This window comes from Triturus cristatus, chromosome 2_2 (genome assembly GCF_964204655.1).
Source record: "Triturus cristatus chromosome 2_2, aTriCri1.1, whole genome shotgun sequence".
NCBI lineage: Eukaryota > Metazoa > Chordata > Amphibia > Caudata > Salamandridae > Triturus > Triturus cristatus.
Window position 1 is genome coordinate 719,064,139 of NC_140582.1, and position 138,639 is coordinate 719,202,777.

Consider the following 138,639-nt stretch of genomic DNA (forward strand, 5'->3'; position numbering starts at 1 on the left):
TGCAAATCAGTCTTGACCCTGTGCCTCATGGAAACAGTCCAGCCGGAACTGCCAAGTCAGGTCCTCCCTGGACCAGAAACAAGCATCCTAGGACTGGTTTCCGGGTTTCGCCCCTCATCAGCCAGGTACGCTTGAAACCAGTGGCACAGTGAGCCCAGGACCCACGTCTGGGCATACCCGGTGCACTTAGGGCCAGAAAGCAAAAGACACACAATTGATGGACGGAATGCAGAACAAATCAAAAAATGTACCCCCAGTCAAGAGATCTGGGTTACATCCATCATTCTTTTGCTCACCATGCAACCCCAGTTCAGACCTGGCCATATGCAAATCAGTCTTGAGACTTTGCCTCATGGGAACAGTCAGCCCGAACTGTCAAACCAGGTCCTTTCTGGACCGGAAACAAGTATCCTAGGACCGGTTTCGGAGTTTCACCCCTCATCAGCCAGGAGAGCTTGAATCCAGTGGCACAGTGACCCGGGACCCACGTCTGGGCATACCCGGTGCACTTAGGGCAAGAAAGCAAAAGACACACAATTGATGGACGGAATGCAGAACAAATCAAAAATTCACCTCCAGTCAAGAGATCTGGGTTTAATCCATCATTCTTTTGCTCACCATGCCACCCCAGTTCAGCCATGGCCATATGCAAATCAGTCTTGACCCTGTGCCTCATGGGAACAGTCCAGCCCGAACTGCCAAGCCAGGCCCTCCCTGGACCGGAAACAAGCATCCTAGGACCGGTTTTGGGGTTTCACCCCTCATGCCAGGATCCAAGCAAGAGTATTGAAAAACATTTTTGTGATACACTGCATGCCATTTGGCCACAGAGAAGTCACATCTTATCAAAACTTTAACATTTCTATAATTCACTCAAAGCGACAGCCAATAAAGGTTTGGGATGCACGTTTGCGCCATTGGGCTACAGTGCCGTGTTTAGCCGTAGATGGATGGAACAACTACCATGACAATGTAATTACTAAATACCCTCTCTATATATGCATTGCCTCATGCAGCACGTGTGCAAAGTATTCATTTAACATACACCAATTCTGTAGAATCCACTTTCCCCATAATTTGCGTAAATATAGCATTCGCCACATACCCACAGATGAACATTAATTGTAGAGGCTGCTGTATATCTACACAGTGGCGGCCGGCATTATTCGCGGGTGGCGAGAGGGGGTGGGGGAACGGTAAACACAAATGATATTAAAAGCAACACTCACCCTGCCTCGCCGGGCGTGGGTCTCTGCGCCTGCTCTCCTCATCAGACCGAGGCGCAGGAAGCACAGAAAAGTCTGATGTTGCTGCCAGGGAGGCAGACCCTTTGGCCCTCCTTGGACTTGAAATTGCTGGACCTATAGGTATGTATGAGCTAATCATGAAATAACATGATTATGTAAGTTATAAATATTTGTTTGCTATGCTCATACATGAAACCTTACAAGTAAGTGAAGGTACTACAGTGAGATAGTGATTGACTCCAGGGGACGTTCACTACATTATGCCATGGGGTACAAAGAATGTGTGTGGCATCTTTTCAAAGCCCTTGCGACAAAAGATGGTGCAAACGCTTGTGCAACCTCTTAGTTAATCATTATCTTTATGTTCATATTTGTGCACCATCCCTATGAGAGGGTCTTTCCTCGCCGTTATGCAATGTCACCCCTACCTCATGTTTACTGTTCTAAGAGGTACCCATACTCGAAGGAGACACATTGGAGCAGCATTCTCCTCAAAACGCTTTGCAAGGACCGCTCGCTTAGCATACATCCCTCCCTTCCTTGCGGTGGTCGGTGGTCCGCCTGTGATTCTGACCCTGGTCCGATTCTACCATGCACTCTGCAGCCAGCATCTCCTAAGACTGGCACGTCTTAGGAGAGTTTGAAAACAAAATGAGAGGGTCTTTCCTCAAATCCATGCGTGCCAGGCCCTAGCAGAATGAGGGAATTACATTGGCTCTGCGCCTGAGATGTTGTATAGAATTGTGCGCACAGTCAAACACGGCTCTAGGATGTACAAATACTAACATCTTGTGCACTTTGTGTGTGCATTCCACAGGCAGACCTCTGGAGTGCAGAAAGGGGTCCCGTGAACCCAACAAACATCACCCTCCTGACAGGAGCAGTCACTCACTTCACCTGGCTGCAAGGGGCTCTCTGTCTCCCGCTTAAAGTACAAGCATCTTGCCGGCTGCAGTGTAAAACGTGGTCTGGCATTCAAGCAGCCACTCCCTATTTCAATGTGATTTGCCTTTCAAAATGCTATGTGAGTTAGTTTTTGCCTGGGGGAATAATATTTTTTTAATAGGGCACACTGGCCCTGTTAGCACAAGACACACCTATTAAAAGGTGTTCCGTCATACACCTAGCCAAACTGAGAAATATGAGTATTACTTACCAATTATGGAACAAATAGGTAATTTTAAAATGAGAACTCCACCAGGCACCTAGTCATTATTAGCATTCATAAATATGAAATTTGCTTCTAATCATAGACAGAACAGGTATAGGTCATATATACATGTGAATGTGTTGGAGACATTCCCTCAACCTACATTCAACCATCAAATCCTGTGGTGTAGTGTTGCATGCATAGTTGCAAATGCTCATCTATTCATGTAAATGAAATAAGTGAAATAATTAACGAAAATGTAGACCTATTGACATGTAACCAGTGTCACAAGTTGTTGGAAATGAATATAGCTACTGTGCCGATTGCATATTCAGACAATATTTGACATTATACACAGTTCATATATTTCTGGTGGGCATGGGCACCTCCATCTGAAGATGCCGAAGTAGGAAGTTTCTCTGACCTTAATGCTGAAGGCATGTGCCATGAAGTCAGGAATAGGTGAGTATTCAAAATAGTTATGTGCTGCCTGCGTGGAACTATCTATGGACTATAAACTCCAGATGTAGTACACAGTGACTGAATGGTCTGCATCAAGAGAAATATATGGGTGATGTTCTGTCGCAGAGCAAGTGCAGGACTATCAGAGTGCATATGTTGCATTTATGTCTACAAACTGCACTGCTGAAATGGGTTGATGCATAGGTCGAGCCTGGCCTCTCATCACCATGATGCTACTGTGGCTGCCTTAAACATGAGACATATGAGTTGGAATGGACACCTAAGTGATCAACACATATTATTCAAGGCATGTTCCTCTTGCTACAAGTGTTGGTAATTTTTAAATACATATATACATTATCTTGATAGATGTGTACATTTTTAAAATGCAATGTTGTATTGCCGTGACATAACTGACAAAAGCAATTTTAAAATATCAGCTACAAACCTATCACCATTTATACCAATGTCCCAGGATGGGGCTATTATGCAGGGTTTGCTTTAGCCTTGTGCCATGCAAAGTGGCACAAGGGCAAGGCAAGGCGCATGTCTGATGTACCAAACCACTCCAGCCCACCTGCAATGGTCCTGCCTAGGTTTCAAAATGTAGAGTAACATAATGCAGGACTATGTGATGGCTTGCTTTAGTCAGCACAAGGAAGGGATCACATGGGTGCTGCATGGGTGTTATAATGCATCCACATCTTTTAATTTTTACCATGCCCATATGTCAGTTGAGTGTTACACGTTGAAATTGGTCAACATGTTACAACTTACCCTGAGAAGCATGTGTCCCATTCAAATAAATGAACAGGGCTGCCGGTAAAGCACCCACACTTGCACCATGCCGCAGTGTGTATATGTTATCACTAGGCACCAGATTGTGCACCAGCACAGGCAGAACATGATGCGCCATCAAATTCACATATGGGGCATTCTACCACTCTCCCTTTCACACAGCACATTGCAACCATGTTTCTTGCTGTATAGCATTGCATAGACTAATATTACACCTGACCCTTCATGTGAGTCTGTAACACAGACAAGACCACATAATGCTGTAGTAAAAAAGCTCAGTTCCTGTGGTGTATGTATGTGTGGTCAACTCATTTCTAGATGTTCGCAGTGGATGCAGCAACAGTTGATGCACCACAGAAAATTTTAATCTGGTTTGGATGGCTATAGAGTATACACATGTTAGTGCATGTCAGTTGTAATGTTTTTTTAATTAAATGTGTGTTGAGGTTAGAAAAAAGTGGGACAGCCATGTTGGTTTCCTCAAGAAAGTCAACATTTATTTGAGATAACCTCTCCCTTGTACATAGATAAGGCCTGCCAATAGCAAATTATGACACTGAAGTACTTATTGCATGCTATGGCAGAAATGCATACACACTCATACCAGGAAGGACAGTTTTTCACAGAACAAACTTTGCTTTCATTATTCATGAGATGAAAATGTTCCTTTTCTCATGTCTTGCCAATATGAATGCTGATGAAAAGAAGAAATATACTGCATGTAATGACCAATCATAAAAGATCTGCAAGGTGGCTGAAGGCTTTTGGAAGATGGTTCATTTTAATGAAGCAAAAAATGCTAAAGAGACGTGGGTCCAACCACCACCACCTGCAATGCCTTTAACATCCGCCATCATCATCACACCATAGCACATTCAATAATGAAAAGTTGGCTGTACAGGAGGAAAATCAAACATCAAAAATGAAAATAAATGATGGTAAACATATCACACAAATCAAACATTAGGTACTCTATATTGTGCCTCCTCTCCCTCACATTTCCATTTGCTAAGAAGGATGCTGAATGACAAGAACATATGAGCAAAAACAATGGCATGTCACCAATTGAAGACTGCAGTGTTTTTATAATAGGAAGTCATGATGATGAACACATACCAATAAAATGATCTGGCCACAACACACTCACCAATGTTCACAGGGAAGAACATTTTCATACTATAGGGAAGTGCAGCTTTTCATTCTCTGATGAGTGGTCACCCGCCATTGGTGTTGTTGTGGTGCTGTGGGAGGATGAGGAGTAAAGGTAGATGTTTCCACACCACAGACATCAGATGATAAAGACATGCAGCCTATTTTCCCTATAAAATCAGTGAATGCCAGTAAGACTGTATGGTAATCCCTGGCAATGGCTTCCTGGTTTTGCAACACAGCAAGGGCGTTGCTGTTGTAGGCACTAGTTACTGATGTGTACGAATCCAACTTTGCTTCCAGTTGTTTCCCCAAGGTCTCCAGTGCTTGTTACAGGGATTGTATTGAGGAATTGATGGCTCCTAGCTACTATTGTACATCACTGGTGTGAGATGTATACATATTTTGTTCTTTATCCCCCATCATCACACCAGAAATATCTGATAAGGAGACATCTATTCCATGGAGCCAGGAATGAGTGTCTCTTACAGCTCCTTCCAACCTCTTAATGGGTCTGAGACACCTCTGGACTTCTTCAAGTGTGCCCACTAATTTCTCCAGCCCCAACTTGACGGTTTCCACCATATAGTGCTGGACCCCTACTACTCTACTTTGAAACATGACTTGGGGGTCACCAGAGTCCATGCTACCAGTATGGTGAACAGGTGGAAAATATATAGTCTGGGCTGGTTCATTTGGAGACCCAACATCTTCTCCCCTTGCCAAGAGGAGTGTGTATAATGTCCAGGACTTGATTGAAGTGGTCTTTATCCATGAGGGGCAGGGTGGAGTCGAGGTCAGGTTGATCATCATCAACAGGCTCTTGTACAATAAATGATGTCATTTCCTCTGTAAGATGATGAGATAAATGTTACTATTCTTTATTTACTAATTGACATTTAAAAAAAAGGCCTTTATATATGACAAACTAACATAACTGTGTTAAAGCATATCATTCATTCATTCTTGATCTTTATTTCGGTCACCTGGACCATAAAAGAATACATTATAAAACATTTTAAAAGAACGAAGGATACAGTAATAGTTTCCAGGTGGTTGACCAGAGTATAAAACAATCATTTAGTTAATAAAAGCTTAATACATTTAGTACGACTGTTCCACTTTGCCGTTAAAAAGTTTGAAACTGCAAACACAGTTGGGGCCGAGAGATCTCTTTTTAAAATCCTGTATGCCGGAAGGTAGGTCCTGAAGCCCAGGTTTTTGAGGAGTGGGACCAGCCAGTACTGTCTTGCTCTTCTATATGCCGGGCAAAAAAATATTATGTGCAGGTCACACTCCCTCGGATGCGCACAAGCTGGGCATTGTGATGAAGTCTCAGAGTTTGTCCAGCAAGCAGTGTGCGCTTTGAGAGGAAGGGTGCTGTACCTCCATTGCATGAAGAGCTTCCTGGTAAGCGGAGGGCCTATATTATCATACACTAGCTCTTGGCAGTATAGGTCTTTGGACTCCAAGAATTTGCCCGTAAGGGACCTCTCCTGTGTGTTTTTAATTTGGAGACATAAATGGTGTTCATAATAGTCTTTGGCTAGAGATTTCCTTGAGATTCTGGGGCATGTGATTTCCGGGTGAGACCATAAGTTCTGTCTTCCTAGTGCCTCGCATGTTTGTTTAATATGCCTGAGCCAAGGAAGTCGTGCAGGATTACAAAGTGTCAGGATTTCCTGAAGCTCAGATCTATAGTCAGATAATTCCGGTGTAGACCATAGCCTTCGCCAATACAGTAAGGGTTTGAGGCACAGTTCTTCCGAAATTGGTCTGAGGCCTAGGTCAAGTCTCAAAGGTAGGAGGGGGGTGCTGGGGGGAAGAGCTGTTAATTGTCTGAGGAAGTTATTCTCAGTCACCTGGATGGTCTGAGTGACAGTGTGTCCCCATATTTCAGCACCGTAGGTCACTGCCCCTTTTGCCTGTGATTTGTATATTTGTAGGCGAGGAGAAAATGGTTGGTAAGTCAAACCTCGGGACATCCTTGCCAGTCCTCCTGTCATTTGAGATAATTTCAGGTTCGCCCTAGTGCGGTGCGTGTCCCAGGACAGAGATTGATTTAATGTTATCCCCAGGTACTCAAATGTGAAGACCCTCTCTAGCCTAGAGGGCCCGAGAGTGGGATTGGGGCGAGTGTTTGATGGGGGGTTGAAGATCATGTACTTAGTTTTTGACGCATTGATCTCCAACCCCCGAGATGCACAGAAGAGTGCGAACCCATCAAGAATCCGCTGGATGCCCATGGGAGACTTGGAGAGCAATAGGGTATCATCCGCGAAGAGAATAGCGGGTACCCTCGTGCCTCCAAGCCTCGGAGCGTCAGTGTCTTTCAACGCATTCAAGTGGCTAATCACCCCGTTGACAAAGAGGCAGAAAAGAGTCGGTGCAAGCACACAACCCTGTCTGACCCCCCTGTCAACGGGGAAGCGGTCCGTTAGGGCGCCCCCTCTCCCACACCTCACCCTTGCATAGTTCCCCAAGTGTAGTCTTCTCAAAATGGCTAGGATGTCAGTTGGAATGCCCAGATCGTCAAGAACAATCCACAGTTTTTACCTAGGCACTAAGTCGAATGCGGCGCGTAAATCGACAAAGACCGTGTATAGAGTGCCGCCCTCTAATAATACGGTCTTCCAGTGAATAAGATTTAAACGAAAAATCTGGTCGATGGTCGAAACTTTCTTTCTAAAACCAGCCTGGTATGTGCTCATGATGTTAAAGTCCTCAATCCAGTCCTGCAGGTGGTTAAGAAGGAGTCTGCCAAAGAGTTTCTGGGAAACATCAATGAGACTAATCGGTCTATAGTTGGCTGGGAGCAGAGGAGAGCCCTTTTTGAAAATTGGGACAATCTCTGCGCCCAGCCAAGTATCTGGTAGTTCCATACCCTTCAGGATGGAATTAAATAAAAACGTGAGGTAAGGTGCCCAGACTTCAGGTTCTTGCTTGAAAAGGTCACCGGGCAATCCATCCAAACCTAGCGCCTTTCCTGTAGCAAGGGCCATGATAGCTACTCTAACTTCTTTTAAGGAAAAGAAAAAGCCCGACGTAGTAGTGACTTCCGTCGGGACGGTATCGACCCCTGTCCCCGCGGGGGACGTGTATAAAGACTGGAAGTGGTCTCGCCAGGACTCAGCTGAAATGTTGGGTTCAATCGCAGAGACCAATTCTTCTGAGCCAGTATTTACACATCGCCAAAAATTCCTGGAGTCTCCTTCTGCCAAAAATTTCGATAATTTCTCCCATTTATCTTGTTCCCATTCCAGTTTTGTATTCTTAGTTAATGATTTGTAGGCTGTTCTTCTCTCCCTGATTTCTGTCCGATCCTGACCTGACTTAATTATGGACAAAAGGTCACTCTTAGCCTTCCTGCAGGCTGAGTTATACCAGGAAGGGACTGAAGTAGGAAGGGCCCTTTTGGGTTTGCCAGTAAGAATTTCTGATGTAGAAGTGATAAGATCTACATGTAACTGCCAGAACTTGTTGAATGATCCCGGAGTGCTAGGATGCAGATTGAGAGTTTGAACCTTCTCCAGGATCGGAACGAGTAGGGCATATAAATTTGGTAACATCCCTTCTTTGGCTACTAGATTCTCCCATTTTATTCTGCGTCTGTTAGTAGAAAGGAGTAATCCCGGGTCAGGTGAATCCCAGTTATTCTCCCTTGGTTCTAGGCCAGAATAATGTAACTCAAGCTGCAAAGCATTATGATCACTATCAGCTCTTTGGAGTACCCGGAAGTCACTTATTTGCGACCAAAGGGCTAATGGGACCAGAATGTAATCAAGTCTCGATGTTTTACCCTCTCTATGATATGTACAGTTTGAGGGAATGTCTGATGGTAGCCTTCCATTGCAGGCCCTCAGCCCATGCTTAAGAGTGAGAGATGTGATTTGTACCGCCAGGGGGGACCACGCTTTTGGTGTTGGAAGGTGGGACGGTGGTATGGACCAGATGTGGTCTTCCTCCTGGGACAGGCCATCCGTTAGGCCCAAAAGAGGTTCAAAGTGACAATTCAGATCTCCTCCTACTATATAGGGGGTGCCCACAGGAATTGTGGTTAGGGCAGAATCGAGCTCAGCAATAGTAGTAGATTCTTGCGAATTACTAACTGGCCTTGAGTAAACATTGATTACCAGGAGACTGGACAGACCTGGCCACTCCAATAGAACTGCCAAAATGTCCTCTGAGTTTACTTTCACAGGGGATGCCCTGCAGCCTAGATGAGAGGCTATCCAGGTTGTGAGCCCACCAGAAGGGCGACCTTTGCCACTCCATTTGGCGTTTTTGGAGAAGGCAGCAAAGCCAATGCGGACGCTATCCTCCCTCATCCACGTTTCTTGGAATAGACATATATCCCTGTTTACTATAAAGCTATTCCAAGCCTGACAGTTTAGTTTGTTGGACAAGCCCGCAATATTCCAGGAAAGAATGTTTAAGAGAGAAGTTTGGTGTTTAGAAGACTTAGGGGATGAGGGGAGGATGTCCATAAAAAAGGCCTTTGGGTCAGTTGACACTACCTCTTGTACTGGAAGTTCAATTGTGGGTGTGATAGTAACCAACATGCTAGATTTCTCGTCGGTTTGTATCTGCTTTAGTCTATCGCTCTGTGTGAGAGTATCTGAGTGTGGGTCATTTAATAGAGACCTTTTCAATCCCGGCACAACACCCGTCCCTTTCTCACTCAGTCAGTCCAGCATGTCCAAACAACTATAGCTATTTTGTAGGGGAAAATAATTATCAGCAGTGATTCTAGTGGTAAGGTGTTCTAAATTTACATTAGGTCTCCGCCTATAATCCCTTCTAGGTACCAGTTTCCATCCCTCTCCATCCAAATCATGTCCTGGAAGAGGATAGAAAAAGGACAGGGGCAGTGTGTGGATGGATGACCCATGCGTATTTCTAGGCCAACTGCAGATGTACTTCACAGTGGCGGGGTCCCTAAAATTAATCACGGCGCAGTCACCCTGGATGCTCTTATTGGTGGTGCCCACCCATGGGACTCTTCTCACCATGAGAACCTCACTGTGTGTTCCCTCTGGAAGGGGTCTATTTTGGACAGCCAATGAATAATTTTGTTTTTTAATGCACCTACTGGCTCTCTATCAGCGGGGTTCAGTGGAGGAATGCCAGCTAGGATCACTACGTATGGATTAGCTTGTGGTGGAAGATTATACGTTGTGTCCTGTGAGGCCTTCAGATGTGTCTCAACATGAGGCACAGTGAAAGCGTCTTGGGCATTCACGCTTGCATGTATTGGCTTGCAAGGTAAAGGATACTCTGTTGGTAATGCAGGGGGATCACGAGTTAAAGTGGACTGAGGTGGTGTTGGAATTTTCCTGAGTGGGAGCAGAGATTTATTAGTGCTTTGCTCGCTAGTCTTGATGGTTGATGACTGTTTCCCCTCTGCCCTATGAGAGAACCCCTTTCTAATTTCCAATAGTAGTGTTTCTATCTTGGAGATACGGTCCTCCAGGGGGCTTAGAATTTCCTTTAGGAGAATTCGGATATCCAAGAGAGTAAAGGGCTCAATTGTGGATGAAGAATTTTGGTTGGAAGGTTGCTCGGGCGTGTTGGAGGGAGGTGGTGGCCTGTTTTTTCCAGAATGATTCAGTGACTTAATTTTGGAAGTGTGAAGGTTGGGGTCACTTTTTAAGTTCCGGTTTGGGGCGGTCACCTTGGGCCTCGGATGGGGCCAGCCTTCGTCTTTCTTTTGGGGAACGCTCCTTCCCTCAGCCTCCGTGCAGGCTCAGAGTTGGGAGTAAGTTTCTCGCCGGTTGCGTCATCGGTAGGCAAGATGGAAGTCAACGGTAAAGAAGGAGGCCTAGCAAAAGGGAGAGGCAATATGCTTAAGTCCGTAATGGCAGTCATATCGCTATCGGTGTTAGTTAAGATAGGGCTAGGTGAATCAGCCAGGTCGGAAGTGCCAGTTAGCCCCCCAGAGTTAGGTGCATCAGTGTGTTTAGGGGAGGTGGCAAGTGCGAGTGGACCTAGCGAAGATCGTCTGACCCAGTCAATCTCTTGAGATATTCGCCGTTCGAGGATAGATATTTCATCAATTATCAATGAACCGGCTTTGGCAAAGTAAGTGTCTAAGGTACCTTTGGCCGGTCCTGCAGCACGCGTAGATCTGCTTCTTGTTTCTATGGCCGACATCCTCGAGTGCTTCTTGAGCAGCTGTGCAATGTGAATGGCGTAAGTGCAAGGGCCTGGCTCTGGCTCGCCTGTCCTCGAACGGCCTCAAACGGCCCGCTCTTTGCCCGGTCTTTGCTCCGCCCTTCGTTCCGCGCGCGTTCCGCTGGCGCGATTACAGTGGCCAGTTGATATGTTTGCGGAGAGCGCGGGGGGAGTGGCTGGGAAGAGGACCCAGCTGCGCCGATGGTGCTGCGGGCGCTTGGCAGGCTGGTCCTCGCAGTCCCGCCCTCCTCCGTGGACAGTGGCTGAGTAGGCGTAGAGGCAGCGTAGAGGCAGCAAGCAGGCGTTCAGGGCACACAGAGTTCTTGTGAAAACTGGAGCTTTTATCCCCGAGCGGCTCCCGCGAAGCGGGGGCCGCGAGTCGCTGAGATAACCAGGGGGAGTGGCTGGGAAGAGGACCCAGCTGCGCCGATGGTGCTGCGGGCGCTTGGCAGGCTGGTCCTCGCAGTCCCGCCCTCCTCCGTGGACAGTGGCTGAGTAGGCGTAGAGGCAGCGTAGAGGCAGCAAGCAGGCGTTCAGGGCACACAGAGTTCTCGTGAAAACTGGAGCTTTTATCCCCGAGCGGCTCCCGCGAAGCGGGGGCCGCGAGTCGCTGAGATAACCAGGGGGAGTGGCTGGGAAGAGGACCCAGCTGCGCCGATGGTGCTGCGGGCGCTTGGCAGGCTGGTCCTCGCAGTCCCGCCCTCCTCCGTGGACAGTGGCTGAGTAGGCGTAGAGGCAGCGTAGAGGCAGCAAGCAGGCGTTCAGGGCACATCACAATGTCCAAATGGTAGGGTTAGCAATTTATTTTCCAAATGAGCTGTTGGCACACCATCAATGTCAGTGTTTACGTTGTAGATTATAGGGCCTGACATCATTGGTGTGTTTTCATAAAACAAATTCACTTACAGCCTCCTGTTTTGGCAGACTTATTTATTTATGCCCTTAGGACTCAGCAAACTTTTCCAATGCTAAGCAATGCTAATGTGCTTGTGCTCTTTCCTTTTGACATGGTTGTGTAGGCTTACACCCAAAACTTTATTTTTTATAACAGGTAACATGCTACTAGTGTCCATGCAACACTCATTGTGGCACACACTTATGTAGGCCTTTACAAATGACTGTGGAATGCCAGTGCACACAGTGTGTGCATATTTACACAGCCATATGGACCTGGCAAGATAAGCCTCTTGGCAGGCCCAAACCTCACATTGTACTACATATAAGTCACCCCTGTGGTATGCCCAAAACAGTCCAGTAGGCAGGGTGCAATGTATTTAAAAAATATATTATGTGCTTTGAAATTTGATATGTCCTGGTAATGATACAATGATGAATGCAGTTTGTCAACACTGTAAGGTCTACATCTCCCAAAGGCTGACATTGGCTTACCTTTTGACATATCATAAGTAGTAACAATCAATTGGAATCAAGTAGGAAAATAAATGTTGGTGTTTGAGGAATTGCATGATAGAACACAATGCAATGGAAAAGTTGGATTTGGAGTGAGAAATCAGTAAAAACCATGTTTCTTAATGGAATATTATGTTGTCCTGACCATTTGGTGACTGTAGCATGTATATTGGGTCACATGACCAGGTGTAGCTTCCAGTTTGTGTTTGTGTATTGATCTCAGACAGTGAGAGAAAGGGCCATAGATGTTGGCAAGATGGACCATCTCAAACTTGATAAGGAGGAGGTGGTGTCACGTGACACTTGCAGATCACAAAAGCTCTGCCTGAGCGACCAGCAGGCGATCCTTGGGAGGGGGAGAACATAGCAGCCGCTAGCTAAGCTGCCGCTTGCCGCCAGAGGCACCTCCGTCCCACTCTTGATGTATTAGCGAGGCTGAGACCCGTGAATTATTTTTCCCGCGTCCCTTGATAGCGGATTTTAGTAGTTTTTACTTGCCTCTCCCTTTTTCTTGTGCGGGGGGCCGAGGACTGCTTCTTTTGTCAGGGGTATGTGCGTTGGCACGTGTGCCGACTTGCCGCGTTGGTCTGCTGCCGCCCTGGAGCTGAGGAGGGGTCGCAGAGCAGCGGCTCGCGGGCTCCTCAATGCCGATACTGGCAGATGCAGCAGAGGACGACTTTCTTCCACACTGGAGAGGGCTGCTCTTCCGAAGCAGTCGGGCGTGCTTTTGCCTCCCGAGGACAGAGGACTCTTGCCATTCCTCCAACAGCCGTGATGACAACAACTGGAACAAGAACAGGTGTAGGGGGTAGGAAGGGGGAGGCCATCCCACTGCAGCCTCTGTTAGTGCAACGTTGATCACTGAGGGCAGTAAGCTAGTGCTGCTCTCCACACAGCCACAGTCACAGCAAAAATCCTTGAAGCAGGTACTGGAGGTTCAGGAGGGGGGAGACAATAAAATTATTACCCCTGCTAACAATACAGTGCCAACAACAAAAAGTATTAGGAGAGGCAAGAAATGTGGCGGAGGAGCGCAGAGTTCGGTAAAAGTGAATTCTGAAGGGAAAATCATTAAACAGCCCCGGAATAGAAAAACTGATATAAGTGACAGTGTAATTCAGGGAAAGGGGAGTGCCACCCCTGGTACATTTGTTAATAGTACCTGTTCTACTTTTCAGCATTGCAAGGTCAAGGGCAGGAGCATTAAAGCAGGCAGAGTTAAAAGTAACCCTCTGGATTCGAGAGTCAAGATGACGCCTTCTCTACGGTCATACTTTAAAGTGCAACCATGAGTGTTGGACGTGGTCAAACAAGGGGAGGCCCTAAGGTAGCGCTTGAAAGGGGAGTTGGAATTAAGGCCCTTTTTTTGGAGAGGATGGAGGCGGCAGGTAGCCCCCTCCCACCCACACAAACTTCACCTGAAACCGTATCTGAAACTTCTGGAGAGGCCCAAATTAAGGCTTCGGATATAAACAGTGTCTCTCTGGGAGAGAAATCTCCAGCTTGTCAAAGCATGGCGGATATTGACAGCACAGAGCTGGGCAGAGTCTCCGAGGAACATGGAATTGTGGGGTCCTCAGCAGCCTCTCTTGAGGCCCTATTTTCTTCCCTTTCCGTAGATATTAGGAAGGGTTTTTCTGTCTCTGACGGAAACCAAGGGGAGATCTGGCTTTTCTGCGAGTCGTTAGAGAAGAAAATCGATCGCCTAAATTCCAGGACAGTGGTTTTGGAAAATTCAGTGGGAGAACTCAGGGATGAATTGGGAGCCACCAGAACAGATATTGCACTGCTCAAGAGAGAAGAGGTGGTGCTCCAGGACAGGCTCGAGATGTCAGAAAACAACTCGGAAAAATAATCTGCGTCTTTTGAATGTTCTGGAAGGGAGGGAGGGGGAAGATCTTAAGTCCTTCATTGTAACCCTCATAAAGGAATCAATTCAGATTGAAGAATCTGAGGAGGCTCTGAAGAAGGACATACAGAGGGTCCATAGGAACCCCTTCAGGAAACACCCTAATCGGACAAAGCTTAGGAAGATTCTCATAAATTTCCTCACTTGCTCCTTGAAGGAAAAGATCCTTAATGGTGCTTTAAAGCAAAAGTCTCTGAAACCCCGAGACTTTCCCTAAGAAATCTGCTCTGACTTAGCCCGAGTCACTCTGCCCAGGCAATGGGAGCTGGCCAGGAAGCGGTACCATTTTAAGAAACTTGGGGCGGTTGCCCAGCTAAAATTTCCTGCATTCTTGAAAGTCATGCATAACAATAAGATGTATAACATAAAATCAGTGCAAGAGGCAGATGAGCTTTTTGACTGCCTCGGCAAAGTTACAAAATAGATTTGTTACTGAGTATCCTACATATCACTCCCAGTAGGTTCCCCGGGGTCTTTGAGGGTGGATCTAAACCTACCTGAGGTCTTGAGTTCCTTGTGATATTGGATACCAGAGAGATAAGCAAGAAACACTGGTTTATTAATTAACACAAGTTTATGAGGTTACATTTAGAGAAGTATAGTTGAGGGAAATTCGGGGTCGGGTCTTAGGGTCCGAGCCTCTCACTTTGTTTTAGCATTTGCGTATAGAAGGACAAGGCAGGTTGCCCCGGTGGGCAGAATCTGGACTATAAGTCCAGGTAAATGGGGGGAAGGGTTCTTCGGGTGGGGCTGGAGGGAGGTGGGCTAGAGGGAAGTGGGGGGAGCATGGGGTGGAGAGCATTGGGTTAAAAAACAAAAATAATTCTCATTCGCCTTTTAGCTTGATTTTGTCACGTTTGATCTGGGATCGGTTCTTTGGGAGACGTAGTACACCCAGGGTTCTGATGTTTAAACCTCCATGAGTGACATCCAGTTTCTATCCTGGAACGTTAATGGCCTGCAAGTGAAAACCAGGAGGGCTAAAATTTTGCAGTATTTAAAAGACTCTCCTGTGTAGATCATTATTCTTCAGGAAACCCATCTCTTAAAAGAAGAAAGGTATGGAATTTTCAAAATTTGAAAGTGGGTGGAACACCTGATTAGCTCCAATCAGAGTGCTACTATCAGGGGTGTAGCTATTTTGATCAAACGGCAAACGAACGTCCGTATTCTCGATGCAACGATAGACCCATGTGGCAGGTGGGTCATCGTGAAATTGTCCATTCAAGGTTTCTTGCTGACGGTGGTAGGCTATTATGGCCTCAACCAAGATGACCCCTCCTCTCTGAAAACTATTTTTCAAATCTTTTGGAATTTACAGACCCAGTCATTATGGCTGGAGACTTCAACATAGTTTTTAACCCCAAGCTGGACAAGTCTCCTAGCAGTAGAGCTAATGTGTTGCCCAAGTCTTGGACGTATCTCCAAATGATGATGATACAGACTGGACTTTGTGATATCAGGAGAAACAGGTCGGGTTCCCAGCCAGGAGTCTGTTTTTATAACAGCAAGTATGGCCATAAGTCAAGGATCGACTATATTTTAGTCAGCCGAGACCTCAGGGGCAAGGTTAAGAACATCGACTATTTGACTCCCCACTTATCAGATCACGCAGCTGTGTGGATGGACTTACTTTTGGTAGGAAAAGTACAATCGATGTTGTGGACGTTTGATCGCTTGTTACTCCTCTATGATTCTGAAACCAAACATTTATTTCATGAAACAGAGTGTTTTCTGAACACGAATATTGGTTCAGCTGAGATTTCGGTGGTGTGGGATGAATGGAAGGCTTTCTTAAGAGGCATGGTCACAAGCAGGGTGTGCTATAAAAAGACAGTACAGGGAGGTGGAGATCGAGATGAAGGGAGTTGAGCTGAGTTGGAATAGTGAGACTGTCCATGCAAAGCGCCAAGAACAACTGGTTAAATTAGGTAGTCTAAAGGATCAGTTAGATACTATTATCCAGACGAGGATCACAAAAAGATGGGAGGCCTGTAAGCTTGCCCATTTTGAGTATGGAGAGGGGGCTGGCAAGCTTCTAGCGTGGAAAGTCAAGTCTGATAAGACACGAAATTTGATAAAACAAATTGACAGCGAGGATAAGACTACTGTGTTATCCACAGACGAAGAGATTGGGGATGCTTTTTAGGTCTCGCTGAGACAGCGAAAGCTGTCTCTTTGAGACATTTTGTAAGTGGGCTTTCAAAAGTGCTACCCACATGGTTTTGCTGGCCTAGGGCTTGAGTGCACGATGGCGTGTACGTGCACAGCTGCTCCTCTGCTCCTTGCATTCCCCCCTCCCTTCTCACCCAGCCCTTTGATGCTCTGCTCGATTACTTTCACTTTCGCCGCTTTGATGTTTGATCGCAAACGCGATCACTTCCGCTTGTTTCTCTTCGCCGCCCGTAATGCATTTTTTTTCTCTTTAAGTTATCTTTTGATCAGTCACGGGGTCTAAGTGCACCGTGACATGCTAACCCACTTTACTGACTGCAACACAGTTGTTGCAGGCACAAAAGCTACACATTTCTCCGGCACTTCCCCAAACATAAAACATTTGTTAGAAGATCTTCACTTCAAACGTTCCTCAACCGTAATGCATTTTTTGGGCTTGCGTTAACTTTTAATCACGAACATGGTCTAAGTGCACGTGACACGTTCTCCAGCTTTTTCCACTGTGACCGTGCTTCCACTTTTACAAAGCTGTTCTTGGAGGCACAACAGCTATGCATTTTTCCAACCACACTTCGACCAGCTGCTACAGGAGGCACGCGGCATGTTTCCTTTCATGAACGGGGCGCCTGCTGTGTTTTATCTTTTAAAATGGCAGCCGCGCATTTTCTATCACCACAGCTCTCGCCAGTGCAGGAGTGGGTTTGTGCCCCTCACCCTCCTAGCTGCGTCTCTCCCCAGGACCCAGCTGCCTTGCGGCGCACCGTAGCTCCCTTGCCCACTTGCTTTTTAGGTCTCACCTGAGCCAGCGCTTTAGCGCTGCTCTCGCGAGAGCTTTTGTATAAGGGGGATCTGGAAGTGCAAACTAGTGCTTTTCAGGCCTCCAAATACAGTGCATGTGCGCCGGGCGCGCGCACCATTTGGCAGCCTGCCTGATCACTTTTGCGCCCGCTTTGATGTCCTCAGTGAGCCGCGCGGCCACTGAGGACATCAAAGCGGCCACGAAAGTGCACACCATTTGCCACTCCCCCCCTTATCCCACTTCCTGCTTGTTTTAAATGTTGTGTTCACCCTATAGTGTTTGTTTACTGCTGCTAATTAGCCAACTTCTATCAGCACATCCACCCCGTCTGCCCTTCAGTGTGTCTGGCAAAGCTGCTAATTAGTGAAACTAGAAAGGAGCCTCTTCAAATGTGCTCGACATTGTTGTCAACATTTTATTAAATAAAAAATTAATGCTGCATTGAACTTTTCAGTAAGAAACTCATTTAGGGGTGCCCTAAGTCAGTTTCCTACTGAAAAGTAAACGTGCAAAGCAGGCGTTTATTTACAGATATGGCAGGGATGCTACAAGCCAACCATCTAGAATCGGGTGGGCGGTTTAAGCGCTTGCCTTTATTTCTTACAACTTCTTCGTTGTACCCCTGCTGCACCGGAAGAGGCAACACTGCTCGGGATCAGGTTACCCAGCTCCATATAAGCCACACATGAGACGGTCCCCCGCACAAAAGAAGCAAAAGCATCTCCCTTGCTGCACCACAAGAGACAACCCTGCCGCGTATGCCATTACCCAGCCGCATGTGAGCCACAAACAGGACTGTCCCACGCATTACAAGAAAATAAAAGCGTCTCCCCTATTGCCTCGGAAGACGCAACACTGCTCCAGATCATGTTTCACAGCCGCCTTGAAGATAGGGCAAAAGAACAAGTAGGTGCCTTTCCATTAAAAAACATCATAGCAGATGCCAAATAGGTTCCTCCGGGCCTCGTTATACCAACCGTTTGTCACAGCGCATTGAATTCATTGAATGCATTTGCGGGGGCTTGCTATCTAAATACAGCACCTTCACCCGGCTGGGGTATTTAAAAAAAAAAATAACAGTAATGATTGCTGCTTCGCTTTTTTATCAACATAGAATGCATTTTTAGGAAGCATTTTCAATTCTGCTTAAAAAGCGAAACAGAAATCCCTCCTGTCAAGTGAACGAGTTGTGTTCAAATTCCGCTTTAACAACATTACCAAGTGCTTTTTTTTCTAGAACATCCCATTGTCACACTTTTTGATCAAATAAATACACGACCCAGTTTCCGAGACAGTGGGCGAGTGCTTACATGACAATGTATTACATGCTCAAATTCCGCTAGAGACACGTTGTGTTCTCTGCAGATGCAAAATAAAAGCAGGGAGTGTACTCAACTCCGGAGTGGCCCGCACCTTTTTTACCCGTCATGCATCATCCAATTAGGGAAATTCTTCAGAAAAAATGTAAGCCTATCCGGAAGCTCACCTTTTCACCAGCCCTTTCCTCACACCAAAGATAGAATTTCTGTTGAAAGAGGCACCATCTTGATGTAGCGCTTAGAAGGTTGAAAATCGTAGGGGTGCGTTATATTCACGGTTAGTCGGCACCCGCATATAATCAAATGTGTACTCAGGTATTTTTGTGTGCAGTGTATTAAGAATTGTATAACCTATGTCGATTTCAATAGAAGTGTTAGCTATGTACAAGCATCTTATGTATATATTGAAGCAATGCATAGAGCTTAGTCCTTTGAACAATGTGATGTTAAAACGTGTAGATTAGAATTCGTGTCTGTAGACTGTTTAGTTTGACCACACATGAAAGAAAGACGTAAATGTCAATACTGTGATTTAAACCTGCTTGTGTAACCGAAGTAGTGGCCAGAATTCGCATATATCGTTGAGGCGAAAGGCCTGGTATTTTCTTATGTTAGCCAAGGGCAATAGGCCAAAAAGGATTTATTCCAGTAGAGGTTTTAGGCTGTAGTAAATTGCAAGTTAAAAGATGTGAAGTATGTCTGCCTTGCATGATCTCACCCCAGGTGCAAGGACAGTTGCTCGTTAGTAGAGAAGCTCTTTGTTCACAAATTGACTTATGTAGAAAAAGCCAGACATGGGAGTGCATTGGAATGTGCCAATCGTAACTCCTAGTGCGGATGGCGTCTGGGACTCAAGGCCAAGCGATGGACGATGGAACTGGACAGCGCTCTGTGGAAAATTACTGAAAGTCGACCCCGCAGAAGAGGAGGCGCAAAGGGCGTGTTCTGAGATTTGGGGTTCTGTATTAGGGACAGCGCCCCGAGGGTGGAGGCAGATCAGAGCAGCCCTGAGCAGAGGAAGGCTAGGCGAAGAGATAGAGGGGGCAACTTAGACCAAGCTCTCTAAGTGAAGACTTCTTAGGAAGTTCACTCTGACACCTTTTACTCGATTGAGGGTCTTGGGGATTGCTAAGTAGGGATGTCATCTAGTACAGAGTAGGGACAGAGATGGTATGGTCCAGTGTCCCTAATATCGACATTGGCTTGGTAGTTTTCTACCTCATGCTTTTAGAAATTGTGCTTTTAGTTATTTTTAGCCGTATGCGGATTCTTCGTAGAGTAGCATTTGTGTTAGTGCCTATGTACTTGTTGTGCCTCGTATTGAGGACTCTGTATCTTCAAATCTTTATGCTGATAATAAAAGCCAGAGAGCCAAGAGATTAAGTTTCGCGTCCTTGATTATGGCAATTTGTGGACAGTAATTTTGATAATTGTGTTTATTCCCTCTACGCTATTGGGCAAGTAAAAAGTTCCATCCGACCAGAGTGGGTTCTAGTAGATAATTGCCAGATACTAAAATGGGCCGGAGCAGTTGGTAGCAGAAACGGATGGTTACTTCCGATAGCGAGGGACGATTAGATTAGATAAGGATAAGTGATCCTCGAGGCCCAAAAGACGATAAGTGATGCTGAATCATCAGATGGCGAGCAGCAGACGGCAGCGGATGAGCATCGACGGCGAGTAGCAGCGCGGCCGAAAGCAGCAGTTCCAGGAGTGAGTATGAAAAGGAGATGTTGTAGGTTGCGGTGTTGATTTGTTGTGTGATGTCTTGCGGAGTTGATGTGTATGTCGTGTGATTGTGAGATCAGGCTGTGAGCGCGCGCAGCCCGGGAATTGTGGTGTAGAAGACACCTGAGATAGATTTTGTTGACCACTCAAAGGAGATCGTGAGGTACCATCGATCACCTGGACCGAGATAGGGGGAGCGAACGTGTGTGTGTATGGCAACTTAACGCTGGTCGTGGGCTGCTGTGTGCGGATCGGAGTGTTAGTAACCTATCAGTGGCGATCTGTCTGGTCGGACGGGGGCAGACGGGCGCCAAACGAGGTCAACAAGGTCGAGAGACTGTGGACGAACAGTCAGAGGCTGTGGACGGACAGCCAGAGAAGTAACTTAATTGGTTATTTCAGTGTATGAATGGGACGAGAGCAAGCGTGAAACGTGTTTGGGGAAGGGAACTGCTGCGAACGGAGGAAGGTGACGTCAGAGGGTGTCGCGCTGTGATAGGCCGGTTGGTGTGAGTCGCGCTGTTATTGGAGGATTTAAGAACAAGAAGTAAACAGAGCGTGAGATCGAATTCGCGCATCATGAAGTGTCTCAGGGTTTTGCGAGAATTGTGTAGAGGCGATAAACATGTGGTCGTGCGAGAGGGAGAAGAAGCCCCTCCCGAGGACACCCCAGCACATTACATGGCGAAGAATGTGGGGTTACATACTATAGTTTGGATTGAGAATTGGCACAAGATTACACAAGGTGAAGGGGAATTAGCTTTCCCGAGGTATGGCTCATTTAGACTAGCAGTGCTGTACCAACTGAAGACGGTGATGGGGTCCTTAAGACCCTTGCCAAGACCGGCGCAGTTCGAAGCATTATATGCGTGGATTAGAGCAGCGCATGATAAGGAAAAGGGAAGAAGTCAGGAGAGGATGAGGAAGTCGATTAGAGCATTTCAGGATGCCAAGTGGGACGCAGCGGAGAAAAGATGGAGAGTGCAGACAATTGAGGAAGAGAAATTGTATCCCTTGCTGATAGACTCGACGGGGATAAGGCATGTGAAAGCACAGGAAGAGGAGAGTGACTCCGATGATGGGGTATTGCAAAGACTGTTAGACGAGAGACCACCTCCTTATAATCCAGATGAAGTGGATGATAGGTGGGGGGGAGAGGGGAGAAACTAGAAGGGTAACAATCCAACCCGAGACCCGAGTAGAAGGGTTGGTTTCGTTTGAAACAGCGAGTTCACAGGGTCAGTCTGAGGCTAGTGGGAGGATTGAAAGAGAGATGAGGTTACCGGATGCATTGAGGGTACCGGTCACCATTGGACCGATTGTGTCGATATACAGTCCGGAATCAGAGGAAAGAGAGAGGGCTGAACGAGTGGCAGAAAGAACGAGGAGAGAAAGCGGGGAAAGTGGGTTGGAAGGGGCAACGGCCCGACCTCCAAGCCCTGTCCAATGGAGTACACCATTAGCAGCGGTGTCAGATACATCTAGGGGCGAAGAGGACCAGAGATCGGTGAGGCCGAGGACTCTGATGGAGTCGAGATCAGATTTAAGGTCATGGGTACCGTCGGAGAGGCACCTGAACCGGAATGTGGGCCAAGCAGAGAAACCTCAAGATGACTTTAAGAGTTATTCTGCTCCCATAGAAACACCAGAAGAGAGGAGAGGGAAGGAACCAGAATGTGAATATGATGAGGGACGTGGAGCAAGTTGTCAGGTGTTGAAAGGAGCCTTGAAGGCAGGGATGATAGACATAGTAAGGCTCAAGGCAGAGGTGGATGAAATTATATATGGAAGTCTACCTCTTGAGAGGATAGTATCTTACAATCCGGATGAGCTGTTTTTCGTGGCGAAAGATGTGACGCGGAAAGCACGAATGGCACACGAGAAATTGAGGGGATTGGCGAAGGAATATGATGTGGATCTATCCAAGACTAGGGTGTTGCAAGGAAGCCATAGGATGCATTATACTGAGCGAGAGTTGGAGGAGAAGAGGGTTGTTGGATTGAGGTCACATGCCAGAGAACTGGTCCTAGCCATGCGGCCATGGCTGACGCTGGATAAATGGGAAGAGAAATGGTCAAAGAAAAAGACCTCTAGGGGAGCGGAAGGAGGGACCCCGGGTGAAGGGTTGTTACTAGCAAAGACCTTTCCCCTGCGGGAAGTGGCGAATGGAGGGTATGTGCATGTACCATGGAGCAGGGGGGATTTGGCATCATTTACGAATGATTTTCCCAGACTCAGGGAGAAGCCTGCAGAGTGGTACAAGCAAGTTGAGCGTTTTGTCAAGATTTCAAAGGTATTGTGGATAGACCTGAATACCTTGTTCGATATTGTGGTTCCGGGAGATCTGTGGAACGCATGTAAAATTGCTGTTGATTGGCCGGACTATGAGCCTGAGAGGAATATGATTACAAATGGTCCGTCGCCTGCGGTGATGAGGCTGTATGAGAAAGTAATTACCTGGTTGAAATCGAAGGTTTCACCCCAAGACATTGATTGGGTGAAAATAGACAGGACGGTGCAGGAGCCTAAGGAGAGAGTACATGAGTTTTATGAGAGGCTTTTGAAGGCTTTTTGAGGCTTTTGAAGGCTTTTAAGCAATACAGTGGCCTAGATGAGCTGGAAACGAAGGATATGGGACAGTTTGTGTCTAAGTTCGTGCTGGGTTTGAAGCCCGAGGTTAGTCTCATGATACAGCAGCACTTAATTTGTTGGCAGAATAAGCCCGTAGATGAAATCTTGCGGTACGCCAGGTACTGCACGGATGAGATTGAGTCGAAACACAAGAAGATGAAGGATAACCTATTGCTCATTCAGATGCAAGCTGCTCAGGGACCGCCGAATGGGGGTCCAGTGGTGAGGAGACAGGGAAACTATCAGACAGGGAATCAGAACGTGCAGGGTCAGGGAAGGCCGAGGCCCGTAGACCCTAGGACAGGCATAGATGTAGCAATACTGAAAAAGACGACAGCTTGTCACCAGTGTCACCAGGTGGGACACTGGAGGCGCGAGTGTCCCTTGAACCCCTATAATCAGCCACAGATGGAGGGAGGAATGGGTCAGGTCCCTGGGGCGGAACAGGTACAGACGGTGACTGTTCCGAGAATGATGCAAGGGGGGACCGGCATCTCGCAAGTGCAGGGTCCCCAGCCACCCAGAATACAGAACATACAGCAGGGAGCTCGAACTTATTTACAGATGCCCATGTTTGAAGTAAGCGAGGAGAAAGATGTGGATTTGCTGGCCCAGTTAAGTTTAGGCCAGGATGATGATTGCATACTTAGGGCCATTCTAGAGGTGGATCAGAGAGGACCCTTTGTGGAAGCAGAACTTGATGGACACCCTACTACCTTTTTGGTAGATACAGGGGCTACCAGGTCAACTATAAGATCAGCAGTAGTTCCGGGGGTAGCCCTTTCTGGAGAAAGCATACAAGTGGTTGGAGTAGCGAACAAAAGGCTAGTTAGCCCTTTGACAGAACCGATTCCAGTCAGGATAGGAAACTTTAGGGATCGACATCAGTTCGTGGTGTGCGATTCTAGTCCTGTTTGTTTGTTGGGGAGAGACTTATTGTGCAAGCTCAATTGCACAATTTACTGTACCCCGAAAGGAGTAGAAGTACAGACAAGAGATGAGGATGCGACCTTTAAGGTTGCAAATCAGCGGGTGTGTGTGGAAGTGTACCCAGCTTTGACGGTGGAGGAGCTTCCACAGGATTTGAGGGAATCAGTATCGGCTGACGTGTGGGACCTAAGTGGAGAGGAGATAGGCTTAGTCAGGGGAGTGGAACCAGTGAAGATACAAGTTAAGCCAAACGTGGAATTCCCGAGAACACCTCAGTATAAATTATCCCCTGAAACGATTGCAGGGATTAAACCTGTGATCGAGTCCATGATTAGGCAGGGAATACTGGTGGAGATTATGGGTAGTCCATGTAATTCGCCCATTATGGGATTGCAGAAACCAAGTGGAAAGTTCAGAATAGTACAAGACCTGCGAAAAATAAACGACATAGTTGTTCCATGTTGTCCAGTGGTACCGAATCCATCTGTGATACTGTTTCAGATCCCATGTGAAGCTGGATGGTTCACGGTGATTGACTTGTGTCAAGCATTTTTTTCGATTCCCCTACACGAAGAGAGCAGATTTCTTTTTACATTTAGGCTAGAGAATCGTATATTAACGTGGTGTCGTATCCCACAGGGGTATACGGAGAGCCCATCGATTTTTAATCAGCTTCTAAAGAAGAATCTCGAAAGTCTTGTGTTGCCGCGAAATTCTGTTTTGGTGCAATACATTGACGACCTGCTTGTTGCGTCAGAGACAGAAGACGCTTGCAGGACTGATACCATTGCGTTGCTGAACTTCTTGGGAGAAAAAGGTCACAAGGTGTCTCCAAGCAAGTTGCAATACTGTTTACCTGAGGTACAGTATTTGGGGCACAGAATCGAAAAGGGTAAAAGGAAGGTGTCTCCAGATCGCATTGATGCGATCCTAAGAATGCCAGTTCCCTCGACCCAGAGGGAAGTCAGAATGTTTTTGGGAATGGTGGGCTATTGCCGCCAGTGGATCCCAAACTTTTCCTTTGAAGCGAAGCCTTTACAGCGGCTGACGCGAAAGGATGTAAGTGATCCGGTACCATGGGACGACGACTGTTTGAAATCATTTCTGAGGCTGAGAGAAGCCTTATGTAGCGCTCCTGCGTTGGGAATGCCGGATTACAACAAGGCATTTGCATTGTTCTGCTGCGAAAGAGAAGGTTGCGCATTAGCAGTGTTAACTCAGAATCATGGAGGTGTCCGTAGACCAGTTGCCTATTTCTCAGCTACTTTAGATCCAGTAGCTTCTGCGTTGCCCGGATGTCTCAGATCCGTTGCGGCAACAGGTGTCAGCATCGAGAGATGTGAGAGCATTGTGATGGGTCATCCTCTTACTGTACATGTGCCACATTCTGTTGAATTGTTGATGACTAGGACTAAAACACAGCACCTCACGAATAATAGGCTGACTCGGTATGAGCAAGTTATCCTTGCAGCTGATAATGTGACATTGAAGAGGTGTGCTGTTTTAAATCCTGCTACACTGTTACCTGTTCCCAAAGTAGATGATAATGAAGATTGTGAGGACCATGATTGTCTCGACGTTACGGAACTATGCACCAAACCGAGACCTGACATTGTCGATGAACCACTCCCAGTTTCAGATGAGATTTTCTTTGTGGACGGTTCATGTTTAAGAGACAGTGTCGGTCGACTGAGAGCAGCGTTTGCTGTATGCACCATCACGGGTGTGGTTGAAGCCGCTTGTCTAGAAGGAGTACACTCCGCGCAGGTGGCCGAGCTCATTGCTTTGACTCGTGCCTGTTTGGCAGCTGAGAAGATCCGTGTAACGATTTACACGGACAGCCAGTATGGGTTTGGTGTGGTTCATGACTTCGGACAGCTATGGTCCCAGAGAGGGTTTATGACGTCGTCAGGTTCACCCATAAGAAATGGTGACCACGTACGAAAATTGCTTGAGGCATTGCAAGGCCCTGATGAAATTGCCGTTGTTAAATGTGCTGCACATACGAAGGGGAATGATTTTGTTTCATTGGGTAAAAACTATGCTGATGAAGTAGCTCGGTTTTGTGCAGAGCAGGGATGCAATTTTACGGGGACTCACATTGAAGAAACTGAGAAGGAATTGGTGTATGATCAAATGTTAGCAATGGCAGACTCTTGGGAGGAACTGAAACAGCTTCAGGAAGGGGTTTCTGATCAGGAGCGAGACAGTTGGATACGAGCTGGATGTGAGAAAGGAGATGTGGATATATGGGTTTCGAATGATGGACGAGCAGTGTTGCCGGAAAGTTTGTTGAACCCCATGGCGAGGCTAATACATGGTGCTGTGCACCTTGGGAGAGACGCAATGATGAGAGTGTTTCGTCAGACTTGGTATAACCCGAAGTTTCGGTCAGTGGCTGAAACCGTGTGCCAGAGGAGTGTCACTTGCCAACAGATGAATGTAGGGAAGAGGACAGCTGTGACATTGAGTCACATAGGGAGGTCAGGGGGACCTTTTAATAGGATGCAGCTGGATTTTGTCGAAATGCCGAAGTGTAATGGGTTGAGGTACATATTAGTGATAGTATGTGTCTTTTCCCGGTGGGTGGAGGCATACCCTACACGCAGATGTGACACACTCACGGTAGCAAAACTACTCTTGAGAGAACTCATTCCAAGGTACGGGTTCCCGACGTCCTTTGAATCGGACAGAGGAACTCACTTCCACAGCGAAGTTATGAAGTTGCTTTGTGCTGCCTTAAATATAGATCAGAGGTTACATTGTAGCTATAGGCCCGAAGCTTCAGGGATAGTGGAGCAGGTGAATGGAACTCTGAAGGCTCGAATGGCGAAAGTGTGTTCGTCTACGTCTTTGAAATGGCCTGATGCCTTACCCTTGGTCCTCATGAGCCTTCGAAGTGTGCCTGATAGAAGGACTGGGTTGTCACCCCATGAAATCCTCATGGGAAGAGCGATGCGTTTGCCTGCAATACCTGCTACTGCTCTGATAAATATCACTGATGATATGATCCTGGACTATTGTAAAGGCCTTGCTGACGTGGTCCGTTCTGTGTCTCAGCAGGTGCAGACAGCAACGGTTCCAGCTGCGAGTGACCTGTGCCACGACCTGTGTCCAGGCGACTGGGTCCTAGTTCGCAAGCACGTGAGGAAGAGTTGCTTGGATGCAAGGTGGCGCGGCCCGTTTCAAGTGATCCTCATCACGAACACAGCAGTTAAGTGTGGAGGTTTACCGAACTGGGTGCATGCTTCCCATACCCGTAGAGTTCCAGCACCCTTAGAAGATACAGCCCCTCTCGAGAACGAAAGTCCAGCTGAGCCGATAGAATCACCTGAGAGGGCCAGTCAAGCTGTAAGGGTTGCGGAAGCGGCTGATGGTGCACTGAATCGAGTTGGGGGAGGACGTGAAAGAAGTACTGACCCAGAAACAGGCGAAGGAGCAGGAGGTGCAGTGGGTAGTACAGAATCGAGTTCTGCCGAAGAGGAGGAGATCAGTGCACAGGGTATCGAGGGGAAGACCGGAGGTGCCACCGAAGCAGAAAGGGTTTGGCCCGCAAGACAGAACCGGGTAAACCTGAGGTCGGTACCGGATACAGATCTTGCACCAGTTTCGGAGGAGCCAGAAGAAGAATCAGGCGACGAGGAGAATCCTAAAGGTGTGAGAAGATCAAGGAGAACAAGAGTGCCAAGTCGGAAGTACGCTTCACCAGAGTGGGCATATCAAGTGACTGATGCCAGGGTTACCGAGCACGGGAAGATTGAGGTCGATGACATTGGTCAACAGTGTCCCGCTCCAGAGAGTGGAAGTGTTGTTGAAAGTTCCGGGATTGGAGATCGAAGGAATTCTGACAATTCATATTCCGAGTCCGCCCTTCCTGAGTGTCATTCGAGGTATGATCTTGGACAATTTGGAGTTCCCGACGTTCACGACTGTGCCAGACCCACAAGAACTGATCATTCTTAAGCTCGAAATATTGCAGGGAGTCCTGGAGCTGTTGGGACCAGCGGTTATGTTGGATTGATTTGAGAGGGTTGCAAGCAGAGAAGAAGATAACCTAGACCCGAGCGGAAGAAGAACAAATTTAGGGATTTTTCCGTTATAGAACGAAGAAGAAGTTAGGGAGGTTTGCCTAAGTTCACGAAAGAGACATTAATGAGAAAGAGACTTACCTTTCCAGAGACTGTATTGGACACTGAGTATATTCCGAAGATGGCAGATCCTGCAAACCCACATCGTAGGGCTAAATTGATAATAGGCACATTGATAGGAGTTGTGATAGTCACCATATTTGCAGTAGTGATAAGTTCGTACATGGTGGCTCACAGGCAAGAGGGAAAGGTTCAGGGAGCACCTACACCTATTACCCCAGGGCAGAGAGGTGTCAGTATCAGAGAGCAGGGAATATCGAAGCTGAGGGATGATCGCAGACTCCACATGGATTTGTCGAGGGGTGATTTTAAGCTTAACGCGTATGCAAAACTGCTGTATGAGTATGTTGATGCTATGGATGTGAAGGATTGCTATGTGTGTATGCAGTTGCCTGCTTCAGTGGATGAAGGTATCAAATATCATCATCTCCCGTTGACATATGGGATTTCTTGTAGTTTATTGCTCAGTCTATTTTATGACAGGAGGCAGTTCGAGTATTTCTTTTCAAATTTTGACACAGTACTTCCTGAAGTTCCAGCAATAAAGCATTTGAACAAATACGATTATTATAAGAAAGAGGACAGACTCCTGAAGTATTTTAGACCGACTGTGAAGTTGGATACGGCGCATGCTCACAGGAATAACCTGACATGTGCGTTATCTGAGACGGAGAAGAAATTCATTGATCAAGTAGAGGACAGGTATAGAAAGTTGACCCAGACACGACACACCGGAGATAGTCCAGTAGATTGGACAGCAGAGGAGAAGGCTCACAAGTCTAAGGGAAGTTATGGACCAATAGCGTTAGATGAAGTGCAGAGAGGGAATTTGTGTATTGGACAGCCTCAATCGGCCACAGAGAAGGTTGCGATAGGACATAGCACCTGTTCACAGACTTTCACTCTGGACGCTTCTGTTAAGGGCTTTATGCAAGGTCCAGTAGAAGTGATTCCGACAGTGTATTATGTCTGTGGGAAGAATGCTTATGTCAGGCTACCCGCGAATTGGTATGGCATATGCTATTTGGCTATCATATTCCCGAAGATTTATCACACAGAGGACTTGGAGTTGTTAGAGACGAAGCGACATTCTAGAAGACGGAGGGCTGCAAACGCAGGTGCAGTGATTGGGGACATATACGGAGCAATGATACCTAGTATGGGTGTGGTGTTGAATGACGTGAAGATCAGGAGGTTGGCGACTGTAGTTGATGAGTTGTCTATGAACACGGCAAGGTCGCTGTTGTTGGTGGCTGGAGAGATGTTGTCGATACGAAATATGGTTATGCAGAATCGCCTTGCATTAGACGTGTTATTAGCCAAGGAAGGCGGAGTCTGCAAATTATTGAAGGTTCAGGAATGCTGCACATATATTCCAGACAACACGAAGGAGATAGGGAAGTACATAGATAACATCACAACTATTCACAAGGAGATTATGGACTTGACGGAGGAGAATGTATGGGAGAAGATTGGACAAGGATTTGGAAGAGTGGGAACGTGGTTTGCGAATTTGGGAAGAGGATTTCTTGGATCAGTGCTGAAGCCAATTATCATTGCTGTGGTTTGCGTGATTTGTTTGTGGGGATGCGTGAAAGCATGGAAGTGGTATCAAGGAGGCAAGGTTGAGAGAGCTCTTAGGGCAAACGAGAAGAGGGTGGCGAAGCTCCAGGAGCAGCAATATGAGAGTCTTAAAAGAATGGAGGGAATTCGACATGGCGGAGCCATGACTAGTACGGTTTAAATCAGTTCTGAAAAAGGGGATTGTAATGGTGTGATGACAGATGTCATCAAAGGGGGGAACTGATGTAGCGCTTAGAAGGTTGAAAATCGTAGGGGTGCGTTATATTCACGGTTAGTCGGCACCCGCATATAATCAAATGTGTACTCAGGTATTTTTGTGTGCAGTGTATTAAGAATTGTATAACCTATGTCGATTTCAATAGAAGTGTTAGCTATGTACAAGCATCTTATGTATATATTGAAGCAATGCATAGAGCTTAGTCCTTTGAACAATGTGATGTTAAAACGTGTAGATTAGAATTCGTGTCTGTAGACTGTTTAGTTTGACCACACATGAAAGAAAGACGTAAATGTCAATACTGTGATTTAAACCTGCTTGTGTAACCGAAGTAGTGGCCAGAATTCGCATATATCGTTGAGGCGAAAGGCCTGGTATTTTCTTATGTTAGCCAAGGGCAATAGGCCAAAAAGGATTTATTCCAGTAGAGGTTTTAGGCTGTAGTAAATTGCAAGTTAAAAGATGTGAAGTATGTCTGCCTTGCATGATCTCACCCCAGGTGCAAGGACAGTTGCTCGTTAGTAGAGAAGCTCTTTGTTCACAAATTGACTTATGTAGAAAAAGCCAGACATGGGAGTGCATTGGAATGTGCCAATCGTAACTCCTAGTGCGGATGGCGTCTGGGACTCAAGGCCAAGCGATGGACGATGGAACTGGACAGCGCTCTGTGGAAAATTACTGAAAGTCGACCCCGCAGAAGAGGAGGCGCAAAGGGCGTGTTCTGAGATTTGGGGTTCTGTATTAGGGACAGCGCCCCGAGGGTGGAGGCAGATCAGAGCAGCCCTGAGCAGAGGAAGGCTAGGCGAAGAGATAGAGGGGGCAACTTAGACCAAGCTCTCTAAGTGAAGACTTCTTAGGAAGTTCACTCTGACACCTTTTACTCGATTGAGGGTCTTGGGGATTGCTAAGTAGGGATGTCATCTAGTACAGAGTAGGGACAGAGATGGTATGGTCCAGTGTCCCTAATATCGACATTGGCTTGGTAGTTTTCTACCTCATGCTTTTAGAAATTGTGCTTTTAGTTATTTTTAGCCGTATGCGGATTCTTCGTAGAGTAGCATTTGTGTTAGTGCCTATGTACTTGTTGTGCCTCGTATTGAGGACTCTGTATCTTCAAATCTTTATGCTGATAATAAAAGCCAGCGAGCCAAGAGATTAAGTTTCGCGTCCTTGATTATGGCAATTTGTGGACAGTAATTTTGATAATTGTGTTTATTCCCTCTACGCTATTGGGCAAGTAAAAAGTTCCATCCGACCAGAGTGGGTTCTAGTAGATAATTGCCAGATACTAAAATGGGCCGGAGCATCTCTACTGCCTCGAGATATGCATCACAGCAAGTTTGAATGAGCGGTGAATTAACATTCGCTGGATAACCAGCCTGCTCGTGGGACTCCTCATTACCATGTGCATCTCTCTGCCACCTGAAGCTTATCAAGTCTGGTATTTTTTTCATTTGCTATCTGGTACTTTTACTCGTTTTTAGCATTTAGAATACTGGACTGCGGCTTCCAAAATGCAAACAAAACCATTCTGAATGTTGGCTAGTCTTAACATTTTGTAAAAGAACGACACACCTAGTAAACGTGTTTTTCTGTTTTATTATATTTGTCTTTTTTTAATAAATGTGTAGGTCAGGCTACCTCTGGGTGGTACTTTGTTCTACTTCAAACTTCCAAGGTAGGTGCCAATATTTTGTCCTGTTTCTAAATCCATACAGAACACTAGAAATTGGATTTACAAAGCACATCACATAATCTAAAAGTTCATCTCCAGTAATTTATGTACCACCCAGATTCTACAGGCGGCCCCCCCTCCAGCAGTATGCATTTTTTATCATTGCTGTCAAGTTATCTAATTTATTTCTTAGCTTGCATTGCAGTTAGCATTCGTTTCCTATGAGAAATGGTATGTACTTCTGCATATCGCAAATTCTTCTATAACTGTTACTAGGAATACCCTGTATACAATGTATTATACAGCCCTTTAACCACTTACCCCTCCCCAGTGTAAAATTGTTTTAACTACGTATACTGTTTTAGTTTCTAATAAATACCTGAAAAGTGTATATTAAATATTCCACATAGGCATGTATATACATTTTTTTTACATTTGCTTAAAACTTCTGAACCTAAAAAAGTCAGTAATTGCTAATAAAAAATGTGGACTGCCACACTGCTTACCCTCATGTCATCATTCTGTAGTGAAATCATGTAAACGGCAGCAAGGTGAGCTGGTGTACTAGTCTGGACCTGCCATCCGAGGCACTGGGAAAGCCAGTCAAAGGGAGCAGGAGAAAGAGATTCTTTCAGGGCGGGAGAAACTGTGAGCTCAGTGCTTAATTTGAGTAAAACAAAAATAAAATAAAAGTTCTAGGAATCTCGTCAAGAGGCCAGCGCAGCTTGCATGAACCTCCCCCATTGTCAGCAACACCTCGGCACCAGTGCAGCACCACCTTAATACCAGTGCAGCACCACTGAGGCACAGACTCAGCATCAGCACAGCCTCACCACCTCATCAGTACAGCACCTCTGCATCAGTGCAGCACAATCCCAGCACCAGGTCTGCATCACTCAGCACCCCTACTGCATCACTCAGCACCCTCAGCACCAGTGTAGCACCGCCTAAGCATCAGCACAGCACCATGTCCGCATCAGTGCACCACCAGCGCAGTACCAACTCAGCACCAGCGCATCAGTGCAGCACCAGCTGAACAACCCCTCAACACCAGCTGAGCAACCCCTCAGCACCAGTGTAGCAAAAACCTCTGCCATAGCCAGCACCACCTCAGCATTAGCACACCACCACCTCACTACCAGGGCAGCACAACCTCAGCACCAGTGCAGCACTACCTCAGCACCAATGCAGCACCACATATGCATCAGTGCAGCACCAACTCAGCACCATGGAAGCACCACCTGACCATCACCACAGCACCACCTGAGCATCACCACAACATCCTTAGCATCAGCACAGCATCACCTCTGCATCCATGCACTACCAACAGTGCACCGTCAAATCAGCAGCAACTCAACACCAGAACAGCACCACTTCAGTACCAGCAAAGAATCACGTCAGAAACAGTCAGCACCCCTTTAGTGTCACTCATCACCTGTGTAGCACCACATAAGCATTAGCAAAGCAACATATCCACATCAGTGCACCACAGCGCAGTACCACCTCAGCATCAGTGCACATACACACACTCCACACCATGCCACATAAATACAGTCAGCATAATTTCACCCAGGGCCACACAGTTTCATGCCACAAAAATCAACTCAACACGTTTCTATTCCACACAACATAATTCAACAAGAAACCACATAATACAAAACGACAACACAATTACATAACACACTACATACATACAATTCACACAACATAATTCCACATCACACCACAAACTTCAACAGCACACAACATTATTAAACTCCACTATGTAGCACTCCACATCACAAAATACCATACCACATAATTACTCGCCATAACACACAATGGCACTCCACATAATTACAATACGCTACATACCACATAATTACTATCCACATAATTCCACTCCATATCACATAATTCCACAACAAACCACATACACCCGTTCCACTCCAAAACACAGAAGTAAAAAACAATTGCAACGTAAATAGCTCTAACTCTCGCAAATGCGAGACCTATTGCATTTCCAATGCTTTTTTTTTTTTTTGCAGATTTATATACCGCAAACTGGACCCAAAGGTATTGGAGCGCTGTACATGAGCACCAGTTACGTTACACTAGGATACATTCATTTTTAGGTCTCGCTTGGCTATCGCGTAAGCGATCGCACAGCGAGACTTATGTAGGGGCTTCAGAAAATGCTCCCAAAGGCTTCCCAGGCGGATTGGGTGGCAGTTACGTGCACAACCACGCGCATTCCATTTGCCACTAGCTACTTCCTGCGTGTGCGCTGCCTCACGCATTCAGAGAGATTTAGTAAGGGGCACAAGACCTTAGGAATGTGGTTTATGGCCAGTGCATGTGAGGCATTCAAGCGCGAAGCTGGCATCTGGCATCGGACTTGAAAGCAGCAGACTGCTTTCGCCAGCGCACGCTCGGCCTCACTTCCTGCATCCCCTCTTACAACAATTAACTTTCGTTATAACTCCCACCCCATATGCTCGTTCTCTCCCACCCTTCCTTTGATGTCCGCTTATCTTGTTGTTTACACACTGCTGCACGCCGCACACTGCTGCACGCCGCACACTGCTGCACGCCGCACACTACCGCACGCCACACACTGCTGCGCACACTGCTGCATTACACACTGCTGCATTACACACTGCTGCACGCCTCACACTGCTGCACGCCGCACACTGCTGCACGCCGCACACTGCTGCACGCCACACACTGCTGCATGCCGCACACTGCTGCACGCCTCACACTGCTGCACACCGCACACTGCTGCACACCGCACACTGCTGCACGCCGCACACTGCTGCACGCCGCACACTGCTGCACTCCACACACTGCTTTTATGCAAGTTTATGCTACTGACATTGTAAATGACAATGCCTTTTATTTGTTTTAAAACCAAAACATAAATAAAAGGCATTGTAATTTTACAATGCCAATAGCTCAAACTCTTATAAATGCGAGACCTATTGCATTGCAAATGCTTGTTAAAGTTTCTCTTGTATTCTTCTCTACAGCCTGTCAGGCGCACACAGCCAGAACAAGCTTCATGCCCCAGGCGATTTAAAACATCAGCCGCACAACAATACGGAAACATTGTGGGCCATATGTGTAGCCAGAAGCATACTGCATAGCCTCCTTAATGTGTGCTTTTCTGTGTTGCCAGCTCGTGAGATTTATCCAATGTTTATTTAATTTACAAGTGTGTGGCACGCATACATACATTATCAGCATTGGCACCCTTTCACAAGCGCTACGCTGTTAATAGTTTCATTGTTGTCTCTTTCCATGCTCCTCCACCCCCCGCTCTCCACTCTCACTCCCCCCTCCCTACTTCTTCCCTTCCCTCCTTGTTTAAAGAGCTTGCTGGAGCTCCGTTGTCATCAAACCTATCACTGAGGAGGGGCGCTTTACACTCATCATTGCAGTCAGTCTGGTAAACAAAGACGCCCTGCACAGAATCCACTTCATCGATCTAGCTGCCTCCTTCCTCTGCATTTCATAAAACAAACATAATCCACATCCATAAAACCACTGAGAAACTAACGCTTGTCTACCTGGCACATGCAATGTGGAAATACTGACAGAAATATTCATTAAATATCAGAACCAGCAGAAAACGGTACCTGAGCATGATATTTACTTGTCAATTAGGTGTGAGCAGAGTCTATGTCAATTACGCATGAGCAGAATATATGTATTTTTTCCGTTTTTCTCTTGGTATGCCATATATTGGCAAACTATATTTGCCCACTTTACGATGGTGCGTGTTCAACATAATTTGTGGCAAGAAATGTCCATCATAGTAATATTGTGGTCTTGGTTTCTGTTCCCCACAACCTGCATTTTGTATTCCTGTACACTCGCACTCTCTATCCGAGTTGCGCTGTATCCTCACCTCGTGACATTATGCTGCCAAACATAGGTACCCCACAGTTTGTTTGCCCGTATCACATCTCATTCGCCCATACGTCCATGTCTGACCCGTGCAGCACCTCGAGCATTATTACAATTATTTGCAATGGTGATTTCTTTTTATTGTAATTAAACATTTTTACTGGAAGTATATAGCTACCATTTTTAGGTCTCAGAATGACATCTGTTCTTTTTTTTTCCCACCATGTGACATGTGTATGCAAAATAAAACCAGCATTTGCAATGCAATAAGTCTCGCATTTATGAGACTTTGAGCTATTTGCATTGTAAATGACAATGCTTTTTTATTTATGTGTTGGTTTTTAAAATATAAATGAAATGCATTGCTATTTACCATGCCAGTAGCTTAAACTCACGCAAATGCGAGACCTATTGCATTGCAAATGCTTGTTTTGCTTTCTTTCTGGAGTTATACAAAGAAGATAGTGTAGTGGATAGAACCACTGCCATGGAGTGGTTGAGTGGAAGTAAGCTTATCCCCCTAAATTCCTCTCAGCCAAAAGATCTGGAGCTAGATATATCCCAGCAAGAGGTCAGGAAGGCTATATCTGCCTGCAAGGGAGGAAAGGCTGCAGGACCCAATGGGTTCCCAGCTGAATTGTATAGATCTTTGGGGGAGGAAATAATCCCGACTTTGACAGCACTCTTTAATAGGATACTATCTGAGGGTGCAAGGCTCCCGGATTCATGGGGAGAAGCCACTATTTAATTGATCTTGAAAGCAGGAAAAAATCCGGCGAACTATGGGTCTTATAGACTCATCTCGCTGCTGAATACAGATTACAAAATCTTTACAAGGATCCTGGCAGATAGGCTGGGAGCAGTGGTGGGCGATCTCCTTCACCCCGATCAGAAGGGTTTTGAGAGTGGCAGGAACCTAGCTGATCTTACTTATGATTTCGTCGGTGCAATAGACTTGGCTTCCACCTTTTCACTTCCTCTTGCAGCAATGACGTTAGGCACCACCAAGGCCTTTGACAGGGTTAGTTGGGTATATCTCTCGGCAGTAATGGAAACATTTAACTTTGGTGGAAAATTCTGTCGAGTTATTTAGCTCATATATCGAGATCCCTCAGCGAGACTCCTGGTAAATGGCCAACTGACCAACCCCTTTTAAGATCACCAGGGGTACCAAGCAGGGCTGCCCCCTCTCCCCGCTCCTCTTTGACCTATACGTTGAGCCTTTTGCTCAGCGTTTAAGAGAATAGCCTGGTATTTTACCATTTAAGTTTGGGGCATGGGAGAGGAAGGTAGCTCTGTATGCCGATGACGTTCTGATCCTCTCTTCTGATTTGGAGAAGTCTTTTCCTCAGGACATTAGGTTGGCACAGGATTTTGGGCAGGGTTCCGGTTACGAGGTTAAGGCCAAAAAAACGGAAATCATGTTGTGGAACTTGCCGGAGTGCCGGTACCAGACCAAGAGTGACATAAGGTACTTGGGGGTCAGGATTGTTCAGGACATAGATAAGATCTCAGGGACTAACCTGGCAAATGTTTCTAGGGAATGCCAGAAATTAATGAAATCTTGGGCCCATCTCCCATTGACCATTCTAGGGAGGATCAATCTGATCAAAATGGTCATACTACCAAAAATCACTTTTCTTTTTAACACTATTCCTTTACATTTTGAAAAATTGGCTATGGATAAGCTTCAACAAGCAATCAACTCTTTTGTTTGGGCTTATAGGGCCACGAGGATAGCCTGTAAGAAGCTAAGGCGTAGGAGGGGGAAAGGGGGTCTTGCATTCCAGACTTGCAGTACTATGCCTGGGCTTTCCAGTTGTCGCACTCAAGAATGCTGTTGAAAACCCCGGATCATTCAGGGGTGGGGATCATGTTCTCCACTATGCTGAAGGGTGCCGGTCTGTCGCAGGTGGGATTCCTCTTTAAATACGGAGATCAGAGGTTCTTTAAAAAGATCAGCTTGAAAGTTCTGTTGGGGATGGCTCGAGCATGGGCGAGAATTCAATTTTTGAGAGATGGGTAGAAGTTGCACCCCCACACACTCGGAGTGGCTTTCCTCTTTAATTAAAACATCTAAGATCGATTTGGATAGATTGCAGAATAGCAAGAAGAAAGCACTATGGCATTGTTTATTAAGCTGGTCTCAGCACTAGTTTTATGGGGGATTGTAATTTAGGGGTTTGAGTTGTTATGCTGTCACGTTCAAAATAATTTTGGATCCTATGATTAGGCCTCTTTGAAAACTCTCTGGCTGTGTTGGGCCCCTTCCTCAGTATCCACTTCTAATAGGCCAACATAAACAGTCCTTGGCTACACCTAAATCGGGAGAGAGAGAGACCACCCCCTTCTAAAAAAGGGGATCAGTGACACTCTTTGGGACTGTTGTTTTACCAGTAGGACCCTATTTTTTGTCAACTGAGGTGAATGAGGATTAAAAAATAAAAATGAAAAAAGCTCTGCCTGAGCTGATCCAGTTTCAGTTTTTTTTAAATTCTTTTTATTTAACAGACAAACATGTAAACATCCCATTGTTGCACACAATAATCACGTTTTACATCATCTGCAGCTCAGGTCAGGGATACAGTATAACACATCATAGACGGGGGGGAGTGGAATTCACCACTCCCTCAGTTATTTGCACTGTTTTACTATCACACCCCCTCGGCTGTTCCTAATTGTGTCAGGGATCTATACTTGTCCCAAGGATTTCATATCTTCTCCCACTTTTTAGGGCATCCCCTGCTCTGGTAGACAGCTTTTTCAGCCATGCAACAGCAATCTAGGTCTTGTTTCCAGGCAGTGAGCGTTCCTGTTTTCTGCACTCCCCAAAGTCCGGCTATGTTACGCTTTACCACCCCGGAGGCCAATTCTACCCATGTTTTCACATGAGATGGCCAGCTGATTTTGCCTGTAATGCCCAATAAGCGCCAGCGAGCGTCGTGGAGTATTTGTGTGCCTAGGACTTCAGACATTACCTTGGTGATTCGAGTCCAATATCGCTGCATTGGGGGACATTCCCAGATCATGTGGAAGAAAGTGCATACCTCGCCACATCCCCTGATGCAGTGATCGGAGTCTACCCAGCCCAATTTATGATGCAGCATCCAGGCAGTGTAGGATCTGTGCAGGGTTCTCAGCTGAACCAGCCCGAATCTTGCCCGTAGTGCAATTTCTCTGGGACTATGAAATGCTTCCTGCCAGTCATCATCCTCTATCAATACCAGGTCAGTCTCCCAGTCAGCCCTCAGGGAGACGAGAGGGTCTGGAAGGTCGTTTATGATTTTTCAATAGGTTAGAGACATTGCCTTGTCTAACATAGGATCGAGTAGGAGCCGGTCCTCTAGGGGAGAGTACTCCTGGAAGGAGTCTCCTTCTGCTATATAGTGGTGTAAGGTGTGTCGTAATTGTATGTAGCGAAATTGTTCTGTATCGGGCAATTGGTATTCATTCTTGAACTCTTCAAAGGTTAGCATTTTCCCGCCCCGCCATATAGCTTCAATAGTGTCTAGGCCTATCAGGCTCCATTTACAGAATCCCTGCAAGCACCCTACGCCACTCAGCCTGTCGCTCTCTCAGTGTGGTGTCTGCTGGGTTAACCTCTACTCCCACCCCAGTTGCCTGTTCATGGTTCGCCACACTCTTATGACCTCATGTGTGGTGACAGCGAATTTCCAAGTTGTTTCCAGTAGAGAGCCGCTAAGTGTCCGCCGCATCCCATCGTGTATCTATTGATCCTGTATGCTGGTTCCATCTGTGGCTCAAAGATCCATGCATTAATATTAATCAGTTGGGGAGCTAGGTAGTAGCTCCGGATGTCCGGGACCGCTAGACCACCGTCGTACACTCCGAGCTGTAGTTTGCGCAGTGCTATTCAGGGTCTGCCTCCTTCCCATAAGAGATTGAGTTGTTCCCCCTCTATAGCTCTAAAAAAGGAATCCTGGATTCTGTACCGGGTATTTTGTAGAACAGAGCAATCGCAGCAGGGCATCATCTTTAAATAGTGTCACTCTTCCCAATAGGAAGATCGGTAGGTTCTGCCAGTGCCTTATATCTCCACGCAGCCTCGCCAGTTGTGGATATATGTTAATTCTTAGGAATTCCTCAGCTGTTTTCGTGATCCACATGCCCAGGTATTTGAATTTGTCTTGCTGCGCTAAAGCTGCACAGTCCATCGTGAGAGGTGGGAGTGTGTCCACCAGCTTAAAAGGGAGAGCCTTATCCCAATTTACCTGATATCCAGAGTAGGTGCCAAAGGTACGAGTGTATTTATTATTCTGTGTAAAGTTTGCCTGGGTTTGTGCGCGTAAAGCAGCATGTCCTCTGCATACAACGATATGCGCACTTCCCACCCCCCTCCGATGTCTATGTCCCAAATCGAGGGGTCCCAACGGATCCATGCTGCCAGTGGCTCCAATGTCAGGGCAAAAAGTATTGGGGATAACGGGTTTCCCTGGCGCGTGCCCCGGTGGACTGCGAATGTTCGATACCGAAACATTGACGCGCACCTGGGCCTTTGGATCCTGGTACAGCAGTCAAACCCAGGTGCAAAAGCGCGGTCCGAGGCCCAGTTTGAGGAGCACAGCATTCAGATAGGGCCATTCAATACTGTTGAACGCCATGCAGGCGTCTAGTGACAAGAGGGCAGCTGGTATGTGCGGACGTGTTGCTGTGGCGTGGATAACCCCATACATTCGTCTAAGATTAAGTCAAGTACTTCGGTGGGGCACAAACCCAGACTGGTCAGGGTGTATTAGAGTTGATATTATGGGTATAAGTCGGGTGGCCAGTACTTTTGCTAGTTCCTTGATTTCATAATTGAGAATAGCTAAACTTTATTTGGCCTGCGCACAACCATTTGTAAATATAGATATTTGTAAGTTTTTTCAGGTTTTTTAACCGTTTTTTGGGTGCTCCCGGGGTGGCGTCTTCCGTCCTGAAGAACATCACTGTCATAAATAATTTTTGGTGCTTCCAAACACCATTGGTTGCATCCCCCTAGGCACTCCTGAGATCCTGTGACATGGATTGATCAAATCATGTCGATTTGTAGTTTATGTTGCAATAAACATTGACTCTTGTGTCGTTTTTTCAATTGAATTGTTTTAATTTTCACGTCAAAATTAATTTCATTTCAACTTGTTTTTACGGCATCTTAATTACAACATACTTTCTTTGGGCTACAATGCATTTCGGGCTACCCGCCCTTCTTCAGGGAGCATTACTGTAACAAAATCATAGCACACATACAGTTCAGAGAATTTTTACAGTTAAATTGGTTACCCTATCCCCCCGTGTTTTCATGTCATAATGATTAGATGAGCGTAAAATACTGACTTCCATGCTCGTGATATTTATCATGCAGTTTTAAATATTAGTCTTCACTTATATTTCTTTATATATAGTGCAGTGTGACTGTTTCGTGTGAACGTTAAGTGTCTCTTGTGTCGTTTTTTCAATTGAATTGTTTTAATTTTCATGTCGAAATTAATTTCATTTCAACTTGTTTTTACGGCATCTTAATTACAACATACTTTCTTTGGGCTCCAATGTCTACCTTGGTACCATAGTCCTATATCAATATCATCCACCTGATCTGTGCATTCTGAAAGCACAGAAACGTCGACTGTGCCGAAAACGAGACGCCGACACTGCTGAAAATACCGCACGGAACTTTTACAAGTAAGCTGTAATCAGCGATACAACGTATTGTGCCTGAACAAGTCGCGCTGTGATTAAAATTTGAACGCAGGTTTAATTAACCCTCCTCTTTCATTTTAGCATAAGGGGAAAAGCCAAAAACAAGACGCCGTCATTACTGAAAACACTGCACAGAACTTTTACAAGTAAGCTGAAAGCAACAACACAATGTATTGCGCCCGAACGAGTAGCGCCATGACTAATATCTGAACGTTTGTTTAATCGAACCGTCCTCTTTCATTCTAGCATAAGGGGAGAAGCCGGAAGTGAAGCACGGTGAGTAAACTGCATGTTTATCCACGAGTGTTTTTCACTTTTCAATCACAAAATGTCATAACAACGATGATTGTGCACACACACTTCGAGTTCACTTAACGTTCACACGAAACTGTCACACTGCACTGATTTATATATAAAGAAATATAGGTGAAGACTAATATTTAAAACTGCATGATAAATATCACAAGCATTGAAGTCAGCATGTTACGCACATCTAATCATTATGACATGAAAACACGGGGGATAGGGTAACCAATTTAACTGTAAAAATTCTCTGAACTGTATGTGTGCTATGCTTTTGTTACAGTAATACTCCCTGAAGAACGGTGGGTGGCCCAAAATGCATTGGAGCCCAAAGAAAGTATGTTGTAATTAAGATGCCGTAAAAACAAGTTGAAATGAAATTAATTTTGACGTGAAAATTAAAACAATTCAATTAAAAAAACGACACAAGAGTCTATGTTTATTGCAACATAAACTACAAATCGACATGATTTGATCAATCCTTGTCACAGGATCTCAGGAGTGCCTAGGGGAGCAACCAATGGTGTTTGGAAGCACCAAAAATTATAATTGAGAATAGGACATGGGCTGGTATTAGCCACATACATCCGCAGGTTTGCCTTTTTTGGGGATGACCACTATTGTAGCCAGCCTCAAGTTCTCAGACAGGCACCCTTCTTCCAGTGCCACCCACAACATGTCAAGCATCGGCTGTGACACCTTTGTGGCTGCACATTTAAAGAGTTCCACCTGCAGACCGCTTGGCCCGGCTGCCTTGCAGCTTGTAGATCTTTTATTGCCCCTTCCACCTCTTCCTTTGTTAAGTCGCCGTCGATCTCCTTCATGTCCTCCGCAGCAAGTGTTGGGAGAGAAATATCTTTGAGAAACTCTCTGCCATCATCTTCGGATTGGACTGTCCTTGATTGATAAAGCGACTTGTAGTAGGTTGCAAATGCCTCTGCTATGTCCGCTCCTGATCCCCCGTTTACACTGTCAGCTGTATGAATTTCAGCAACCCACTTCCCCTCTTTGTCTCTTCACTCAAGCCAGGTAATACGTTTATTGGCCTTGTCCCCCAGGTTGTACAGACGCCTCTGCGTTGCCACTGCGTGATGTCGGGCTGCTTCCTCCTCCAAATCACGGAGTTAATTTTGCTTGAGGCGTATTAAGTGGTGCAGATCATGGGTGTTTGCTACACTACCTTTGGTGCCCAGTTCTAGCTGCACTATCTCCTGTTCTAGTGTGTTGCATTTAGAGCGCCTCTCCTTCTTTATACCCCCTATTGTGGCTTGCATGTAGCCCCTCGCCACTACTTTGTATGCTTCCCATAAGGTGGAGTGCGAGTCCACCGACCCAGAGTTTTTGTCAAAATATTGTTGCGGTCGCCCTCTAAATTTGTCTTGGAATTCTCTATTCCGGAAGTGCCAGGGTGCTATATGCCGGGGTGTAGTGTAGTTTCCAACCAGGCCCTGGATCTGGACCTCTACTGGTAAGTGATCTGAAATGCCCCTGGCTTTATGTTGTGCTCATCTGAAGTGACCCACGTGCATGCACTGCATGAAGAGGTAGTCAATGCGTGAGCCAGAACCATATGCAGCGGAGATGTGTGTACTGTCTACTGGTTAGATTATGTCTCCACAGATCTGTTAGGTCCATTGCCTTAGCAAATGTACATAGCAGTTCTGTCCCACCCCTGTGGGCCTGCGTTGAGGTTTTGTCCAGCTCATACGACATCACCGCGTTCATATCTCCACCCAAAATGTGTGTCCCTGGCGGCATGTCCAGTAGCGTTTTGCTTGGTTCAGGGAGGGTGTCAGCCTGAAGTTTTGGCGCGATGTATGCAGAGCATATGTTATTGAGATTTCACCCCTACCATGTTCCAACTAAGGACACATACCTGTCCATTGGGTCCTGCCAGATGCTGCCTCTTATCAGTGCAACTGAGGTCTTGACCACTATTGCTACTCCCCGGGATCCTGTTGTGAAGCCCTCGTGGGCTGCTAACGTATACCCGTATCTATTAAGTGCAAGACACTGGTTGCCTTTCAAGTGCGTCTCCTGAAGGTCAGGAGAGTATTGACGCAGGTACTGCATGACCATGGTCCTTTTGATGTTATCCCTTAAGCCATTCGCATTCCAAGTCAAAAGTTTTAGTGTTGTTGTGGGCCGAGGCACTGTAACCATGTCTATGTGACGTACGTGTAAGGACCCCTTCCCATCCCCCTTTCCACCCCTCCTGATTCCTGCCAGATGCGTTGTGTCTGAGATGATGGGTTAGTGCATAAGCGACCATAACTTGTAACAAATATAATCTTGTACATAAAAAATAAGTCTCCTTTAAAATAGTCCCCCTCCCTGCTCCCCTGCAGGTTTAAAACTACCCACCTCCCCAATTTGCAGAGTGCCTGTCGCCCTAGAAAAACCATTAAACTACAACTTGGGGTTGACTGGCTCCGCCATGTGTGTTTGCCCAGCAGCACACCCGCCCTCTTGTTTCAAAGGATTATCCATACAAACAGTATATTGTCTCTAACAATATCAATAGTCTCTAACCATATCAAATAGGCCCCTGTTACCTTACAGAGTCTTCAGTTTCAATTCTTACTCATCCGCCGGGCCGGGCACAGTCGTTACTTTTACGATTGTGATGATCAAATAGTCAAATGAATCCTCAAACCCCCCCCACCCGCCGGCTGGCACCCAGGGCCGGATCCAGAGTGCCTATGTATCTCAGCTTCCTCTGGGTTTTGCCAGGAGGAGAGTGTCCTCGATCTCCTCGTTTCAGACTTGAGTCTCGCAGCCGCTGTCAATTCGATTTTCTGCCTCCCTCAAGCCATTCCCAAACTTCATTGGGTGTTGTGAAATACCAGGATTTGCCGTGGTCCAGGATCCGCAGATTGGCGGGGAAGAGCATCATGTATTTGAGGTTTTTTTACCTCAGGGTTCGCTTTACTTCATCGAAGGTGTGCCTCTGTTGCTGTACCGCAAGGGTAAAGTCCGGGAAAACCGGACCACTGAGTTTTCAAAAGATAGATCGCCCCTTGTGCGTGCCGTCTGTAGTACAATATCGCGATCTTGGAAATTGAGGATGCACACGATTATTGTCCGTGGTGGAGCTCTCAGTTTCAGTTTTTATTTCATTATGATACGGAACTCCTATGGAGGTCCACATGAGAACAAGGACTTGTGGGATCTGGGCGTGGTTCAGTCCATGTCCGGACATGGAAGTGACTGATGTGTGTGTCCCTGTTGTAGTATTCACGGGACCCGGTACACAATATGCAATGTAGCACCCTCCGACTGGCATCCCACAGGATAAGCATCATTGACGCAAGGGACATCACTGTCCCTACATTCACCCACACATTCATACTTGGATGATGAACGACATAACACAGCAGTGCGCCATTGGATGTTTATTGCACATCCAGTGCAGTCCATCCAGGGATAACAAGTAACTGGGGAAGAGGTAGTGTACAGTCCGCAGTCCGGTAGCCGTGTCATTGGTCATCAAACAGGATATGGCAGTCCATGTCGCTGTTCAAGGTGAGTGCATCGGAGTGCATCGGGGGTCAGTGGTAGGTCATGGGGTCATGTGCGGCACCAAGCAGGAACAGGCCAGGTGGCGGAAATGAATGCTAGTGCCTTCTGATCATAAACGCATCCACGTCCTCGTCCCCGGATGTGTGCTCTGCCCCACCTGTGGGTGCTGCAGTACCGGCTGGGGCAGTGTGTGCCACTGACACATCAGGGGCCGGAGGAGGGTTGTCGGCCGCACTGTGTGGCAGTGACACATCAGGTGCCTGCCGCACTGTGGGGCACTGACACCAGGGGGCGGAGATGTGGATGGTGTGGGATCAGCAGCATTCATCAGCGCCACGCCTTGTGGCAGCAATGCTATGATGATGGTCTGCAGGGCATGGTAGATCCCAGCTACATTTCGCTGATGTACAGCGGTGGCTACCATCCTTTCCGCCTCCATCTGCACCATGTCCTCCATGAGCCACTGCATGTGTGCCAGCTCATGGCTGCTATTGCTGGAGACCCTCTGAGAGGACAGGTGTTCTTCTCTCCCTTTCAGGACTCCAGCGATGTCAGTCAGGGCTCCTTGGAGGCCATGGAGCGGGTCTAGACACCCATGGATGGCATACAGTTTGGCAGCCATGAGGTCGAACCCCACCCACACCTGCTCAGCCGTCTCCCTCTGGGTCTCCAGCACACAGCGTTGGAAGGCCATGTGTTGTTCCTGGGGGTCTTGGGAGACTGGCGGGCCGTGGGTGCCTCCTGCTGGGTGGTTTGGGTGGTGGGTGGGGTCTCCTTGAAGCAGCTGGTCAGCCCTGATGCTGGTGGTGAGTCGTGGATGAGGTCAATGATGTCTAGGAGGGCTTGGGTGTCGAAGCTGGGGTTGTCCTCCTCGTCATCAATGAGGAGTGGCTGGGACTGCTCTGCAGGGGGTGTTGACGGTGGTCCGACAATGTGAAGGGGAGATGGGGTATTGCAATGTGTCCACATGTATGTAGCCGCATGGTACATGTTGACATTCAGACAGCATGGCATTGTATATTGTGACAGTCTGTGGATCTGGGCAATGACCCAGAGTCATTGAGGGTGTGCACTGTGCTCTGCTTGATTGTGTATGTGTGCCATTGTGGCCATCTCCACCCATCCCCCAGGTACCTGGTGGTCACTCACCCTGTTGCGGTTGTGTTGTGTCCTGTCGAGCAGTGTCCGGTCCCCCGACTCCGGCCACACTGATGACTGTCGACACCAGCTCCTCCATGTCATCCAGCGCGAGCTGTGGCACTGGGCCCCCACCTCCAGTCTGCATTGCTGCCTTCTGATTGGCTGCGAGTTTCTCCTTGGTCTTCCGCTTGATGTCATTCCATCACCTCTTGACCTCGTCCATTGTCCTCTTGTTCTCGTCCATTGTCCTCTTGTGCTCTCCGATGGCATTCACCTTGTCCCACCATATTCCAGTTTTGGTGCCCAATGATACAGAGGTAACGAACAGTTGTTGATGGTGTTCCATCACCTCCGTGACTATGATCCTGTTCGCCTGCGGACTGAACTTCGTCTTCCTCTTCTTCTTGTCCTTGCCCTTCCCTGTCCCCGATGTCCCAGGCTGGTTGTCCGGGGTGCTTGTGGGGTTGCACTCGTCCTCTGTGCCTGCTCCGGCTGCCTCCATGGTGCTTGGGTGTTGGTCAGTTTGTGTTTGGGTGTTTTTTTTCTACTTTTATGGTGATTTTTCCCGCTGCTTATCGCTGATTTCCTCATCACGCTTTGGCCAATCGCAGGTTTTTTGGTGTTGTGGTTTGTGTTTTTATCTCCATCGAGGTGGTTGTATCGCGGACATTGTCCGCGGTTTCGGCAGACTATCGCATGGTACCGCCTTGTTGTGAATTCCACGTTGACACGGGGTTATTTTCCCACGATGGGCTGCAATGTTGAGTTGCGTTAAGCTACTCTTGCAGTAGTTATCACACGCTCTTATGAATATGCCCCTGAGCCCTTTATTAGACTCTTCAATACAGACTTCGACAAAAAAGAGTCTAAATTCAGATTGAGCCCCTGGTCAAAGTCCCTGAAAAATGAGCTTGGTTCTTTCTGAAGAGAAGAAATCTCACATTTTAAGGCTGCCCTCACTACCTAGGAGTGCATTTCCCAACCTCAGCACTGCTGCCAGGGAAAAGAATAGGAAGATAACAGGACAAACTCCAGGCACAGAACATGGGGGGCTGCAAGTGTATTCAAGTTATATAACTAATGAAAGATTCGACCTTCAATCTCCTCAAAAAAGTGCCAGTAGCTCCTATTTAACACTTTGCAGGCATAACACAAGGGGGGCATTTTGGCCCTATGGACTGATAGAACATGCTCGATATTACGTCTCCCACAAGTTAAAAAAAATATGAGCAAGGCATTAGCCTGAGAGAGGGCCCTGCTTGAATGCAGCTTCATGTGGCCAGTATCCCATCCAGTTTTGGAAAAAACCTTACCAAGATAAAGAAAAAAAGTCCACTATTTCCAATATGTCAATACCCAAATAGCAATTCAAATTTCTCTTTAATCTTGTTCTATTCCTACGAAAGATCAAGACTTTGCTTTTGGAGAGCTTCAGAAAATGGGCTTCTGCATACTTAGATAGTACTTCATGACGACATTGCAGGTAAACAGGGGTAAGATCCATAATAGCTACGTCATCTGCATACAGTAAGAACCCAATAGACAATGCCCCAATTCTGGGTGGATCACCTCTCACTTGATTAAAGGTGCTTGGGGCCAGGGGAGCCAGGCTCAATAATCACGACACCACTGGGGATGCCAAACTCAAGTACCTCATACTATTTTAAAGTGGACACCAGGTACCCAACTGTCCTCATTGTAGCCTTAAGGTTACTGGCCAGTTTTTCTTTGGTCCTACATTTGTGGTTGTGTCAATGCGTTTTACATTCCACAGCAGCCCTTCTTGTTGGTGCCACACAGTTGATCTCGTCAACTATTGTTTGACATAGAGCATACTTTTTTGCAAATGATAAATTTGAGGTGACAAAAAATAAATGCTAATTTGTGGTAACATCACTTGTGAATATTTCACTTTCTTCCTTGTGAAGTTAGACTTTTTCTTTTGCCAATTACTTCTGGTATATCTTGTGGATTGGTGATCTCCTGGCCTCCTATTGCTCCTTCCATGGTGAAAAGTTCTACAGAGATATGAGTCACGCACTGTACATTTTTCTACCTTTCTGCGATGCTTTGCACTCCTCATTGACGCAATGCTGACTTAAAGGTGTTTTACGGCATGCAATTCAACTTTGCGTCACGTGGGGTGAAGTTGAATTATGTCACATTGCGCCAAAATAACAACTTTGCATCACACTGCATGATGCATCTCTGGGCCCTGAGCCATGGTGTGCCGTATTGTAAATTTATTGCATTCATGATGCAGGATTCTTCCGCAACACAGTGCAACACATTCTCACGCAACGCAGCATTGTGTGATGAATGATAAACCTGGGCCCAGGAGACTTGCAGTCTCAACAAGAGCATTTGCTTCTTGTACCCAGATTTAATACAATTGAGATAAATCCGAGTTTTCTCAGCCCAGGATACTGAAGCATGGTATACTCTTGCAGTGAAGTTGCACCCTATGGGCAAACTCATGGTATTTCGGAAACTGTTGAAGGCTTTTCTATTAAGAGGCTAATGGCTGGTGTAATAGGGTGCTGTCAGTTCAGTTCCTGTACGGTACTAAGAAACTCCCAAAAGGCAGGCCATGCACTGTAGGAGACAGTACAGGTACAATCGCAAATATTTTTTCTCGCACTGTGCACCTGTGTTTTGAACTTTGTACTGAAGCCAGCTAAACTGTTCCCAGACACTGGATTGACTATGTAAATGGTGGTTCCCTTTACTTCCAGTGCAGCCTCTACCAGTCTATTCTGATAAGGAATCTGGACACTAAGTAGAGGCAGCCGAATATATTTAGATATATGGCTGGTTAGTGGTTGATAAAACAAATTTTTAAATGTATGCACCATAAATAAATTTCTCCTATTGTAATTGTAAATTGTATTTATGTAGTGTCTACTACCCATGATGATGCATTGAAGCACTTTTCAGCAAGTAGCAGGCTACTCTGGAACCCAATGTAGATTTGTGGAGTATCCAGAGGAAAGTAGAGGGAGTATATAAATTGTTATTGGGAGTGGTGGACATGTGCGCCTGTTAGTTGGATGAATAGGATAAAGAAGGGAAGAGTTTGGAAAGGGTTATTTGAGATTGATTGTTATTGGCAATATTGGACATGTGGGTCTGTAAATTATTAGGCTAAAGGAGGGGAGAGTTTGGAAAGGGTTATATGCAAGTCCATAGTAGAGGTTTGGGATGCGTCAGAGAGTGGAGGTAAGTGGACAGTTTGAAAGAAGTTTAGGATGAGTCATACAGTAGTATTTTGGAAGAGATGCAAAGGTTTTTTTTTCCCTCTGCCGTAGGTGAAAAATATGTAAATATATAGATGCATATCTACTCACAACAGGTATACATACTTAAAGATGTTAACATCGAGGGGGCGTGGCCTAGCTTCGGAGGAGGATGGCCGAGTAAGTCTTCGGATCCGCCGTTTCCCCTTCCCCCGGCATAGAACCGGCCAAAGATCCTGACCTCTGATGAGAGATCCCATGAACGGAGGTCGAGTGGGGATCGTCTGTGCTTTCCCGGACTTTGATGCTGCTTGTGGCCCCGAGATCCGGGTCCCGATCGTCTGGGCCTGCACGCGCCCTGTCAGCCGGGAGCCGGAGTGAGCCGCGGTGCCGGCGTTGTGCAACTGCGAGGCGGTCGTCACGGACCGGAAGTCGCCGGTCGGCGGTCCACCTGAGCGGGTGAGGGCGTTTGTGCTGACCCGCGGCGGCAATGGGCGGTGAGTGAAGGCCGGAGTGCGACTTGAGGCGGCCTCCCCGGGGGCATTTGGCACCGGCAGTGGAGCGCGGACCTCGCGAGGTCGCGCTTTGGCAGTGTGGACATTTTTGGTCCCTCTGTGGACGCGCGCTACATCCAGCGGCTGAGCACAATACTGGCGAGACTGGGATCTAACGCACGCAACACCACAGGTGCGCGCAATGGTCATAGCGATGGGCTGTGACATTTATTGGTGACCTGGCAGGCTCTTGTGGACGCCAGCAACACCGAGCTGAGAGGGGGCAGTGGCTGATGCTGCAATAGGGAAAGTGCTGGCAAACAGAGCACGAAGAGCAAGTGCTGCTACCCTGCTGGTGCTTGATCGGCTGCCCCAATAGCTGTGGGAGTATCGCTGGGTGCGAAGTACAGGGGGCTGCCTGCGGGTGGTGGAGGGGTGCTCTCAGCAAAGTCTTGGCCTCCCACCTGACAATCGTGTCTCCCCTCGAGCTGTGGCTTGACTCCCCTGGCGGTGCCCAGAGTGCTTCCCAGCGCGTGGAGACTTCCGGGGGTGAGGACGCACACCGCCATTGGCAAAGTGATCCGGCGACCCTGTGGAAAGAGTATAGACAACTGAATCAGTGCCTGCGCTGCCCTGCTGTGTGCACTGGCGGTGGCTGGCGTACCAGCTGCGGTCTGTGAGCCGAGTTTGATGGCGGGGAGGAATGAAGCGGACAGGGCATCGGCCAGAGGTCCCAGATCATCTAAACTGACCCAGTCCAACAAGCTTGATAGATACACACTACCTAAAGGCTCACCTTCCGACACCAGCGGCGCACCTAAGCCCGCGGAGGACCTCGAGGGAGCAACCCCGGAACTGACTGTGCAAGATGTCATGGCCGGCATTACTGGAGTCAAAGAGTCCTTGGAGCGCAAAATGGACACCATTTCAATAGACGTTAACCTAATCTGAGCTGATCTCATGAAAATGAGCGAAAAAGTCAAGAGTCTCGACGTTAAGACTGCCAGCTTAACAGATGTCACACAACTTCAGATCGACATGCAGGAGCTCAAATCTTTCCGGGAAATGGCCGAGCGCAAGCTGGATGATTACGAAGGCCGCACAAGACGGAACAATATTCGCATTCTTGGGGTACCCAAAAAATCGGAGGGGCCGGCCCGACCTATTTGTGCGAGAGCTCATACTTAATCACCTCCGACCCAAGGGCCTAGGGAAGTTTTTCACTATCGAAAAGGCCCACAGGGTCCCGGGGGGGGCGGCCCTGGCCCAGAGCGCCCCTGCGACCCCTGATAGCATGGGTCCTTCCTTTCGGAGACAGATATGCGATCCTCCAGCATGCTCGTTCTGCGACCCCCATCCAGTATGAAAACGCTGACCTCACGTTCTTTCCTGACTTTACTCAATTGGTTCAGAGACAACGTCAAACTTTCTTGAATGTTAAAAAGAAACTCAGGGAGAGAGGACTCAGGTATGCAATGTTGTTCCCGGCCCGGCTCCGAGTGGAAGCAGAGGGTCGCGCTTGGTTCTTCGAAAACCCTGAGATGGCCTCCGACTGGCTAGATAGCCGAGTCGACAATAGAACCAGAGACAGAGAAGGTGAAAGGGGTTCGGACATGCAGGACCGGGGATAATATTGGGAGGATTCGTCCGATCCTAATAGCAGTTCGCCTGTGCGTTGGGGGGTGGGGGCCCTGAGCGTTAGAGTCAAAGCACAATGTTAACCTAATGCTTGGGATGACACCATGTCAGAGTTGCTTGATCTGCAAGATTGGCCAGGGATGGGGGGGATGGAGAGTTGATTTTTTGTTCCCCTTCTTTTTTCTACATTTAGTTAACTCTTTTGGGGCGACAGGCACTCTGCATGTTCAGACTGGGCAGTTTTAAGCCTAGGGGGCAGGGTAGCAGGGTGGGAGGAGTTGGGAGTTGGGGGAGGTGGGAGAAGAGGGGTGAGAGATGTTGGTTTATTATATTGTTTGCGGAATTGAATTTTTCAACACCATCTGAGAAACAGGTAAAGCCCAAGCGACACCACGGGAGAAACAGTGATGAGCTCTAGACAGGAGATAGGGGTCAGAGTTCTAAGTTGGAATGTGAATGGTTTGGTGGATAAGATCAAGCGGGCATGGTCAGTCAGTTTCTCAGGAGACACACCCCAGATGTCATTCTTCTACAGGAGATGCACCTGGTCGGTAATAAGTGCATGGCCCTGCATAGGGGAGGCTACAATCTAGTCACAAACGCGGGATTCACATCAGGGTATCAGGGTCAAGAGGAATGGGCATATTATTCGGTAATGTCGGGGGAATTAGACAGATATCCGCCGCGAGACATTAGGCCAGCGCAGAGATGGCTGCAAAACTTCACAGAATCAATGGGATTGGTAGACGGGTGACGGGCACTCAATACACCCACGTTTCGAGCTCCCACGGTAGTCTCTCGCATTGATTATGTCCTCATCCCAGTAGTGCAGGCACACACACTCCGGGAGGTACGTCATCTGGGACGAGGTATATCAGATCACTCCCCAGTATGGCTTAGAGTAGTGCTTGATAGCACGTGTGTGGGACGCGTGCCCCCGATTAAGTCATGGTACCTGAAAGACCCTACAATTAAGAAGAGCATCGGGCAAGCCACAGATAATTATTTTTTAGATAACGAGGGCACGGTCGACTCCGCCCAGTCCCTGTGAGAGGCCTATAAAACAGTCATCCGCGGAGAAGTGCTATCACTAGTAGCAAGAAAAAAGAAGGAAAGGCAGGCGGATTTAGTAAAGGCGGAAGAGGAGGTAACAAAGGCAGAAGCAATAACCCAGGATAAACTGCACCTCCTAAAACTGAGGCAAGACGAGTTCAATAGCGTTGCTGGAGACCGCGCCAGGGTGCAAAGTAAAGTGATCCAGAGCAGGGTATACGAACACGGTGACAAGGCTGGGACGCTCATTGCTTGGCTGGACCGGAGGGACTGGGTATCACGATTAGTGCATGAATTGCAGGGGGGGAGACTCCAGTCTGATAACAGACCCACAGGGAGTAGCGGATAAGTTTGCAGAGCATTACAGCGCGGTATACAGCAGAACTGGTAGCTTCTCTGAAGAAGAGAACAGCGAGCTGCTCAGAGATATTGTACTGCCCGTACTCTGACGATAACAGGAAGTACTTAAGAGTCCCCAGTAACGAACGAGGAGGTGGCACAGGCAATCAGGGAGTTAGCTCAGGGAATGCAACCTGACCCAACGGCATCCCTATTGAGTTGTATAAGCTTAGGTCAAACAAACTCGCTCCGTATTTCCGCCCTATGTTTCTGGAAAGTAGAGGTAAGGGTATGCTCCCTTATGATCAACGAGTGGCAAATATAGTGGTTATATATAAGGACGGCAAGCCCAGGACCAGCTGTGCCTCTTATAGGTCAATATCATTGCTTAACGTGGAACCGAAGTCCTGGCGAAATTGTTGGCAACGCGTCTAATCGAAGTAATCAACACCTTGGTTCACCCTGATCAATCAGGCTTTATGCCTTGGCGGAATACTGCCCTTAATCTGCGCCGTCTGCATGGAGTGCTCAGCAGAGCCCATACAATACTGGAGCCGGCAGTGGTGGTGTCATTGGACGCGACTATAGCGTTCGGCATGGTCGACTGGCCCTATTTATTCGCGGTCCTCAACAAGCTGGGGTTCGGCCCAGAGTTCGTGGGCTGGATTCACCTCCTTTACTCTGCCCCGATGGCCCGAGTAGTGGTCAACAATCGTAAATCCTCAGATTTCCAATTGAGCAGGGGCACTCGCCAGGGATGCCCTCTGTCACCGCTTCGCTTTGCTTTAGCGGTGGAACCGTTAGCGGCCTGGATTAGGCAGGACAAAGTCATCCGGGGAATGAGGTGGTCCTTCGACTGGGAGGATAAGGTATCCCTATACACAGATGATATCCTTCTCTATATGACCTCCCCAAGGGAATCATTGATATGTCTCCTCGATATACTGGCGATATTCGGGAGATACTCCGGATTCTCCGTTAATTGGTCCAAATCCGTATTATATGTTCTCCAAGGCGACACGCCTAGGATTCCCCTGGCTTGCCCGATCCAGATAGCGCCAGAGGGCTTTCGATACCTCGGTATTTATGAGACGCTAGATCCCAAAATATGATTTGCCCGTAATTTAGATCCCCCTCTACAAAGGCTTAAGAGGGATGTCGCGCATTGGAGATCCCTTCCCCTGTCCATGCTGGGGAGAGCAGTACTTTTTAAAATGATGGCCCTTCCTCGTTTCCTGTATGTGCTTCAAAACACAATGGACCCGTCCCAGCATCCTATTTCAGGGAGGTGGAGAGTCTCCAAAGGGAGCTTCTCTGGGACGGCAGACCCTGCATAGCATTCTCTAAACTAACTCTCAACTGGTATGACGGGGGGGATCAGCCTTCCCGATCTAAAGAAATATTACTGGGCTGCCCAACTAGCAGCCATTAATCATGGAATCTATGGCCGCCCGGATGATCCCGGATATACTATGGACAGGTGGTTACTCCCGGGTGGAGACTATAACAGAGCCTTATATGCTAAGCCCCGCAGACTCCCGCTGACCGGACCTACAGCGCATGCCGTCCATACTTGGCATGTAGTCAACAAATATCTACAATGGGACAACAAGCTCACTCTAGCCACTCCATTGTGGAGCTCCGAGAGACTAGGGAGCTTCTGGAAATGTAAAGGGTTAGACAAGTGGGACCTTATTGGTATTTTGCGTATCAGAGACATCTGGGGAGAGGGGACAGTCCTTCCATTCACTTCACTCCAAACTCAATACAGCTTGGCAGACTCTGAGCACTATAGATATCTCCAAATCCGGCATGCTCTGCGTACTCAGATTCCAGGTGACACGAGGCCCCTGATGCCTCCCCCCTGGAGGACAGATTATTGGATGGTCATCTGCTGGTAAAAACCATCTCTTATATACAAGAAACTAATCAATCACACGGCGGATCCATTACAGGCCCTTAAGGGGAAATGGTGCAGTGATGGGCTGGAACTAGACGAAGAGGACTGGAAAGCGGCGGTTACATCCCTTCGAGAGGTCGCAATTCAGGCTAGGCTGCGTTTAGTGCAACTCAAAATACTCCACAGGACATATATAACGGGGCCCTGCCTGGTCCGGATGGGAAAGGCTGAGAGCCGCGAGTGTAGACGAGGGTGTGGGGAGGTAGGATCCTTTTTCCATATCCTGTGGGAATGTCACCATGTGCAATCATACTGGAGGGATATACATCGTACATTGCGGGAGGTATTATGGGTCAACATCCAGCCGGAGACCCGTCGATGTCTCCTGAATGTCTGGGAGCCCACAGACCTTAACTCATGTACAACACAGTGGGCATCTCTGGCTTACATGATTGCTAAGCGGAACATAGCGCAGCAGTGGGGTGCAGTCCAACCGCCCCAACTGAGGAGATGGGAAGAGGACCTAGACTGGTGCATGCTCAGAGAAAAATCAGTTTATGTGGCCAGAGGGTGTCCTGGGAAATGGGGGAGGGTATTGGGAGCCTGGAATCACTATAGAGGAGACATCTGTACCCCGCCTGGTCGCCCAAGCGAAACTGGAACTCTTGGCACCCCTTAACCTAATCTGTTTAATAATCATGCTGTCTATCGGAAGTCACTGCTGATAATGTGTAATAATGCGGTTGCTCGCCTGTATTGGATGGATGTGTTGTCGTTGAAATGTTCAATAAAAAGAAATATAAAAAAAAAAGATGTTAACATTTTACACATATGCAAAATAGTTCAAGGATGGTTTTGGGAACTGTTGGGATGGCTCATCCAAAATCAGCACTAGCATCGGAACATTAAAAGGCGTACAAACAACATAGCAAGGACATGCAATTTCATTTAAAGGATAGAGATTGGGTACAATAAAAATATATTACATTTAAAATAGTATACATATATATATATATAATACAAATGTATTAATAATTAAATACATTTATTATATTACTGTATTAATTAAATGTGTTCATATATTATTGATAATAAGGACAAATAAAAGTAAAATATGGTTAAAGCTAAAAATAAATAAAAATATATATTAAATATAATTTGGGAATGGATATATGTGTGTGTGTGTAAATATAGGGATATATATTACCCACCGTTTAACGAATCTTCACAAAACTTTCCAAAAACGTGCTCTTTTTTGCTTAGTTTGTGTATGGAAGGATTCAGGGTGATCTGTCAAGAGGGGGAGGAGGGGCAAGAAAAACAGGGCTCAAAATTCAAAACCGCTTTGCATTATCCATAGACTTCAAGAAGCACTACAGCAGAAACTGCTGATCACAATTACATCAAATTTGGCCTGAAGATAGATCGTGGACCTCATATCGTGCTTCTTGTGATTTGGTGTAGATCCATCAGTAGTTTTTAAGACATTAAGGTTTAAAAATATCTGTATATCTCTGATAGTTGGGTCTGAATGACTCTTGCGAGAGTCTCACGGGAGTACCAATTCAAAAATAGTGTTCTGATTGCCTCAAGAAGCTTTTTTTCATTTGGGTCATCCTGTTCCCGCAGGAGTCAGACTCCCGCTGGAGTGAGCGCTCTGTTTGGCTGCCAGCAACATGAGAAAATGTTGCTGCCAGTCATTACAGGACTCTAGTGCTTAGCCCCCTGTCCTGAAGCTAAAAAATATATATTACCTAATTGCAGTCCCCAGTAGGTAGTTATAGTTAGGACCATGTTTCCATAGAAATAGCATTTTTTGACTTGCCTATATCTTTGGCGCCGTTTGACGAATCTTCACAAAATATTCCCCCAAAAAGTGTGCCGGTTGAACAGAGTCACAAGAAAAAAAGTGAAAAAGTAAGAAAAGGGGGCAGGGTAGAAACACCCTGATCTCCTAGGCCTGTTCAGGGAATCCCACAGGGACGCTGTGATGGACCCTTTTCCCCGGTCCCCAAACCCTCACGCACACCGCCCGGATTATCGCCTCTACGGCGTTCTCCCTTCCAGGACACCCAAAACAGAACGATCACCAAAGCGTAGACCCCGCCCTTCTCTCTCTTACAGGGTCCAATCAGGAGTGACGACGGACCGGAAGGACTCGACCGGTGCCCCGGAAGTCCCTCCCCCCTGCGGACGGACGACAACAGAAAAGGCGGAACTGAAGGGACCGAGAGTGTCGGAAGATCGTGGCAGGAACTCTCGACTGGCGATACGGAGGAAAGAGAAGACGGAAGCGGAGAACTCGAGGAGTGGTCCATATCCTAAACACGTTAGGTGCTCTGTATAAAGAAGTAACCTCCCCCTCCTGTATATAGATTCCCTCTCTTTTGAAGTCACGTCCAGCCACCCTGTAAAAATATACAGCACCTTGCACTGTGTGAGTTCCGTTTCTCTCACGATCCTTTCCGAGCACCCTTTCCTTTACCAAGCCTCGCCCTTCCCCTTCTTTCCCCTTTTTCCGCATGGTCTACTTCCACTTTCACAACCTTTTGGTCTCGGGTACGGCACCTGCCTCGGAGTCCCAGCAGGACTAACGGCTCCTCTTTCTTTCTCTTCCGGTCCTCCGAGGAGCACCCGCCCGGTCTACTATCCCCGGCTACAACCCAGAGTGGAGACGCCCGAGAAGCACCGACCCAGACGACCTCGGCTGGAGACCATTCCCCAGTTACCCTTACCCCTCTATCCAGTTTAAACGGAACTTGTGTTCATTAAAGACAATCACTATTGCCCACTACATCTGGCCTCCTCGTCTGTCATTCCAGCCCGCCACCCACCCACGACCACAGACGCCCAGGGTCCCAAAAAAGCAGCTTTTTAAAAATAACATCCTCAGGATTTGCGGTGGATCCACGAATCTGGGTGAAAAAAAAAGAAAGAAAATGAAGCGCCAGGTCCCCAGGGGTATTAAAAATAGTGATGCATGTGCTCATGAGGGCCCGCGTGGAACCGGGTAGTGCCTCCTCCTTGAGGCAAATTTGTGGAAATGCGGGAGCCAAGCAGCCCCCCCATAGCCCCAGGTACTGCTACCTCTCCGAGGCTATATTTAGAGTGTGTGGGGGGCTCAGGACCCCCGATGCAGCCACAGGTTTGTCACCTCCCCAGGGCTAGTTTATAGAAATGCGGGGGGCCACATGGCCCCCCACAGCCCCGGGAACCGCCACCTCCCCAGGGTTATATTTAATTGAAGTACGTGGGCGGGCTTCAGCCCCAGGGAGCGGCACATTCCTGTGGCTAGTTTTACAATAAGGTGTGGGGGGCGCCAGCCCCCCCCACGCAGCCCCAGGGACCACCATCTCCCGGGGCTATTTTAAAGATGGGAGGGGGCTGTGCAGCACCCCTCATGAAGTCGTAAATAGCTCTGGGGACCGTCAACCCCAGGGTCGGCTCCAGTAATGTCCTGCGGTGCCTACCCAAGGACATTGCAGTTTGCTGTGGGATGGCAGAAGCACTGCTCTCGCCATCCCATAGTAAACAAGTGTACTCGCTTTGACCAAGTGAGAGCATTTTGCTCACACTTGTTCAAAGCGAGAATACTTTAGCTTTTTACCCCCAGGGAGCTGCATCTTAGCAGCTCCCTGGGGGTAAAAAGCAATGCCGGCTCCCACAGGAGGCAGGAGCCGTCTGGGACCACAGAGGGTCTTCAGGCAGCCCCACGGTCCCGAAGGAGACGGGCATGCCTCTGGGATGGGGTCCTGGGGCCGAAAATGGCCCATGAGGCATGGCCCCCTTCCCTTTAAAAAAAAAAAAAAAGAATGAGTTGGCCCCGGGGAATGATGTGGGTGATGTCATCACTGATGTTATGATGTCATCACTGATGTCTTCAGTGACGTCACTGACCATATCATGAGTGATGTAATATGTAAGATCATAAGCAGTGCATTGCGAGGTGCAAGTTATAGTTAACTTAGGAAACTGTAACGGCTGAATTTCTCTGGTTTTGTATGAGTAAAATCTGACTCTAACTATAACGTTCCTGTAACCTTTGGTTTTTATCGTGAATATATATATATATGTGAGGAAGATATGAATACCCTGCCCCCCCATAGTCCCAAAGACCGGGTTTTTGCTGCAATTCGGTGTGCCTCTCGCAGGACAGCAGCAAATACAAAACAAAACGGTGGCTGCCCTTTTTTAATACATGCATACCTAAATATATATTTTTTGTTGAATTTAGCCCTGGAGATGGGATCCCTACAGCCCAAGAAGATTTGATAGAGGGGTTGTGCAGCCCCTGGCTTTTTTTTTTTTTAACAGTTTGGCCCTGGTGATGGGGTCTCCATGGCTAAATCATGTGAGTAGAGGGGACCGCTCGGCCCCCACCCCTTTTAAAAAAATAAACGGCACTAGAGGTCCGGTCCTCAGGGCCTAATAAGGCTCGGGGGTTTGTGGTCCTCCCTTCCATTTTTTTTATATATTTGGCTCCGGAGGATTTGGACCCCAAAGTAGAGAAGGATCGGAAAGTGGGGCCGCGCAGCCCTCTTCTTCTAAACAAAAAATAACCTGAATGAGGCAAAATACAATAAAAAAAGGAAGGGGCTGCATGCCTCCTGCACCTTCTTGGGTTTCGGGGATGGCTGCCGGCAGGGGAGTTGGATGCCAGGGCTTGCCTTTTTACAACAGCCAGACCCTGTGGCCAATCCCATGTCACACACGTCAAAAAGACGTGCAGGGAGATGTGGCCAAGTAAGATGGCTGAGCAGACGAAACCGTTTCAGCTCCGGACCCCCACGGCTGCCTCGGGTCGTTACCGCCATGGAGAGAGGGCAGAACACACAGGAGGGATAAGCAGAGAAGCCCCTAATTAACCTCTTCAATGCCCGTGACGAGCTGGTCTCGTCATGGGCCGCGGTTGCGCTGTGCCCATGACGAGACCAGCTTGTCATAAACCCCGCCCGCTAATGAAACGGCCGGCACAGGGCGGGGAAAGGGGCGGGCACTGAAGGGGTTAACAGAGATGTCAAGTTTGACCTCGAAATTCGAGCGTCAGGCCAGACTCTAGCTCCACAGCGAGGGACCACGAAGTGAGGCTGCGTGAGGTATGGAGTAGCGGCTCTCGCGGTATCTGGAACGGCGCCGCAATTGTGCAGTTTCGGCTGCAACGAGGACCTTACCGGGACTGAGACGACCCAGTGACGAGGGGGGCCGGGCGCTGATGCCTCTTGGCACCCGCTCCTAAGTGGATCCCGCATGGTGTGGTTTTGCGGCGGCCCGTGGGCGAGGAGGTGAGGCCTTAGGTTCCGGTGGGCGTTCGATGCAAGTGCAGACGGTGCCTGCACCCAGTAGCACAGAGGGATAGCGGGGATCTCACTGCAAGTGGACGCCTCCCCTCGTAAGCCCAGAAATCCGGTGCCGAGGCCTGAGGAAGGGGTCAGGATTCGGTTCGGAGGCCTCGCCTGACTCCAAGATGGCGGCGTGCTGGCGATCCCTGATCCGGTATCCTAGTGGACATTGCAGGATGGTGGCGAACAGCAAACGGCAGTAAGATCGAGCCTGGGGGCCACCATTAGCTAGACGGATGTCGCCTGACCCTAACATGGCCGACTCTTAACTGCCTCAGTCCAGTCTGCCTGCCTACTGATGGTGCCTGCCGACAGGGGAGGGCGTGGGCACTTAGCTTGCCATTTCCCGCCCGGACTCCTACCTCCCATGCATTGAAGGTTGCTGCTCCTATGCCGCCTAAGAAAACCACAAACAAGGTTTCCCGCTACTTCTCGGCCTCTGATAAAGACTCTCCTCTTCTGGGCTCCCCTCCAAAGCAGAACATGGCACTCGCTCTGGAAGAATTAGTGGTGACTTTGAGAGGCTTTAAAGCGGACCCCTGCACTGAGATCAAACAGGACCTGCGGGCCTCCATGGACCAGCTTAAGGCGGACCTCACCGAGAAGATGGTGTCTCTCTGCCAAGATGTGGACGCGGTGGGCACCAGGGTTTTAGAGGTGGAGGAGCGGACGCAGGACCTTGAGACCAGAACCTCCACTTTACAGGATGCCCAACGGGAATTGAAGGCCCAACTCCAGCATGCGCTGCCTAAGGCGGAAGACCTGGAGAAAAGATCCCGGCGGGAGAACGTCCGCATTCGCGACCTGGAGGAGGGCGCGGATGGGCCGGGTCTGGAGGCTTTCATCACAGGCCTCTTCGGAGAGATACTGGCACCCCACCAACTGAAGATTAAAATTTCTTGGCACACGGTTCCAAAATCTAAATGAATCTCCAGAGACTGATCTCATAGGCCTGCCTGCCAGCCGCAGCCTTGTGCCCTGACAGTCTTCGATCAGAGACGCTATTGCAGGCATATACTACGTTGAGAGCGGAAACCCGATGATCGACTGGGTTAATCGAGGAGGCGTGTGGAGTGGATCCTCCCACTTCTAAAGACAGGGTTGTTATTTTTCCTCTCTCTCCTGGCTCCTGGCTATGTTTTTACTATGCCTTCTAGATGCATGGCAGCCGGGGGTGCGGGCCTTGTCCGTACCACCCAGAAACAATCGGAGGGTACAAAAGTGTTACTACCCAGATTATGGGCAATTTTAAACCGCTAAAGCTCACTCCGCGATGTGCCAGAAAAACGGCTAAACCCACAGTACCCTCTGATTGTTTTACAGAGCGGGGCCTCCCCAAACCTGAGCAGTGGCCAGGTGAGGTGAGGTGCACACCCATCACAAATTGGGTAAGTGCTATGAACTCTATTTACCTTACCTAATTACATAGACTTATCACAGTCTTGATACACATTTGAGTATTTGCATACTGTATAAATTTTCTGGATGCTAAATGTTGACCTTGAAAATACCACTCTCTTAAGGGTTTTTGCTATGTTGTGTTTTCTTTTTCTTTCTCTCACCTGTGCAGGTCAGTGAAGTAAAATTACTTCCCACAGAGCTTCTTGGCCCTTCGAATGGGTCCAGGTTGTATTCATCACTTCACTGCTCACTTGAGCATCAATTCATTTTTGCAGTAGCTAAATTGGTCCTGACGAAAGCTTGGGTGAATCTCATCCGATAGCAGAAACATGTAGACCTCTTTTTCCATCACAGTTATTATATCGTTGAAACTGTTATAGCACTGTTTTTAGATTTTGTCAACAAGGTAGCGATCTAATAAAATGTGTTTAGTGCCTTGTTAGACAATTTTTAAATAGCACCTATACACTACCACTTTTCACGAGCACTGCAACCATCACACCTTTTTCATCATCCAACAACAACAATATACCAACCACTGGTTTGGGACACATAAGAGACCAAGATCTACAAATTGCCAAGTAGAAGATGGTTCTCTATTAAGTCCTTCATTCCCAGATGATGAAGCTAACCATTTTAGGTTGATGATGGGAATTTTACACCTATGCATACACACATATATGCATACTTGAATTCGCAGCTTCACTACTTTTAGCATCACCTTTACTCTTGTGTCAAGGTCTTCAATTGTATGAGACTCATAGTTGTTTAAGTATATTATAATGTTGATTTGGGGATTTCACAACTATTAGAGTCTGTAAACTTTATCCCTTGGACCCCCACTCGTTCTCGAGATATCATAAGACAGTATCGTACTGGAGTGCCAGGTATAATTTCTAACCTTGCGGCGATACCCTATTAGTCGGCTATTGTGCCGGCGACGTGGCGTTTCAAGTCGTAGGTGATGTATCAAATCAGGCGCTCAAGATGTGAGTTTGGACCTTCAGGTGGCGGCGAAGGGAGAGCTCTAAGCTGAACTATCCTGAGGATTGTGTCTCCAGACTAAAAACAACTAGTAGCAGTATAATTGCCCTGACGAAATTCTTGTCTAAAAAGAACGAAACACGTTGGCTGCCCGGTGCTTTGTTTGAAATTTAAAAGAAGAATAAAGAAGCTTGAACAATGTTAATACTGGATGGACATTCATAAATTACTTCTTTCTGGATATTTGTATTAGTTGGTGCAACCTACAGTTGGAAAATCTGTAATACTGTGCCTGAAGTGGTAAAAGGCTTTTGTCATTTTACAACTCCTCATGGATGGCACTAGCTAATCCTATGTTTAAAGACTTTGCTGTAGAAATGGTGAAAGACTTTGGTCATTTCTAGCTTGGCGTGTATGGCACTGTGCTAATCCTATGCTTAAACACTTTGGTAGAAAAAACAACATTTGAGATACGCTGATTGAGTGTCACTGGTGCTGTGGGGTGATCTATATGGGAGGTGCTCTCCACCTAAACTTGGGAACTATACAGAGTCCTCTGCTTCCTTTACAAACTCAACGTTTGCTGTAACTTAGTATATATGTGTCATCAGTGATGGCGCAGACCATGTCAAGAGTGATGTAATATGTGAGGTGATAAGCAGTGCATTTCTGGGGCGTAACTTATAGTTCGCTCCGGTAACTATAAATGATGAATTGCTATGGTTTTGTGAGTGTATAGTCTGAGGCTAACTATAACGTCCCTGTAACCATTGCTTTTTTTGTGAATTTCTAAGGTCTTTTTTTTATTATTTTTCCTAACTATAATGTCCCTGTAACCTTTGGTTTTTCCAGTGAATTGTTTTTTCTGTTATTTCCTAGCTATCAAGTCACTGTAAAGGTTTTTTAATTGTATTTCTTAACTGTAACCTGCAACCTGTGAGAGTGGGTGTATAAGTGGCTGCATAGCTCAGTGAATGGGTGTTTGAGTGTCTGCATGGGTCTGTGAGTGGGTCTGAGTACCTGCATGGTTCTGTGAATGGGTCTGTGAGTGCCTGTGTGGGTCTGTGAGTGGGTCAGTGACTGCTTATGTTATTCTATGAGTGGGTGTGAGAGTGCTAGTGTGAATCTATGAGTGGGTGTGTGAGTGAGTCTCTGAGTGGATGTGTGTGTCTGAGTGGATCTGTGAGTGGGTGTGTGTGTGTCCGAGTTTGTCTGTGAATAGGTGCATAAGTGTTTGTCTGGGTCTGTGAATGGGAGTGTGAGTGGTTTTGTGGGTGTGTGAGCTTCTGTATGGCTCTGTGAATGAGTCTGTTAGTGCCTGGGTGGGCCTGTAAGTTGGTGTGTAGGTAGATGCATGGGTCTGTGAGTAGGTGTATGAGTACCTACATCGGTATATGAGTGCCTGCATAGGTCTGGGAGTGTGTGAGTGGATGAGTTAGTCTGTGAGTGTCAGTGTGAGCTTAAGAGTGAGTGTGTGACTGTCTGTGTGGGACTCTGAATGGGTGTGAATGTGCCAGCATGTTATGTTATTAAGATTTATACAGCGCACGAGTACCAAACGGTGTCTTGGCGCTAACAGTTAAGAAAGCAGGCAGGTGAACTATTCATTAAATAGCCAAGTCTTCAGGGCCTTAAGGAAGGATGTATAAGATGGAAGATTTCTGATGGAAAACGGGCGGGCGTTCCAAAGTTTCGTAGCTCCCACAGTAAAGCTTCTACCACCCCAGTTAGCCTTACAGAATCTTTGAGAGAGCATCAATTTTGCCCCTTCAGACCTAAGTTTAGTACCAGTTTAATGACCGCCTCAAAAAACTGAGGGCTGACGCCGTGGAGTGCCTTATATGTAACACTTAAGGCCTTAAACTTGATGCGACCCTTGACTGGAAGCCAATGCAGTCTCCTAAGGTGGTTACCCATTGATTGGAACTTAGGGATCCCCAGCAGAAGCCTAACCGCTGCATTCTGGATCAGCTGCAACCTATGAGTCTGTTTCATGGGCAATCCGAGATAGAGCCCATTTCAGTAGTCCAATTTAGCCATGACTAGAGTGGTAATCACTGCTTTTCTGCTGTCTATTGAGATTAGAGGTAAAATGTTCTTGATCCTCTTGAGTAAAAAGAAACAAGCTGATGATATTGCCTTGACTTGTGCTTCAAAATGTATACTCTGGTCTATAAGCACTCCTAAAGTTTTTGCTTTGGTGACCAGGGTGGGTGCTGCTCCCAATTCATCCTGCCACCAGATCTGTGACTAGTTAGGGGACAAATTCCCAAACAGAGGCACCTCTGTCTTTCCTGAATTAAGCTTCGGGGAGTGCAAACTCATCCATGCATTGACTGCCAACATACAATCTCTAAATATATTTACTGTTGAGATAAAGCCTCTGCAGATAGACAAGATTATTTGTGTGTCATCCACGAAGGATGTTAGCGCCATCCCAAAGGATCTGATTAATGCAGCCAGTTCAGATACATGTACATTGAAAAGTGTAGGACTCATTGAGGCGCCCTGAGGGACCCCACATTGGAGAATAAAAGACGGGAAACATAATTACCCAGTGCCACTGATTGCATCCTATCGGTTAAGAAAGAAGAGATCAAAGCTAAAGCGTTATCCGTAATGCCCAGCACATTTAGGTGAGTAAGTAATAGTTTATGGTCCACCATTTCGAAGGCTGCTGACAGGTCGAGCAGGATCAGAGCCGCAGCACCACCTGCATCCAAGACCGCTCTGATTTCATCAGTGGCATTTATCAAAGCGGTCTCTGTGCTATGCTCTCCCCTGAAACCAAACTGGGATTCATCCAGGAAGTTATCTTCCTGTAGATATTGTGTAAGTTGATTATTCATAACTTTCTCCACCAATTTGGCAGGAAGTCGAAGACGTGAGATGAGCCTGTAATTATTAGTGTCAGTTTCATCAAGATTAGATTTTTTTAAAAGAGGCAGAATCGAAGCCCTTTTCCATAGAGAGGGAAAGGCACCCTGTTCAAACAGAGTTAAAGATTGAAGTTAGGCTAGGGCCGAGAATCTCAGGAAATTGTTTAAAAATCATCGGGGGAGAGGATCATAGGGAGAGCCAGATTTAGCCTGAATAATATGGGTGGTGACCTCATCCACCGTTACAGCTCTAAATTCTTTGAAGATTGGAGCATTAGGAGATGGCGTGATCGCTAAGTCACTAGTCTCAGACCTTGCCCCATTGTCAAAGGAGGTATATATTTGTTCCACTTTGATTAGAAAGTGGCGGGCTAGTGAATTACAAAAGTCCTGATAGTGATTATTCGCTGATTTACCTGGTAAGGTAGCTAGACTAGTTACCACTCTGAACAGCTGGTTGGTAGAATTTTCCACGTCCTTGATTAGTTTGGAAAAGTAGGACAGTTTTTCTGACAGAATTAGATTTTTGTAATCCGCTAATACTGTCTTGTACTTGGCGAGATCATGATCAACATAATGTAGTCTCCAACATCTCTCTAGTCTTCTGCACTCTTGCTTTTTTAATCTTAAAGTTTCTGAGTCTTCATATTACTTGAACATATTTGAAAGGGAGCAATATTATCAGCTGTTTGCGTAAGCCATTGAATAAAAAGTAGTGAAGCCTGTTCTGCCTTTTCCATCATTTTTGTTTGCGAGCGCAGAAGCTGAAGCCTAAGCGATGTGTTATCAACCCGTTTCCAGTTGCGGTGGGATCTGACCGGCCTATTAGTTATATTGGGTTGGTCCTTAAAAGAACTGGTGAGCTCATAAATAACCACAAAATGGTAAGTCCAGGTCTGAGGTAAAATCTCCTTGATTTTGAGTTAGTCATTATTAGTAAAAATGCCATCTAGGGTATGGCCTGCCCGATGTGTAGGGCCAATGACCATTTGATCTAAGCCTGCCATCTTCAAGGTGTCAAGTAGTGAGATCGTGTTTATGTCAGTAGCAGCCTCTAAGTGAAAATTAGAATCGCCTATAATATAAAAGCTATTTTCAAGAGCTAAGGTTTCAAGGAGTCTGTTGAGAAATGTGAGGAAACCGTTTTTTGCCCCAGGGGGCGGTAAAGCAGCAACCCCTTAAATATGGGAAGATTATTTATCTTTAAAAAAGAATGCTTCACAACCTAGGGAGAGTAGTGGATCGAAGGAGGCTGTGTAAGCATCCCGGTAGATCAGGGCTACCTCACCACCTTTTTTGTGGGTTCTGTCATGCCTGAAAACTGTAAAGCCCAGAGGAACCGCACAGCAGAAATCAGGGTCTGATGCCTGATCGGCCCATGTTTCTGTAATAAAGAGCATGTCAAGATCCTGAGCATTTATCAACTCAGCAATATCCAATGTGTGTTTAGGCAGGGACCTTGCATTAATAAGGGCTCCCCGGGGGATTAGCGGGGGATTGCTGATGCCTTTTGGTGAGGGAGTAATGTTAATGGGGAGAGTGCGAGATTGTGTGAGAGAAACCACAGCTGGAACAGGTGGTGAATTTCTTAAAAAACTATTTGTTGGGGTCGAAGCATGCACATTTATCAGAGAAAATAGTGAATGATTGATTTAGTGCCCATAGTTCCTTGCCTGTATAAGTCGTGCGGCAAGTGGTGGAGCACATCTGACAGGCAGCATCTCTTATGCTGGGTGCGGTCCAGGCTCGGACGGACGCAGACGGGCTTGCCTTTCGCGCGCCTTCGGTGCTCCAGCGGCGCGCCCGCGGAGCGTCCAGCAACACATGCGGCCTAAGTATTCCCTAAGCCTAACAACTGCTGGAAGTTGGTGCCGCTTAGGAGAGGAGCTCCTTCCCTCCGCACAATCGGCAAGAACTGCCGTGGCGGACCAGGGACTAAAAGCGACCAGGAAAGGGTAAAGTGCAATGTGCGATGTGCTGCGAAGCTTAAAAGTCAGTTAGCATGCCATTAGAGCGTAAAACAAACAGGTTAATTTTAAGAGGAAAAAGCACTCCGTCTAAGATAACCTGCCAATAAAAAAAATCAAGGCGAGCTGCTTACTTTATAGAACTGTCAGTGGGTATGTGAGTAGGATTGAGAGTGGCCCTGGGGGTCCATAAGCAGATTGTCCCTGCATAGGTCTGTAAGTTCCTGTGTGGGTGTGTGAGTAGGACTGTCAGGGCCTGCATGGATTTCTGAGTGAGTGTGTGAGTGCCTACGTGGCTCTGACAGTGGGTCTGTGAGTGCCTATGTCGTTCTGTCAGTGGGTATGTGAGTGCATGTGTGGGTCTATGAGTGAGTGTGTGAGTAGTTCTGTGGGTCTGTAAGTGGGTGTTTGAGTGTCTATGGGTGTCCGAGTGGGTCTCTAAGTGACTGTATAGGTGTGTGAATGGGTGTGTGAGAACATGCATAGGTCTGTGATTGGGTCTGTCAGTTCCTGTGTTGATTTGTATATGGGTCTGTCAGTGCCTGCATGGCACTTCTAAAGGACCCAGGGGCTTGACGGTCGTGCTGGTGTGTGCTGCTCTTTAAAAACTTCTTCCAGCAGCTATCGTCCTATGCTAAAATGGGTTAGCTAAAGTATATCATGCCTTCTTAAAGGAGGTGTAAATTAAAGTGATTTATTGCATTCTAAATCTGAAGATGGTTTTGGAATGCTGTTTTACTTTTTGAAGTATGGGTGTTTGATAGTCTAATATTTTTTCACCCACAGCAGAATTGCAGGGATAATTGCATCTGGCTTCAATTTGGAAAACATCTTTAGCCGACAAGATTACATCAACTAACTGGCGAAAGGGGCACAGTTTCAACTGAGAAGTGTATGGACTTTTTAAGTTGTCACCCCTGCTATTCCCATAACCCGTATATGATTTCAAGATTTCACACCCCTAATATCCCCATCACCCAGCAGCACAGGAATCAACATCACCGTATTTCCCATCATCCATCTGCATAGGAAGTACATCTTTGGCTTTCCGCAAAAACGATCTTTAAACGAAGAAGCCAGGCAAGAGTACTTCATTTCCCATCACCGATCTGTACAGGAACTGACTTAACTGTATTTCCCATCATCAATCTACTCCATCCATTCCTGCATACGCTTTCCTCCAGTCAACTCCTCAGGGTCTCCAACTGCCCAGGTGTCCCCAGCAAAGAACAGATACAGACAAGGGCATTGCCTGTTGGGCTTACCAGTCACGAAGGGCCTTGGGCCAGAATGCCTTTTACACTGAAAACTACAAAATAATATCATCATGTGCCACACCCAGCACCCCTATTATTACACCCAGACCAAGACAACATAAACACTCACATCACATAAGATTCTTATAACACATAAGCAAATCTCAAACAAATGTTACTGAGTACCACACAAAACTTAAAACTATAGCACACACATTCTAACTCATGCTCATTAACATTCACTCTGCAGTACTCCTTGCACCAGATGTACCTGATCTCATCACTTACTAGCAGCTTCACACACTCTTCTTCACAGAAACATGATTCACCCCCACATCATCACACGGCTTAAATATCCTTATTTCTACAGCCGTTTGGATCCAAGTAGCCTACACATAAGAAGGGAAGAGGCATTTCTGTCATCCATACGTCTTCCTGGTCTTGTATCCTAGGTAAGAAAGGGACACTCAACACCATGGAACCATTCACATGCCCCTTCCCACCCTCTGCAACCCTGACCACCATCTTTCATATCATCTACAGGCCTCCCAGGAAGAACAAGGACTTCATGGATGAATATTTTAATTTTCCCACCACGTGATTCATTTAAGACAACCACACCGCCCTCTTTAGTGACTTCAACCTCAAAGATAACACAAGCAATCAAAAGAAACAAGAGACACCCACTTTGTCAGGTCTCACGGGAGGTTTCCTCCTCAAAGCCCTGTTGTTGCGCTTGGTATTCCCTCTACCTGCTATCCCACATTGAAAACTCACCATGCTTTTAGTTGGCGAGAATGCTGGCAGCTCTGGACATCTAAGATGTCTGCCAACATGCCCACTAGGTCAGCAGTCTAGTTTCTTTCACAATTAGAACTCAGGTGAAGCACGCACCAACGTTCCACTGCGCACTTCACCAAGAGTTTTCCCCTGAATGGATGTTCTCTTCAAGTCGTCGTGTTCCAGTTAGTCAGGGGCCGTTACGAAGGTGTCGGGTTCAACGGCGTCGGGTCCTTTAGAAGTTTAGAGATTCAGGTTAGTGGCTCAGAGAGGCGCATGCTCAACTGTCACCATTACAATACCGCGCATGTGTCTAGAGTAGCGTTTTCCCTCAGACACTTTCCCTTGAAAGTGTCTTCGAGTTTAGTTCTATTCTGGGAACGGAGTAGTGTCTCAGTCTCCGCTATAACAAGACTGTAGCACGAATATAGAAGTGCTGTTGGCACTATTCAAGAGATTTGTGAATACTAATTAATTACGTATGTAGAACATTTTCCTTATTGAGCATAGGAAAGTTAATTAGTATATCTTGATAACCTTCTAGCTGTGGAGGTGGTATTGATAGAAGGAAGAGTCCAGGTTATGCGCGTGTGAACTACCAGATACCTCAGATTCGAGAATATTAATTATTGAACTTCAGAACATAAATAAAAAGACATTCAATCCACTGATAAGAACCAGCGTATAGTTGCTGAAGAGATAGAGGATATTTACAGAACCTCTAAGAAGTTGTACATAGAGACAGGTCACCACAGTAAGTAATTATCCTTTAGCGGTCACTGCTTTAAATGTATATTAAATAAGATAAGACTCACCTGTTTTTTCCTTGTCTTAAGAATCCACGAAGGTGACACTCTGGTTAAACCTGTAAGGGAAAAGAAAACACCAATTAAACTTCTCACTACACACAAGCAAATAGTAATATAGAGAAGTCAGAAGAGAAGCAAGCCCCAAGCATTTCCTGGTAAGAAAAAGGTTGACTAGTTAATGCATATGTATTACATGTACAGTAAATACAAGTAGAAGTGTAATCTGGTTATGTACTATTTAACAGCCTAATAATAAGAATAAGAAGACGTTGCAGAATTGCAGAAGAAACCACCGGGCTGTCTTCTCTGTCCAATTCCCCTTTCCCCCCTTGGTACTTACCTGCGAAGGAATACACAACCTAGCAGGGGAATACGGAGGAAGGGAGTTGGGAAAAAAGCTTTGTTCTGCTCCTGTGCTGATTAAAACATTATACAAGTCTTGACAGACTTCAGCCTCTTTGACACATTCAACATGATACAGTAGATCACCCAGCCAACACACTCCAAACGCCCCACCCTCAACCTCATCTTTTAAACATCACCAACAATGCAGTGTGAACAAACCAATAATCCTGGACTGGATTGAATTCCTTGCCAGATCTAACTCCCTGCTCATCATCCTACCAACAATTTGCAGTCAACCCAAAAAAGAAGACCAAACCTTCAGATCCATAAAGGACTTTTGCATTGACAACCTAATGCATAAACAAATCTCTCCAAGTCCGGCAACCACACCCTTCTAGTGACATCAGTCCTTTTTGTGGAAATTCTGAGACCATCCACACTCCAATGAAGACTCAAGTCCAAGCCAAAATTTAAGCACCCTGATACTCTAAATACATCACTGGCTGCAAACACACAGACAGCTCATCACATCGGCAATGCAAAGTACTATACCAACACCATCAACGAAGCCATCAACAGAAACAGAACACATCAAGACAATTAAACACTGCATTGACCCCTTGCCTGACTGACCTATCCCACACTCCACAGATAAATTAAATGGCATCAACCTCTTTTTCAGTGAACACATAAGATCCAACAGCACATTAAGTATACCAATTCTGCTTTTCCTCTTCTGCCCACTCCTTCGTAGAATCTTACAATGATCATCATTCAAAGTCTTGTCTATCACACATCTGGCTGATGTACTCCAGTCCCTCAAAGCTGCCTCCTATGAAAATGATATCTTATCCTCTTCCTTCATCAAAGCTCTCTCCAGGGAAGATCTCTCACCCCTATTTACCACTGGAAATCGTTCCCTCACTCAAGACATCTTCCCAGAAGCCCTTACCCAGGTCAAATCCTCCCACTTCGGAAGAAACCTACATTAGACCTTAATGACCTCGCCAACTACTGGCCTTTCACTTAACTACTCTCCATCAGCAAGATTAAAAAAAAAAACAGTCTATGTTCAACTCCAAGATCACATCAATGATAACCATCATCTGTATCTGTTTTCAGATCATGCTACAGCACAGATACGACTATCTTAACCACTGTTGACTAGGCCCTCCTGACCACAAATTAAGATGATCTTGTATCTCACTATGTTGTGTACCGCTGAGCTGCCTTTGACACAGTCGACCATCCAAACTTCATCCACTTCATGGAGTTTCAAATGGGATTTACGGGCAATGTCCTTAACAGATTCTTCTCCTACCTTTCCAATCAACACCAGTTGGTTCCCATGAGCACTGCCAGGTCCCAAAAGATGCCTATCACCTACAAAGCCCCTAGGGTTCCTTACTGCTTCCTTTCATCTTCAAGCTCTACATGGAGACCCTTCAGGCTCCACTCACGGATAACAGCATCACGATTCACCCATATGCCTATGATATGCAACTCCGGCAGAAAGTGTGCCTACTCCAGGGATTACACACAACTGCCTGCAACTAGATCAGACTTGGATGTCCAGTGCCTATCTGAAGTTCAATCCACCCATGACAGATATCTGGTTTTTGCCAAGAACAACAACCAACAAGTAGTTCAATCCGGGCAGAATGACATAAAATTTGATAGCTTTGAAACCTTGACTTTAATCAAATGCCACATGACTTGGACACCAACTTCAAACTCAAGGAACACATTGCCAAAATAAAACAAAGACTGCCTGCTACCAGATCTCTCTTCTATTCAACCAAAAGCTGGTTCTCCCAGAAAGTGACTTCAGAACTGCTATACAAGTCCTCATACTACTGCATCTGGATAGTAGTAATACTCTGCTACATGGCGTCTCCACACTGGAACCCTTTATGGGCATACTACTTGGTGCAGTACGTATCACTGACAGAATATCAACAGTCAGAATATCGAGATACAAAAATAGCGACACAAAAATATCGATGTCCAGAATATCGAAGTCCTATCTACATAATGGTAAGTACAAAAATATCGAAAAAAAATATCGTTGGCAAAAAAGATCGATGTTTAAAATATCATTTTTTTAAATGTTTAAAAAATAATGTAAAATAAAGTAAATAATACATATAATTAAAGAAACATAGTTAAATTTAAAAATGTTTAAAATTATAACTAATACATATAATGTAAGAATAAATTAAACATATATGTATAAAATATAATATATATACTTAATATTTATAAATAGTTTAATATCTTATACATTGTTAAAAAAACATAATACAAATTATAAATACATATATATACACATACACCATTATTATAAATAAAAATATATATAACAAATTAAAAAATTTGAATGTTTTTAATCTTTTTAAAATACATTATACACTACATTTATTAAAACAGTAGAGAAAATATTGGATAGCGGAGGGGATAAAACTACTATTCCTACTCCAGAGAGTGCAACAGTAGGGAAAGTGTTGGATAGCTAAGGGTAAAAATTACTATACCCACTCCAGAGAGTGCAACAATAGGGAAAGTGTTGGATAGCATAGGGGTAAAAATTACTATTCCCACTCCAGTGAGTGCAACAGAAGGGAAAGTGTTGGATAGCGTAATGGTAAAAATTAGTATTCCCAGTCCAGAGAGTGCAACAGTAGGGAAAGTGTTGGATAGCGAAGGGGTTAAAATTACTATTCCCACTCCAGTGAGTACAACAGTAGGGAAAGTGTTCGATAGCGTTGGGGTAAAATTTACTATTCCCACAGCAGTGAGAGCAACAGTAGTGAAAGTGTTGGATAGCGTAGGGATAAAAATTACTATTCCCACTCCAGAGAGTGCAACAGTAGGGAAAGTGTTGGATAGCGTAAGGGTAAAAATGACTATTCCCACTCCAGGGGGTGTAACTGTAGGGAAAGTGTTGGATAGCAGAGGGTTAAAATTAACATACTTATCAGTTAAATTATGTTTTAAATTAAATAATCAATTAATAATTAATAATAAATTATTTATAAAAACAAATAAAAATTAATTGCTTCAATATAATTAAATTACTTCCCACTCTATTCCCCTAGAAACCCACAACCCGCTCCTAAAAGAAAATAACACAATTGATATAATTATCAATTATAACAATTAATTACCAATTAATAATTAATAAATTAATCTATAAATACATATTAATAATTACTTTATTAAAATTATATTACTTCCCACCCTATTCCCCTATAAACCCACAACCCACTCCTAAAACAATTAACACAAATATTATAATTATCAATCAATCAATTAATTAAAATATATTACCAATTAATTAACAATAAATTCATTATCAATACCAATAAATAAAAATGAATAATGACTTTTTTATAATTAAATTACTCCCCACCCTATTCCCCTATAACCCCACAAACCGCTCCGGAATTAAAACACAAAGGTGCCGATTCCGATCCGGTAAAACCCGGGTACGAATGGTCGTACGGAGCGTATTCTCCGTCCGACTCGTACCCGGGTAAAACACCTTACAAACCCGCAAGTACGATTCGTACAGAAACACCATTTCCGTACGAGTCATACAAAACACCGACCGGCAAAAAAATACCCACAATTCCGATCCGGGACATCGCGTACGTGACGTCCGGACGGAGTCAGGCAGCGTTTTACGGACCAGCAAGTACGATCCGTGCCTACGTCAGTTCGCACGGCTCATATTTCACGGCAGCCAAAAACTCCCGGAAAATTGAGGACGATGCGAACATGGAGCACCGGTACGCGAGGGACAGCCATGGACCCTATCCTACGTGTCATCCCGGCCCTCATAGCCTACGACCTTGTGTACAGAAACGGACGCAGATGCCGCAGAAGGTCAGAATAACCCCCAGGGGCACAGGGGGGGGCGCGAGGGGCAGGAAACATACCCTCCACCCAACAAAAAAAATATATATCCTGCACATAAATTACCTCCATGGTCTGGTCACTTCGGGGGGCGTGTCCACCAATCCCACGTACCGCCACAACGGAAGAGGACGTGGACGCGTACCCATCACCACTACAATGGTGGGACGGCCCGTACCCACGCCCTCAGAGCGTGGGTACGGTCCGTCCCACCATTGTAGTGGTGATGTAGTGGTACGCGTGGTACGGACCGTACCCACGCCCCCAGAGCGTGGGTACGGTCCGTACCACCATTGTAGTGGTGATGTAGGGGTACGCGTGTACGGACCATACCCACGCCCCCCAGAGCGTGGGTACGGTCCGTACACGCGTACCCCTACATCACCACTACAATGGTGGTAAGGACCGTACCCACGCCCCCCAGAGCGCGGGTACAGTCCGTCCCACCATTGTAGTGGTGATGTAGGGGTACGCGTCGGACGGACTGTACCCAAGCCCCCCAGAGCGTGGGTACGGTCCGTACCACCATTGTAGTGGTGATGTAGGGGTATGCGTGTACGGACCGTACCCACGCCCCCCAGAGCGTGGGTACGGTCCGTACTACCATTGTAGTGGTGATGTAGAGGTACGTGTGGTACGGCTCGTACACACCCTATGAATGCAGGGGTACGGGCCGTACCACCCGTACCCCTACGGCCCCATTACATGATGGATACAAGGCGTACACACGCCACGAATGTTGGTTTACGGCTTGGTGCAGCACATCAGCTGTAAATTGGGGGTGGTGTATGCCCAGGACAGCAGTGTACCACAGCAAGGGGGCAAGTGGGTGGCTGGGTGGGTGCAGAGGAATACCAGCAGTGGACACAGACATGTGAGGGGTGGGTGCAGAAGAATACCAGCAGTGGACACAGACATGGGGTTGGGTGCAGAGGAATACCAGCAGTGGACACAGACATGTGAGGGGTGGGTGCAGAGGAATACCAGCAGTGGACAGGGACATGGGGGTGGGTGCAGAGGAATACCAGCAGTGGACACAGACATGTGAGGGGTGGTACAGAGGAATACCAGCAGTGGACACAGACATGGGGGTGGGTGCAGAGGAATACCAGCAGTGGACACAGACATGTGAGGGGTGGGTGCAGAGGAATACCAGCAGTGGACACAGACATGGGGGTGGGTGCAGAGGAATACCAGCAGTGGACACAGACATATGAGGGGTGGGTGCAGAGGAATACCAGCAGTGGACACAGACATGGGTGTGGGTGCAGAGGAATACCAGCAGTGGACACAGACATGTGAGGGGTGGGTGCAGAGGAATACCAGCAGTGGACACAGACATGGGGGTGGGTGCAGAGGAATACCAGCAGTGGACACAGACATGTGAGGGGTGGGTGCAGAGGAATACCAGCAGTGGACAGGGACATGGGGGTGGGTGCAGAGGAATACCAGCAGTGGACACAGACATGTGAGAGGTGGGTGCAGAGGAATACCAGCAGTGGACACAGACATGGGGTGGGTGCAGAGGAATACCAGCAGTGGACACAGACATGTGAGGGGTGGGTGCAGATAAATACCAGCAGTGGACAGGGACATGGGGGTGGGTGCAGAGGAATACCAGCAGTGGACACAGACATGTGAGGGGTGGTGCAGAGGAATACCAGCAGTGGACACAGACATGGGGGGTAGGTGCAGAGGAATACCAGCAGTGGACACAGACATGTGAGGGGTGGGTGCAGAGGAATACCAGCAGTGGACACAGACATGGGGGTGTGTACATCATTATCAGATGATCCCAAATCCATGGGTGTATGTACGCATCCCGAAATTTGGACTATGTTGATAGTGTCATAACAACACATCACTGACAGCGGTGTCCCACTCCCATGAGGATGGATGTCTTTCCCCCACTGCATGACACACCACATGTGGGTGTGAGGACAAATCACACATGCATACCCACCCCTGGCGGATGCAGCACAATACAAACACAGAGATCATGCCACAAGACTGTATGGTCATGTCAATACCTACTAAACTAAGAGAGCCAAAGGGAACACACACTGTCACGCACATCCCAGGACTGATAGGAATGCACAGGTGCTGGGACAGCCACCAAGATGTTGTCTCTCATGGAAGGAAAAGGGTGGAGTTCCCACAGTTACAATGCCCACAATTGTGAGTCTGGTGCCCAAATACCCTGCAGAACAAGTACCATATGTGTGCTAGGCTGGGATTACACACATGCATTGTGCCGAAAAGGGACAATTTCTCCATGAAGGCATGGCAACATACTCTATACACAAGTACAGTGAGTACCAAGGATGGCACAGACGATGCAGCCGGAGACATTGCAGAGCAGGCATGGCCAGAGTTGAAGGGATCCATCACCAACAAAGGAAATGTAGACACAGGTCAACACAACAATTGTGCAACCCTCTGCAGGGGAGATGTCAGGTGCCACAGAGGAAGGAACACTCCTAGGGACAATGTCTCCAAACACAAAGAGCAGACACGACCAAAGATTCTTTGCAGAGACCTTGTGAGGGCACGCAGATACCAGGTTCCACCCCATGAGATACAGACTACAACATGTCCATGAAACATAACACGTTCCCACAACCCCAACTCCTGGGGCCTCAGCATCAACATCAGTACATGAAATGCCAGACTTTTCTAAACAGAAAAGAAAATGCTTTATTCAGCATGAAAAAATAAGATGTAGTAAAGAACACTATGTATAAAGGCCAATGGCCAGTCCAAATATGAAGTTCTTGGGGGGGGGGACACATGGCCACGCGTCCCCCCTAGCTTGCCTGCACATCAGAACCCTTTGGTTCGTCGACTGGGGGGGGGGCATCATGTGGGGAAGGACCAGGCACCGCAGGGACAGGAGGGGGAAGGGTAGGTGTGGTGGGTGCAGGGACGGACGACTCCACCACAGGGGGTGGGGCAGCGCCAAAGGTGGAGGTGAGCTCGGCGCTGCACACTTCTGCCAGATCTTCAAGCGTCTCCCCTGCACCCGGAGAAACAACAGGCCCCAAGGAGGGGGGGGGGTCCGAGGGATGGGTTGCAGCGCTACTGGGGGAGGTGGTGGACAGGCTGGGGGACTTAACTCCCCTACCCGTGGAGTGCTTTGACCGTTTGCGGCCAGGTGAACTAGTGGAGCTGAGACCCAGCCCAGCCAAGTAGGCCTCCTTCTCCAATTCTGGGGCAGGGGAGCCAAGGGGAGCGACATCGGAGGGACTGGGGAGTGAGTCATGTGGACGAGGAATGTGGCTGCGTGCCTGCCTGTGTGCCCCAGACCCAGTGGATGTGCCTGCTTCCCCCTGAGTGTGCGTGTCAGGAGGTGTGCGCTTGCCCTTACGTGGTGGTGTGCTGCTTGTGTCTGGTGGGGTGCGTGTGTGTGGATGGCTTGGTGTGCTTGGGACAGGCATGGGTGTGGAACTTGTGGATGGTGCAGGGATAGGGGGGGACGCAGCGCTGCAGGTGACTCACTGCTGCCGTCAGTGACGAGTCCATGGACTTCAGCAACATCCATTGGTCAGACATCGCTGATGACATGCCCTCCATGTACGACACCATCTGGGTCAGCAGTCTGGTTTGGCCATGGAGGACAGTCAGGATCGATGTCTGCCCAACCTGCAATTGCCGCTGAATGTCCACAGACTTGACAGTGAGGGCAGTAGGGGGGACAGGGGCAGGGGGTGCGGTGCCTGGCACGAAGGAGACACGGTGTTGCCTAGCACGGACAGAAGGGACCTGAGCAAGTGGGAGGGCGGTGATGGGAATGGAGGGGGCGGTGACGGATGGAGTGCTGCTGCCAGCTGTTGGAGCAGCCTCCGCCCCCTCAGGGAGTTCAGCCTCGGACCCGTCAGCCTCGTAGTCAGTGTTGGTACTGGGCAGGTCCTCTGCCTCACTCCCCTCGCCCTCCGTGCCACTTGATTCCGCCGACTCCTCAGCAGTGGTGACACCAGTGCTCGATTCCTCTTCCACGTCCGTGTCGGTGTCTCCCTCGGTGTCCTCTGATGATGCTGTGGGCAAGGTGAAGAGACAGGAAAAATCAGTCACCTGTATACATCTGACACATGAGTCCAAACAAAATAGGCAACAGTGCATATCAGGAAAGGCATCATGAGTAACATCTAGAATACTCCCCACATATGTAAGCCCTGCACTCCCCAGTTGGTTGACCCACCATGCCACTTGGAAAAAATGAAAATTAGGACACAACAGCAAATAACTTGAAATCCCAAGATCCTGAGAAGCTAGTGTCTGGGATCAGTTGAGCACAGCAAGACTATGAAGGCATGCCACCTCTTGTTCACTGTGAACCAAACAGTATTGTCGCACCCAAGGGCAAATACCACATGCCAATGCAGAAGGTGTCCCCACACTCAGAGACCTGTGAGTACTTTGGAAACCCCAAAGAAATACATTGTGATTCCTGGAGAATCACAACCCTTTACACAATGGACATGTCTAGAATGTGTGAATGTGCCACTTTGTGAACAGAACACACATGTGTCTGTAGAACAGAAGTCACACAAGGAGGTGCACACCAAACTACATGTACACAGTCATTGTCTGAGCTGCCAGACTCATTCAAATAAGCCACTGTTAGGCAGAAATGGGGTATCAATAAGTACATATACATAGCACCACGGTGGTCTGGATGACTTCACACTCGTAAGTTGGTATCAGCAACAACCAAGGACTAACCCAAATGCAACCACACTGTGGGAACATGTATATGTATGAACTCCAAACAAGTTTTGTTCAAACTGTGTCTAATGTGCCAGTGTGTCCCTGGAAAGTGTAACGGTGGTGTCTTGTGCACTTCCTTGGGAGACATCTGTCATGCAGGCACATTATTGTCCTCCACAACAAAACAACAAGGTCAAGCATATGAAACATTGAGACATGTTGACAGGTGTAGTGAATGCCAAGGGACAATTTCTCTGAGTAACAACTTGAATAATGTCATTTGTCACATGGCTATCCGTCACCTGATTACACAGTTGGCTACACATATGACCTACTGACTGTCATCTGGAGTGGCATACATGTCGACACCCAGGACAATGCATAAGCTAATGGGCCTGCAATTGTTTTGAAAAAAGCCTAGGTGTACTGTGGGGACACCCTCATGGCAAGCCAGAATGTACCCACAGATGTCAGCACACAAAGTCATAACTGTGTAGCATCTGAACCACACACAGGTGCCAAAAATGTACAAGCAGGATACATGATTGTCAAAACCTGACACAGGCTACGAAGCACGAACATTAAGCACTAGCCAACATCACGGGGGCACTGCACGGTGACTTTCTGTACTGCGAATTATCACACACAAGTCAGAACTGGCAATGAAGAATCAGGGTTGAACATGTATGGCCCTCCCGCACACACCCACCCATACCTGAGTCAATGTGACTGACACAGATCAAGAAGTGACACCTCTTATTCAGGGTTACAATAACTGTGCTTGAAAACTAGCTTCATTAACACAACATCACCTTGTAGGGCTGGCAGAACATATTTGTCACAAACAAACATCAACAGATTGTTGTGAATAGCCACACAGGCACTGCCCAGTGTGAGTATGCACAAGCAAACAGGTGTATCCCTGTCCAGTGGACACATGTAGCACACATGTGAAAAATACAACCTAGGCCAGGGAACAATGCCACAGAGGCAGAGCCATGCTGAACCCACAGTGAATGTGCACAGTGTTGGATGACACACATGATTAGGAGGGCAGGCTGTGTCAGGGGACTTAGTGGGCACACAGCTCCATGGTCCTGGAATGAGCTGACTGTAACAGGAGCAACCGTCCCAGCACTATGCATATCTCCCACTCATGCACATCATGTCTGAGGCCACAACATTGGTAATGCATGCTGCAGGTCTGTTCATTAGAAACCTCACACTCCTATGTTGAGACTCTGCATCAGTGCCAACAATTATGCACCCCCAAATGACTGAACAGGACAGGGCACAGGCAGACCACCCCCACACATGATGCTGAAAGCAGTGTGCACCTTGATTAACTGGCAGCCTAGATGACCATGTGCAATAGTGATAACACACAGACCAGGTAACACATGTCAAGGAGGGGAAGGGAGGAAGAACAGCACAGGTTGACTTGGGGGAACAGGATATGCACTGCACATATATACCCTGGCAGTGTATCCAGGCGACTGAGCAGCTACAAAAGCTGGTGACACACAACAAACACACATGTACCTACCCCCTTCATGCTGCTGTAACTCCTGGAGTCAAGCTATCCTGGCTGATGACGGCTGATAGCCAGAAACCGGTCCTAGGATGCTTGATTCCGGTCCAGGGAAGACATGGCTTGGCAGTTCGGGCTGGACTGTTCCCATGAGGCACAGGGTCAAGACTGATTTGCATATGGCCATGTCTAAACTGGGGTGGCGTAGTGGGCAAAAGAATGATGGATTTAACCCAGATCTCTTGACTGGGGGAGAATGTCTGCATTGTCAGCATTCCGTCCATCATTTGTTTGTTGTAACGCTTTTCGCCCTAAGTGGGATGGGTATTCCCAGACGTGGGACCCGTGCTCACTACGCCACTGGAGTCAAGCTATCCTGGCTGATGACGGCTGATAGCCAGAAACCGGTCCTAGGATGCTTGATTCCGGTCCAGGGAAGACATGGCTTGGCAGTTCGGGCTGGACTGTTCCCATGAGGCACAGGGTCAAGACTGATTTGCATATGGCCATGTCTAAACTGGGGTGGCGTAGTGGGCAAAAGAACGATGGATGTAACCCAGATCTCTTGACTGGGGGAGAATGTCTGCATTGTCAGCATTCCGTCCATCATTTGTTTGTTGTAATGCTTTTCGCCCTAAGTGGGATGGGTATTCCCAGACGTGGGACCCGTTCTCACTACGCCACTGGAGTCAAGCTATCCTGGCTGATGACGGCTGATAGCCAGAAACCGGTCCTAGGATGTTTGATTCCGGTCCAGGGAAGACATGGCTTGGCAGTTCGGGCTGGACTGTTCCCATGAGGCACAGGGTCAAGACTGATTTGCATATGGCCATGTCTAAACTGGGGTGGCGTAGTGGGCAAAAGAACGATGGATTTAACCCAGATCTCTTGACTGGGGGAGAATGTCTGCATTGTCAGCATTCCGTCCATCATTTGTTTGTTGTAACTCCTGTATCCGCCTATCCAGGTCAGGGAAGACCACCGCCAGGACACGCTTCATTTGGTGGGTCAGGCGCCGGCGCCCGCCATGCTTGCGGGGAGCCTCCTCCTTCAGCATGACCCGGGCGATCCTCCGGGTCCAGCACCGGATGTCCTGCCATCTCTTCCTCACTTGTGGCAGGCGCCGACTGCGACCCTCCACCGATTGCACGGCCTTGACGGCATCCTTCCAGATCTTCCCCTTCTGGTAGGCGGTTACCTGTGAGGATGACAAAGTGGGACAACATCACTACACCTGCACCATGTCACAGAGACACACATTTGAACATCTTTGATTTGTTGAACAGGGCATAGTATGCTGGCAAGTAATAGCACCTTAGTCATAGGGACATTTGCCAATGTGGATGCACCAATGCACTACATGGCATAGTAAGTACACAGGTGGCATGAGGGGTGTGAACCAATCCCTGATCATGGCACACACTGCGCATCCCAAGCAACACAAGGCTGATGGACAGCACCGCAAAGCAGTCACATGCCCCAGGCCACACACGAAACCTCAGCAGAGTACACAGACACACACAGGCACAGATCAGTCACCTGCCATTGGCAACAGCGGATACAAAGCTCACTCTGCACATGTGCCACTTGCCAGGGGGGTGTCACAGGTGTGGGGCTAGCTCAGCAACTCAGACACACAACACGGCTTACTTCTCACATCAGATGGGTCGAGCAGTTGCCTCCTCCATGCAGCTGTGGTGCAACACTCCACATAGACACTCACCCACATGACAAGGAACATTCACACACATCAATGTCCAGGGGGCGTACACATAATTTGGACACTCTCACCACAGCTCCACTCAACTCACACACATCTGTGGGTGCAGTCACCTGTCACACCGGAGTGACCACTGAATCACCGTAGGACAATAGAACAAGAATGCCCAAGAGGATTAGCCAGGCTGAATGTGCCATGCACTATGCAGTGAATGTCACAGTAAGCACAATGCAAATGAGGAGTGCACACATGAACTACATCAAGCCCTGCATGAGAGACATAAGCCATCCACCCCGCCTGGGACCCACTCCAACCAACATTGCATGTCTGTCACACCTGGACACAATGCCAGAAGTGACAGACACAAAAAAGGTGCACAGGCAAAGATAGTGGAGTAAGCACTCACCTGCTCCCCTGGTCGACCATACAGCATGGGGTACTGTGGGAGGATCACATCCAGCAGGGCCTCATTCTCCTCCTGGGTGAAAGGCTGGGCCCTCTCCACAGTCCTTGACATGGTGCCAGAGGGAGACAATACAGCAGCAGTGGTATCGACTGACATGTTGTGCAGGCAAGTGCCCTCTCATGGGTTCTGCCTGCCTTATCTCTGCCTTGCTGGCCTATTTTATTTACAGGAGTACAGAGTGATTGGTCAGACTCATTTGCATCCTACGTTTCCTCCAATCCCTTTAAACATACACCAGTGACAGCCTTAGCATCTTTCGAATTTGCAGCATCATGTCAAGTCAACAACCAGTTTGCAACAATGTATAATGTGGCCAACTGCTTTTTCCAGACCACATGATGTAAAGTTTTGAACTTGAAACTCGGTATCCATAAACACCAGCATGCATTTATGCCCTAATACTTGTCCCTCATGTGTCCCCATTGTGATTTTTAAATCCACACACAGGTACGGCGCGTTTCTCACGTACCCCTAGGTCACCATCACTACAGTGATACGGGCCGTACTCGCGCGTGTACGGCCCGTACACGCGTGAGTACGGCCCGTATCACTATGGCCTACGGTAACACAACTATAGTGATACGGGCCGTACTCACGCGTGTACGGCCCGTACACGCGTGAGTACGGCCCGTATCACTATGGCCTACGGTAACACAACTATAGTGATACGGGCCGTACTCACGCGTGTACGGCCCGTACACGCGTGAGTACGGCCCGTCTCACTATGGCCTACGGTAACACAACTACAGTGATACGGGCCGTACTCATGCGTGTACGGGCTGTACACGCGCGAGTACGGCCCGTATCACTATGGCCTACGGTAACACAACTATAGTGATACGGGCCGTACTCACACATGTACACGCGTGAATACGGCCGATACTCACACGTGTACGGGCCATACACGCGTGAGTACGGCCCGTCTCACTATGGCCTACGGTATCACAATTATAGTGATACAGGCCATACTCACGCGTGTATGGCCCGTACACACGTGAGTACGGGCCGTACTCACGCGTCTACGGGCCGTACACACGGCCTCAGAGCGTGTGTACAGCGTTTCACAGCTTACACTGGTGATAGGAGGCGCACACGAAAGGAATGGAGGTGTCAGACTCGCACAAGGCTGTACATCAAGTCATTGTCAGTGCAGTCCTTCAAGTGCAGGGCCTAGGTGTGTCAGGCAGTGATGTGGCACATGTCTCCTCATGTTGTGGCACAATAGATGTGTGATGAGCTGTTTACACATGTCATGTGTGATGGGGCACTACGTGGCACACTTCCCCTTCACACTTTGCACATGTGTGCATGTATTACAAACGTGTCAAGCACTGCAGCATCCAACATGTGTCTGTGTGCATATGTGCATGGCACACAATTACGCACACCATGCCACATGTGGAATCCCACTTGACATGTGTCTGCATGCATCGAACATGGTATTGCGACCTGAGGACATATCTGCGTTGTCTCAATGTCTGCGTTATCAGCATTTGACATATACCCCTTCATGGAAAGGTGTGTGATCTGCCCTTTTTAAATGACATGTGGCCTGTGCGTCTAGCTTCCCGCCAGCTGTCTGTATGAGATTACATCCTTCAAATGCAGATATGTGGATGTCTGTCACTCCTGTAATGTGTCTGGCTGTTCACTGACACTGGCACACAGCTCGTTTCATGGCATGTCACGTCGACCTTGCAAATAAACTATTGTAGCTGGCTCTTCGTAGGAGTATCACCTTGCTGGCATACGTGTGCTGGATGTATTGCACAGACCAGACTCTGTATTTAGCAGATGTGTATTAGCTGTTGAACATGTGCTCATTTCATTGACATTGGTGTTGTGATGTACTCACTCTTCGTTATTCCTTCCAAATCTCTGCAGGGCACCGCCTCTCCCCCGACCAATGCAAGACCTGGGTGCCATGCGTGAACATGACTGCATCCGAAGATACCGCTTCGCGCAAGAGTTGATTGAGCGCTGGACCACCCGGCTGGAACCACACCTCCAACCGCGACACAGGTATCCTACTGCTCTGACCCCCACGATGAAGGTGATGGCAGCCCTACATTTTTTTGCCACCGGTACCTTTCAATTCACCATAGCTGATGTTGGTGGCATGTCCCAGACAATGTTCAGCCATGTCCTGCATGATGTTTTAGAAGCCATGTTGGGGCACCTGGATGAATTCATCCATTTTCCCACTCGTGAGAAGTTGACAGGTGTCAAGGGTGAGTTCTATGCCCTGGGAGGGATGCCTCATGTATTGGGGCCATTGATGGGACACATGTGGCTTTGGTACCACCACAGGCACAGGAGGTAGCCTTTCGGAACCGCAAACATTATCACTCTATTAATGCCCTTGTGGTGTGTCTACCTAACATGTTGATTTCCCATGTCTATGTCCGTTTTCCAGGGTCAGCACACGATGCCTACATCATGAAATGAAATGAAATGAAATGAAAGAGGCATTTATAGAGCGCATGGCTACCCGTAGGCCTCCCAGCGCTAAGAACCCATCAACAGAGGGCAGACTGATTAAACAGTAGGGACTAGATGCGTCTTCAAGAGTCTCCGAAAGGGAAGATATTGCTCTTCCAGACGGATGGATTCTGGGAGGGTGTTCCAAGCTCTGGAGGCAACATAGGAAAAACAACGGCCTCCACTTCTGGACTTAAAAATTCTAGGAACCTTGGCCAGGCGTTTATTTCCGGAGCGAAGGAGCCTTTTGGGACAGTATGGAGAAACTATCCTCCGAAGAATAAGTGGGCCCTTAGCAGCCATGATTTTGTGAGTAACACAGAGGGCCTTGAATTTGATCCTCTCTGCAATAGGAAGCCAATGCAGCTGTCAAATTGCTCCTCTCGCTGATTCTCTCCGCGGAATTTGCAGGAGGATTCTTGCCGCACAATTCTGGACCTTCTGAAGTATGCTTATTGTTGATTGAGGGACTCCCAGATAAAGGGCATTAGCATAATCCACACGTGATAGAATTAATGCTTGGAGAAGCAGTTTTTTTGCCTTAAATGGAAGGAGAGGCAGAATTTTCCACGCTGTTTTCAGTATCCCGAAACAGCACCCAGCTACTTTTTTGGCCTGTATCTTCATGTCAAGTTTGGCATCCAACCAAACTCCAAGGCTCTTGATGTGATTTCTAGGGGTAGGGGTGTTACCCATGCAGCTCGGCCATGCAAGAGGCAGGCTAGGAGGCAGAGGCTTACCCAGCAACATAAGGTCAGTTTTTGCTCCATTTAACTGAAGACAAGACTGTTTCATCCAAACTGATATTTCCTCCAGACATCTGGAGAGATTACTTCCAGGCTGTACTGGATCTTTGAGGGAGACTATCAGCTGGGTGTCGTCTGCATATGTGACAATTTGTATGCCAAACACCTCCACTATTTTGGCTAATGGGCTCATATAAATATTAAAAAGAGTGGGGCTTAGTGAAGAGCCCTGAGGCGCTCCACTCTTTAACGGCACCCTCTTGGAAGTCACGTTATCCTCAAAGACCTGGAATGTACGGCCTTCCAGAAAGGAGACTATCCATCTTAGTGCGGTTCCAGTCATCCCCATCTCATAACATCTGGAGATAAGGATTCGGTGGTTAACGGTATCGAAACCCGCACTGAGATCAAGGAGGATTATTGCAGCTGATCCTCCTGTGTCCATGATTTTTCTTGCCTCCTCCACTACCGCGATCAGGGCCGTTTCAGTGCCCTGAAGAGATCTAAAGCCGGTCTGTGTCAGGTGCAAGCAGTCATGCTCCTCCAAATAAGTGGAGAGAATAGTGTTGACATATTTCTCCGCAATTTTGGCAATTCCCGGGAGCAAGGAGATTGGCCGATAATTGGCCATTACTTCCAGGTCTGATCCTGGCTTTTTCAGCAGGGCTTTAACCATCGCTTGCTTCCATGATAAGGGAACCCTACCAGCTACCAGTGAGGAATTAATAAGTGTTGCGATGACAGGGGCTACTTCTAGGGCAACCCTACATAACACCGTGGGGGGTGCCTGGTCTTTAGGGGATCCCGATTTAAGTTTGTTGAGTAAAGAGACAACTTTGTCTGAGTCCAGGGGCGGAAAAAATTCCAGATTCCGATCTAAAGGGTCTCTTTTTTCTTCCATCTGAGGATCATAGGAGGAATTATCCACTGATGTAAAGGCTGAGTAGATAGCCTGCACTTTATCATGGAAGAACTCTGCTATATCATTACAGCGTCCTTGTAAATCAGTGGGACTAGCTGTAGTGCATGGAGGGGTGATCAAGGATTTAAAAATTTTAAAAATTTCTTGTGGGATGTTAGGTGCTGATAAAATTTTTGCTTCATAGTACTTGGATTGTACTTTGATAATTTCTGCTTTATACAGTTTTAGTGCATCGCGATAAACTTGCTTTTTCTTGTGTGAAAAATCTTTCCTCCACTGTGTCTCGAGCTGCTTGCAGTTTTGTTTTTGCCCTCTAAGCTCCGTAGTGTACCATGCCACTTTTTTGGGCCCCTTTTTAATGTCCTTAAGTTTTATAGGGGCTAGCAAGTCCAGTGTATTTTCAATCCAACGATTAAATTGCAAGTTTGCCAGTTCAGGGTCGGCGTCTAGTCGGGGGCAGGTTTCTTTAAGAATCGCGGCCCATTCCTCCATAGAAATGTTTGACCATGTTTGAATCATGAGGCGTAGCAGTGTGCCAGAAATGATGCTGCGGCTGCACGACGAACGTGCATGTCTTGTTGGTGGGTATACTCTGTTTGTCCTCTGTTTAGCGGTATCTTTGTATCTTACGGCATCTCCTGACCCACTTCTTCACATGATGTTTCCATGTAGGGGACTCTGGCTATCCCAACATGCCATGGCTGATGACGTCTCTCCGCAATCCCAGAACAGCCGCAGAACACCGTTACAACAACGCCCATGGGCAGACCAGGCGCATGATTGAGAGGACGTTTGGACGCCTGAAGAGCCGATTCCGGTGCCTCCACAAGACCGGCGGGTCCCTCCCATATGCCCCGGTGAAGGTCTGCAAAATCTTCCTTGTGTGCTGCATGCTGCACAACATGGCAGTGGAGAAGGCAGTGCCACTCATCCTGGATCCCGATGAGCAGGAACATCCACTCGTGGAGGATGAAGGGCTTGGGCACGAGGAAAGTGAGGAGGAGGAGGACATCCGGAGTCAGCTCATCCGCAACTTCTTCTCATAATGGTGAGTCCGTGTGTCTGAGTGTGCACGCTTTGAGCCTTGTGTGGCATGTGTTGCAATGTGTGTGTCCAGCTGACTGTGTGCTAAGTGACTTGGAGGTGTGTTCTGATGTGTCATTCAAGTGATGATGTCATTCCACACATTGTAGCTGGGACACTAATTTGTTAAATTAGCATGGTGACAACATCATTCCTGTAGAGTACGTGTCCATGTCTGCCGATAACTAGCTCTTTGCTGACTTGTGGTGTGTCTGTCATCCACAGTTTCTTGTGCCTGTCGTCTACTCGTGTCGTCGTTGGCCTCCAGCTATTCCTCATGAGTATTGCAACGTGTGCTGAATCAGCGTTCCATGCACGGACATGGTGAAAAGTCCTTTTGGGTAAGGAGTGCAGCAAGGCATTTTGTGGGTGGTACGTGTTTGGATTATGTTGGGACTGCTCCTGTGCATGTTGTGTTACCATGCATACCTGTCAACTCACCATGGGGCACATGACATGTGGCATGGCTCCCATGACTTGATATTCACCCTTCCTGACAGTCATCTGTAATGGTTTGTGGAATGTGATGAAGGCATCAATGTGTGTAAAACGTCCCTCAGGAACATACGGGATGCTGATGGTGGACATAGTGTAGCACATCCCCATAAGAGGCTCAATGGTGAATTGCAGACTCTCCGTGTGGAGCAAGGGATGTTTGGCTCCCCCACTTCACTTGTGTGCCAGCTCAGTAGGATTTTACACATCTGTGTGTTGCAGGGGGTGTCCAGTGTAGGTCCCACAGGGTCAGAGGAATGACCTGTGAGTCTGTTCAAAAGGATGCATTTCCCTTAGTGTGAGCCTGAGTAATAAAGGTGTTCCTCACACTCCAAGGTGCCTCATCTCTGTCAATGCTGGTCTCTTGCCACTTTGCATGCGGCATCTCTGGCATAGTTGTGAAAGATTGTGCATAGGAGTCCATGTGTAGTTTAGCAACATGCATGTAGTTCCTCATGGATAATGATCCCTATTGTGCATGTAGTCCATGGTTGTGTATGTATTTTGGCATGTTGGTCCACACAATGGGCCATCAACACCTGCTGAGGGTGTGTCTCCTGTGCGCAGCTCGGCCTTCAGTTCCCTGATCCAGTGTCATTCATCTTTGGTGTTTGTGCATGCATTGTCTCTGGGTGTGCCATGTAAAACCGGACACTCCTTCCTTTACACACGCCTGTTGCAGTTGTCCTTCTGACATCCTAGTCTTTGTGTGCAAATTGTGGAATATTTTCAAGGACATGCCGCCTTCTGCTGCGGACCCTGCAGCAAGGGCCCACAGAGTATCCTGATTTGGTAACACACACGCCTCAAAGATGCTCCTCACTTACTCCCTCCACCCATTCATTTGGCTGTCCTCAGCTTGTCTATGCCACAGTTGGCGCCACGCGGTGGCAAAGGCTGGACCATCAGCACATGCAACGTGCACATTGCACGACCCTCATGTCCTTGCATAACCCACATCACACTACAGTCTGATGTAGCAGCCACACTCCAAGCAATGTCCATCCGCAAATCTGCCGCCTGTTGTCAGACATACCCTAAGCGCACACACGACACGTTTGCACGCTGAGTGTGCAACTCCAACTGCCTACACAGCACTGCCACGCCTTCCAGGCCCTGTCACACCAACCAGGTCATGTCCCTCCTACTCCCCACCGGCTCTGTCCCCCAGCAAGGCCATGGGAGTGGGACTCAAGGCTTCTGCATGTAGTGTGGTGTCGTCGTCTGGCACATGGCACAGGTATCATCTCTCAGCGTGTCAATCTACAATGTGTTCAGGACCCCCCTCTCCACCATCACATGCGCACAGCACCTCATCAGCTCAAATGCCATTGACAGCCAGGTGCTCCTCACCCTCACCAAAGACGCAGACATTGCCAGTTCCATTATTCCTGTATGCATGAGATCCATTGATGAATGGCTGTACATGAGCCACCTGAGGCTGGACTTGTACAGGACTGAGGTGATCATCTGAGGATTGTCCCCTTACAGCTGGGTTAAGTGCTTGTGTCCCACCCGCAAGAGCCCTGCACAAGCACCCAGTGGCCACACACACAAGATGGTGTGCATCATGTATTGCTCGCACACATTTGCCATGTCAGTCCACAGCATCTGTACCTCATGCTGCAACGCCCTCTGCATTATGCACATGATCCAAAGATAGATCCACTCCAAGGAAACACCGACCATCCCCCATGTCTACGACAACATCCGTGTCAAATACTGCCCTGCCCTCTACGGAGCACGTACATCCAAACTCCCGAGAAACTTGTCCACATCCAGGGTGCATCTGCACACCTCAGCTTCCACATCCTGCGCCCCAGCCACATCACCGTCCACCATAGATAGCTGCAATGGATCACTGTCTGCTGCAGGATGACCTCAACACTCCCCACCCACACTCAGGAGGCAGTCCACAACCCCGACACAAAACCAACCTTGTACGTCTTGTCATCCGAGACCCCGTTGGGCCATCTCCGTGCATCCGACCTTGCCCTGGCCACCATTCTTCACATCCACCGTACTCCAGCATGCAGGACATAGTTCTCCCACCTGCCCACACATACCTGGGACTCCCTCCCCGGGAACCTCCACATGAGCCATGACCTCTACGCCTTAATGATGTTCTTCCAAATAGGTCTGTCCGCACAGTATTGCAAGCCCCCCCTCAGCAGCTTGTGGCCATCACAGGTGAGGGTTCTGCTCCATGCCTGCTTTGAATGAAACCTTGTGACCCATGTGTGTCCTGTACCAGACTCAGATCCCAGGGTATGGATGGCTGGAGTTAGTTCAACACTCAGGCATAGTTTGACATTTACACACACATATGTTGTGGAATTAAGCAACATGACAGCAACGTCTCATGAACCAAATAATATTTTTATTTGCGGTGGGGTACGTGTTTTGGTAGGTGAAATTAGGTGCTCTACCGGGGGAATAGAATCCAAAGTTCATAGGGGGAGATGGTATCCTTGGCATTGGAAGTCATCAGAGTCCAGAGCACAGTGTTGGTCATCATTGGTCAGACTGTGACCAGCAAGTCCATGTGGCAGAGAATCAGAGAATGTCATTGGATGAGGTGCTGCTGTTGCGCCAGAGGGCCAGGTGCCAGGCCAGGTGACCTGGGAGATGTTGATGGTCCGCTGACTCACACGGTCTTTTCCGTGGACGACCCACCTTCCTCCGGGGACCCTCAGATGCAGGCCTTGACGATGTTTGGGACGCTCCGTCGGATGAATCCTCCTCCTCCTCCTCCCTCCCTGTGGCTGGTGCTGGTCTGCGCCTGCTGTCACAGGGAGGGTTGCCCATGTTGTCGGCAATCCGACGGAGTGAATGGCTCATGTCCCTTTGCACCGCCAGGAGCTCAGCCTGTCTTGCCTCCATCCGTCCTTGGTGTTGTTGTTGACTGGCATGTTGCTCGGCCTGCATGTTCTTGATCTCGTTGAGGGTCCCCTGCATCTCTGTGAGTCTTGACACTACCTGGCTGATGCCCCTGGTGTCACGCCGGTATGTGTCCAGGATGTGGCGTATGTGGGACATACCGATTCCCTCAGCTGGCTGGTCAGGTTCGTGCCTCCGCCTGCCTCCACTCCCACCACCCCTGCCCACTTGAGCCTGGCCTGCCGTTGTGGGCACATCGGGTCTACGGGACCCCTGAGGGATGGCATTTGCAGGGTTGCCTGCCTCCTCCTGGGTGCCCAGAGAACCTTGTCCCTCCTGGTCAGACTGGCTCTGTTGTTCAGTGCGAGCAGGGCTCCTGGGTGTCTCCTGGGATGTGGCAGCAATGGGGGTGGTGGTTGGCACAGATGTACCTGACGCAGGTTCTGTAGGGGCTTGGGCACCAGAGGGGCCAGGTTGGTCAGGGTCATCCACGGAGTGGTGAGAGTCGTCGCTGTCGGTGGGGTCATCTTCACGCTGAGCCGGGGACTGTGATTGTTCCCCCCCAGTGTTGGGGGGAGATCCACGATGTTGCCCTGTGTGTGAGAGAGAGACAATGTTAATGCTGTTTCATGCAACATCCATGTTTCACACATATTCAAGTTGTCACAGTTCCTCCAGGTAGTTGGATGTGCCTAGCATTCCTCTCAATGTCCACTTGGGGATGGGTATGTTGCGGGGGACAGATTGAGATGTTTTCCTGAGTGTTTGACCTGTAGAATTTTGGCTAGGATGCTTATTTGGCTATGGATTGGTCTTGTGTCACATGTCCATTGTGAGAGGGCCCGATTCACAGAACTAACTTAAGACAAATCCTAAACTTACTACCAGTTTGGTATTCACAGAAGGCACTTACTCATTTTGGTATTCACAGAAGGCACTTACTCATTTCGGTATTCACAGAAGTTAGGAGTCCTAACTTTAGGACTCCTAAATGCCTTCTGTGAATACCGAAAGTCTAAAAATTTGGATTTTTCTCAGTTTAGGAGTAGTAAAGTTAGGACTCCTAACTTTAGGACTCCTAAATGCCTTCTGTGAATACCTAAAGTCGTAAAGGTAGGATTTTTTTCCAGTTTAGGAGTCCTAACTTTACTACTACTAAATTGAGAAAAATCCTAATTTTAAGACTTTCAGTATTCACAGAAGGCATTTAGGAGTCCTAAAGTTAGGAGTCCTAACTTTACTACTACTAAACTGAGAAAAATCCTAATTTTAAGTCTTTCGGTATTCACAGAAGGCATTTAGGAGTCCTAAAGTTAGGAGTCCTAACTTCTGTGAATACCGAAATGAGTAAGTGCCTTCTGTGAACACCAAAATGGGTAAGTGCCTTCTGTGAATACCAAAATGGTAGTAATTTAGGATTTTGTCTTAAGTTAGTTCTGTGAATCGGGCCCTGTGTGTGTAAATCCGTTGCCTGCCCCGGGGGTGTGTCTTTGTGCAAGGGGGGTGTGTGTGACCGGGCCTGCTGTTGGGTGTAGTGTGATTTGGCATTGGGTCTCCCAGGTGATGTGTCTGTCCCTTCATGGTGAATGCTGGCACGACAGTAAATTTGAGTTCCTGTGCTAGTTACCTGTGCTTGTGGAGTTGGTGTTTGAGTGTACAGTGGTCCCAGGAAGGCCTTGTGCTGCATACAGCAGGGCCAAGTGTCAGCTACCTTGTCAGTACTTTGCCAGTCCATGTGCATTGGGCATGGGTATGTACCTATGCCATATGGGCTGAGGGCATTGGTGTCTGCTTCTCATTTTCACAATGTGTTGTGTGAGGCCCACCCTCCCAGCCTCCCGGACATCCAGTCTTGGGTTTGTGGTTGGTGTAGCCTGGGACATGGCATTGCCTTGATTTGTGAATGGTGCATGGAGACGTTGGTGGCATGAGCGTGGTTTTTGAGTGTGGTTGTGTGCGGTGAGTGCTTGGGGGATGTTGCGTGCATTTGGTGTATTTGTGGTGTGGACCCCATTGCCCCCATGTTACGTAAGTTGTTTGTGTACTCACCAGGCTCGGCGACTCCTTCAACTCCGTGTACTCCCACCGGCGGAAGCAGGGCCATCACCTTCTCCTCCCAGGGATAGTAGTGTACGGGTCTGCGGGGCAGCCCACCTCCAGTGATGTTACTCTGGGCATATTCCTCATTCATTTTCCTCTTGACTGCCCTGCGCAGATCGTACCACCTGGCTTGGCATTCATGCCTGGTCCTTCGGATGGGCGCAACAGCATTCACCTTATTGACGATCCTCTGCCACAGGCTTGTTTTTTGGGCTATGCTGGTCTGTCTGACCAATGTTCCAAACAGCTGTGGCTCGACTCTGATGACTTCGTTGACAAGGATGTCCAGCTCCGCCCTTGTGAACTTTGGATTCTTGTCTGTGGGCATGGTGTGGGGTGTGGGTGTGGATGGTTGTGGGTGTGTGGGTGTGAATGTGACGGTGTGTGTGTGAATGTGAGTGGGGGTGTTTGTGAAGGAGGTTGTGTGAAGGTGTGTGAGTTAAGGTGTAGTTAAGGGGTCAGTAAGGTGCAGTTGTTTGTGTGTGGGGTCTGGCAGCAGTGGGTCTGTTGCAAAGGCTCATGGTTTGTGTGTGTGGGCCCTTTTTATTGGTCCATTTTTGGGTGTGGCTGTGTTTGAATTTTGGTGGGTGTGTTATAAGAGGTGGTTGTGAGTTTGGGCCTCTGTTTGCCTGTTTGGATGTGCCAGGTCAGTCTTTGAGATGTATTTTGTCATGTAGACGTGTTTTGTGGTGTTGTGCGAGTCGAATTGACCCTCCTTGTGCTGTTTTACAGTGTCATGGTTCTGTACGAGTCTTTTTCGCGTAGGTACGGTCTGTACATACGCGATGCTGGGTGAGGGTTCTGGGGTACGGGGTTGGGGTGCTGTGCGTACATGCGGTGGGGGATGGCGCGTACAGGTGCGGGCCTGGGGCGGTGGGGGTACGGCGCATACAGGTGTGGGCCTGGGGTACCCGTGTACCTGGGGGGGTACGGCGCGTACATGCGGGGGTACGGCACGTACAGGTGTGGGCCTGGGGTACATGCGGGGGTACGGCGCGTACATGCGGGGGTACGGCGCATACAGGTGCGGGCCTGGGGTACCCGCGTACATGGGGTGGATATACGGCGCGTACATGCGGGGGTACGGCGCGTACAGGTGCGGGCCTGGGGTACCTGCGTACATTGGGTGGGTGTACGGCGCGTACATGCGGGGGTACGGCACGTACTGGGCGGGGTACGGCGCGTACAGGTGCGGGCCTGGGGTACAGTGCGGACAGGGGGGTGTACGGTGCTGACATATTGGGGGGTGGGGGGGCTGTACGGCTCGTCCACGGGCACAAGTTTACCCGTGTACATGTGTGCTACTGCGTTGGCTCCGTAAGGGGCCTTTTACATGCGGTTGTGTATTCGGACGGGCGGTACGAATCGTACTTGCGCGCTCGGACTTGTGTTTTACGATTTGCACGTAAAAATGTCCGGCTCCCTCTCGTACACTTTTCACAACGCCATTCGGACGTAAAAAATTCCGAATCACTCTCGTAGACATTTCCCGACGCTATTCGTAGGTATTTTGCACGTACGAATCGTACTTGGCCGTTTTTACGGTACTTGTACGACTCGTACGTAACAAAATACGGATACGAGTCGGACGGTAAATTTTTTTAACGAATCGGAATCGGCACCAAAATGTATTTCAAAATAATTGATAATTTCTAAACATTATTATTAAATTTACTATAATTAAATTACTTCTTACCCTATTCCCCTATAAACCCACAACCTGCTAAGGAACTAAAACGCAAAATTTACTTTAAAAAAATTAACAACGCTCTTCACAGTTTCCCCCTTACTTACTCACGAGGATGTCTTCGTTAAGGTCTGGTAGAAAGATTGTGCAGGGTAGTATTGGGGGCCATGTAACAGGGACTCTTGATAACTTTATCACAAGAGCAGCCCGGGTCCTCGAACATGAAATTGTTCTAACAGAAAAAAGGATGTCCTTGGAAATCTCAGCGAAAAGATCGTCCCTAGGTAATATCATGGCAGCTATTTCCCCCGACTGTAGGCAGCCCCTACCCGCTTCTGATTTGCCACTGAGTAATTGTGCAAGGGTCTCCTGACATTTTAGCACCGAGCTCGTTGGAATGTATTCCTGATATCACAAACATTCCCGAACCTAGTGGTTCTCAAGCAATTTTTAGCGATACACTTTCACAGCCCACTATTGTACACCCTCACACTGATATCCAGACCCTGGGTAGTATGCCCAAGACTATCCAGGGGAAAAGTAAACGTTTGGGTGTGCCTGTCAAGGGCAGACGTGTTAAAGTATCTAAAGTGTCCAAACCATTAAATATCGCCAAACAATGCCATGCCTCCGACCCCCAGTCGCATTGTAGTACTCATCCTGATAATGGCAGCCTTTTGGCTTCCCACTCTCCCTTAACCATGTCATCCGTCAACACCCCGCCCACCGGCTTTTCTGAGCATGTGGAGCATCTACTCAAATCTTACTTCTTACCCCTATATGAGAGAGTCAATTGTCTCTCTACCTCCATTGCGAAATTAGAAAGTATGGTGCGTACTAACACGTCCCTACTGGAGAAGATTACACCAATTTCATCTGGTACAGAGACGTTACCAACTCCAGAGATAGTTTCCATAACGGAGATTGTTCCTAATGGTACTACTCCCCTGGTCAGTGCATCCTCCCACTTCCTTGCGACTAAAGACCCTGCTGTGGAAGTACCTAATTCACCCTCTTGTATTGACACGCCTAACGTTCCAGCAAGAGACTTTGATATTAACCAGACTAATATTACAAATAGACAGCCTATCATCGAGGGTGAAGGACCCTTTTTAAAACTTCCCTGTATCAATCTCCCCCTTGAATCGTTGCCCTATACTGTTATTATGGTAGGTGTCCCAAGGCTTCCCAAGGTAAAGCTTGAGTCCCATCGCGAGCTAAAGAACAAAGTTACTCATTGGCTAAATGAAAATAGGCCACTGCCGCCCAGAGTTTGTGCTGAGATCTTGACAGTTCGTAGGGTGAGCTGGCTGGGCAATGGTGTTAAGAAAGTGGAGGGAGATTGTGTGATCATTAATTTTCGAAACCCTAGGGTGGTGAGTTATATATGCTCCCATCCCAACACTTCGAGTGTCACCGGCATATCTACTTTGGATTTATCATACTTCTACCCCCATGGCCCAAGTATTATCCCCAGCGTTATGTTTTCTGGCTGGGAAAGGGTCAATAGGGGCTCTCGCCGACATCCCGGATTTGATTTTCATCTCCCACTATCCAATTCCTTTGCCACCCTGAACTCCCTAGAAGGGGTTGATTGACCACCATTAATACCATCAAACTTGGGAGGTGCGTGTAAGGTCCCTGCTGGTCCTGAACGCTCTGGGCTTGTTGATCGGGTGGGTCAATGGGGACACACCTGGATATGGGTGTTTTGTACCCTAAACATTCTGGTGTTTTGTATATTGTCCCTTCTAAAAATTCTGATTCATTAACAGTTCTAGAGTGTAATGATAACTCACAGGGTACAAGTCCAGTTAACTACAACCTCTTGAGATCCAAGATGGTACCTCGTACTCGTCTACCGTGTATGGACAGTCCCCCAACCTCTCCCATTGTTTGTGTCCCTGTGCTTGAGTCTTCAGGTCCTGGTAATACCGTAACCTACCCAGCCGTTCTGGGCCTAACTCCTCCCCATTTGTTGGTCGATTCCAATAGTTCCCTCCCACTTACCCTGGCCTCATGGAATATTGCTGGTCTCCGTAGTAAAATAATAATGGAAGATTGGTCTGCTTGGGTATCTACACATGATATTCTCGCATTCCAGGAAACGTGGGCTGTGGAAACTATTTATTTCTCAGGGTATGTAAACTTCTATAAGGGGGCTACCAGTGGACCAAGGGGCCGACCCTCAGGCGGTCTCTGTATATGGGTAAGGCAATCCCTCAAGTATAGTCTCACTGAAATGGCCATCGATAGCCTCGATATATTGATCATTTCAATGCAACATAATGATGACCCTGACATCTTGATCATCAATGTATACAATAGGGGACTACTAGGTGGGCGTGGTACAAATACCTTTTTACAACTGGATGTGTTTCTGGATACCGTAAATGTAAGCACTAATGTGGTTATATTGGGTGACTTAAATTGCTGATTTGAGCCTTTGCATATTGCTTGGGGCTCACTCACATTGGAAGTGGATACAATATTGAACATACCTCCCTTGGATCTTCCCCCCATTAAGAGGTGGACTGAATCTGCTATCCAGTGGATGAGCTTATGCATGGAGTGTGGTTTTAGGGCTGCCAACGGACGGACCGCGTCGGATAAACATGGTAAAGAGACCTTTTCTGATGGTCGTCGCCGTTGCAGTAGAATAGACTATGCCCTAATTAAAGTGGCGTTTTGGTCCACTCTAAGTGACATGGTGGTCCTTGACCGCCCCGAGAGCGACCATAACCCTTTGGTCCTCAGCCTCCAGTTTTGTTCGGCCCATAGAAATCAATCTACAGAGATAGCGACCCCCGACGCCCTTCTAACCAACAACTTACGGAGAGTGCGTTGGGATAAGGTTGCTATTGATAGTGTAGCTCTCTCTGAGATCAGTTCTACGGTCTCTCTTGCGTTGGATGGCTTGCAGTCGTCCCAGAGTCCTGAAGTTGTTGTTGGTGAGTCTACTCACATTCACAACACCCTTTTCCTAGGCCTAAAGTCTCTCTTCTCCAAACCATGTAAGGCCAAGAAATCCTCTATTCCAAAGGAAAAATCGTGGTATAATAAAACTTGTCGCCAATCCTATAGCAAACTGCAACTTACTATTAAAACTAAAAATCAGGCTACTATAAGTTTAGCCAGGTCAGACTATAGCAAGGCTAAAGCTCGTGCCAAACAAGATTGGGATAACGACCATTGGAATGATCTTTTGGCTGCCAGCAAACTAAAGAATCTAACTTTGTTTTGGCATATAGTCAAGAGGGGTAACTCCCCGTGTACGCAGGTTCCTTCCAATCATGTACCTCCTGACTTATGGGTGACGCATTTTGAGTCCCAGTTTTCGGATGTTAATTTGATCGTAGCGACCCCTTCCCCCTCATTAGGGACTTGTCCACATCCCCAAACTTCAAATTTAATTGCAAAGAGGTAGAGCTAGCTCTAACCAAGGTGCCTAGTGGCAAGGCACCGGGTATAGACTGTGTTCCCGCGGATCTTTTTAAATCTGATCTTGGCAACTGGGTGCCCTATATCGCACACTTGGCAACCGCCATAGCCAAGGGAGCTGCCATACCGAATTCTTGGAAGGGCGCCGAGATCCTGCCTATTTTTAAGAAAGGTGATCGCTCCTGCCCAGGAAACTACCGCCCGATCAGTTTAATTGACTCCGTTCAAAAAATCACTGCAAGAATGATTCTAGCAAGAATCCAGTCCTGGATTGAGCAGGAGGACATTATCTCGCCCCTACAGGCTGGGTTTAGATCCCGTACCAGTACCATCGACCAGGCGTTCAAGTTTCAACTGATCGTCTGGAAAACGGTATATCTTTGTGGTGGTACTCTCTATGCTGCCTTTGTCGATCTCAGGTCAGCATTTGATCTTGTTAACAGGACTAAACTCTGGGGGGCCTTAGCGGAGCTGGGGATGCCTTCTGATCTCCTGAACCTTGTTATTAGGTTGCACGAAAATAACTTTGCACAAGTTCGATGGGGGAACCAAGGGCAGGTCACTGAAAGATTTAGGGTTAGTAGGGGTGTCAGGCAAGGGTGCGTCCTTGCGCCCACTCTATTTCTGTTATTCATAAATAGAGTGGTGCAGTATTTTTCCCTAACATCAACGGACGCCCCTATGTTGGGTGGTACTAAAATCCCCCTCCTCATGTTTGCCGATGACACCCTGCTCCTTTCCCAGACTCTTTGTGGGTTACAAGTGGCTCTGAATGTATTTTCCAACTTCTGTTCTGACTTTGACCTGCTAGTTAACGTTTCCAAAACCAAATACATGGTTTTTAATAAAGGAAGATGTGTGAAAGGTCGTGTGCTCATGAACAACGACATTCTTGAACGCACCAACGTTATGACCTACCTGGGGGTAGTCTTTGAAAACAAGCTGAACTGGGGGCCACAAATAGATGCTCAATCACTTAAATTTGCACAGCTCTCAGGGTGCTTGGTAAAAGAACAAAAGCAATCCCAGTCGAAGATGATAGGCCCCCCCATTAAAATTTATAATGCAAGAATCAATTCAGCGATCCTATATGGCGCTGAACTTTGGGGTTTTGCCGATCTATCTCCCCTGGTCAAGGCGCAATACAAATTCCTCAGGAAGCTTACTGGTCTCCCATGTTCCACTCCAGTGAAACCGCTCCTATTGGACCTTGGTTGTCATCCTTTTGACGACATTGCTAGGTTTAGACCACTGGCATTCTGGAGGAGATTATGGACGGTCCCGGAATTAGGCCTCTATGCTAAGGCATTCCTGGATGTCCGTTCTATTTTGGCAGCAGGTAACATCAACTGGTTTAGGCAAGTCGGCCAACTTTTGGATTCTATGGGACTGGGCACCCTCTGGACTGACCCGGCTACTAACCTTTTCCCACCTAAAAAACATTTTAAAAGCCTCTACTGGTCAATGGTACACCAAAAACATCTATTCTCAGTCCCAGTTGAATCCCTGTCTGGCAGGTTTTTCCAGTTTAAAAAAGTACCCTTTTTAGAAGCTTACTGGGACACAATTACCAGGCCCAGCGACAGGAAACTTTACCACCAATTTAGGGTTGGCACCCTACCAACTAATTAATTTACAAAAAATTGGAAGGGAGTGTCCAGCGATTCCTGCAGCTGGTGTACTGATTGTGTTGACTCATTGGGCCACATATTTTTTGCTTGCCCGGCATATGCTGCCCCCCGGGCCAAATGGCTTAAACCTATTCGCCGCACATTGGGAACTAGACTGGGGTTCGTAGCACTAAGAATTCTGAGATCTGACACAAGCGAATGTGTCGTAGTTGCTGTGGCCAAATTTCTGGGTTGGGTTTGGGTCATTAGAAATAGGAGGCTTTAGTTTTTAGTGTATTGTTAATTCTTGATTTTAAATGTGTCGACTGAACTTGTTCTTATTACCTGTTCTGATTGTAATCCTTTTTAATCTGTCTTTTTTGATGAAACATTCGATAATAAAGACAAATGAAATGAAAGGTCTGCCTCTTACATAAACATTATGCATGGGTTCCAAATATTTGTGCATACATCTGCTCTGGCTTGTCCAGTGCTTTCAGCAGCAGAGAAACTTACAATTCCTTATTTACAAAATAATTATCTGGGAGTAGGTGTGTCTGACTCCCGACTAAGATGTGACCTACTCGTGAATACTCTGGACATGCTTACTTGTTGACCTATTACACAAGGAAGCATGTCTTACTGCTGGAAATGCATGGGTAAGCCAAACCCAAACGTGGAGTGAGACACATACAATCTACATACTTTCTTTTGTCATGAAAATCTTCACACGTTTTCCATTTTACCACATTTTAATGACGTCGTTGTTGAAACTGGATTGTACAATTAGCTGTTTGCATTGAATTTTGATAAGCAGTTTTATGCTTGGAGCACTCAAACGAGGACTTGCCATTAGTTGAGACAATGCCATCAATACATAAACATAAAATAATACATTCAGGGCCGGCTTTAGTGCTGGTGGCGCCCTGGCGCCCCCCCCCCAATGACCACCTCCACCACAGATTCTCTCACTAGCACCCTTTAACAGTGACCAAGTCACCATAACCACACTCTCTCAGATGCATTGAATTAGTTATATAGCGCCACTCATACCAGTGTAGGGTGTCCGAGCACTTTGCATCACACACACATTACACAGACAATCAATCATACGTGTGTAAATCAGTGTATAGGAAATGTTACTTAAGCCAAAGGACTGAAAGTGTAGGAGTCACATGTCACCCATACTGGTAGGCAGTATAGTTTAGGAGTGCTTGGTATGGAGAAGCACAAACGAAGAGTCGAAAAAGAAACAGCATAGTTGGGAGTTTTCTTTAATAATAAGAATCGATTTCTAGCCAAATTAACCCTTTTTGCAACATTAATCAATGTTCTAATAATGTATACTTTGCAGTGTGTATGCAGTTCTGGTATGAAAGTTAATAGCTCACTATTCTATATCAGGACTTTAAGTTATAAATTGCAAGTATCAAAAGGATGTCTCTTTTGAAAGCAGTAATCTGCTGACCTGTTTACATCATACGCACTCTGTAATCTACTTGATACAAGTTCTTTGCAGAAGGCATATTAAGTCTGCACTAACTTCACCTAAGTCAAAACCTCAACTATACAAAACGCTGATCTCTCTCCAGGAAGATAATTTTTTTTTTTTTTTTTTTTAAAACCTTTATTTAGCACTGTGTACAAGACAAATACGGGCCTACAACCATCCGGCCGGCCTCGACACTTCTGAAGCTTGATAGCAAAGTATATGTCCACTCGGTGGCACGGCAGCACATAGAAGCATACGACCTATGTTACAATAAATCCACGTGCACCGAGTGGCAGGAGACAGCAAGGTTAATTTTAAAAAATTTTATATAAGGAGATACAGAAACTAGAACGGATCAGTGTACAGAACAGACGATCATATGAGAAATGGGTAACAGCCAACAGGAGAGTCAACTAACAGTGAACACGTCTAAAATGGCGGCACGAAACTATAATACCAGGATATAGATACGCAGCGAAATGTGCCTCCCAGCCGCTACCCTCCCAACAGCAGTCCCCCCCACTGACCCTAGAAAAAGACGTAAGAAAAGGACGGAAAAAGGAAAAAGAAGGCCCATAGAAATAAAAAATGTGTCGAAGAAGACCCCCCACCCTACACGCATGCCGAGGCTATGGCCTACCCCCCCCCCTAGCTACGTGTCTGTCGCCCCATAGGAACCCGAAATGTAGAATTAAGAAAGGAAGAAAGGAAAAAGAACCATAGAAAAAGAAGAGTGCACTACCCTATTACTCCCAGGAAAAGGAGAAGCGGGGAGGAGCCCACCCCACTGCCGAACTCCCGGACTCCCGCGCCGCCCGTACCTCCTGCGCCATGTACAGCACAGTATCAAAAGACCCACGTAAACCCGGTGGTCCCGAAGCAATACCCCCCAGCACTTCAGTACTGCACAAGTCTGCCCCCCGGCAGAAGAAGGAAACAGGGGGCGAAACACAGCGACATGTAGCAAAAAACAGGTCATTAAAAACTACTCAGCCAATATAGCAAAACGTGTATCAGTCCAGGTCCCCGTCCGCCGATCCAACCAAAGCGACAACGAGCCTGCCATCACCCCTGTCCGGACCGGCAGATGTGGTTCAGGCCCGTCCATTGCTGCGAGTCACCTTCAGCCAGGACAAAGAGACAAGATGGTCGCTCTCGAGGAAAGGGGACCATAAAGCCGTATCGTACCGCAGGGTCCCAAACGCAGCAGTGACATGCCACAGAAGCTCCAGCGATAGGTGCCTTCAGGGTAACATCTGGCAGGGGAGGTGAAAGGCTAGGTCTCAACAGGTAGTTCGTATGCAGAGTCACAGCGTTCAAAATGGAGGGTGTCCCTGCAACTGTATCCATGTCGATGGGTTGATGCGTTACATTGGAGCCAGGAGGACTCCGCGCCACCGCCCCTCCGCTCTGCAACATTGTTACACCTCCAGGAGAAAACATGGGCGGCGGGGGATCCTCCAGCCGGGGACGTCCCGTTGCGAACAGTGCCTCATCGATTCTCCGGGTCAGCGCCCAGCAAGTACTCTGCATTGCCACTTTTAACGCCACGAGGGCGGCCAGTACATCCCCACAGGTCGGGTCTCTCAGTACCAAGCATCGGTCCGCCCTATCCCGCTGCTCCTCCGATGCGGCAATCAGCTCCGGGGCACATGGGCGCGCAGACCCTGCGAGTCCAGGGTCAGCCAGCGTCTCAGCAAGAAGAACAGGCGCCATCGTCATCTCCACTGCAGGCACTTAGTAGCGGGACAAAAGTGACCATGTATACCGGAGATCCGAGGATGTAGACACCGGAAAAACTTCGTGCTCCACTCGGGAACTGCACAGGGCGAGAGCGCCCCACGGTTGCCGTGAGGACCGGCCGTTCGCCGCAGGAAGACACTTCAAAATGGAGTCCGCTCGCTTTTCTTCAGGGTGGCTGAGGAGAGCTAGTATTAGGGGGCTCCAACGTCGTCCACACCACTGCCAGCGCGGGGGGGAGTCCGACCCGGACGTAAGGGTCCGACTCCAGTCGCACAGCCAGCGTTGTCACCCCCGCGACCACCCGCAGCAATCCAGCTCAGCACCCCGTCCACATCCCTCGGCGTCCAGCGGCGGCCATCCACGCAGGGACCAGGGGGAGCGCCGGAGGTCGAAGCAAACACCGAATCTGCTACCAAACCCGCCGACAAAGGTGTCAGGAGAACGCCAGTCACTTCAGTGCCGATAATCCGCGGCGGTAGAGCGGCGCAGGTCAGGAGAATTGATCAGGATTATCAAAGGAAGCCAGACGGTCCACGGAGCCGGGAGCTCAAGCGTCCGTCCCGTCGGCCATCTTGGCTCCTCCCTCCAGGAAGATAATTAATCACACGAGTTTTCTTGACATTTATGTGAGGCCTGGTATTTGCAGGCGGAAAGAAATGCTGCAACAGGTGCTTCAAAAGCTTAATAAACTTTCAAACGTGGCGCCCCCAGGAAGCCAGCACCTGGTGCGGTGGCACCGGTCGCACCGCCCTAAAGCCGGCCCTGAATACATTAAATAAATAACTTGCACCATATCCGCGCTGCATACTCCCATTTCTAGCCCTAAAGCTGTCACAGGAGGACATTGCACAAGGTGCCTAGTTTAAGATCTACAGATTGTGTTTTTCACTGACATTTTGTCTTACTGCACATATTTAACCCCTTCTGCCCAGGTATTGAAATTTAAAGACCATTCTACAACACTAAGGACCTGATTCACAAAGGTAACTTACAATTTTGAGAAATGTAACTCTTTGAATACATTTCCTACTTTTTGTTTATTCATAAAATCCAAGTTTACGCTACTACTAAAAACACAATAGCAAGTCCAGCATCACCAACCGCTGGTACAGCAAAACCCTACCATGGAAAATAATGGAGGTAAAGAATTAAAATAAAACTCCATAGATTATAATGTTAAATTAAATTAGATTTTTAAAATAGTAAAAAATATAAATAAATATAATTCAGTGTTAAAAATAAATACAAATAGTACATGTATATTATTTAAATATAAAGTATTTCAATACCCAATTTTGAATTTAACAAATAATGTAACAATGTTTTTATTATTAAAATATACCTAAATTAACTTTAATTAAATTATGTCTTAATGGCCAAGGATTAAAAGTATTGCTTTTCAAAATAATATGAAAATACTTATTTTGCAGGGCTGGCAACCTACACATTTTTACAGATTTCATTCACATATGTTCTTCTACATTGCTCCTGTTACTGGATAGTTTTCGCACTTTGATGAGCATATATACATTTTATTATACTAATGAACATTGAAATGCTTAAAATAAACGGTTTTATGGGCATGTTTCATAAGTAAAAAGGTCTACTTATGTAAGTTATGATGTGGTTGTCACTGTTGTTGCCATTCTGCTCCACTGAGTACCTATACAAATTAAATATAAAAGGTAGAGAAGGTATTTGACAAGTCTTCTAGTACTGTAAATTCAAGACAGACCAGAACCCGAAACTAGTCATCAGGACCACAACACTGGCCCCTCATTTGTACACGCATACTCTGGGCCCTTGTGCAGCCATGGTAAACCCCGTTGTTACTCACCCCACCCGACTCCAACGTTCCACCTTTGCATGGGATCCGTATATAGCCCGCAATGGACGCCTGCACAGCATGGCCGAGTTTCAGGCTTGGCCAAAGTGCGTGACAGCTGGGAGTGATAATCTCTCATTAAACTGCCTTAAATCAAGGACACCATTACTAGCCACTACAGACATGGGCAATATAGGAGCCAGACTCTTCCTTGGAATTTTAAAAAAGACATGAGTCCTAAGTGCTAGATAGTTGGAGGGGCAGAATGTAAAAGTATCAACCATAATTTTGAGTGGATGTACCTCGGTCATCAGCTTAAAGGACTGTGGGGGCCCCCACTGTGCTGGAAAGACTTTCTGTTGCTTCTTTGAGTCAGTAGGAGCCAGGATGCATGCAGGGTACCTGTTCTCAGGAATTGCATTGTCAATTGGATGCTGTTTTCGCCCGGTCTGAGTAATAACTGAATCCAACCTCCAGCTGTGTCGGTTTCTTGCAGGATACATGGGATTTGCATTCTCTATCCTCATACCTATCAGCCTGTATGGTCGCAATCCTAGATATTAGATTTTGCAGAACAGGAATACGTTTGGTCCAATGTTCAGGTTGTTTTTTGTTTTGTTTCAGAACCCTTACCAAGATAACCCCAATGTGCTAAATAAGAATTTGTATATATCATTATAGTTTTGAATCTTTACAGAAAGATAGCACCCCTTCACTGCCAAAACATTTACAGGTCTGATACAAGGAATCACTTGGTGTGGTAATGTGGTAGTGTTCTAATGTGCTTTAGATTTAATAGTAATGCGGTAGCGATAGAATGTGCTTTATGGAATGATGTTATGAGGGTTCGAAGTTCGGGGGACGGATGGTTAGAATGAGACAGGGCGTGGAGACAGTGGCAGCTTCTGTAACTTCCGCTAACATTTAATTGATGCCGGGGTTGATAAAGGAATCTTAATATGTACAACGTGAGGATCATACATTACGAAATTGGCAACAAGTTGAAAATGGGTGTCATTGAAGCAGGGCAAGAACCAACCTCAGCACAAGGATATCAGCTTTGGCATCTTTAACTGTTGAGGGACCAATACGCTACTTCTGCTGCTTAGTAACGCACTTTGGTGTCAAGCGGGCACACAGTGCGAAAACAGCATGTACGTTTTTGGGTACCTGAATGCTGTTTTGGTCCAGACGGTTCTCTTACGGTCGTTTGACTGTTGTTGCGGCATTCCACCAAAGCCAAGTGTGCGGTTCAATGATGCCAGCGAATGTTTGTGGGCGCTGATTCGAAGGCTGTGATATTAGCGCGCAAGACTATTAACTCCTGTTTGGCAATATTCAGCAACTGCCTGGGTGCGGATTCGTTACGTTGGTGCGTCAAGTCTTAACATGCCGCCATATTGGTGCAGGTCTTGTACATCAGGCTACTGCTTGACGCTGTGTGTGGGCACATAGAACGAAGGCCAGGATATCAGCGTGTTGTGTCCTTATGTGCCTCCATTTTAGGTGTATGTGCTTTGCTGGATCGGAAGTGATTAAAGGAGGAGTGGTTGCCAGCAATTTTGGAAATGGGCCAAGTACGCGACGATACAGTTACACATATTTATTAGCTGCATTACTAAATCCGCAGTACTTCTGAGCTGCGGCAAAGGTTTGTTTTAATTAAACACTTTGGTGGCAATTACAGCAGTACCTTGGATCAGCAGCAAAGATAGGTCACATTACCTTGCCGCATCTACATGGCAGTAGGCAGTCAGCACCGACTAAGGCGAAAGTGAGCTAGTGTCACGCCTGCATCTTTTACAGCAAGTCTGAAAATTAACCACCTCACTCTCAGTAACAACCTAGAAACAGAAAACGCACAAGTAGAGAACTGGATTAGTACTGCACTAGACTGCATAGACTCTGACCACCAACAAAACCACTAACACTTCACCTTCTGCGAAGTGGTTCAATGATGAGGTCTGTCTGCAAAAAATAAAACTGGAAGCGACTAGAGCACCCATGGAGTAAAGAATATAATACCACTGCAAAGTCCAACTATAATAAGGCAAGGAAATCCTACTATATTTAGATCAGCATTGCACACAGTCAATTCTAGGCCCATCAAATTGAGCAAGCCCAAAACTCATCTCGTGAACTGTTCCAAATAGTGAAATCTCTGTCCTCTTTGGAGCGAGTTGCCCCTTACACGGAGAAATTTAATCAAATCACTCCATTTTTCTCCAACAAAATCGCTAAGATATAGGAGTCTTTCCCCTTAGAAGCCAGAGAATTCTCTAACCCGACTATCTTGTTCCCGGCATACGATCCCAAACCCAAACAGTCTACTGTCCAATGTAGCGGAAACGTTTCAGCTACATTGGACAGCAGACGGCGGTAGGATTGCATGCTGGGTACAAGCGCAGATACTCACTTGGAGGAGAGAAATGAATGTGTAGATCTCAGATTGGAGGCCTGGAATTTAAATAAGGAAAGCATAATCTAGGATATTGGGGACATACAGCAACAATTTACAAGGATCTTTACTTTGGCGGGGATTTTATGAAAATTTACTGGGACGGAAGTAGAACCGGTGTTGAGGTGAATTCTGAGCTTTAGACGAAGGAAGACAGCCATGAAGAAGTCGTTGGGAACTCCCTGTATGACGAAACACGTGTTGTCTGGGCAAACGAAAGAAAATAAAGAATAAGGAAAAGAAGACATGTTTATATTGTATATTTGAAATGTAATATTATCGAATGTGTGCTCAGGGTTATGGTTATTAATCTTCATATTGTGATCAATCCCTGCAGCCCAAATCGGTGCCTCAGATCCTCTGAAGCAAGGCTAGCGACTGTGCCAAGGGTGAAAAGTTACTGGTGAGGGGGCTGCTCATTTAGCCTGCTGGCCCCCAAACTGTGGAATTCCCGCCTCCCTGACTTAAGACAGGAAAATTCAGAACTGACCTTCCGGAAGAAAATCAAAACTTGGCTGTTTTAATAACATCTTAACAGCCATAACCTTTGTAGTCATAGCAGCATGACATCCTAGTGCAGGGACATTGCGTTCCGGAGTAACCAAGCACTGTAGAAATATTATAACATAACAAATAACATAACATTGTCTTAATTAAACACTCACATGGCAATTTCGGATGAGCAGCATTTAGTGCTCCAGCTACGAAGTAGTGTTTGTTGGGACATTTTCATTCTGCATCTTTGAGCACCAAGTTAAATGCAACAGTTTAATTCTTGTTAGTCCAGGGCTGTCCCCACAAGCACACTAAAATCTGGAAGCAGTGGGCCACATATAGGAATATACCCTTCGAGATGCACACCACAGGAGCTCTTTTATCACTGCCCGATGTGGTTACAATCCGTTAATATTGTCGCCGCACACTATCATTTTACACCCGCAACAGAGACACATGAAATAACGAGACGTAGGTAAGAGCTCGAGCGCAGCTCCCAGCCAGTTATGATGGGGTTGTTAATGTTGTTTTTGTTCAATACATGCTATCCTTCGATATTGGATATGCTGTGGAATGTCACTTCTCTCCTTTCACAAATATCGTACCGTAACATTGTATTGATCTTCTTAAAATCAATAAAATATGTTCCCGAAAAAGAAGTGCTCCAATTTCTTTGGGTTTTGGCTATATAAAAACTTCTGGAAAATTGCACAAAAAAGTAAAAACAAAGCCCTTAACATAAGGAAAGACAAATACCAATTTCCTGGTAAATGTGTCCAAAAGGTAAACTAGAAAACCAGGATACATTGTGGCTTCCCTGCCTAAATTGTGTGATCTTAGGCAACTGTGTTACACCAAACCTTTTTTTCTTCATTAATACATATGAAAGCACTTTCAAATATGGGAGTTCCAAATGCCAGTTGTATAACAACCTATTGTTATGTATTAACGTCAAAGCTTCACATGTTGAAGAAATTCACTTCTTTTGAACTATATCCCATTTCACATGATGTTTGTTAAATGATTTGCACAGCAAACATATCATGCCTTGGTTCATGCACTGGCTCTAAGATCTGAGCCAGACCCTTGGTTCTACACTCCTAGTTAATGTGTTGGCTTCTCCACCTCAAAGCTATCCAATGCAGCAGTTGAAGTGCATTAGAAAAAGTATGAATACTGCCTTGGTGACGGAGTCAGTAAGCGCAGAGGCGTAATCGAAGGATTGGCTAAAAAGAGCAAAATATTTTGTAACTATTTTGCTGATCTCTTACATTCAGTTGACTATATGTAAAATAACGTACTGAAAAATGAATAAACATTAAACTAATCAGTGGGAAATGCACTATTTTATGTTATGAAATCTCTATTGCTTAATGTGATCACTACAGATGTATATCTGTGCAACCAGAGGGCCACAGAATTGAATCCTGTTTGGTGCAGCAGGGAAAAGGGGCGTGTATTTTTAGTGCTAGGAGTTCCCTTGAAAGCACTATGAATGTTTAAGTCATTATTTTAAACTTGCATTGTACACAGTATAATATATGCTGCCACTAAATGCACATATACATTTAGGTTAAAGATAAAAAGTGCTTCTAAAGCATAGATTATAGTAATATACAGATTATAACTAGTGCAACCATTTTTTATAACTGTCCCTTAAAAGCATACACTCCATAGCTAAGCTTGGAACACCCTTACAGTACCCCGCAAAAAGAAAATATCTTGCCATGGGGCAGCTTCAAGTGATTCCATCAATTAACAGCTCCTACGCAACCTTTACATTTGCCAGTTAACCAATTGCACACATTTGCATTTCTTTAGGGAAGCAGACACCCTGATTAGAATATTTCTCTGTTTTGCTGTCTGCCCTTCCCTCAGGACTGCAGCACAGCAGATTCCTTCCCTTGCACTTCAGCTAGGGAATTTCAATTATGGAAATTAACTTTTGTACTTTAGCTGAGATGCTAAAATTATAGACAAATGCTGTTGATTAAGATATCAGTCATGGACAACTGACTTTAGTCAAATTTAGGGTCAGTCAGTGAACATTACATCACCCTAGAGAAAGGGAGCACCAGAGATGGGACATGAAGAGAGGCGGTGAAACACAGAGATAGAGGGGCAAAGCAGAACAAGATTGCTCATTATATGCAGTTTTGCTGACAGACCTGGTTTTTAGGTCCCGAGGAGCCCCCAGTGCCCGAACATTTCTGCTTCACCGTCTAGTCTTTTATCCCCTTGCGAGCCAGGCAGGCATTCCCCGGAAAGCTGTCCCCTGTGAAGAAACAACGAGACAGCGCATCAGGGCTTCGGTGAGGTAGACCATGGAAGCAGAAACACAACAGTGCACCGCGGCCCTCCAGCTGACGACCTCGGGGCTCTGAACGAACCCATAGTCAACTTGCAAGTGATCCAGCGCAAAAGCCGGGGGAAAAGAAAGAGCAAAAATTATTATTTTACAGTTATCCTCCCTGCGTCGCAGACCTGCTGTCACACTTACTTATTCACACACGCATTCATTAGTGGGGCCCATAACACCAACACTCGCACGTTCTCATTCACAGGTCTGCACACAGGAGGGGGAATGATGCGCTGGACATGTGGGTGGGGGTACCTTATAACCTATAAGGAAAGAAAAGTGACTTTACAAAATATACATTAACATTCGCCACCTATAGATTCCTAATCCTAAACATCAAGGCACTCCGCCCACTTGGTCGACGGACCAATTAGTTGGATTGGTTGATGGTGATTTAGAACCAGCTAAAACACATTTAAGACTCAGAATCCTTTATTCTCTTTAACGAAGAACCACAAACTCATAATTTCTATTAATCAATATTTGTTTATCTAACATTTCATTGTAATTAATATTAGCATTTGTCTCTTCAAAAGTTTAGAATTTCTAGATCAATTTATTTGAATCACAGAACATCATATTTACCTATTCTGGCTATCTGGGTTTTCTCTAATTCATTGGCTCTGCATAACCGAATTTTGTCGTTAAATTGTCCAAATAAGCAGGCCAAATCTCAAGGTCCGAAAGTCCTTTGCTCAGCACGTTACAGTCCCAAAGATCGCCAAAGGACCAGAAGTCGTGCCAGCATCCGTCATCGCCTGTGGGGTCAAAGAGGGTGTGCAGTCATAGTAACCGCCGAATGTGATCGAAAGGTCTAAAGGTCTAACCCCTCCCTATTCTACTACTCTTTTTATAATACATTTCGGGATAACATGAAACATATTTGGGCGGAGAAAGATTTCTATTGGTTGGGGGCAAACGTCCGATTTTTGGACAGTCCAGGTTCACATGGATTTTGCTGATACGTCTTCCGGAGATGAATTAATATTGATGTTGCAAAGTTTCACTTCTACTTGTATGAATACATTGTTCATTTATACCAGTTTCTAATGTCCGGGGTCTTGGCAGTCCACCAATATCCTATCCTTGACAGGGATGGGGTGTATAGAGGTCGTTAGGAAGTTCACGGAGCCATCCGAGTCTGCGCAGTAGACTTCGCGCTCACGAGACGGTGGTAACTTCTGAACTCGGTTTCTGCCACCATATTGCGATAGGCCCAAATGTCAACTTACGCGAAACAAACACAAAAGAATAATTAATACAAAGAAATGATGTTTCTAATGTTATACCCTTACTAATCCCTTTATGTATTAGTATTTTCCTAGCATATAGCGACATTTAAAGCAATACATTCACCTTTATAGTCCTCCACGAAGATGCAAACGTCACAAAAGCAACATAAATCATGCGATATCTAATTACCACATATACTACTATTAATATGCATACGTATTTTAGTTATTAGAGTTATTTTGCCATGCAAATAGCAAGTTCCCACGTGTAATTTGTGTATGCAAATGGTTAGATTTAATATATCACAGCACACAATTAGTGAATTATAATAAGTAGGTTATTCAATTAGTATTTTCATGAAAAATAGAGGAGGTATACAAAGTTTTGCTCTACCTGCTCCATCAATCCCCCCTTTGGTGATTTTTAACATCACCACACTACCTTTAAATTTTGAAAAAATGTAGTAAAAGAAATTAATTCAATTTTCTTAATTATTGTGTTAGTTCACATAACTGTTTCACCTGTCTCTTCTTCTCTTGTTTTTCTATACATATTGGGGCAGATTTATGTTTGACTTGCGCCTCATTTACGCCGCCGTTGCGTCACTTTTGTGACGCAGCAGCGGCGCAAATCCTGCGCCATGGTGCGGGGTATTTACAACGTGATGCATCTGGGAGATGCGTCACGTTGTAAAGCCCTGCGCCACATGTAGGCGTTCTAGGGCAGGTGGGGGCGTTCCGGCGCAGGAACGCCTCCTAAATGTGGCTGAGTGAAATCTACAAGATTTCACTCAGTCACTTTTGAGCCCATGCTGCGTCAAAACCCTGCGCCTGCTTGAAGCAGGCGTAAGGATTGATGCAGCATTGTGCAGATAGGGCCCCCCAGAGCATTGCTGGAGCTGCGTCGTGCTTGCGACGCAACTCCAGCAATGCGCCACTTTTACGGCACAGATGCGTGACGCATCTGTGCTGTTTTGCCCCATGGTGCGCCGCATTATAAATGCGGCGCATCCATGGTGGCGGAGCTGGGGCGCAAAATAACTGGCGCATCCCTGCTGATATGCAGGGATGCGTCAGTTATTATAAATATGCCCCATTGTCTTTCCACTCTTCTAATTCTACTTCTTCAAATTCTCTTTCTTTTCTTTCTTTTTCTTTGTTTCGTACAGTTTCTCTTTTTATGTGTTTTCGTAATTTTCTTTTCTTGTTATATAAACATCATAGTCTTAGAATTAATACTAAAATAATCACACATGTTATAGGAAATAAAATGTTACCAATAAAGGTACTACCTAGTTTTAGTAAGAAGTTCTTAATAGTAGAAAACTTTTTCTCAATCTTTTCCCAAATACCTTCAACTTCCAGTGGAACAATTTCCTCATGCAAATCAGTTGTATTCTTAATGTATGTCTTCAAATCTTGATTTTCGTCAGGAATGTAAGTACAACAGTGTTGAACCTTCAGCATTCCACAGACTCCACCCTCTTTTGCCAAAATTATATCATGGGTAAGTAGATTTTGCATCACCATGGCACGCATGGCAACCATTTCAGTATTTACCAATAAAAATCCTCCAGCGGTGCTTGTTGACAAGCGATCCACTACTGTTGATAATTTTCTAATTTTTGTGCATTCAGAGATATTCCCACTGCTGGTATCAATGCTCCGAAAATGTCTCCTACAATTTCTGACCAAGATTCTCTTTTTCTACGTGTTAGTTGACTACCTATCTCATGTGCACCATCTTTTCCTCTTCCCACATGGAATATCTTTGGGAAAACCAGGCCTAGATAACATGTGCCATACCAGTGATCTGGCAATCGATAATATGCTTTGTTCCCGCAGATAAAATATAGTCCAGGAAAAACTGGATCATTTCCTCCTTTAAATCCACATCCACCCATGATTCTATAAGTATCATGGCAATCACTTGTGCCTACAAAATAGTTATCATATGCTGTTTGATTCCTTCTAATACACAACTTTCCTTTCTGAGGCCAATCTAAAGCCATGGTTGGACTAGCTTCTCCTTTAAAATGTTTTTCTCTTTCAACATCCCAGACTGTCTTTTCTTCTTTTACCTCAGGTACTTTCCTTTGCATTTTCAACCTTCTTTCTTCAACCATATCTAAGAAAATGTTCTCCTCCCTCTTTAGACTGCAAGTTAGATTGTTTCTAAATATTGACACTTATGTTAATTCTTTAGTTTCTAAGAAAACTTCACCTAACACTTTAGCAGGTTTTACTTTATTCAACGTATTAACTACAGGTACTTGTGAAAATACATTATCTACATCTGAAAAATAATATTCTAATTTCCCTATCTTGTAAAACAAACTTGCTAGTACACTACATGTTATTCCATATGTTACTGGGAGGTGATGGTAAGTCACTCCCTCAGATACAGACGCCGGCAACTGCATGCAGACGTAGCAATCCCTCACGTCCATCGTCTTCACATATTCGTATAGTAATTTTGAAAATACATTGTTAGAAAAATCAGTTATAGACCTGTCTTTATGTAAACAATTTCTATCTATTTTAGTCGGATATACCTTCTGAATCTTTTCTATATTAGTTTTATTCTCACTATGTCCTTCTAATGTTTCTAGTGTAACCTTAAATGAAACCATTAAAGCCAACGCACTCCACAGAAGCATTAGTAATCCTGTACAACACATTTTGAACCATCTTCTAAGGAACACACATTTAGATTTTCTATTTGCTGTGTTTGCCATTTCGAAAAATGATCAGTGTCTTTTGACTTAGCCTCTTCTACTTCACAACTAGTTTTGTCTAACCCAAAGCTCTAAGCACCTACTTCGTTCTTTTCAGTTTATGTCCTTTTCCAGTAATTTATTGTTTCTCCATTTTGAACACTTTTTATCTTTTCAGTTTGGCATTTGATCGTCTTTCACTTTTCTTTTGTAATCTTGTTGCAGAATTTCCTGAACATCCGTCTGTTCTCCGATGTCGGACAAGATAACTCTCAGGATTTCCGATTCTTCGTCTTCCTCAACCACTCCTGGTACAGTCACCTCTAGATCCCCGAGGTACTTCAGGCAGTGCCACATATGACCATTCCGGTGACTTATACTTCTGGTTAGGTTTTCTCGTTCTCTTATTTTCTTCTGCTGTTGTTTGTTCCACGTCTTTCAATTTCTCTTGGCTAGACACTTAATTCACCTTTTCAGCTCTAGATGAATTTACTCGTGTCAATCTGTATCTTAACCTCTTTATCTTGTTGAGCCAAATTTCATCCCTTGCTGGCCTTTTCAGCTTACTTCCTTTTTCATTTTTCTCGGTTCTCCGTGCTCTCTTTCTTAAGACTCGACCTTCTGGTACTCCTTCATCACTGTCCTCTGATTCAGTTCCAACTTGACTTTTACTTTCAGTAGTCCTTCTTTAGACCACTTCTTTTTTATGACCTACTTCTGTCCCTCCTCGTGGTTCTTCCACACAATCTTCCTGCTGACTAACCGTCCCTTCTTCTACCTGGATGTGTGAGTTCCCTACAACTCCTCGGGGGTCTTCCGCAAAAATCTTTCCCTCACTCTCGGCATCTGGTACCTTACAATCTAATTTTGTTATTCAGGTAGAATTTCTCTTGAACTTTCATTCGAAACTGTCTTATCAAGAATTTCTTTTACAGTCTCTCCACTGTTTTTACTCTCATTCTTATGTGCTTGAACAGGTTCGGTGTCTGATTCCGAGCTGGTGTCAGAAATCTGTAACTTTCTTCTTAAAGGAAGGTTCCCTGCTGCAATAACTGGACTTGGTTCTTATTCCCCCCTTTCAGGAGTTTGTCTCGTTCTTGTTTTTTCAGTATCTGATTCAGAGCTTGTATCTGATTCTTCAAAGTATTCTCCTTCCTTGTTATCCACTGGGTTTGGAATTCGCAGGGTGTGTCTAGCATGAATCCAGTTCTTCACTCCTGCACATTTTACTGCTGTTGTCATGGTCAAGATCACCTGACGTGGTTTTCTCCAACGTGGGACCAAACAGTTTTGTCTGCTGTGCACTTTTATTCTCACCCAGTCCCCTGGGCTCAACCCATGAGCTGGCTTCTTTTCAAGAGTGGTGGCATCTGATCCAACCTGATGGAACACAGAAAGGATGGAATCAGCCAACCCCTTGCAATAATCCAACACCAAGTCATCAGATATAGGCAATAGCTTGTTGACTGGTACGAAAACATGTCGCATTGCTCTTCCCATGACAATTTCAGGGGACTCAGACCTGTATTCTTATCTGGAATTGATCTAATAGTCATGAGTACCAGAGGCAAAACATCAGGCCATTTCAAACCTGTGGCTAAACAAACTTTTCCCAATCTGTTTTTAATGGTGCCATTTACTTGTTCCACCACACCAGGAGCCTCTGGGCGATATGCACAATATAGTTTCTCTTGTACATTCAATGCTTCACAAATTAACTTCATGATTTCATTATGAAAATATTTTCCTCTATCTGACTCAATCGTGACTGGAAACCCAAACCTAGGAATAAACTCTCTCAATAATAGCTTGGCTACTGTAATTCCATCACTTCTTCTTGTTGGGTATGCTTCCACCCACCGTGAGAACAGACAAACCATCACAAAAAATACCTCAACCTGTTACAGGGGGGCATTTCAATGAAGTCAATCTGCATTCTGGTGAAATGCCCTCCTTCTCGACCTATTGTTCCCAGACTTACCACTGTTTTTCTTCCAGGATTGAATTGCTGACATATAAGACATCTCTGACAAAGACTTTCAGCTACAAGTCTAAATTTTGCGTTATACCATGTCTGTTTAAAAAGTCTGATCATTGCATCTCTTCCTACACGTGCTTGTCCATGATACATCCGTGCCATGGCAGAAACCATGCTATCAGGCATAACTGGTCTTCCATCCTGATAAACCTACACATGATCTGATTCCCGTGGTGCACATCCTGCTTCTAACCATTGTCTCATTTCCTCATCTCCTGCTTCTTCCTGCAGTTGCCTTACTTCTTCCCATGTATTCACGGTGTTAGTAAACAACAAGGGACATGAATTAATTTCTTTTTCTCTTCCCCGATTAATTGAATTCTGATTTTGTGCACAATATTGAGCCATATCATTGGCAAACGGATTGCCAGCAGATACGTAGTCATTGGACTTTGTGTGAGCTGCACACTTCACAACAGCCAACTGCTAAGGCAGCTGTATCGCCTCAAGCGATTTTCCAACCACTTCAGCATTCCTTATAGGAGTTCCACTCGATGTCAAAAACCCTCTTTGGGACCAAATTTGCCCAAAGTCATGCACTACACCGAAGCCATATTGACTATCGGTTATCACAGTCACTCTCACATTCTTTCCCAACTTACATGCTCTTGTTAAAGCAAATAGTTCAGCAACTTGGGCTGATTTCACTCCTTTTAAGCAAGATGCTTCCAATACAGCTGCCACTGTGCATACTGCATATGCTGCACTCAGAATTCCCTCATCCGTTCTCAAGCATGATCCATCCACAAACATCACATAGTCACTTTCTGTCAAAGGCACATCTTTTATATCAGGTCCTGGTTTGGTACAGAAGTCAAGCACTTCCAAACAGTCATGATTCACATCATCTTTGACTTCCACATTCTCAGCATCAGGCAATAACGTTGAAGGATTCACATTCAGACATCTCACAAGGCTCACATTCGTAGCACCTAAGATGACTTTCTCATATTTAGTCAGACGACTGTGCGTCATGAATTGAGTGCGGCTCCTTGTTAAAAGGATTGCCACATCATGAGGTACAAACACTCTGACAGGATATCCCATCACAATTCCTTCACTCTGTTCCAGACTCTTACAAATGGCTGCTACAGCTTTCAAACAACCAGGCAATGCTACAGCTACAGGGTCTAGTATAGCTGAGAAATATGCAATTGGTCTCCTCAGTTTTCCATGTTTTCCTCTATCTGACTCAATCGTGACTGGAAACCCAAACCTAGGAATGTACTCTCTCAATAATAGCTTGGCTACTGTAATTCCATCACTTCTTCTTGTTGGGTATGCTTCCACCCACCGTGAAAACAGACAAACCATCACTAAAACATACCTCAACCTGTTACAGGGGTGCATTTCAATGAAGTCAATCTGCATTCTGGTGAAAGGCCCTCCTTTTCTACCTATCGTTCCCAAACTTACCACTGTTTTTCTTCCAGGATTGAATTGCTGACATATAAGACACCTCTGACAAAGACTTTCAGCTACAAGTCTACATTTTGCGTTATACCATGTCTGTTTAAAAAGTCTGATCATTGCATCTCTTCCTACATGTGCTTGTCCATGATACATCCGTGCCATGGCAGAAACCATGCTATCAGGCATAACTGGTCTTCCACCCCGATAAACCCACACATGATCTCTTTCCCGTGGTGCACATCCTGCTTTTACCCATTGTCTCATTTCCTCATCTCATGATTCTTACTGCAATTGCCTTACTTCTTCCCATGTATTCACAGTGTTAGTAAACAACAAGGGACATGAATTCATTTCTTTTTCTCTTCCCCGATTAATTGAATTCTGATTTTGTGCGCAATATTGAGCCATATCATTGGAAAACTGATTGCCAGCAGATACGTAGTCATTGGACTTTGTGTGAGCTGCACACTTCACAACAGCTAACTGCTTAGGCAGCTGTATCGCCTAAAGCAATTTTCCAACCACTTCAGCATTCCTTATAGGAGTTCCACTCGATGTCAAAAACCCTCTTTGGGACCAAATTTGCCCAAAGTCATGCACTACACCGAAGCCATATTGATCATCGGTTATCACAGTCACTCTCACATTCTTTCCCAACTTACATGCTCTTGTTAAAGCAAATAGTTCAGCAACTTGGGCTGATTTCACTCCTTTTAAGCAAGATGCTTCCAATACAGCTGCTACTGTGCATACTGCATATGCTGCACACAGAATTCCCCCATCCGTTCTCAAGCATGATCCATCCACAAACATCACATAGTCACTTTCTGTCAAAGGCACATCTTTTATATCAGGTCGTGGTTTGGTAAAGAAGTCAAGCACTTCCAAACAGTCATGATCCACATCATCTCTGACTTCCACATTCTCAGCATGAGGCAATAACGTTGAAGGATTCAGATTCAGACATCTCACAAGGCTCACATTCGTAGCACCTAAGGTGACTTTCTCATATTTAGTCAGACGACTGTGCGTCATGAATTGAGTGTGGCTCCTTGTTAAAATGATTGCCACATCATGAAGTGCTAACACTCACACAGGATATCCCATCACAATTTCTTCATTCTGTTCCAGACTCTTACAAGTGGCTGCTACAGCTTTCAAACAACCAGGCAATGCTACAGCTACAGGGTCTAGTATAGCTGAGAAATATGCAATTGGTCTCCTCAGTTTTCCATGTTTCTGTATTAATACAGAAAGTGCACATCCATTTCTTTCGCTGCAATAGAGTTCAAACTCTTTCTCATAGTCAGGCATACCAAGTGCTGGTGCTTCACACAAACTGTCTCTCAATTGTTTAAAAGCCGTTAATTCCTCTTTATTTAATTCAATGGGGTCTTTTACATCACATTAAGCGTACCAAAGGTTTTGCAATCAGGGAAAAGTTACTTATCCACTGACGACAATATCCAACCATTCCAGAAATATTCTCACTTCTCTTTGCTTCATTGGGGCTCTCATTCCTTTTATTATCTTGATTCTATCTGCAGTTACTTTTCTCAGTCCCTTTTCAATTTTGTGGCCTAAATATTGTACTTCTTTCTGACAGAATTGTAATTTCGATGGGGATACTTTAAGTCCTCCATCTGCCAAATGATTCAGCAGTGCAATGGTATCCACTACACAAGCTTCTCGAGTTCTTGATGCTACAAGCAGGTTGTCTATGTATAGGACCAGAACTGAACTTTCAGGCATTTTTAAATCTTCTAGAGACTTTTTCAATATCTGATTGAATATTGAGGGACTCTCTGTGTACCCCTGTGGGATTCGGCACCATGCCAAAATACGTTCGCCAAACCGGAACGCAAAAATCTGTTGACTGTCAGGATGCAATGGGATGGAAAAGAAAGCATGACACAGATCAATTACTGTGTACCATTCTGCATCGTGAGGAATCTGATACAAAATCACAGATGGATTTGGCACAATGGGACAACATGACACAACGATTTTGTTTATTTTTCTCAGGTCCTGCACTATTCTAAATGTTCCATTAGGCTTTTTCAGGCCCATAATCGGTGAATTACATGGACTGCTCATTAATTCTCTCAGAATACTTTGCTTAATTATTCTGTCTATTATAAGAGTAACTCCTGTAATTATCTCTGGTGTCAATTTGTACTGTGGAATATTTGGGTAACTTACTCCTTGTTTTACAGCAATTTTTACGGTATCTACATTTTTCATTAATCCCAAATCTTCTCCTGTGAAATCCCATACCTCTATCTTTACTGTCTTTTTCAATTCTTGAGGCAGCTCTTCAGGATTAAATACAGCATATGCCTCAGTAATCTCAGGATCCATATTAGCCATAGTCATTTTATACAGTACATTTTCATCTGGAGTCTCAAATGCTATACCATTGGGAGTACAAAATATGGTGCAATTCATCTTTCACAGCAAATCTAGTAAATTTACAGGGCTTGAATCGCACACGACAAAACGGTGCATTTCAGAAAATTTGCCTATATTAACTTTAACTGGATCGGTGAGATACGTTTTTATCTGTCTGTTGGATACTCCATCTACTTGGATTGTTTCGTCCGAGAGAGGAAGATTTTTAACATCAGCTGACCTAACAGTTGAACGAGTAGCACCAGTATCTACCAGGAAAGTAATGTTTTCGTAATTTACCTTTCCATCCACGAATGGGCCTGTCTGGTCTACTTCTAGAGTTGCGCCAAGTACGCACTCCTCTTCCTCCCCTCGGCACCATCAATAACCTTCTTCTGACTCATTCTCATCGCGTTGTAGCCAATACTGCGAAACAGAACTAGCACGCTGCAGCTTAGTTACCTGTTCTTCGTTGTAGAATCCTGTCTCATTACAGTATTTCTGATGATTTACGCTCTGTGGAAAAGGCGGTTTTGGCACCTGATTCTATTGGGGAACAACCTGCTGCTGTTGCTGCGGTTGACAACTCACCTCTTTCTGCACCTGTGAATTCAATGATGCATTATCACCATTAGTACTCGGGGGAAATTTACACTCTGATTTCCAATGCCCCATTCTTCCGCAATTATGACATGGCCATTTCTTTTTGGCTTCATCTATATTAAATTGTCCTTTCCCTTTTCCAATATTAAATTTTGGTTTCATACCCGTACCAGTTGCCTGTTCAATCAATTGTGCTTCCTGTCTTTGTGCTACTTTTACTTGAGCCCACATGGCTTTTTCTTTTAATTCACGCTGCTTTGTTTCAATTTCATCACTAAAATATTTTGCATGTCTTAGGACTTCATCTATCTTTTTATTTTGCCAATCTACTGTATGTTGTTTCATCATTTCACTTACTTCAGGTCGCAACTCGTACACAAATCGATATACAAAATGACTCAAATCTTTTTCACTCAAGTTTTCATCACCACTATACTGTTTAAAGGCAAGGATCAACCTTTGATAGTAAGCATGTACTGATTCTTTCGCTTCTTGATGAGTTCTATCAATTTTTACCCAATCAGTTTCTTTAGGAGGTACTTTATTTTTCAGAAAGGTAATTACTTGTTCATATTTTCTCATTACTTCTGGATCACGGGCACCTGTTTTTGGATCTCTAGGGTATTCTTGGGTAGGCCAGCTAATTATTGCCTTACATTCTGTCCATAAATCTGCTGGTACTATTATGTCAAAAAGACTATTCAAATCAATCCATAGGACTTTTGATAATTTTACGAACCTGTCTACCTGCCTATACCACTCGACTGGCTTTTCGCGTAGTCGGGGAAAATCATTGGTAAATGACAAAATATCTTGTCTAGTCCAGGGAACATGTACATAGCCTCCACCTGGAATCTCTCTCATGGGACATTCAGTTACTACCTTTTCTTTTTCTCTCACTGGGTAAGCTGCAAACGTTTTATCCGTTGCATCGTCTCGTTTTCAAAACCATCTACTTTTCCATTTGTCTACATCGCCACATTTTCTCAGTAATATGATTAAATCTTTAATCTGAGTTGTTTGTCCTGTCGTGTTTAAATTTTCAATGTCTTTTTCAGAAAAATCTACTCTATATGGTTTTTATAATGACTTTACCTCTTCGAAGTCAATTCCCATTTCATTTGCCACTTCTTCTAGTCATTCATGTAAATTTCTGGCTCTCCATGTTAGACTATGATCTCTTGACTTGGTAAGAGTATTCTGCATCATTCAGAAACTCTGTCCATCACCACCCCCTTTTTCCCAAATCATACTTTTGCATAGAAACATTAATTCTTCATCCTGATAGTTCTTTAATTTTTCTGTAGGAATAGTTCCTACTATTAATTCCTCTAATACTATTTTTAATTTGGACACATCTAAAGGTTTAGGCTCAGCATCTTTTTGTTGTAAACTTCTTAGCCATTCACTTAATTAATCAGAAGTAGGACCTATAGGAATCATTTCATTTCGTGTCTGTTCTAATCCTTTTGGTGATCCTGGTACTGACTCTGTCGTCATTATTGCTCTATTTACTAAACTCTGATTTACTGTCAAATTTTTAGGAGTACTTTGTTCAGAAATTCCGACCGTTTGCCCCCACGGATTTTCTCTTGTATCTCTTCTTTGTATTTCATTTTCTCTGTTTCCATTATAAGGAATCATCAGACGATGCTCACTATCCTTTTGTTTATCAAAAATCGGCATTACAGGTCCTATTGTTACAGGAACAGTTACAGCTTCCATATTTTCAGTTAATTCTCCAATCTTCTCAGTTAATTCTAAAGTAGTTCTAGCTAATTCAGCTGAATTTTCATTTGCCATTTTACTAGTTTGAGTATTTTGTGTTTCTCTGAAAGGATTATTTCTTCCTACCTCATGTGGTACTGTTTCAAATTTTATATTCTGTGGCGATTCTTTTACTGGGGCACTCGGTGTCAATGTAGAATTTGGTTGATACGAGGATGGATTTTTATAAAACATGTCCTCAAGCACCTCGTCCTCCGACTCATGCACACCATACTTATAACTTTCTGATCCTGCATTATTTCTCTTTTCCGTACATTTTCTACTAGTGGTTTCTTCAACATTTCTCATAGGAAACAACCCATCAGTCATATTTGCACTTCGCCATCTCTTCATTCTATCATCTTGATTCTCTTGTCCATATGATCTACCAAACATATATCTATACCTTCCGCCACTTCGTTGCCGTTCTCTGTCATACATCTCATCTTCCCATTCTGTCAATGCTTCAAAATGTGTAGGTCTAGGTCTTGGTTCTAATTTCATCATTCTTTCTTTCAGATTTCTTAAAACCGCTTAATTAAATGAACCATGTTCTGGAAATGCCCAAACTCCTTCATCTTCTGTATGCTTTGCCCAATTGTCTAACCAAATACATGTATGATAACCATATTTCGTAATCATAAAAGATGCAGGCGATTTCGCTGGAGGAAACAGTCACAATCGGTTTGTCCTTTTTAAATAAGTTCTTGAATTTTCCCAACCAGGACTTTTTCTCCTTCTCTGGTGGTTCGTAATACATTATTTTCTCTTTTCTGTATCGCTAGATTTCTTCTACGACTGTTTTGTTTGTTCTATCCAATCGTAGCGCGACTCACACTAACGCACCAATCCTGAGCGTCTATTTCACTTTTGCAATTCTCCAATCCCAGCGCGACTCTCACTAACGCACCAATCCGGGGCCCCTGCGTCACCCTGTAATTCTCCACTCCTAGCGCGGCGCACACTAACTCACCAATCCGGAGCGTCTACGTCTCTTACTGACTGTCCAATCCCAGCGCGGTCTTTCTGACGTCAGCTTTTCTCGCTACTCCTGCTCCTGCTGACCCCTCCTTTACAAAATTTATTGGCAAACTTTGTTCATTCACCTTTTACTAAAATTCTGTTAGTAATGACATAAAAATGCCACCATTATCCGTTTTGCTAACAAAAGAATAGTCCTGACCTTTTTCACATTCCGTCTTTCCCGAGAGCAGCACTTAACTCGGCCCTACTACGGAATCGTTACATCCGTTGATAAAGTAGCACTTCCCTCTACTTCACCCCTTCTAGCAAGCATTAGCTAACCGTTTCTCCAGAAATAAAACACCTGTTGGAGACCCAATGCTCCTGAGAATTAAAACCAGAGTTTCACAATTAACCTGAATGCTATTTCATTTACACACATTCATAAGGAAAATGTAGTTAACTCACACAGAATCCTGTCTTTCCCGAGAGCAGCGCTTACCTCTGCCCTACTACAGAGTTATTTCATTTGTTAATAAAGTAGCACTTCCCTCTACTTTATCCTTCTAACAAGCTCAGGGAACACCTATTACCTTTCCAGTGATAAGTGTAATCAGAGCGCCTTTTGGACTCCTGGTACTTAAGACCAAAATTTCACAGATGACCTTTGCTACCATACACTTCTCTCATACAGAAAATGTACCTAATGGCAACATACGACGATGTTACCGAATCGAACCCAGACAATGCGTTGTGCAACTTCAATCGTCACACGTTTTCCCCGTGTACCTACAGGGCAACAACAATTCCGTCTTTCCCGAGAGCAGCGCTTACGTCTGCCCACTACGGAATCGTTACAAACTTCCGACTTCCTACATCCCAGAAGTCGTCAAACAACATGGAACGCAACACGACTCAACATAGAGTATTGGTACATAAACCAATACTTATCCAACATCCACAATCAATAATCAATATTCTAAATCAATAAGCGATAAACAGTCTATGAACAATAATCACCAAACTAATGCAATAAAAACATCATTCTGCTACCAGAAAAACTGATCCAGCGCAAAAGCCGGGGAAAAAGAAAGAGCAAAAATTATTATTTTACAGTTATCCTCCCTGCGTCGCAGACCCGCCGTCACACTAACTCATTCACACACGCATTCATTGGTGGGGCCCATAATACCAACACTCGCACGTTCTCATTCACAGGTCTGCACACAGGAGGGGGAATGATGCGCTGGACATGTGGGTGGGGTACCTTATAACCTATAGGGAAAGAAAAGTTACTTTACAAAATATACATTAACATTCGCCACCTATAGATTCCTAATCCTAAACATCAAGGCACTCCGCCCACTTGGTCGACGGACCAATTAGTTGGATTGGTTGATGGTGATTTAGAACCAGCTAAAACACATTTAAGACTCAGAATCCTTTATTCTCTTTAACGAAGAACCACAAACTCATAATTTCTGTTAATCAATATTTGTTTATCTAAAATTTAATTGTAATTAATATTAGCATTTGTCTCTTCAAAAGTTTAGAATTTCTAGATCAATTTATTTAAATCACAGAACATCATATTTACCTATTCTGGCTATCTGGGTTTTCTCTAATTCATTGTCTCTGCATAACCGAATTTTGTCGTTAAATTGTCCAAATAAGCAGGCCAAAGCTCAAAGTCCGAAAGTCCTTTGCTCAGCACGTTACAGTCCCAAAGATCGCCAAAGGACCAGAAGTCGTGCCAGCATCCGTCATCGCCTGTGGGGTCAAAGAGGGTGTGCAGTCATAGTAACCCCCTCCCTATTCTACTACTCTTTTTATAATAAATTTCGGGATAACATGAAACATTTTTGGGCGGAGAAAGATTTCTATTGGTTGGGGGCAAACGTCCGATTTTTGGACAGTCCAGGTTCACATGGATTTTGCTGATACGTCTTCCGGAGATGATTTAATATTGATGTTGCAAAGTTTCGACTTCTACTTGTATGAATCCATTGTTCATTTATACCAGTTTCTAATGTCCGGGGTCTGGGCAGTCCACCAATATCCTATCCTTGACAGGGACAGTAAGGGTGTATAGAGGTCGTTAGGAAGTTCACGGAGCCATCCGAGTCTGCGCAGTAGACTTTGCGCTCATGAGACGGTGGCCACTTCTGAACTCGGTTTCTGCCGCCATATTGCGTTAGGCCCAAATGTCAACTTAAGCGAAACAAACACAAAAGAATAATTCATTCAAAGAAATGATGCTTCTAATGTTATACCCTTACTAATCCCTTTATGTATTAGTATTTTCCTAGCATATAGCTGTTGTAAATGAAACAGCGATATGATTAAGCATTTACTGAAGACATGTGCTCTTCATGTCTGAAGTTACGTTTTCTGCTTTATATTGACCAATGTTCAGACTCCATTATGTTTAGCTGTCCGCCATCTTGTATGGCCATGAAGCCATGTGCTCTGCGCGAGAAGAGTCCTACCTCTTCGCCAGTCACTCCCGAGATCTGCTTAGCAACAGTCTATAAATAACCCCTTTGTGCGTTTGGCGCATGTCCAGAACTGATCACATCTGCCACTAATTAGGCCTTGCTCGAATATGTTTTTCACGGGTCTCAAGTAACTGTTAACTCCGCCCATGTATTGATCATGCACTGAACATGTCCATATAAGGTCACAAATCTTGTTTTGTGTTGTATCCGCCTACCTATGAGCCCATCTATTGTGTATAAAAGGGGACCATGTGCACAAGTTCTGTGTGCTACTCTGTGCAATACTGTAGAGTGTTGCGTAGGTTGTAGGACCACCTTTGAAGGTTAATAAACTTTGTATTTATATTTGCAGTTTCCGTGCCAACTTCCTTCTAGTATTTTGTACGCAGAAGGGCGAACCCTTTGTACTTGCGGGCCTAGCTGGGGCCTGTATTAATCAATTGGCGCCCGTCACGTGGGGCTCATCGGCGACTCGGATATTTGAAGGACTGGTCGTGACGAAGGAGTGGAACCTTGCCGGGGAGGTGATCACTGCCAGCGGCGTTTTTAGTCCTGGCATCCCGAGGCTTTCTTCCTTCCCTTCCGAGGTGACCATCTGGGTGGTGCCGGTCCTCGACTGAGACCCCATCTGTCGGTTTTGCCGTGCAATGGCCGTTTGGGCGAATTTGGAACTTGGCAGTTGGAATCTGGGCGCTCTTGATTGGTAAGAACCGTTGTACGGTACTTGCTGCAAGCTTTTTGAAGCCTGAGTTGATGAGGCTATTTGATTTGATTTGTGATGACCGGTCATGTTTTGAGATAAGTAATGTGAAAATATATGCTTTGCAACACATATAGGCAGGTAATGTGGAGATATTTCTCCGGGGGGTGTTTGAATTTGAACGTCGCAACGTTTAAGTGCCACTTTTGATAATATTGCATATTTTGCACTATTCTTGAACATGCCTGCTTTGAGCGCACTCCGTAAGTGGTGCTGCTGTTTTGGAAACCGGTTAAGTCTTGAGGAATCTGAACCAGCCCCCCCAGAGGGGACTCCTAATAGGGACATGTACGTGAAGTACTGTCTTTCCCCTATAATGTACAGCACATTGTGGAGGAAATATACCAAGAAGGATCCTGAGTTGCGATGGCCATTGTATGGATCGTTTGATATGCGTAAGATTGAGTATGTGGAGCAGTGTATATGTAAGCGGCGTGCGAGACAAGACATGTTTGAATGTATACGATTGTGGGTGAAAGAAGTGCGTGAGCGCGAGAAACGTGAAAAAGCGCAACGGAAAATGGACCATGTGAAAGCGCGGGAAGCGAAACAGCGTGAGGAAAAAGACCTGGCGGAAAAACAGGAGAAAGAGCACAGGTTGCAAATATCGGGTCAATATGCTGTTCGGCAGCCTCTCTATCCTGTCCTTACTAATCTTGAAGATGATTTTTCTCTATTAGATCGTTCTCCGCCACCTTATGTTGGCCCGTCCGCTCCGGGAGTCAAGGATTCTGGATTGCTCAAGGAGAAGGTAGACACGCGGTCCATGTTATCAACTGATCGTATGGGTGAGCTTCGGAAAGTTTCTTTTCGTGCGCTCAAAGATAAACTATCTCTCGCTGAATTATTGTCGTCTTTGGAAGGATGGCAGGATAGGGAAAAGTTATATTTTGCTGAAACTTTTTCTGATGAAGTGGTCACTGCTTTTCGAAAATATTCCGATGTTTTTGAGCCTGATGGTGTAGTGTTAGATTCTAAAGCATTACGTAACGGTGTCCTTTCTCCCTCTAAGGTACCCGATGCGGTTCGACGGCTGTTTGCGTTACGGGACGCGATGTTTGAACTCAAAGAGAAAGAGCGCCAAAAGAAAGATGAGAAGGAGCAATCGAATCCGAATGCAGGCGGAAAGCAGTCGTCTATCATTTACTCAGATAAGATTGAATTAGTGCATGCTAAGCCGATGCGAGAGGGAGCGCCTCTGTACGTTCCTCCTAAGGGAGCGGGAACTAGTTCGGATATGTCTTCCCCCGATGCTAGAGGATATTTTGTGTACAATTGGGTTTACACTCCTTGGCATAGGGCTGATGTTATGGCATTAAAGAAAGCACTACCCGATCCCCGAAAGAATCCTTCCGCCTTTTATGAGGAAGTTGAGGGGGCTTTAAATTCTTGTACTATGCCCTTAGCAGACATAGATTTGTTCTTTGGGCTTATTTTACCACCGGATATGTGGAGATCCGTACGGAAAGTAGATGATCAAGCAGCCTTTAAGGCGAAATGGTCTGATATAGAAGATGAGGATAGAGAAAGAAAACCCGCGCAAAAGCCACCTCAGCTTATTTTAGACCTCCCAGCTGCTATTTTGACTAAGTTGAAACGATTATCCCGCCTAAAAAGATTGATTGGAACATGTTAGCCTCATGCAAACAGAAGGTTGTTGAATCCGTTTCTGATTTCTTTACGCGATTCGAGGAAACGTTTCATGATTTTAGCGGTCAGTCACTTACGGATGATACGGGTCGACATCTTTTTGTTGATAAATATGTGTTGAATTTATTACCAGGAGTAGCAGCTCGATTAAAAGCGAGTGAAAGCTCTTGGACCACATCGTCTCCGGCATCACTCCTGACGATGGCTCAGTATTATGAGCGTCAGGAACAAGAAGCGAAGGGTAACGAAGAAAAGAAGTCGAAAGACTTAAAAACGAAGGTGATGTTAGCGCAAGTGTATGGACCGCCTCGCCGGGGTGCTGAGAGAGATGGAAGAGGGTTTTATGGTCCCCCTTTTGGTCACCCAGATGTAACTAAGGATCAATGTGCGTATTGCAAACAGTTGGGTCATTGGGCCCGGGATTGTCCAGTATTGCAGGCACAGCGCCAGGGGCGTGGCCAGGGGCCGATGAGAGGTAGAGGAGGTTTCTCGGGACCTAGAGGACATTTAACTGATCGTGCTCGATTTGATTCTAATATGCGGCCACGTGATGGGCCTAATGTGTTTGATCGACAAAACCAGTATCAAATGTCCGATTGTGAACGCCCTGGGTATCACGATTCACAGCATGCATAGGAGTGCGTAGGATGGGGGGAGGAATCAGTTGAAGTGCCAGTAGATCAGAGGGGTCCTTATGTTACAGCACAGGTTTTGGGTTCTACTGATCGGTTTCTGGTTGATACAGGAGCTACTCGTAGCGCTTTGTCCAAACAATTGGTTCCGAGGGCTCCCCTGTCTGGCTTAACGGTTACATCGATAGGGTTCGATGGCACACCTTCACTTAGCCCATTATCACAACCCCTTGCATTTCATGTTAATAAGTTTTCTACACTTTGTCCATTTTTGCTTTCCCCGAACACGCCTGATAACATTGTGGGTCTGGATATGCTTAAACATTTCAGAGCCACAATCTGTTGCTCCCCTGAAGGAGTGCGTGTGATTCTCAACTATAATTATCCGAGGACAGGAAGGATGTGTGTGGTTGCAGAGGATACCGCATTGGCTTCTCTACCCCGCACTCTGTGGGCCACCTCGGATACTGATGTGGGACGGATGGTTATCCCCCCGGTACACATTAGGGTAAAGGAGGGAGCTGTGTTACCACGCCTACCTCAATATCGTATTTCGCAGGAGGGGGAGGAGGCACTCACGCAGATAGTGCAAGATCTCATTAAGGTGGGGGTAGTGGAGGAAGTTCCATACAATGTCTGCAATAGTCCTATCCTTCCGATTTTGAAAAAAGACACTGATACTAGGGTTTATCGTTTTATTATTGATTTGGGGGAGGTGAATAAGATAGTGATACCTCAATACCCAGTGGTTTCTGACATCAAGACATTGCTTACCTTGGTCCCGTCAACGGCAACCACATTCTCTGTTATTGATTTGAAAAATGCTTTCTTTTCGATTCCTATTCATCCTGATAGCCGATACCTTTTCGGCTTCACTTTGAACAATCGTTCATATCGATTTTGTAGAGTTCCTCAAGGGTACACAGAAAGTCCTAGCATTTACAGTCAAGCATTGAAACGGCAATTGGATTCCTTTGTTTTACCTGAAGGGGTGGCCCTCATACAATATGTCGATGACATCTTGTTGGCGGCCGATACTCCTGAGCAATGTGAGAAGTGCACGTTATCTTTGCTCTCCTTTTTGGCATTACATAATCACAAAGTTTCGAAGAAAAAATTACAATTCTGTAGACCAAAGGTAACCTACCTCGGTCACCTTTTGTCTAAGGAGGGGCGTGCACTCACACTAGATCGCATTCAAGCAATTTTGGACACGCCAGTACCTTCCACGCAGAAGGATGTGCACGCATTTTTGGGACTCACTTCTTTCTGTAGGCAATGGATACTGGGTTTTTCACACATAGTTAAACCACTGTTGGCACTTTTGACGAAAGACACTCCAACTCCCCTTCCCTGGTCAGACGGGTGTGAGAGTGCTTTTCAACAATTACGACAAGCCCTTTGTTCAGCACCAGTGTTAGGCACCCCTGATTATACGAAACCCTTTACATTATATGTACATGAAAGAGATGGATGTGCGTTATCAGTTTTAGTACAGATGCACAGCGACAAGCAGCGCCCTTGTGCATATTTTTCGGCAGTACTTGATCCTGTTGCCTTCGGGGTAGCGCATGACTTCGTGTTGCTTTGGAAGGAGAGAGGGTTTCTAACGTCACATGGAGCACAGATAATGAACGGAGAGTTAGTTCACAACCTCTTGACTTCATTAACATATCCTAAGAAGATTGCCATAGTTAAATGCAGTGCACATAAGAAGGTGATAGATAGAGTGGGAGAAGGGAATGCTCTGGCGGATCGAGTAGCACGGGACACCGCGATGCAGCCTGACTCCACTGCAATGTATGTTGTGAAGTCGCAGGCAGAAAGATGGCACAATGCTAGGAGAGAAGTGTTAGAGATACAGAGGACAGCTTCCGACAAAGAACGGGACCAATGGTCTATTGACAGAGAATTGGATGATGAAGGTTGTTGGAGAAATAAGCAGATGGATAAATGGAAGTTACCCATAGCTTTTGTACAACCTATGGTCCAGATGGCACATGGGCTAGCACATGTTGGAGCTTCCGCAATTGTAAAATTGCTTACCCAAGTTTGGGAGCATCCAGAGATTGCTAGCACGGCAAAGAGAGTGGTGCAAACTTGTATGATTTGCTTAAAGTACAATCCAGGAAAAGGGACACGAACTCCAGCAGGAGGATTTGCAACACCCACTGCACCTTTTGAAGTTTTGCAAATGGATTATATTCAGCTTGAACGCTGTAATAATCTGAAGTATGTTCTAGTAGTGGTTTGTGCCTTCAGCAAATGGATTGAGGCATACCCTACGAAAGACAATACTGCAATTACTACAGCTAAGGTGTTATTGAAGGAGTTCTTCCCTCGATATGGTGTTTGTAGATTGTTGTGGAGTGATAACGGACCTCATTTTATAGCGGACGTTATCAAGTATGTCCTGAAAGGATTGGGAATTACTCAAAAATTCCACGCAGTGTTTCACCCTCAGTCTGCGGGATTGGTTGAGAAGTATAATGGCACTTTGAAACTTAAAATAGCGAAAATACAAGCTTCCACTTCCCTGACTTGGCCGGATGCTTTACCCCTGGCATTATTGTCAATCAGATCAGTGCCACATTCTCGAACCGGTCTCACTCCATATGAGATCGTGTTTGGACGTTCGATGAACATTTGGGGCCCACCGAAACCGAAGTCAGTGTATGATGTACCTTGTGTAATAATGAGTGATTATTTGGCACAGTTAACTGATAAGTTGGTCTCTATTCATCAACAGGTTCGAGAAGCGCTCCCTGACCGGTCCACAGGTGAAGGCCACGATCTTCGGCCAGGCGATTTCGTCCTGATAAAAGTATTTGAAAGGACGAGCAGCTTAGAACCAAGGTGGTGCGGTCCTGAGCAGGTTTTGCTTGCAACGAGAACGGCTGTCCGGGTCTCTAACCGCAAAAATTGGATTCACTCCATACATTGTCGTAGAGTGCCACCCGGATTGGTGGAGCCTGCTGTATTGACCGACCATCGAGAAATCCTGACTGCGAAGAAAGGCCATGCTGTGGACCCGGACGTCGCTGAGGAGCTCTTCCCGGACCAATCGACCCCTGGAGTAAGAAGATATCACCTCAGACCGAGGAAGTGAATTTCTGAAGTATTTAAATATGTTGTCAGAGCAGCCCCTGGGTTAGTGAAACGGAGAGCCAATGAGGCAAGGGGGGGGATCAGCCCTGCATTAGTGTAGTGACACCCGTCTTGGCCCGATGGTGAAGAAATCAACCGCTGCCTAGGGGGAAGAGTTCTGAAAACCTTTTCTAGTTTCAGGAAGATATTGATATTTGTTTGAAAATGGAGAAAAAGAAAATGTTCTGTGCGATAGGTTTCGTTGCTGCTATAGCACTTGTTGCTACAACCACGTGGTTTGTAGAGGATGCAATTCCTGCCCGTGAGTTGTTTGTTGTGTCTACTCCAGTGCCCAAGGAGCACTATTTCTACACCCTTCCATACCAGGAATTGAAGCACCGCCAGTCCTATTTGAATAATACTTTTATCCAGATGCTGCATCATACCCACGTTGCTACAAATGCTACAAACTGTTGGATATGTGGCATGATGCCAGCACATCAGAAGAAAGGGGGAACACCATTTATACCTTTCCCTTTCTCACATAATGGCTCTTGTAGAGCATGGTATACTTTGCTTTTTGCCACACGGAAACCTACAGTGGGACGATTACTCTTCAGACTTAACAAAGAGTGTCATCAGGATAAAGAAGGCTACCCACAAGCCAATGGAACAATATGGGAATGGGAAGAATATCGACCAGACAATAAATCAATTCCCTACATCTTTACGAATACTAGAGACATTCATGGAAATTAGAAATTTGTAATTTCAGTGGCACAAGCCCAAGCGGACATGTGTATTCAAAGCGTTGGTTATATTCCTGTTGGTGTCAGTGATTGCATTGTTGTACTAAACATAGATGGGTTAAATAACAGTACCTTTTTGGCCTCCCACAATACTTATTTTGTATGTGGTAATAAAGGTTACTACCGTTTGCCTGCCGGATGGTCAGGGGTATGCTATGTGGCCTTTTTATTACCCCCTGTATTCTTAGCACCTGCGTCTTATCATAAAGACTTGAAGTTATTGAACAATGTGACCGTAAATAGGTATAAACGCACTCTATCTGTTGATGACGTTGACCAGACAGATACCAGTTTGCAACAGTATATTGATTTTAATCTAGGACTGTTTTTCTTTGTTGGAGCTGCCCTGAATAGTAGGAAGATTCGCCGATTAACTAGGGTTGTTGAGGCTGTAACGAATCAAACTGCTGCTGCTCTCGGGAACATTACAGAAGAATTACAAATCACCAGAATTGTTGCATTACAGAATCGTATGGTCCAAGATGTTATGTTAGCAGATAGAGGTGGAGCATGTAGAATTATAGGGAGTAGCTGTTGTGTGTTCATCCCTGACCATACACCATCAGTTTATCAAGCCATTAATAAATTGCATAAAATTGCTGCTGACCTTCATACAGAAAATGGTACTTGGACCTTTTCGGGGTGGTTCTGGACTTTAATTACTACATGGGGATGGAAAGTTCTTACTGGTCTATGCATTATTGTAGCAATATTGTTCACATGTTGTATGTGTATTCAATGCGGTCCTATGATATGTACTCTATGTGTTTCATTCTGCATCCCCAATAAGAAAGCTGTTGCTGATGTCACCCATCAAAAGAGCATAAACAAGGAAATAACTGAGATGATGAGAATCGATATAAATGATGATTATCTTGACTATCCTAGCCAGCCGAGTGTCTTCAGCAAATGCTGAAAGGGTCGTCTGTTGTAAATGAAACAGCGATATGCTTAAGCATTTACTGAAGACATGTGCTCTTCATGTCTGAAGTTACGTTTTTTGCTTTATATTAACCAATGTTCAGACTCCATTATGTTTAGCTGTCCGCCACATTGTATGGCCATGAAGCCATGTGCTCTGCACGAGAAGAGTCCTACCTCTTCGCCAGTCACTCCCGAGATCTGCTTAGCAACAGTCTATAAATAACCCCTTTGTGCGTTTGGCGCATGTCCAGAACTGATCACATCTGCCACTAATTAGGCCTTGCTCGAATATGTTTTTCATGGGTCTCAAGTAACTGTTAACTCCGCCCATGTATTGATCATGCACTGAACATGTCCATATAAGGTCACAAATCTTGTTTTGTGTTGTATCCGCCTACCTATGTGCCCCTCTATTGTGTATAAAAGGGGACCATGTGCACAAGTTCTGTGTGCTACTCTGTGCAATACTGTAGAGTGTTGCGTAGGTTGTAGGACCACATTTGAAGGTTAATAAACTTTGTCTTTATATTTGCAGTTTCCGTGCCAACTTCCTTCTAGTATTTTGTACGCAGAAGGGCGAACCCTTTGTACTTGCGGGCCTAGCTGGGGCCTGTATTCATCATAGCGACATTTAAAGCAATATATTCACCTTTATGGTCCTCCACGAAGATGCAAACATGACAAAAGCAACATAAATCATCCGATATCTAATTACCACATATACTACTATTAATATGCATACATATGTTACGTATTTTAGTTATTAGAGTTATTTTGCCATGCAAATAGCAAGTTCCCACATGTAATTTGTGAATGCAAATGGTTAGATTTAATATATCACAGCACACAATTAGTAAATTATAATAAGTAGGTTATTCAATTACCTGCTCCATCACTAGTCAGTAGTCACAATTCACATTGAGAAACAAAACACATCTGTGCCTGCTACTGTCCAAAAAAGTATTCGGGACAAAACAAATTCAGTGTAAAAGTAAAAAAAAGTGGTTAAACTATATTTTGTAAAACAATTGTTTAAAAAGATTGGCTGTTTAATGCATTAATGTTGTCACACAAATAGGTGCAGATTCCCATGACTATGGGTTTCTTCCTCCTGAGAAAATGATACAGCTTGGCCAGCGTTTTTACGAGAAGTGACCCATACTACAACTTTGACAAGCGGAGAGCCAGCGCAGGATATAGTGTTTTTAAAATGAAGGCAGGCAATAGGGATGGAGGTTCGGGGTTGACACAAAAAAAATAATTTCAAAGCTATTCTATGCAAAAATAAAAGTTTGATGTGGGTAATGGGGTGATGGGAGGAATAATTAAGATGTCATACCTTCACGACTTTGTCTGAGTTTGCACACAGCAGCTGCCCATCAGGTCCATGGAAGATCAGGTAGTGGGTGAGATATACAAAAAAGATAAGGGGGAAAAGTTAAACGACATGCATTATATGATAAAAGACAAGGAAGAAGGCTGGTAAAATGAGAAGAAACAAAACACTGACCATGCTTAGAATAAAGTTGCCCCATTTCTCTAAATTGGTTTGCAGTTCCAAAGCTGACACTATACGTGTCTGAAAACCCTTAATGATCCACACCTTGTCAACTAGGGAGGCAGTAGCGCTGAGAAAACCTCTTTTGTGAGATTCGTCCATCGTCCAAACAATGAAAAATCTTGAGCCTTACCTGGCGTGGGTCCTGAGCCCTTGGGAAAGATCCCTTGCAGCCATATTTCGGCTGAGAACCATAAAATCCTTACTTTGCTTTTCCCTGGGCCAATATAATAATGGATCGGTTTTAGTTTGGCCATGTGATGAGCCTTCTGTGCAATCCTTACAACACCTTGTTTTTTTTAGCAAATTTTATTAATACCAAACTGGAAACTTTTTGAAACCTTTTATTAAATGTCATTGCTTTTGTTAACCAAAGGCTGCATTGTATTTTTTACGTATGTTGCCATACATTATGGTTTGTTTTAATGTCGTAAACTTTTTTTATAGAGTCAGCACTTTATAAATGTAAACTATTAACTGTTCGATTCATTAATTTAAATGCCTATTTCTTCTTCTTGATACCTGTATTTGTTTTTACTGCAATGCTTTCATGATTGTTTTCCAATAATCAAATAAAGCTTTGAATTGAATTGTAGCTTATTGTGAAACCTATATTGATGGCTGGCATTTATTCAATATGCTTTATATAAAGAATTTTGATGTTATCTAACAATATAGGAAAACAAAGAAAGAAAAAGTCAAAGGAGCTAAGAAATAGAAATGGATGAAATAAATCATAGGGCATACAAGAAGCTGAAGGAAGTCAAACCTTTAAGAAAAGAAAATAGACACCACAGCAGGGAGAGAAAAGTGCACCTTAAAGGCTCATTTGTGGGAAATTGTGATGGTTATTCGAACTAACTATTAGAGGGTGGGAGTTGCTGCCATGAAATTTACTTTTACAAATAAAAAGGCACTCAAGTAGAAAAAGTGCAAAATGTCTATGTTAAATAACACATGTAATAAGAATAAACATTTTAGGTAGGTAATCATACCTAACACAATATAAGCATACATAAGAAATAATAATGTGCTGATTTAACTGCCGATGCTATATTAACTGCAAATAATACACTAGCATTGAAAGGCTGTTTTCCACATTGAGCTTCTGTTTTGCACAAGATGTTTTTCTCTTTTGCTGCAGATACTGTAACATTCCAGGAGCCTTCCTGTTAGTTACTGAATAGGCACTTGTTTATTAATAGTCAACTGATAGCGAGGTTCTCATGGGGAGGAGAGGAGACAACAGGGAGGATAATTCACGGGAAGAACTGTCTGAACCACAAAATATAGACAAAGTTTATTTGGAAGGACTTGTGTCTGCGGCCCACTGTGAAGACGTGAGAAACTGGGGAGTTTACCTACTCCCAAGGGTTTACTGAAATCCTATTGGATCTTGTAAACAAAGAAGTGAAATATTTTGTGTTTATATTAGTGTGTGTTCCTAGACTATAGGCGTCGTCTATCTCTTGCATTTTCTGGAGATCCATCTCTGGATTTCTTGAGACCATACCTCTCTTTATGAGAGATTACTTTGAGATTATCCCTTGCTTTAGTAGATGCCTGCTGATTTATAGCTGAGAATATTTTCCAGCTTGGCATTTTCTTTATTTAATGTAAAAAAGGCTTTCTGCTTATGCATTTACTCTCATCAGAACTCTTTATTGGGTTTCTGAACTTAAATTTTACTCTAATCCATTCTAATTTAGTGTAGATTAGGGAAATTCCTTTATGGGATACACTTGCTTGTATTAATACAATATTAACTGTTATACTTATAAATATTGTATTCTACATTAAATTGAAATATTGATTATTGAATTATATTAATTTCTTATGCTGATACTCTAACGACTTATTGAATAAATAATGGAAACTTAAGAAATTGATTAATAAAAACCTTTAACCCACACAAATTCTCTTTATTTACTGAACCAAAGTCTTGTTTTTATGCAATACGAGGGATTACTTTTTTGCAATTTATATCGACAATCTTCTTAATTTACTTTTTTTAAATGAAGTCCTAAGTACGTCAGAGTAGATGAATTCGAAATAATATTGGTATTACTAAGCATATCTGGAGTAGAATAAACATGGAGTGGAAAAAAATCCGTTTTATTAATATTCAGTGTGTATCCTGAGAGTGAAGCATAATCTTCTATAATGTGCAGAATACTGGGATAGTGGTTATGGGGTCACTGATATAGAGTAAAACATCATTAGCATAAGCAGAAGTAATTAAAATAACATTATTAACTTTAATTCCTCTATTAACTGACAAATTACATAGGACACAATAAATGTTCGATGGCTAGTACAAATAATAGGGGCGAAAGAGAGCAGCCTTATCTCCTACCTCTATATAATGCAAATGACTCAGAAGTGGTGCCATTAACATATGTAGTAGCTTGAGGTGAAGAATATAAAACTTTAACCATTGAAAGAAATGTTGCTCCAAAACCAAATGTCTCCATAGATTTGAACAAAAATGGCCAATTAAATTTAGCAAATGCTTTTTCAGCATCTAGAGCTAAAAGACCAATAGGGTGCTTTATTTTAGATACTAAAGCAATATTATGACAGACAAGTCTTGTATTATATGCTGATAAATGTCCTTGCATAAAAACAGTTTGGTATGGGTGAATGAATTAATTTAGTACACAGGATAGTCTAATTGTGATGATTTTTGCATATATTTTGCAGGCTTGATTAATAAGCAAGATAGGGTGAAAGTTTGAAATTAGAGTATGGTCACTATCTGGTTTGGGGAGCTTAATAATTGTGGCATCTTTAAATGTACCCACAACAGAATCATTTAAAGGAAAATCTTGAAACAAAAATAGGAGGACCAGGCCTAATTGAGTAGAAAATGTTTTGTAGAATTCTGTTCGAATTCCATCAGAACCAGGTCTACTTTTAGAGTCTGAGGATTTAATGGCAGAGTAAAGTTCTTCACTAGG

The 138,639-nt window shown here is 45.9% G+C and overlaps 1 long non-coding RNA gene across 1 annotated transcript; it reads right to left on the bottom strand.

Annotated features, from left to right (window-relative positions):
• Window positions 1-4,130: 4,130 nt before the first annotated feature.
• On the bottom strand, window positions 4,131-106,727 carry LOC146862704 (uncharacterized). Its single transcript, XR_014978497.1, has 3 exons — window positions 106,496-106,727; window positions 70,140-70,189; window positions 4,131-5,655 (listed from the first exon to the last, which is right to left on the bottom strand). It is a non-coding gene; the product is annotated as an uncharacterized LOC146862704 (long non-coding RNA).
• Window positions 106,728-138,639: the final 31,912 nt, after the last annotated feature.